This window comes from Convolutriloba macropyga, chromosome 15 (assembly GCF_964194025.1).
Source record: "Convolutriloba macropyga chromosome 15, txConMacr16.3, whole genome shotgun sequence".
In the NCBI taxonomy this organism is placed as follows: domain Eukaryota; kingdom Metazoa; phylum Xenacoelomorpha; order Acoela; family Convolutidae; genus Convolutriloba; species Convolutriloba macropyga.
The window spans coordinates 24,918,319-25,038,825 of record NC_134482.1 but is presented as its reverse complement, the minus strand read 5'-3'; the positions used below and the strand labels follow the sequence as shown (position 1 = coordinate 25,038,825).

The 120,507-nt window shown below is 35.5% G+C and overlaps 3 protein-coding genes across 4 annotated transcripts in view; 1 reads left to right on the top strand and 2 right to left on the bottom strand.

Moving 5' to 3' along the window:
- Positions 1–10,529: 10,529 nt before the first annotated feature.
- On the bottom strand, positions 10,530–88,344 carry LOC142354068 (uncharacterized). Of its 2 annotated transcripts, none has more exons than XM_075406343.1 (7): positions 88,124–88,344; positions 87,537–87,780; positions 47,213–47,289; positions 37,326–37,521; positions 34,755–35,060; positions 25,016–25,163; positions 10,530–11,169 (listed from the first exon to the last, which is right to left on the bottom strand). In XM_075406343.1, exons 1-7 carry the CDS (start codon positions 88,278–88,280, stop codon positions 10,795–10,797), a joined length of 1,503 nt encoding a protein of 500 aa, XP_075262458.1. In that variant the 5' UTR covers positions 88,281–88,344; the 3' UTR covers positions 10,530–10,794. The 2 variants fall into 2 exon arrangements, with proteins under 2 accessions (XP_075262458.1, XP_075262459.1); XM_075406344.1 differs by having other exon boundaries at positions 25,022–25,163.
- Positions 88,345–97,262: 8,918 nt separating this feature from the next.
- On the bottom strand, positions 97,263–98,239 carry LOC142353882 (large ribosomal subunit protein eL24-like). The gene is made up of 2 exons (XM_075406111.1): positions 97,901–98,239; positions 97,263–97,521 (listed from the first exon to the last, which is right to left on the bottom strand). Exons 1-2 carry the CDS (start codon positions 98,201–98,203, stop codon positions 97,345–97,347), a joined length of 480 nt encoding a protein of 159 aa, XP_075262226.1. The 5' UTR covers positions 98,204–98,239; the 3' UTR covers positions 97,263–97,344.
- A 7,006-nt stretch (positions 98,240–105,245) lies between these two features.
- Positions 105,246–120,507, top strand: part of LOC142354508 (peptide chain release factor 1-like) — a 157,943-nt gene continuing 142,681 nt past the window's right edge. The window contains exon 1 of the mRNA XM_075406832.1: positions 105,246–105,277. The gene's annotated coding sequence lies outside the window, so the exon portion shown is untranslated. The remainder of the gene's footprint in view (positions 105,278–120,507) is intronic.

Here is a 120,507-nt window from a genome sequence, read left to right as displayed (position 1 = left end):
CTCTTATTGTCACGTGGTAACATTATAAAAGCAATTACATACTAGATACATGTGCAGTTGAACCCTTCTCAAGCATATATGCTTCGCATATACTTAATGATCAATCTTTTCATTTCTTAAAAGTAACATTTGTGGCAACTTTACAGTTTTACCTTATGTTGTGTTCATCTTTTTCATTTACATAGTTTGTGTTTGACTCTAAAAATTGTAAATATATTAAAGTTTTTTTCTGCCATGGGAGAAATGTGATACGTATGAATACTTATATATATATATCGAAACCTTTATGTGAACTTAATTATTTTTATCCTCTATTTTAATATTAATATCATTCGCGTATAACTAAAGTTATGACTTTTTATTATTCACGTATAAGAATATTCCCGCTAGTCTACTTTTTTATTTCATATGTTGTTCACAGTATTTTATTATAAGTAATCAGAAATTCACTTAGTCAATCTGAATTCAAGTTCTTTCTGCAAACGCTCTTAATTAACTTGAGTCAAAGTTAGCCGTGGAATCGCATCGCGATTCCAATAAACAAATTCTGTAAAACACACTTATTTAAGGATTCCCTCTGTGATTCCTATTACACCTTTGAGATAGTGTATTTGCGACACAAATCCAAGTCTGTTTGCAAAGCTTAAGTATAACAATATGGCTGGGCCTTTGTGCTCAGAGAAACAACTGATTTTCATAAACTGACTTTCACGTAGTTGGTAGTATGGGCTGATTCGATTGTTTCAACAAAGTTAGGTTCAAACCTACAATAAACATACCCGGCAGATTATAAATAGCCGCCGTTGATTCCCATAACTCTATTGGGATTCCCAAATTCAAAAGAGAAGTCAAAGAATATCTATTTGATTTAGCTAAGAAGAATTTTAATTACAAATCATACCCATATGGATGGACAGTGTTTGAGGGAAATCAAATTCAAGCCCCGTTAGGAACTTACTAAGCTTGGTAAAACCAAGTTTAGTGAAATTCATTATTATTATTATTATTGAAAGAAAAGAAAATATCAACAAAAATTGATTTTTTGTATAAAAACATTTTTAAGTGTAATTTGTTTTGATGTCATTTCGTAATTGAACATACTCCTCTCTCTCATTGAGAGGCTACAGGTCTAGTATCAATACCAATAAGCATTATAGATAGTAACTAAAACTTATGAGAACAAAGTTCAAGTACCGGGCATCTAAAAATGGGCTTTATGGTTTTATCCCGTTTCTTTTCCTGACTTTGATTTTTTTATACTGACTCTCTTCATTTTGAATTGCTTTGCTGAGCAGCTGCTGTCTAAAAGGACTTTGAGCAGAATGACAGAAGAGTGAAACTAGCCTAGAGAAGTCAAAAGATTTTACGCAAAAGAGAAGTCAAAGAATATCTATTTGATTTAGCTAAGAAGAATTTTAATTACAAATCATACCCATATGGATGGACAGTGTTTGAGGGAAATCAAATTCAAGCCCCGTTAGGGACTTACTAAGCTTGGTAAAACCAAGTTTAGTGAAATTCATTATTATTATTATTATTATTATTATTATTATTGAAAGAAAAGAAAATATCAACAAAAATTGATTTTTTGTATAAAAACATTTTTAAGTGTAATTTGTTTTGATGTCATTTCGTAATTGAACATACTCCTCTCTCTCATTGAGAGGCTACAGGTCTAGTATCAATACCAATAAGCATTATAGATAGTAACTAAAACTTATGAGAACAAAGTTCAAGTACCGGGCATCTAAAAATGGGCTTTATGGTTTTATCCCGTTTCTTTTCCTGACTTTGATTTTTTTTATGCTGACTCTCTTCATTTTGAATTGCTTTGCTGAGCAGCTGCTGTCTAAAAGGACTTTGAGCAGAATGACAGAAGAGTGAAACTAGCCTAGAGAAGTCAAAAGATTTTACGCAAAAGAGAAGTCAAAGAATATCTATTTGATTTAGCTAAGAAGAATTTTAATTACAAATCATACCCATATGGATGGACAGTGTTTGAGGGAAATCAAATTCAAGCCCCGTTAGGGACTTACTAAGCTTGGTAAAACCAAGTTTAGTGAAATTCATTATTATTATTATTATTATTATTATTATTATTATTATTGAAAGAAAAGAAAATATCAACAAAAATTGATTTTTTGTATAAAAACATTTTTAAGTGTAATTTGTTTTGATGTCATTTCGTAATTGAACATACTCCTCTCTCTCATTGAGAGGCTACAGGTCTAGTATCAATACCAATAAGCATTATAGATAGTAACTAAAACTTATGAGAACAAAGTTCAAGTACCGGGCATCTAAAAATGGGCTTTATGGTTTTATCCCGTTTCTTTTCCTGACTTTGATTTTTTTTATGCTGACTCTCTTCATTTTGAATTGCTTTGCTGAGCAGCTGCTGTCTAGAAGGACTTTGAGCAGAATGACAGAAGAGTGAAACTAGCCTAGAGAAGTCAAAAAGTTTTTACGCAAAATGCTGAAAAAGCGGCAAAATGGTAAAGCGAAAAAAAAGTTCGACGAAGTAAAAAAAAACCTAGCAGGACAAGTCCTGAAATACAATTCAAAGAATTGAATAAAAAACTCAAACGTACTCTACCTGACCAGCAGATCAATTGAACAATTAAAGCCAGAACACAAACAAAATCATCAAAAATTTGAGAAATTAAAAGAATCAAAACTAAACAAAATATACTCATTGCTAAAACTCGAAGCTTTCAAGCCTAAGGCAAAATTTTTAAGAATACCTATTTCAAAAATATTCTCAAAATCAATTTTTATTTCTGAAATTGATCCAGTGTTATATCTGCAAGACCTGAAAAATATTCATTGGCCCTTGAAGATCGATGATTAACTCGAAAATTACCAAAAAAAAATCAATTGCAAATTATCAGAAAATGTTGCTTAAAAAAGTGATATAAATATCTTCAGAATCATTTCTATGTCTCTAGAGGCTATCCAGTAACACAATTACATGCTTTAAAAAACTCATTGGCTCATAGATCGATAGGCAATAATTTTAAAAAAAAATTTCAAACTTCAAAAAATAGAAATTCGCTTTATTAAAATGTTGAAAGCCATTCAATTGCCCCCTAGCATTTAAAAATTATTCAATAACATACTATGAAACACTTAGTAAGTTTACTTGTCTACTGAGACAAGAAAAAATAAACAAAATACAAATGTTTCGAAAAAAACTTGAAAAAAATTGCAAATTTTATCAAAAAACTTCCAAAAGTCGAAAGGTTAAATTGTTGAAAACAAATCCATTGGAACGAAAAATCATGCAGTTACTTTTTATCAGAACGTGGAATAGGTTTTCTCGCACTTGAGAATGGACGAATATCAAAAACTGACAAAAACTTAAGGAAACTTTAAAAAAAATTGCAGATTTTATTTAAAAAAATGCTAAAATTCGAGACACTAAAATGTTAAAAACCATTCCATTGCTACTAGAAACTATGATGTGCCCTATCAACAAACCTCAAAGGAGATTGCCTGGTCCTTGAAGCTGCAAAAATGACCAAAAATTTTCAAAAACCTAAAAAAAGGCGAATTTTGTCAAAAAAAAATTGCTAAAGTTTGTGATATTCAAAAGTTGAAACCTATTCCATGGCAACTAAAAATTTTTCAGTGACTTATCATCCAACCGCTAATGAGGTTCTCTGGCCCCTGGGGCTCAAACAACTTGAATAATAACAATAAATGTCAAAAATTATGAAAAAATTGCAAGCTTTGTCAAAAAATTCATGATGGCAAAAAGTTGAAAACCATTCCATTACCACTAGAAAATATAGAGTAATCTATCATCAAACCCTTTATCAAACTCTAGAGGAGGTTTCTTGGCACCTAGGGCTAAAAAAAACTCAAAAAATGACAAAAAATTTCAAAAAAACCTGAAAAAAATTGCTAAAATTAGTATCCTTTCGCGAGTTTGTGTTTGTAGTACCAAAACTTATAGCTCATAAAATGGTCATAACATGCAGTTTTGTGTCGCAAACGACCTTAATCAACTTTTAAAAACTTCAACCTAAGACTAATCAAACAAAGAAACTCAAAAAAATCACAAAAACATGAAAAATTGCACCATTTTGAGCCCAAAAGCTCCTAAAAATGACCTTTTAACCTTTAATTAAGGCCATCCCAGCAGCTGCACCACTATTAGCACTTGTAGGACAACTAAAGTCCAATTTGGGCCTCTAATGAAATTAATGCCCGCTGGGCTTTACCTGTTTATCCCGTTTTGGAACGATCAAATTCATTGAAAAATGTGTGAACACAACTTAGAATAAAAACAGCGCACCAATACAATTCAAACTCTTTGAACTGTAAAAAAATAGGAGCGCTATAATAGCCGTCTGAGAAGATGAGGGCGGCTATTAATAAACACAATTAGGTTTAGTTTGGTTGTTCTGTACCTTAAGTAGTCACAAGTTACCTCTGATTGACCCTTTCCGGATCAGAACGGCTTCTCTCTTATTGATTTATGAGTATGCACTGAATATGACGGATTGCTACCCTAAGCGTACAAAGAGTGGCAATTGTTTTTGTGCTTCACAAATTAATATAGCTCCAATTTAGCAAAGGGGCTACAACTTCATTAGTGATCAGAAATGGAAAATTAAACTGACTGAAATAAAAGCAGATTGACAGAAAACATAACGGACTAAACGTCGCAAGAATTGCTCTTGAACGACTAGTGGGAGCTCTAATCAATTGCAGCCTGCTTCAGTCGCGGGAGGTAGGGGGAGCCTAAATAGGACTAAAAAGTTCAATAGTGGGCATCAAATAACCACATTAGAGGTTAACATATACCACTATTAAGATTTAAAGTAAAAAGTGACAGCAAATTCGGCGCACTTTTCATTTGACTTTTAGTATTAAATTGCCGCCAATTGAGTTCAGCTGCTTGATATTGTGATTGAGAGAGAGTTTTAAATCACGCGAAACGCAAGAAGTCAAGGGCGTAAAAGTCACTCGAAAAGTCAAAATTGTCAAGCGAAAATTTTTCATTAAAAAACATAGCCAGTAGAATACCGGAAACGACTCGAATCGTCGTGCAAAATAATCTCTACCCTAACTTGGACAAAATCAGAATATCGAAAAAAAACACTAGAAATAATGAAAATAGTAGACCAATATAACATAAAAAGCGTTAAAATTTTTTTCAGTTCAGGGGTGTGGGTAGGTGCAGGTGGGGGGGGGGGGGGGGGGGTTGGTAAGTGGGGGCAGGTAGCTGGTTGCGGGGGTGTAGGTAGGTGGGGAGGGGGTAGGTACGTTGCGGGGGGGTAGGTTGGTACGTGGGGGGGGGGGTAGGTAGGTACGAGGGGGGGGAGGGGGTAGAGAGGTAGGTACGAGGGAGGGGGGGTAGGTCCGTTGGGGGGGGGGGGAGGGTTAGGTACGTGGGGGGGTAGTTTTTTGGGGGGTAGGTAGTTAAATGGGATTTAACTTTCTCAAATTGCCTCTTCACCTTGAATTACAGACTGTTACCATTTGCTATACATTACAAACTAAGCTATTGTTAAAATCTAATCATCGAAAACAGAAGTCAACAATCAAAAACGGAGGTAAAAGCTCGAATATAAAGAATTCAAAATTCAAGTCATGAACAAACTTGCTTTCTGCTAAAAAAACATAGCCGGTCGAATACCGGAAACGACTCGAATCGTCGTGCAAATTAATCTCTACCTTAACTTGGACAAAATCAGAATATCGAAAAAAAACACTAGAAATAACAAAAATAGAAAAGAAAAAATTTTAACGCTTTTTATGTTATATTGGTCGTATATTATATAAAGCCTTAAATTTTTTTCTGTTCTCAACTCAGGGGTGTGGGTAGGTGCTGGTGGGGGGGGGGGTTGGTTGGTAGGTGGGGGCAGGTAGGTGGTGGTGGGGGGTGTAGGTATGTGGGGTGGGGGGTACGTTGCGGGGGGGGGGGGGGGTAGACAGGTACGTGGGACGTGGGGGGAAGGTGGGTACGGGGGGAGGGGGGATAGGTACGTTGGGGTTGGGGGAGGGGTAGGTACGTTGGGGGGGTTAGGTTAGGTACGTGGGGGGTAGTTTTTTTGGGGGGCGGGGTAGGTAGTTAAATGGGATCAAATTTTCTCAAATTGACCTCTTCACCTTGAATTACAGACTGTTACCAATTGCTATACATTACAAACTAAGCTACTGTTAAATTCCAATGTTCAAAAACAGAAGTCAACAATCAAAAACGGAGGTAAATGCTCGAACGGAACGAAGTCAAAATTCAAGTCATGAACAAACTTGCTTTCTGCTAAAAAAAAAACCTGTAGAATCTCAATACTCCTCTTCGAGTCGTAAAAACCTGTAGAGTATCAATACTACTCTTCGAGTCGTAAAAAAGACACACGTTTACAATAATTGCTATGAACTGCGTTCAAGAGCAATTAAAAACGTTTCAACTTCGTATCATTGTGAGCTAGCAAACCGATACAAAATTGAAAAGAGCAGGTTCAAATTTCAATTTTTTCTGGTACACTCACGCTTGTTTTAAATATTTTTTGAGAAAGGGAGCATTCATCTCTAGAAACTTAAAATTGAGTAACAGTATATTACAAAAACAAGAAATTGATTTTTAATTTGTATTTTGATTTTTCCAATATTGTCTTTGACAAAAAAAGACAGAATTTATCATCAAGAAAATCAGCTGAGACTGATGTTGCAAATTAAGCCAGTTTCGATAATTGGTCAATCTACAAGACCAACTGCTAAACGGTTTTTAATATTTACCGAAAATGTAATCGAGTGTGGTACTCATTGGGTTAATGGTTAAAAAATTATGCCCAAAAGAATTATGAGTTGACTAGGAGATTATGAATATCAATAGAAATACGCGAAACTGTGGTAATCAAAAAGTTTGAATTGGAATAATTACAATAACATAACAGACTGACGTCGGACAATTTGCTCTAAAACAACTGGTGGGCGGTTGGCTTGCTCAGTAGATAGCTGCGGCTAAGAAAAATGAGCTTGGGTTTAATTGGGGCTAGGGTGAGTATGAGGGGGAGTGCTGAGAGGGACGAGAAGAAGTTTAAGGGAGGTTTAATTTACGTCAGCTCGAATTCTAGGAATCGCCTTTCACGCCATTTGTTTGTTTCCTTGACTGTTTTGGGTCATCACATAAGGCTCAAATAGACACTAATACCCTCTGGGCTTTGCTTGTTTACCACATTTTCAATTTTAAAAAATCGAAAGGGTGAGACAAAAATCAGTAAGGCAAAAAAATTGTTTACAACATAGCCGGCAGATTGCCGGAAAAGCTGCGAAAGAATAGACCTGCGTGCCATATAATAGAGATAGAAACAGATACAGATCTAAATTGAAAAAAAATCGACTCCGCTCAAAAAACTAGGCTAAAAAACATTCAACGATAAATCAATAAAGCTTGTTAAAATTCATTCCCCAGAAGCCTCTTATTAGGGACCTTTACTGCACATATGAGTTCCTTTGATCTTAAACAAATTCAAATTAAACCTAATTTTTAAAGTGCAAAATTCATTTTATTGAGTGAGGTAAGTCACGTATGATCAAAATCTAATCACGCAAATAACCTAAAAACTTTTGTAAAGCGAGTGAGAAATGACGTCACGCTCGCAAATGCCGTTAGTGAGAGGAAGAAGTCATTCAGAAAATTTGACTTTTTCAGCTTTGCTGCGTGAACAAATGTAAAACGAAAAAAGAGCGTCAGACGACGAAACAAAAAAAAACCAAGATCACCGCAATATAGCTACGCTCAACTTACAGCTTTGCAGCTATAAAAAGACAACAGCTCTAATATGATTGCTACAAGCGTCTATTGAGAGCAACTATACAAGCAAACGAAAAGGAGGTAACTTACGAAATTGCTTTGGAATGACTAGTGGGTGGTGGATTATTTAGAAGCCTGCGTCATTCCAAGGATATGTGGAATTGGCTTCAGATAACAACACTGCCCGGTTAATTAACTGATAAGGAGGCACTAGTTTAACGTACAAACATAACCGACTAACGTCGGGCGAATTGCACTCAAACGACCGGCGAGCGATTGGCTTTGTCAGTAGCTAGCCACAGTTTAGTGAGGCTAGCTTTAGCTTGATTCGACTCTGCTAGGTTTTAAGACTCAACTTTTAGTTTTCTAGCCATTTTAGTAAATAAATAAAACATAGCTGGCAAATTGTCAGAAAATAGCCGCAAAAGATTCGTAGATCGGCAGTCTAAAAAAAACAGTAAAAAAGAGACCAAAAAAATTCGTCTTTTCATTGAAGGCTGATCTGTTATATTTTGATTAAAAATCTGTATAAGTTATTGCTGCCTCTATTAGCTGATCTCAAATAACCTTCATTTAGAGTGACACACACCCATTCGACCTTATCTCTTTCAATTAAAGTACATAAAAAGTCAATTTCAAAGTGAGGAAGTCATTTTTGAGAGTGAGGTAAGTCAAGTATGACCAAAAATTTAATCAGGCGCATGAACAAAAAAACTCGCTCCACTAAGAGCGAAAAATGACGTCACACATGCAATTCAGTTGAAATTGCATGAACAATGAACAAAAAGTGGCTGTGACGTCATATGGTCGTAACAAAAATCATGACCACGAAATAAACCAAGAGAAGGCCAATAATAGCCCTCAGCTATCGCTGTGCGGCTATTAATAAAAAACTGATATTTAAAAAAAAACTTTTATTTTAAAAACCTGCAAAATATTGCCAAATTTTAAAAAAGCGTCCAGATTTTGCAGTGAAAATGTTCAAAACTATTTTTTGTCTCTGGATTTATGTCAAGTAACTCATCTGCTTGACTTGAAAAGCTTCGTTGGCCAGTAATGATCGTAGAAGGACAAAACTATTCAAAAATTTGAAAACAATCGAAAATTTTGCCAAAATCTTGCTGAAAACCAATATATTAAAACCTTCAAAACAATTTCATTGTCTCAAGCGACAATCCAGTATCCCTATTTCAAGCTTTAAATAGTTTCACTGGCTCATAAAGATCCATAAACTGGCAACATAAAAATTTTCCGAAAATTTGACAAAAATAAAATTGCTAGAAAAATATTAAAGTTGGAGTCATTAAAATATTGATAACCATTCCATTAACTCTAAAAACTATGCGACAGCTTATCATCAAACCTTGGAGGAGAACTAGGACCCTGGTGCCGGAAAAATGATAAACATAGCTGGCAGATTGCCAGAAAATAGCCGCAATAGATTCGTAGATCGGCAGTCTAAAAAAACAGTAAAAAAGACAGACCAAAAAACTCGTCTTTTCATTGCAGGCTGATCTGTTATATTTTGATTTAAAAATTTGTATAAGTTATTGCTGCCTCTATTAGCTGATCTCAAATAACCTTCATTTAGAGTGACACATACCCATTCGACCTTATCTCTTTGAATTAAAGTAAATAAAAGTCAATTTCAAAGTGAGGAAGTCATTTTTGAGAGTGAGGTAAGTCAATTGTGACCAAAAATTTAATGACGCGCATGAACAAAAAAATTCGCTCAACTAAGAGCGAAAAATGACGTTACACATGCAATTCAGTTGAAATTGCATGAACGAATGAACAAAAAGTGGCTGTGACGTCATATGGTCGTAACAAAAATCATGACGAAATAAAAAAAAACCAAGAGAATGCCAATAATAGCCCCAGCTATCGCTGTGCGGCTTTTAAAAAACTCAAAAAGATTCACAAATCTCGAAAAAATTGCAAATATTTTTAAAAACTGTTGATATTAAAACCTTGAAAAACATTCAATTACATCTAGAAGCTATGCAGTAATAATCAAACGCTCGAGGAGGTTCGCTGGCCCTTCAGGTTTGAGAAACATCAAAAAAATGAAAAGTTTTCAAAAAACTTGAAAAAGTTTTAAGTTTTGTCAAAAAAATTGCTAAAATTCGTGATGTTAAAACGCTGAAAACCATTCTATTACCACTAGAAGTAATGCAGTAACCTATTACCAGACCCTGCTGGGGGCATGGGCAACAGTAGGGTTGGGGGCAACAGCGGCGGTGGGGGAGTGGGGGCAATAGTGGGGGGTCAACAGTGGGAGTGGAGTGTTTTCCTTTTCTAAGAACCGCCCTTCACACAATAAGTATAGATCTCCGAAACAGTTTGAGCTGAAACAGAGCTGAAAAGCTCTAAGAGCACTTAATGCCCGCTGGGCGCTAAATGAGGGTTTGTCGCTTAAAGGCGCATTTGTCGGCTTAAAGAGGGGGTGTATTTATGTATTGGGTGAATGTCAAATTTCTACTGTATCATTACAAGATAAGCGGTAAATGCAAGAACCCTGCAATATCTTACAAGATAAACTTTAAGTCCGTCTGGGGACCGTTCAATTATGCCTCCTCAAGAGTCTCCGTGGAGCGTACGTTTATGCACCAACAAATTTGTTCGAAAACTACAAAGCGATAAAACAAAATGGCTTAAGAAAGCCCAGCAGCTCCCAAATTTTTTCTACGTTCTGAAATAAGTTTTATTTCAGAGCAATTAATTGGTATTTGTTGAACATCGGACGCAATTTTGAAAAAAGAGATGGCGAAAACTTTTTATCAGTAACAAACAGAATCAAAACCACTTTTCAAACACGAAAAGTTCTTCAGAACAATCTACTTAAGTTAATGCAACTAAAGTGCCAGTAAATATCTCTTATAACGTTTTTATAGTCCCGATATTCTAAATCAATTTATTTTAGAGCGTATTTTGTTCCTTATTTTTAATGTGAGGTCACATAATCCATAATGTTAACGCAAGGTGAGGTTTTGCGAGAAGATTTAGTTGTGTTTAGTATCGAGAAGTTACAAAGCAGTGGCATCAAGCACCCTTTCATTCTCGATGGGCACCCCGCAACTCATCATGGTCATCTCCTGCTGAGAAGCGAAGTCGACATTCATGAGCTCCTCTTTCTGTTGATGTTGACTATATTGGTGTGTTTCTTGCAGTTGATGTTGTTGACGTTGTTGTTGATGAGGATATTGTTGATGTTGTTGTTGTTGATGTTGTTGTTGTTGATGTTGCTGCTGTTGATTTTGTTGCTGTTGATGTTGCTGCTGTAGCGGTTGTTGCAGTTGTTGTTTTTGTTGATGTTGTAATTCTTGTTCTTGCAGATGTTGTTCCTCCTGCCAGCGATATCTAACTGAGGGTACATGCGGGTGATCTGCCTTCTTGAACACCTACAGCGTAAATATGTTTTCCAGGATATCATCTAGAAAAATTATTTTTAAACATATGTCAATTTAAATTTCTGATGATAAAAGGTGGTGATACAATTTTAAACGCTTAAAAAGAACCCTGCTTCAATTCAGATCGCATCCTCTTCAGTACTTGGCAAATAGCTGTTTTCAATTTTTGGGGCCTGTTTCACCAATGTGTTGTGACAACTATCTAATTTGCGTGGTTACATTACGTGGCTGATGTCCGAAAATGTAAATTTCCCTAAATTTTGTTTTGTGGAAACAAAACCATTTTGAGCATGCAATTAGCCTAAAACTTTATTGCCCGAATTTTAAAAGTAGTTACTTAAGACCAATCTCAATGACTTAATTGTTGTTGTGAAGTGTGCTAGGGATAAATTGAAAGCCACTAATTGTCTTCTTTACCAATTAGTTTTGAGGGCAACATTTCTGAAATTAATCACGAATTAGACTGTCCTTCTTTTCGGTAATTAGTGTCTCCGAGGGAAAGGAGTAATTTTAAGCAAATTTCAACTGAATTGCAACCTAGTGTCACTGGTTTCCACATACTCTCACAACTGTAATCTTAAAACATGGGTCGTGAAAAATCCCGACAAAGTCGAGTATGCATGCTTTCGGACATTCCCCAATGCACTCTTCAAATTGAATAGTAGTGACGACCACTTTTTTCCACCCTTTTTTGCAAGCCTTTAGAGAAATTCTATGAGACTTTTTTTTGCTTCCTTAGGTATGTTTTTGCCGTCTTTTACGTAACTTTTTTCTGCGCTCTTATCATTCGAACTTCTCCCATTAAAGTTTCAAGCACTTTAATATTATATTACATTAATAACGCCCAACGAAAAAAACTAGCGAATGTAATTTCTTCACAAATTGCCCTCATACGATGAGAATAATTCACAGACCAACGTACCCGTTTTTTCACTTCCACAAATATTCCAATGTCACTATAAAAAATTGATTTCTCATTAACAACAAAAAGTCGAAAAAAGTGCAAACAAATCCTAAAAATATACCAATAAAATTAAGGGAAAGACTCAGGTAGTCGTTCTGGCCGAGAAAAAACACGCATTGGAAACAACAGCACCTTAAAGAACAGCAAAAGATGAAATAAGATATGTTAAGACATTCAACAAAAGATAAAGTAGCCAAAAAGCTAAATTGAGATCAACTACCGATTTTTTTTGTTAATACGAGCAAACAAATTACGCTAAAGCTTTGCTTTAAAAGTTTCAGCACATAGCTGGCATATTGACAGCAAATAGCTGCGATAGCTTTGTGCACCTAAAAGCCCAAAAAGACTATGAATAGAATGAGATCAGAGAACAGAAATCTCCAATTTCTTTTTATTAATTGATGAGTTTTCATTGTTTCGTAATTTTTATAGCTCACTTGTTTATGGTATTAGCTGACTTCAAATATTTCTTGTTTAGAGTGGCCTAAATTGAGTTGAACTTATATTAGAATTAAAATAAACTTATTTATATCCATGAACCATGTCAAAGAATTAGAGAGAAAAAAATTCAATTTGACAGTTAGGTAAGTCACGAGAGACCATAACATTACTGCCCTTCAATCATGTCTGTTCCAATAATACTGGAAGAGGATATTATCACGCACGCTATTCAGTCCGTAAAGCACGAATGAGGGAACAAAAAGCACATTTGAAGTCATTGAACTTAAATATAAATAGCACGACAAGTCCTGAATGTTAACCCAAAGTATTCAAAAAAATTAAGATTTGATTTTCAGCATCAATTTAAGAGCAGTCTGCGATAGTCAATAGAGCACATACTAATTCAAAAACGAATAAGAAACAATTAAACCTCAATTCCCATAAATTAAGGAACAAGTGCCATTAAAACCATTCAAGCCAAAAAATAGCATATACTTTGGACAGTAAACAAAAACTTTGTAGAACAAAAAAAAAGTGAAACAACGACAGCTAAAAAAATTGAGGAAGATCAAATTCCACAATGAACTTCCACAAAAAATTAAAATTCAATTGCAAGACGGTTATAAAATATTAACGGGGTTTTAAAAAGTTGAATGGCAAGAAAGAGTATAAGGTTCTAAAATAACCGTGGCCTCGTATTTTCTATAAGAACTTAAAATAACAATCGCAAATAGAAAAATAAATGCAGCAACAACCAATTGGACACTAAATTTCAGGTTAGTTGCAAGACGGATGCATTAATAAATTTAAATCAATTTAAAACGAAAAAGTTGATGTAAATTGTCACTGGAACGGAGGCCAGGGGACTGTAAAACAGACTTCAACTATCAACGTAAGAACTCAAAAAAAAATGGCTAATTAATGAAATCAATCGTTTTAAAAACAAATAAAACATAGCTGGTAGATTGCCAGAAAAAAGCCACAATAGCTTTGTAGATCTGCAGTCTCAAAATAAAAAACAGACCAAAAAATTCCTTTTTTTAATCACTGAGATGTTATTTTTACTAAGAATTTGTTTATTCTCACGCTGCTTCTATTCAGTGCTCTCAAATAACCTCCAATTAAAGTGACACACAGTCAATTGACCGTATCTCTTTGAATTAAAGTGAAGTAAAAGTCAATTTTAGAGCGAGGAAGTCATTTTTGAGAGTGAGGTAAGTCACGTGTGACCAAAAACTTTTTTACGCGAATGAACAGAAAACTCGCTCCAATAAGGGTGAAAAATGACGTCACGCACGCACTTCACTTAAAATTGCATAAACGAATGAACAAAAAGCATATTTGAAGTAATTTTGACGTCAAATTGTCTCAACAAAAATCCTGACGACGAAATAAAAACCTAGCACGACAAGTCCTGACGTAGAATTCAGAATGCCACATGTGAACAAAAAACCTCTAGCGAGAAAGAGAAGTTTCTTTCGAACAAAAAACTAGGCCTAGAAAAAAAGTATGAATGAATTGGTAAAAGCATTTAGAAAAAAAATCCGATCCAAAAAATCGAAAAAAACAGTAACAAAAAATCGAAGTGAAATTGCCGCATGTGAACAACAAACCACCAGAAAGAAAGCAATCTTTTGTTCAGATACATTTTTGTCACTCTAATTTAAAATGAGAGTGAAAAAATATCACGCTGCAGAACCACTCGCTTTTTCGCTCCACTTCCTGTTCCGGTGTGACCAAAATCACTTCTCCAGTTTGACTTCAAAAATCATGAAAATGTCTGAACAGAAGTTTAAAAAAAGACAGCGCCCCAATACAATTCAAATCCTTTGAATTGTAAAAAAAACAAGAAAAAGCTAATAATAGCCTCAGCTATCTTTTCAGAGCTCTTAAACAATCAGGTAGTAACAACAAATCACAAAAAAGCTTCAAAATGTTTAATCAAAAAGTTCACAAACTAAGTGAGAAGAACAAAATGACGAGCCAAATGAAACCCGCAGAAAATCAATATAACATTTTGTATATCAAACGTCGCTTAATTCGTGCACCGCGTAATACAAGAAATTCAAAACATTTTAACACTTAAATAAACTTTATTAAACAAGCAATTTAACTAGAAACTAGCCGGAGTAAGTAAAAACACCGAAAAACAACTTCATAAACGTCTAAAAACAACTCTATAAACCTCAAAAAATTGCCGATTTTTATTATAGTGCCTGCACCTTTTTAAACATTAGATATGAAATCAAACAAACAAATAGCTTTAGTTATGCGCACTGAAAAAACCAGTGAGGACAGACATTATTAAATGAATTGCAAAATAAAAAGAACAAATATAAAAAAATAGTGGTTGTTTTTAAAATAAGTACTATTGAAAGCGTTCAATATGTTGAAAATGTCAGAAATGAATTGAAAGCACTCATTACTTTTAGTTGTATATCATTAAAGAGCCAATGAGACCTGCCATTAATAAGACTCAATGATTAACAAAAGATTGATAAAAACTGGCAAAACTAAAAACTCGTAATATTATTACAAAACAAGTAGTTTCGCAGTCAATAAAAAGATAGAAATGAATCGAAAATATTACGAATGTTCAATTATGTCTTTTTTGATTAGATAATTTGATTAGGAATCTGTATAACTTATTGCTACTTCTCTTAGTTGCTCTCAAATAATCTGTGACACATAATCAGTTGGATTTATAAGTTGGCTAAAGTTACAAAAAGTCAAATTTAAATTGAAGAAACTTTTGAAGGAAACGAGATAAAAGAAGAAAATAACCAATTTTTTTAATAATTGCAAAATTTTAAGGAACTTTTTGAAAAAAAATGCAAAAATCGCTATCAATTTTGTTTAAATCTACATCAAGAAGGAGTAAAAAAATGCAACACTGCATCATTGCAGGCTCCAAAGTCCCAAAAACTAGACCTTTTCAACTTGGAATTAGGCATTCTAAACATCCTCAGCCCAGTAAGCCATTGAACTACTACTAAAGCCAGCTTTGTTCTTTGTTTTACATATTTATGCCGTTTCAAAAAACGCAGAGCACCAATATAATCTAGATTCTTTGGATTTAAAAACTCACAAGAACGCTATTCACACAATCACTTAATATTGTTAATTTAGTCTATTAAAACCCTTCATTCCGATAACAATAACGAAAGTCATAAAACAGTTCTTGAAAAGGCCACAAGTTTATAAAAATTTGCTCGCCAAGAGAAAATTCTTTACTTATTCTTCAATTTCTGAAACTACCAAATTAAACAAACTAAGTAAAAGTAAAAACTTCCTCAAAACAACCTTATGAAAGAGCAAACCTTAAAAACTCACCCAAAGTTTTTTGAAGGAAATAGCGCAAGTAGTTTTTGAATGATTAGATATGAAATCAAACATCTTCAGTTATGCGCCATGAAAATACCATTGAGAACTGACATTATTGAAAAAAACTTATAAACAGAAAGAAGAAAAGTATTTACTGGCAGAACTAAAAAAATCGGTGACTGTTTTATAAAAACAATTGCTATTAAAAGCGTTGAAAATGTTGAAAAAATTTAGATATGAATTGAATGCACTAACTACGTTCAATTCTATCTCATTAAAGATTCCATGAGACCAGCCATTAATAAGACTCATTGATTGGACAACAAAAACATAGCCGGCAGATTGCCGGAAAATAGCCGCCGTTGACGCGCTAGACAAACATTGGGATTCAAAAAGAAAAAAAATGAGATAGAAATAGACAAAATTTTTTCCTAAGTTTCAAAAATTGTTCTAATTTAGTGTGCAATTTCAGTTAGATTTTAAATCTATACTTACTTCAGCTTCTAAACTAAAGGGTATACAGCTTATAACTAATATCAGCAAGCAATCGCTCTACTGAACTTTGATAACCTAATGCACTATGACCTAATGACCGCTTTATCGGTTTATTCGTTTCTTTTGATTTTGCTCTTTTGACATTGACCATATTCACGACATTGCGTAATTCAATGACTGAAAGAACTTAAAATCCATTCAGTTGAAACAGTGAGTGAAGTAAGTCAGAAGTCAAATGTGAAAATCGTGACTTATGTAAAACGTCGAAATGAAAAGGTAAGGCGTTAGAAAAAAGGAGAGCGCCTAAGAGGAGAGGCTATTAAACGAAACGATAAAAACTGGCAAAACTAAAAAGATACTACTAATACTTTTTCAAAACGAGTAGCTCCACAATCGGTAAACATAACCGACTAACGTCGGGCGAATTGCTCTCAAACGACCGGCGGGCGGTTGTCAGCACCTAGCCACTGTTTAGTGAGGTTAGCTTTCTCTTGATTGAAGAGGCGTGAGGCTAGGGTAATAGACGATATTATCACGCCACATAACAGCCGCTGAAGTCAACAAAAGAGTTAAGGAGAGAGAGAGAGAGAGAGATAGAGAGAGAGAGTGCGAGGTAAAACGTGAGCGAGAAAGAGAAGGAAAGAAACGCCAACCACAACACACACAGAGAGAAAGAGAGAGAGCTAGAAATTTTTTACATGAGATTCTAGCCTCGTTAGTAACTAAATCATATAAAAAACTGAAAGTGCAAAATTCAGAAGAAAACTTTCCACATTTCGCAGTGACGAAAATGTTCAAAGAGCATTTTTTGCCTCTGGATTTTTGTCATGTAACCCATCTGCAAGACTTAAAAAGCTTCGTTGGCCAGTATTAATCGTTAAACTCAAAAAAGGACTCAAAAACTGCAAATAAAATGACAAAAATTTCAAAAAAAAATGGAAAAAATCATAAGTTTTATTAAAAAATCGATAAAATTTGTGATATTAAAAAGTTCAAAACTGTTCTATCGCAATAAAAATTGTTCAGTAACCTATTATCAAAGCCTATACGAGGTTTCTTGGGGCTGGAAGAACTTAGATAATGACAAATTTTGAAAAATTTGAAAAAAAAATTCAAGTTTTATCCAACAATTGCTAAAATTCGTGATTTTCAAATGTTGAAAAACATTCTATTGCCGCTAGAAACTATGCAGCAACGTATTATCAAACCCTTCAGGAGGTTGTCTGAACCCTGAGGCTGAAAAATCTTGAATAATGAAAATATATGTCAAAAAATTTTAAAAATATAGCAATGTTTGTCAAAAAATGCTAAAATTCGCGTTGTTTAAATCTTAAAAATGATTCCATTACTTCTAGAAGATACATAGTAACCTATTATTAAACCCTCGAGGAAGTTCCTTGGCTCTTGAGGCTGGATAAACCTAAAAAACGACAAAAACTTTCAAAAACATTGAAAAAATTTGCAAAATTTATCAAAAAAATGCAAAAAATTCGCAGTGTTGAAATGTTGAAACCATTCTATTACCACTAGAAACTATTCAATAACCTATTATCAAATCCTAGAGTGGATTCCTTGACACCTAGGGCTGCTAGGGCTGAAAAAACTTAAAAAACTGACAAAAATTTTCAAAAATCTTGAAAAAAATTGTGAAAATTAGTATAAATTTGCGTTTTTAGCTAGCGGTTGTTCGTCAGTAGCTAGCCACGGGTGGGGGGAGGGTGCACGGGGGTGCCGATGGGGGTGGCGACAGTCGGGTGGGGGGTGGGGGGGGGCAACAGTGCGGTGGGGGGGCAATTGTGGGGGGGTCAGCAGTGGGGGGGGTGGGGAGGGGTCTTCAACCTAAGAACCGCCCTTTACACCATAAGTATAAGACTCCAAAACTGTTTGAGCTGAAACAGAGCTAAAAGGCTCTAAGAGCACTTAATGCCCGCTGGGCGCTACCTGTTTATCCCGTTTTTGAGGACGAAAAGTCAAAAGCGTCAGACGAAAAATTGGTCAAGCGAAAAATCGCATAAAAAAAAGACCGACAGGACTGATATAATTGCTACAAACTTCGTTTGAGAGCAATTAAACATAACTGACTAACGTCTGGCAAACTGCACTCGAACGACCGTCGAGCGTTTGGCTTCGTCAGTAGCTAGCCACGGTTTAGTGAGGCTATTTCTAGATTATTTGAAGGAGTGTGAGGTGAGCGCAGTGGGGGTCACCGGGGCTCATGGAGCGGAACGGTGGGAGGTCTGTTTTTGTCTGCACGAGGCCCTTACGGCCTGAACGATGTGCAGAGATGGGGATTGGGGGTGAAGTGAGAGGGGGCTGACGTGGGGGGGGGGATGGGGTCAACCTCAAAGAACCGCCCGTCCCACCATCAGTGTAGTCTCCAAAACAGTTTCTGTGAATCGCTTACTTGAAAACTAGTGAACTGAAAGGCTCTAAGAGCACTTAATGCCGCCTTGGGCTATCTGTTTATCTCGTTTTTAAGGACGAATAGTCAAATGGGTCATATGAAAAATCGGTCACGCAAAAAATCGCATGAAAAAGACAGAGAGGAACAACTTCGTTTGAATTAAAAACGTTAGAAATGTATCGAAACCATTAAGAAGGTTCAATTATGTCTCAGTACTGTTGAAATGTTATGTTTTGATTAGGAATCTGTACAAATTATTGCTTCTTCTATTAGTTGCTCACAATTAATCTGTGACACACACTCAGTTGATTTTATAAAACGGCTAAAATAACGGAAAGTCCAATTGAAATTGAGGAAATTCATGAAAGAGATGAGATAAAAAGAGAAAAATATTCAATTTTTTTTAAAATCAATTGCACAATTTTTAAGAAGACCAAACACGTTAGATTTGTAAACTAGAAGTTGTACAACCGATGTGTTGTTTCTATTAGCTGGCAACAAAATAACTTGATAGAGCGTGATAAATAAGGGGTGGACGCTCTGTCCCATTAATGTCAGCAAAAATTTGTGATGAATTATGAGAGTGAAAAATGGCGTCACCAATTTTTCTATTCACTGAATTAATTTAACCACTCAAAAGCGAAAAACTGGTAAAAGCCTTCTTATATTAACCGAAAAACATAGCACGACAATTTAAAGATTTGAATGAATAACTCTTAACTCCTGAATATGGCCAACAGACCAACAGATGATATTAGTTTCTTTTATTAGAGAAAAAGAGAAAAACAGTAGCAATCAATGCAGATAGTTTTATGATCAGAGCATTCACTACAAAAATTTTCAATCGAAAGAGTTCAAATTATCAGTAGCACAAGAGTTAAAAACCTTAAACACCAGAAAAAATTTACCTGATATTTCAACGGCACTCAGAAGCAAGCAAAACCAAAATAGTATAAAAACATCAACAATATTAGAAAAGATACAAATGATACGCCAAGCCAGATCTGTAACGTTTAAATTGCACAAAAAATAACAAAAACTAATAAATGTTTCATCGAAAAACATGAAATTGAAAAAAAATTGAAAATTACACAAAACAATCTGAACTTTTAATTAAAAAAAATTGCCAAAATGTTTTTTTTTTCTCCAAACTTATGTCATCAAAGGCAATTTTCTTTTGCTATGACCAACGGAAAAAATTCCTCAAACTAACGTCCTAGTAAGCAGTCTAATACAACTAAAATATACCCATTAAGCAACGCATAAGCTTTCATGAAAATGATTTATTGTTCCTTGGCCTCTAAAGATCGAAGAAAGCCGAAAAAGGTAGAGGAGAGGGGTTCAAATCGCCAGATTGAGGTGGATAGACTAGGAAGTGAATAAGAACCACTCTTCACAAACTGAAATTGACACCTCAAAATAGAAGTGCCTAAATAATAGTCGTTAAGAGGCTGACTGTGGCTATCAGTAAAAAACACCAGAACCTCCCTTCGCTTGACAGTATTATCAGAGTAGGTCGCGTGAAAAACTATTTTGGGTGAATCGCATACTTATATTCTAGTAAGGCCTGAGGAGTTCAGAATGCTGCTCAGCCACTTAGTTCTCTCCGGGCTTTACCTGTTTCTTCCGTTTATGAGGACATGAAAATTTTCCAAAAAAATATGAAAGAAAATTGCAAATTTTATTGAATGGGCACTAAAAGCCGCGATAACAATATGAATTGAAACGAATTTTTGCCGCTAAATATTATCCAGTATTTCAATTCCAATCTGTTGAAATGCTTTATAGGATCTAAACATAAATATAGAACAACATTTTAGAGAGTTTAGAAAAAAATTGCAAAAATTACTTTCAATTTTGTTTAAATTTGCATCAAAAAATGACACAAAGGTGAAAATGAAGACTGATATGTTGTATTTTGATTTAAAATCTGTACAATTGTTTGTTTTCTTTATTATCTGCTTTCAAACAACCTTCATTTAGAGTGACACGTACACCCATTTGACCTTACCTCTTCAATTTAATGTAAATAAAAGTCAATTTCAAAGTGAGGACGACATCTTTGAGAGTCAGGTAAGTCAAGTGTGACCGAAAATTTAATCACGCGAATGAGAAAAACTCGCTCCAAAAAAGGTCAAAAAAGACGTCACGCACGCACTTCAGTTGAAATTGCATGAACGAATGAACAAGAAGCAGATTTAAAGTGGTTGTGACGTCATCTGGTTGTAACAAGAATCTTGACGACGAAATAAAAAAACATAAAAGACAAGTCCTGACGTACAATTCAAAAAATTTTCATTCAATAAAGTAAAGACTAAACCTAGTGTAGACTATGAGTGAACTGGGAAAATCGTTTCTGAAAAATCATATCCAAAAATTTATTAAAAAAAACAAAATTAAATATAAAATGACACATGTGAACACAAACCCCACTAGCGAAAAAAGGAAACTTGGTTTAAACAAAAACACTAAACTTGCAATGAAATATGGATCGGAAAAACCATTAACAAAAAACTGATCCAAAAAATCCAAAAAAACAGTCAAAATCTAACTGAAATTGACCCATGTGACCAAAAAATCAATAGCGAATTTTTGTTCCAACACCGTAGTCTCATTCTACTTTGAAATTAGAGTTTAAAAAGTCACAACGCAAAACCGCTTGCTTTTTTTTACACTTCCTGTTTCGGCGTGACCAAAATCACCACTCCAATTTTACTGTAAAAAGCATGAAAAAGTGTGAACAGATAACAAAAAACATAGCCGGAAGAAATCCTGAAGCAAGTCGAAGCGTCAAAACTTCACAAAAAACCATAACGCTGCACTCATTACGGTTTACTCATTACCTTTCCAGGTCTGATCTATAAATTGGTGAAATTTAAACAACTGTCACCAATAGAAACAAAATGCTGCAAAATTTTATATTTTTGAAAACGTATGATAACGTTTAAAAAAGTCCAAAACATTAGAATGGTCATAACACTGATAGACTGGAAAAACTGACAGGGCTGTGAGTGGCCCTCAAATAATTCAATATTCTAATCTCAAAAAGATCACAAAAGCAAACGGCAGATAATAATCTTAGAAACTAAGTCAAATTTTCCAAAAAAGAACGCTCAAATTGAGGAATCAGAAAACCACTATAATTAGAATTGCAATCATTGCAATTGAGACAAATAATTAATTCTTCCTTGTTGTAAATATATTCTAGACATGATTTCACACTGTTTCAAAAATTAAATTAATTATAGAAAAGACATCAGCATTAGAATAAATTTTAAAGGCAAAAAAAAATCGTTTAAAAACATTACCATGGCCGGAAAAAAACTGCAATAAATAGTAGTAGGTAGAAAATTTGGAAAATGTTTTCTAGCAAACTCTCAGTACTGCCTTATGTTGAATGAAACCAACTGCAAACCGAAAAAATGACAAAAATCTTTAAAAAAAAACTGAAACCATTCAATTTTTAACAACTGAAAAAATCAGTAAAACGAATAAAATGTAGATGCCAGAATAAAACTAGAATGATACAAACTTGAATTGAATAAAATGTACAGAATGTAGGGAACATCACGACAATAACTAATTCTTGATTTTTGAAAGTTAAAAATCAAATTAAAAAAAATCAAGAAAAACGAAACAAATTCATTGCTCAGCATTCGAGACATAAAAAAGACAGCGATTCATCATCCTCCTCCTCGACAGAAAGATCAATCCTCCTCGACAAAAATAAAATTACATTTCAACCATAAGAAACATTGAAAAATTTTGTAAAAAAAAATTGTCAAAATTTTTTTCAGACTGCTTTCTTGAAAACAATTTTAATTGTTTTTTTTTTCAAAAACGTAACGCCAAAAAAGATTGAATTCTTATTGAAACGAAATTAAAGTTCCTCATTTTGCACAAAAAGACTATTTCTCATAATTAAAACCAAAATAAAAACAAAAAACTGAGAAAAACTGGAAAACTACCAACATCGGATTAGCAGATACATAATTTTATAAACAAAATTACATCGAGGTAGAAAAAAGCATTGAGTATATGAGTTTTTATAGGGAGTGGGAAATAGTTGCCAATTTTGAATTTCAAACGCATTTTCAGGCTCTGCCGAAAACTCTGGGATCAATTTCCGAGGATTACATTTCAAAAAAGCGTCGAAAAAAAAGTTTTTCAAAGTCAGAATATTCACTGAACGCAGTGCATGATCAAAAAACTTCTTTCTCTCTCTCTCTCTCAGAAAAAATTAGCTCACACTGCAATTTGACTCACTTTCGCTTTTAGGTCAAGTTATCGTCTGAACGAAAAGTACTTCCGATAAAGAAAACCTTAAGAAAACCAACACTCGCCGAGACAATTCGCCGACAGCGCGCCGATACAATTCAAATTCTTGGAACTTTAAAAAATTTCACACCGCAAAACCACTCGTTTTTTCGCTCCACTTCCTGTTCGGGCTTGACCAAAATCACTACTCCAATTTGACTTTACTCCAAAATTTGATTTACTCCAAAAATCATAAAAGTGTGTGAACAGATCTTAAAAACATAACCGACTAAACGTCGGAAGAATTGCTCTCGAACGACCAGTGGGAGCTCTAATCAATTGCGGACTGTTTCATTCGGGGAGCCTAGATGGGACTAATAAGTTCAATAGCGGGCTTCAAATAATAACAATAGAGGTTTCCAGTTACCACTATTAAGACTTAAGAAAAATGGCGCCAGTTTTGGCGCACTTTCCATTTGTTTTTTAGTATTAAATTGCCGCTAATTGTGCTCGGCTGCTTAAAACTGTAATTGAAAGACAATTTTAGATCCCGCAAAAAGCAAAAAGTCAAGGGCTCAAAAGTCACTGGAAACGTTAAAACGATCAAGCGGAAATTTTGCATAAAAAAGACACACAAGTTTACAATAATTGCTTCTCTACGAGAGCAATTAAAAAACATAGCCAGAAAAATTCTGGAAACGACTCGAAGTGGAAATTCATTTAAACGCAATCCAACTACATATCAGACAAAACGTGTCTCGACTAATTTATGTTTAACTTGAAACAAAACCATAAAAATAGTATAAACAAGAAAATCAAATATGTTAAAATATGATTAAATAATCTGAACAATTTTTTTTTAAATTGAGATCCAGAAATAACTGTTCCTGCCAAAATTACTTCATCAAAATAACTAGCACTAACTAAAACCACTTCTCTGAATTTTTCTCAAAGCCAAATTGTGAAAAAAAAGCTCTTAACAACAACTTGCACTAGAAAACTGGAAAATTTGATAAAATTTTTATTATTACAAAAGCATATAAATCCAAAGAAAAACTCTTTTCAGCCAATAGGGTATCGAGATGCTCGCAAAACAATAGGCAAGTCATAATAGGCTAAGAAACTTGTCTGAAAAACAGAAAAACCGAACTGCAAAAATTAAGAAAAGTAGTTCCGATTTTCGCCATTTTTTCGCCGAAAATGATTCATATCCTCAAAACTGTACCTAATTGTTATCTAAAATCGGCTCAAGTAGAAGGGAATTTTTAATACCTATTTGAGCAAGTAAAACAAAACAATCGTAAAAAAACGCAAAAATTAGCCCGAAAATCAGCAAAATACATGAAAACTTTCCGAATTATCATAAAATTCAAATGAATTTCCAGAAACCTTCAAATCACTACCAAAACTAGCCCAAAAGTAAAACAAAATTGTAACCGAACCTCTTAACCAAAAAACTGGAAAAAAAATGCTTTAAAATGCCGCACGTCAACAAACAATTTCGCCCGCTTACAGAATTTTTTTCACGCCTCAATTTCTCGCTCTCCAGAGAACAGCGATATGAACATAAAACGACTCTCTTTTCGCTCCACTGTTCATTTCGTTCAGCAACAAAATCACTCCAAATTTTTCACGCTTCCATTTCCTGCCTGAATAAAAAAAGACTTCTCCAATACTCCTCTTTGAGTCGTAAAAAGACAGCGCCCCAATACAATTTTTTTTTGAATTGTAAAAAACCAAGAGAAGGCTAATGAGGAATTCCACCTATCACAGCCACACCCTTCCCCCCCCCCCCCACACACACACACACACACACACACACACACACACACACACACACACACACACACACACACACACACACACACCACCACCACCACCACCACCACCACCACCACCACCAACACAAGACAGATCATTGCAGAAAAATATGGCCCGCATTATTTGTAAACCTTGACCCTTTTGATGCTCTTGAGGCGTTCTAAGCGTGGAGCCCGGTGGTCCCGCTGTTTCCCAGTTGACATCTTCTGTTGCAAGAACATAGAAGCGGAGTCCTTGGACAAACCGTGCTTGTTGATGTAGTGCGTCTGCAATCCACACCTGAGATAAAATTTTACAAAAACGTAGCAGGCTCGGAATGAACAGCATACAAAATATCTTTGCAATCATACAAAGTCATATATGGTTTTATTGAATCTGATCAAAGATACTAGCGTCATAAATGCAATCTGTCAAGCACGAAAGTTCATACGAAAGTTAACAGAAACATGAAAATCGTCAAAACATTATTCTTGTGCCACTGAGACCAAAATAAAACTTTCCTATATTATCCGGTTTGAGGTGCTCGACACAAACCAGCTGGGGTCGCGCTGGCTTGAGTCGACCGATTGAGGTCCCGCATAAAGGTGTAAACCGCGACCTAATGACAGAGTCTAGCAGCAAGTCTATGGTCTAGAGAATATGATCATGACAGCACCAAGACCCAGTCTGATCAGCGCACTACTTACAGTCTGGAAGGTCTGATAAGCCACGTCTAGAGTCTGGATAGTATGATCAGAAGCAAGGCCGCAAGAGTGTGGATAGCCTGGTGCTATGATCTGGATAGTACTCCAATGCGCAACCTAAGTGGGTCTGATCAGAACCAATTTTGGTTTGGTTAGTCTGTTACCCCTGTGCGCGACTCAAGTTGGTCTGATCACAGCTGTCTTGGGTCGCGCACCTCATCCTGGGTAGTAGTCATTAAGTCATATATGGAAATTTTAAGTCTACGGAATGGCATTGTAGTCTGTATTGTATTCGAGCGCTTCATCTTTGTTAAAGCAAAATATTTTTGTGGGAAAAAATGATTTTCTTGGTCAAGGTCAATATCTCAAGCACAATTGCGTCAACTGTTCAGTTAATATACTATAAATAGTACTATATATAGTTTACATACTATATTTAATTCATGTGAAAAATCGTTTTATTTTTAGGAACTATATGTGTGTGTATCTCTGCAACCATTAGAAGACCATATTTGGTTCAAACTATTCATACAAGGATCATTTTTGGTTCTCAGTATGCATACAAAGACCATACATGGTCAATGGTGCCATTCTTATAGCAAACACAGCCGGCAGATTGCCGGAATAGCCGCGAAAGAAGAGACCTGCGTGCCATATAATAGTGATAGAAACAGATACAGATCTAAATTGAAAAAAAATCGACACCGCTCAAAAAACTAGGCTAAAAAACATTCAGCGATAAGTTAATAAAGCTTGTTAAAATTCATTCCGCATAAGTCTCTTATTAGGGACCTTTACTGCACAAATGAGTTCCTTTAACCTTAAACAAATTCAAACTAAACTTAAGTTTTAAAATGCAAAAGTCATTTTATTGAGTGAGGTAAGTCACGTATGATCAAAATCTAATCACGCAAATAACCTAAAAAATTTTGCTAAAGCGAGTGAGAAATGACGTCACGCGAGCAAATGCCGTTAGTGAGAGAAAGAAGTCATTCAGAAAATTGGACTTTTTCAGCTTTGCTGTGTGAACAAATGAAAAACGAAAAAAGAGCGTCAGACGACGAAACAAAAAAACAAAGAGCACCGCAAAATAGCTACGCTCAGCTTACAGCTTCGCAGATATAATAAAAGAGTATCTCGAAAGCTGTCAATATTTGTCGAAAACAGTCTTCTCAAAATTCACAGAACAACTAATCTGTTGGCTGTTGGAATCAGTCTCGCGTGCGGGGCTCGGGATGACGTGTGGATTGAGGTGGAGTTTGATGATTTGGGCAAGGAGCTAAGTACATAAAAATTAGGAAATATGGCTCAGGGACTCTTTTGCAATCTTATGCCTACTGGGTAATACCTGTTGATTGTGCTTTCAAATGCTTTCTGGAAATACTCCCAGAGAATTGCTCAAGAAATGAATGCTCTCAAGAAATGAAAAACATAGCACGACAAGTCCTGACGTACAATTCAAAGAATTTTCATTGACTAAACAATAAACTACTTATAACAGACTATGAGTGAATTGGGAAAACCGTTTCTAAAAAATAAGATAAAAAAAATTTAAAAAAAAAAACAAAAAATCGGTGTCAAAATGCCGCATGTGAACAAAAAACCACTAGCGAGAAATGAAAATTTTGTTCAAACAAAAAACTGGGCCTAGAATGAGCTATTAATGGATTGGGAAAACCATTTAGAAAAAAATCGATCCAAAAAATTGAAAAACAGTAAAAATCTAAGTGAAATTGCCGCATGTGAACAAATAATCACTAGCGAGAAAGCGAATTTTTGTTCAAACACCGTTTTCTCACTCTACTTTAAAATCTGAGCAAAAAAAATTCACGCCGCAAAACCACTCGCTTTTTCGCTCCATTTCCTGTTTCAGCGTGACCAAAATCACTACTCCAATTTGACTTTAAAAACCATGAAAAAGTGAGAACAGATCTTTAAAAAAAGACGGCGCTCCATTACTATTCAAATTTTTTGAATTGTAAAAAACCAAGAGCACCTTAATATAGCTTCGCTCAGCTTACAGCTTCACAGCTATAAAAAAAGCAAAATTCAATGTCTTAAATAAATGGATTCTCAAATAATCTTTGTATGGTTACAAAGAATGTTCATCGCGCGAGTATAGAATACAAAATGGTCAGAAAAACAGCTTGGCTATACAAAATCTGGTATCTTCTTGGTAATTGGGTTTTTCCAAAAGCAAAATGCATAAACAAAAAGGAAAAAGTAGTGTTTTACTAGGTTCGGTAAATCTCATAACCCCGATTGGGATTGAAACAACAACACCAAAAGAATTGCTTTACCAAAACAGCCAAAAGTTCTTGCTGTTTCAATTGTATTTCGTACAGGGGCACAGTCTTATTTTTCGACGAGAGATTAAAAAAGATTATTAACATAAGAGGCAATCAGACAAAAATAGTTTCACAAATATAGAGCAAAATAAACATCCTACCTTACCAATTAATTTTTATTTACGTTTGGTATCAGCGTTTGTTTTGTTTAATATCAAAGCTTCTGAGGAAAAATTCAAGGGCGAAAGAGAAAAAATCATGGTTTTTCGAAAAATTATTGCTTGAGATATAAGAAAAAAGCAGAAGCAGGAAAAACCAAAAAGTTATGTAAAAAAAACTTTAAGCAGCAAAAAACCAAAGAAAGTTGTTGAAATTTCTTGATGATTAGATCTTCAAAACCAAAGCCGAAATCTACGCAAAGATGCAGCCGCAAGCACAACAAACTTTTACTGACAACTCTAACTGGAAAACCAAAAATGAAAACATAGCCGGCAGATTGCCGGAATAGCTGCGAAAGAATAGACCTGCGTGCCATATAATAGAGATAGAAACAGATACAGATCTAAATTGAAAAAAAATCGACGCCGCTCAAAAAACTAGGCTAAAAAACATTCAGCGATAAATTAATAAAGCTTGTTAAAATTCATTCCACAGAAGCCTCTTCTTAGGGACCTTTACTGCACATGTGAGTTCCTTTGAGCTTAAACAAATTCAAATTAAACTTAAGTTTCAAAGTGCAAAAGTCATTTTATTGAGTGAAGTAAGTCACGTATGATCAAAATCTAATCACGCAAATAACCTAAAAACTTTAGCTAGAGCGAGTGAGAAATGACGTCACGCGCGCAAATGCCGTTAGTGAGAGGAAGAGGTCATTCAGAAAATTTGACTTTTTCAGCTTTGCTGTGTGAACAAATGTAAAACGAAAAAAGAGCGTCAGACGACGAAACAAAAACAACCAAGAGCACCGCAAAATAGCTACGCTCAGCTTACAGCTTCGCAGCTATAATAAAAGAGTATCTCGAAAGCTGTCAATATTTGTCGAAAACAGTCTTCTCAAAATTTACAGAACAACTAATCTGTTGGCTGTTGGAATCAGTCTCGCGTGCGGGGCTCGGGATGACGGGTGGATTGAGGTGGAGTTTGATGATTTGGGCAAGGAGCTAAGTACATAAAAATTAGGAAATATGGCTTAGGGACTCTTTTGCAATCTTATGCCTACTGGGTAATACCTGTTGATTGTGCTTTCAAATGCTTTCTGGAAATACTCCCAGAGAATTGCTCAAGAAATGAATGCTCTCGTTTTTGGTCACTTTGTTTCTCAAAACGAGAAGTCAGGAAAATTTTTGTTCAACAGAAAAAAGGATCCAAAAATGAACCCGGTATCACAAAAATGCATAAAAAATAAACAGGACTAAAACAATTCCTTAGAACTTCTTTAGAGATCAATCAATTATGCAGAGAGCTTTCGAATATCTTCAACAGGACAAGACAAAGGGTTATTGTAGTCAGTTACATTCTATCTGTTGAAATATCAAAAAGAAATTTTCCAGCTTTTCTTCTAAAAAAACTGCGAAATATAACCAACTAATATCGGGTGAACAGCTCTCAACCGACTGGCGAACAATTGCTTTGTTTGGTAGCTACTTCCGGCTTGCGGATGTTAGCTTTACCAAGGTAGAGAAGTGGGTTGAGCGGGTGTATCGAGTATGCGAGTGTTGTGAAGGGGAGGGGTGTACGAACGAGTAAAGGTGTCGACACTTCCTTATCCAATTTTTTAGGACAAAAAGTTAGATGGCCAAACGAAAAAAAAATATCAGACAACAAACCATTGGTAGTACGAAATATCGTATGGAAAAGACCAGCAGGACTATCATAAATGACACAAATTTTGTTTGAGAGCGAATAGAAAACATTAATAGACTGCAGCATTTTATCTACCGGATAACTCGCAACCTTAGTAGTTTTGTCTAGGAAAAATCAAGGCTTACAATTTGTTATCAAGTAATTAGGCGTGACCACGTAATAAGCACAAGACAGTAATTTAAGGCCCTGAAAAAAAAACGAACTGAAAGGCTCGGATTCAGCAGTATTGTCTCAGGGGTGTCTAATTGTCTTTTGCGAAAAATGGTTCGCTGAAGTTTGCAGTACACAAAACTCGAATTCAGCATTTTGTTTCTTATCTTGAGAAATAGGAGCCGTTATAATTAATTTTGCCACTATGAAAAACAAACTGCTCCAGTTTCATTAAGAATTTTATTTTAGATATCAATGCACAACTATTAATTAGCTTTGCGGACTCTGCATACGTTCGACTATATTCTTGGATTCGGAATTTCAAAAGAGATAAATTTAAGCAGATGTAAAGGTAATTTCACAAGCAAATATACATAAAGCAGCGCATTTTGCAACGTTTTTGCTTTGAAATTTGCCTCGCTTGTTTCACAGCTTTTCCAATATTTTAGGTCAGAAATCAGCTATAGTCGAATTCACTTTTGTGAGTCAGTAAAAGCCAAAATTACTCAACCGATTGTCGGAATACAGCCCCCATTGATTCCCATAGCCCCTGTCGTGATCGAAACAATAACAGAATAATTTTGACAATTTTCAAAGAATTCAAAAAACGAGAACACATTTTGATTTAAATTATCAGTGCGGGACACTCCTGTTCTTAATGAGAGGATACACAAATAGCATCAATACCAATGTACATTAAATGGTAAGTGAGACTATTTAGAGCAAAACTCAAATGCAGAGCAAGAAAACTAGGCATTATAGCCTCAGCCCGCTTCATTTTTTGAGTTTGTTTTGGATATTGACACCTTTAATTTTAGGCTGCATTGTTGGGCAACTGCTGTTTAAAAGCACTTTGAGTAGAATAATTCTGGAGAAATAAAAAGATTGCAAGCAAAATGTGGAAAAGTGGCAACATTGGGTATACATAACTACTTTTTCTAATGACGATGTGAAAAAACACAAACCGGAAAATTCGGTTAGCAACTCAAATTAGGAATCTTGATTCCAACATTCGCAACCTTGATTAGTAGCTCATCAATGTACCTGATCAACGCACAGCTAACTCAATAGTACCAGACCACAATGGGAGAAAATTTGGAATAAATGAAATCAAGATCAAAAATTATCGTTGACCTAAATCTATGCAATCTGTCCAGCATTTCTGTGCAGGAATACTCAACAGTTTTTCTATTGTACAGACCACTATTCTGCAAAACAGCTCAGAAGTTGTTGCTATCCATTGCATCTGTCATTACGTTTTTTTGAAATAATTGCGCGAAATACAAAAGAGACAAAAAATAAGGCAAAAATATATAAGGCGAAAAGGTTATAATTCTTCAAAATGCATCAAAAAATCAATCAAATAATCCCTCAAATATCCGTCAAATAATTACTCTCAATTGAACAAAATTGCCTAAGTAAACCTGATATAGACACAGAAAAATCGGTCTCTCTCCAGAAATAATCTAGAAAAAAGACGGATAAGAACAAAAACTACACCCCGTTGTTTAAAAATTTTGTTTAATACATACTTCTTTTTCACCAAAAGGATATCTGCCCTCTCTGAGAATTATTTTGTTATGTTTCTTTTTCTTTCTGGCAACCCGGAAAATTTCCGAACCTGTCTTTGAACATTAAAAACACTGAAATTTGAAAAAAAAAAACTTCTGACACAGCTGGCAGAATGCGTTAAAATATCTCCGACAGCTTTGTAGATATGCATTATCAAACGATAAAATAAAACCAAAAAAGAAAAATTACTCGTCATTTTGTTTATTGTGGACGTGTGATAGTTTCATTAAAAATCTGTATAAATGTTTACTTTTCTGTTAGCTGCTCTCAAACAATTTTTAATTAGAGTGACACAGAATAAAAACACAACAAATGTAAGGAAAATTTATTTTAAAAGTGAGGAAAGTCGTTTTTGAAAGTAGGTAAATCAAATCTAACTAAAGCTTACTTAGGCAAATGAATAAAAACACTCGCTTCACTAAGGGTAAAAAAAACGTCACGCGCGCAGATCAGTCGAAAGAATGAACAGAAAGCAGATTTGAAGTGATCGCGACGTCATATGGTTGTTACAGAAATCAGTACGGTGAAGTACAACAACATAGCCAGTAACAAATTTTTGTGAAACAAATCTGTAAACAAACTTCACGTAAAACAGAACCTCCAATAAAGAGATACAACAAAAATTATTTGACTAATAACAATTATTTGACCAATATAGTTTTAGAAAGTGTTTTAAAACAGAAAACTCAATACAGCTGCGGTGGGGATGTGGTAAAGCATGGTGGAGGTACGAGGGGAAAAAGTTCTTTTGCGAGGTAGGCAGCTGGATAGTTTGCTGGTGATAGGCAGCTAGTGAGAGGGTAAGTAGGTGGATTAGGTGCAGTTAAGTGGGAGTACGAAGGTGTGGGTGTGCTAGGTAGGTAGGAGAGGGGGTTAGAGTGTTGAACTTTAAATTATGAGAAGGGGCTGTTATAGGAAGAAAATTTCTCAAAAATAATTTTCATTAGCTCCTAGTTCCTATATATTGGAAATTAAGCTACTGTTATAGTCAAATGTTTAAAAACAGAGGTTGCAAACCAGCAGTCATTGTTTCAAGGCAAAAAACTCTGAATTCAATTTATTAACAAACTTGCTTCAGTTAAACAACATAGTCCGCAGAGCAACAGAAACCACTCAATGCAATACAATAGAGTCATTCAATAAAATAGTTAAACTAATCTTACCTAAATCAAAAATAAGAAAGAAATGAAGTTTATTAGCGAATTTAATGAAAATGAAAAAATTTAATAGCAAAAAAAATTATACAAAAACTTTAAGAAACCTCGACAACTATTTTAGGGGTCTGGTCAGGTTCAGGCAGTGGGATAGTGGGATTGGGGGTTGTTGGGAAGTAGGGATGATGTTGGGGGCACAGGGCGGGTTTGGGATGGGGCTAGGTAGAGGTTTTGGGGGTAAATGGTCTTAGTAGTGGGTGTTGTAATTAGCTGGGGTATGTGTTGAGCGAGTAGGGGGCTGGTAAGTAGGGAAGTGGCAGGTACTAGGCTATTAATAAAGTCAAGTTTTCGAATATAGAAATCAACGTTCTAATACAGAAGTCGATGTTCGAAAACGAGATTAAAAAATCTAGTCATGAGCAGACTTATTTTGCTCAGAAAACTGTAGAACACAAACTCGAGTAAAAAAACATTTAGCATACTCGAAAAATCAATCCAGTAGTAAAAATCAAGAACTTAGCAATGAAATCAAAAAAGCCACAAGCTGACGGAAATTAAAATCGAAATAATAACTGACAACCAAGAGAACCTTACTCCGAAATAATGCTCAGAATCTAAGCAAAAGACACTTTTTCATAAAAAATGACAGTCATTGGTTTGTATTCCACATAGCAAAGTAGGAGTGTTATCAAGTCATCAAATAAAAGCTTTAGAAAATGTCAAAGAGGAAGTTAGTTTCTTATATACTTTATTACAAATTTGTTATCATAATCTTGCCAAAATAAAGGGAATTAATTAGTAACATAAAATATTTTTGAAAGAAATTATTCAGATTAAAGCAACTTAGAGACTAAAACTGTAAATTAGGGCCATATTATAATTTAAAGGCATCAAAATCAATTTCAACATTCAAACTTAGCATAAAACAACAAAAACAGACCGAAAATGAGCAAAATTGTAAAAAAAAAATCTATAAACTAAAAAATTTATAAACTGCGTTGCAATCATTTTGGTATAAAAAAACATACCCGGCAGATTGATCGAAAGTAGCCGAAGTTGATTGTCATAACCACCATTGTGATTGAAAGAACAGATAAAAATTATGAAAAAAAATGATTTTTCAAGGAAAACAGTTTTAAACTGCAAACTATTTTGATGTTATTTTGTAGTTGATCATACTCCTGTCTCATAGGGAGACAAAACCGGATCCAATATCGAAACCAATAAGCATTAGCGATGATAACCAACACTTATAAGAACAAAGTTCGAGTAACAGGCATCTAAAACTGGGCTTTATGGGTTTATCCCGTTTCCATTTCTGATTTCGTTTAGATACTGACTCTGTTCGTTTTGAAATGCTTTGCTGCGCAACTGCAGTCTAAAAACACTTTGAGCAGAATGAGCGAAGAGTGAAACTAACCTAGAAACAAAAGGAGCGCTATAATAGCCGGCTGAGAAGCTGATACGGCTATTATTTATCTACAACAAAAAAACGGCTTCCAAAACGTCGCACGTGAACAAAACAAAAAATCTACAGTTTTGTGAAAATTACTTGCCGTGCGGTGTTTTCTTTCTTAAGTACACTCCTTGATCAAAAAACATAGATAGATCGGAATAACCCCGGATTCGAAATTGATTCGAAGCGAAACATCAAGCGATAAGGGTAGGGTTGCGAAGGCTAGATGAAAGGGGGTTCAAATCGACAGGTGGAGGAGGGTGAACATTGGGAGTGTTCAGGGGGCGGGGTGATGGCAGGGGGCTGATGGCAGGGGGGTGACTGAGGGGGAGGACAGACTTCTAAGATTAAGAACCGCCTTTCACACCTTGAAATTTTCTCCTCGAAATAGCTTTGGTGAATCGCACATTAGAGCATAGTAAGGCTTAGGGCTCTCTGAGAACTTAATGCCCTCCGAAGGGATTTCTCTTGCGTCATTTTGTTTGTAAATTTCACAATTTTTTCAACCTGTAGCTGCTATTATCTTCTCAGGGCATTACGTTATGAGAATGTAATGAGAACGCATGAAACTAAAATTTCCTAAATCAGACCACAGACAACAATATAGTCTAAAGTCGTCGAAATAATTATTACCTCTCCGCTATTTCGATATGATGACCTAAACAATTTTGCGGGAGTTGGATAATAAAGGTAAGGAAGCTAACCTGAGACTGGTGACGAATGGACAGAGGTCACAGCTGACCATGGCCTTGTAGACTGCGTGTTTGCACATGAAGTGACGATTAAGAGCGCCTCTGTTTTGAGTCCTGAAGCTGCAGGAAGAACACTTGAGCCACCTGTTACCTGCCTGCTGCTCATTTTGCCACATATCTCCCCGTCTTCGGGTTGTTTTCTTTTCCACTGGAAATTGTTTCACAATGTCCTCACATGGGTCCGAATCCTGCTCATTGTATATGGGAGGCGGTTTCATTACATACTGCGACCTCTTAGGTTGTCTTCTCTCAGAATACCTATTGAAGAACGGAACATGATATTAAACTGACTCAAAATAAAATATAAACAGTTCCTGAAATTTACAAGGTCAAAAATTAAAGTTCACCTTTGTAATAGCTGTTTTACGTACTAAATTCCTTGCTGTACTTTTACTCTTTTGCTGCCATTTCTCTGGTTCAGGTCCCAGAATAACAATAGATGTTGTTTTGGTCTCAGACCTCAACCTGGTTTTAGAGTCTCAATTTTTAAAACTTGACCCAGGTTTAGGTGCGCGACCCTAGATCGCTCTGATCAGACCATTTTCCAGACTTTGCCCTCTGATCAGACCGTAGTGCGACCCAAGAAATGGTGCGACCATAGTGCGACCCAGAAAATTTGTGCGACTTTTGTGCGACCCAAAAATGGTGCGACTTTCGAGCGACCCAAAAATTTTCTAGCGACCAAATTTCGTGCGACCTTCGCGCGACAAAAATTGGCATTACATAACAAAGACGATGGGGTGCAGATTCCTCTGCTTCTAGAGGTGCAAATTATGAGCACTCGTTAAACTGGGGCACAAAAGGAAACAATCCATTGCATCTATTCTGTTTCGGCTTCCATCTTAGTCTACAAGTTTTCCTACGCCACCAGGCTCATTTGCTTTGTTTTTACCTGGCGTAATTGACGTAATTTGTTGACAATTTTGACCGAACAATCATTGCAGACAAAATTTGAATAAATCAAAACTGAAATTGTCGAACTTCATGAAAAACCTCAGTTAAAAACTTTTTGAAAAGACGAGTTAAAATCTGTATGATAGCTCATTTGGTAGCCATGACAATGTACTATTAGAACTTGTGTAGTACCAGATGCCAATATTTTGACTGCTAAGAGAAATTCTCAAAGAATAGTTTAAACATACCCGGCAGATTGCCGGAAAATAGCCGCCGTTGATTCCAATAAGCATGATTGGGATTGAACGAATAGAATATATTGAAAAAAAAAAAGATTTTTGTACAAAAACATTTTTTAAGTCCCATTTATTTTGATGGAATTTCGTAGTTGAACATACTTCTGTTTCGTAGAGAGAGGCTACAGGGGCTACTATCAATAACAATAAGCATTAGAGAGAGGTAATTAATACTTACAGGAACGACGTTCAAATAGCGGGCATCTAAAATTGGGCTTTATGGGTTTATCCCGTTTCTATTTCTGACTTCAATTTTTTATACTGACTCTGTTCATTTTGAATTGCTTTGCTGAGCAATTGATGTTCAAAATCACTTTTAGCAGAATGAGAGAAGAGAGAAACTAGCCTAGAGAAGTCAAAAAGATTTCACGCAAAATGTTGAAAAGGCGGCAAAATGAGGTAAAGCGAAACATTTTTTTATTCGACGAAGTAAAAAAAAAAATAGGAGCGCTATAATAGCCGGCTGAGAAGATGAGGGCGGCTATTAATTAGGTGAAGAATTTGTCGAACCTCTTGAAAAGCCTTTGTTAATATTTTTTTGAACAAGACGAGTTAAAATGTGGGTGATAGCTCATTTGGTACTCAAGGCAATTTACTTTAAGAGTCTGTGTGGTAACAGATCAGACCGTTGTGCGCCCATTGTCCAGACCATCGAGCGACTCCCAGCGTTTCCCAGACCATGTATTTTGGGTCGCACCACGCCACCGGTTTGCGACCCAAATGGTCTGATCAGAGCGGTCTATGGTCGCGCACCTAAACCTGGGTACTAACGCACAAAATATTCGTACCTGAGTGAAGCGAAATTGTTAACTTAACACAGTCAAAGAACTATCTGTACTTCCGCAAACAATCAATCCTTCTGTACTAACTTGGTTTAAGTAAAACCCCAAATCAGTTGAATGTTCCATTTTAAGAGCATGAGTTCGGTTCTGTATTGCTCTTACTTGATAAAAGTGGAGAGAACACTAGCTGTTTTCATTTTTATTGTAAAAATTGTGCTTTGTAATTTACCCGTCAACAGTAATGTTAACTTATTGTTATTGTGATGTTAACTTCAACCTCTCAATAGTCTATGGGAACCATGAGCAGTGCAGTAAATAATTCGTTCATACAATTAGTGGGGAGTTGAAAAAATGCTTCATAGTGGAGGAAAAATTTAAAAACAGCAAGTAAAGAAATTGATTAACAAAAAGAAGCCACTATAAATCAACAAATGGATCGTGAATTCAAATGAAAACCATGATAATTTTCAAACTTTAAATTTATTAATCAGAAAAAGATATAAGTTCATTTTTGGAAAAAGAGGTCTGAAGACATACATAGAGTTCAGTACCTTTTAATAGGCCACGTTCCCTTCCAGTTCGGAGGTCGTCTCGACTTCCTTCCTGACCTCGTGGTCCTCATGTTTAGTAATTTATCATTCATCAGTGGATCCGTAGTCTCTCTTTTGGGTTTCTTAGAGGCAAATTGTTCCTCTGGATACGATGTGTAGGTTGTTGTGTCTTGGAATTTCTGCTTCTGATCATCATCTAAAAGCAACTTTTAAACTGTTCAGCACCTAGTTATAGATTCTGATTATCAGGGTCCTATTTTACGTGGTTTCGCAAGTATCCGACAAATTCGCAAATCCGGCGTTCTTTTATAGTTGAAAAAACGTGGAATTATAGAGAAATTAAACTCGGTCGATTTAACTGCAAAAACAATGCAACAATCTTTTGGGTATACCCTCCTATTTTTTGAAGCAGTTCATTCACTTCGTTTTTAAAGTTCCTTTTTTCAATACCAAAACCGACATATGTAGCGTTAAAAAGACTGTGTTCGAGCCCATTATCTGGGGTTGGACTAAGATAAATTAAAATTCCTGGGTTCATCATTAACGAGTTCTTGTCAATGCTGTAACCTAATAGAGATCATAGCATTAATTTAAACCCAAAAACATAGCCGTTGAAATGCCGTAAAATGGCCGTAGTTTACCCCACTGACCGGAGATGGCCCTAGTGATCGAAGAATTCAAAATCTTGCAAGAATCTTTCAAGAAATCTGACAAACAAATGAGCAGCTAGCGATCAGTCGGTTCTTTCTCGCTGCTTTCAAATTCGTTTTTCTTTTTCAGCGTTCGAATTCAAGGCCATACTATTGTCTTCAACTATACTTTCTGCGTGCAAAATGGCTAATTCAGATCCTGTTAATGCAAATGGGTCAACCGAAAACTGCGAAATGACTAAATTAGTTAAAGAACTTATAATCAGAATTACATCACTTGAGCAAACAGTTAAATGTCAAGAAGATACCATTCGTATACTGAACAAAAACGTTGATGAGCTTCAAAATGCAATGTCGGCCCAAGAAAAATACTCAAGCAAAGACTGCTTGATTTTCAAAAACTTCCCAATTAACCCATTTAGCAAAAACTTCTATAATGATGTTTGCAAAGCAATTTACCATTACTTCAATTATCAAATTACGCCTGATAGAATCAAGGCATACCATCCCTTGAAGCCTTTTAAAAACGGAATAACCCCAATAATTGTAAAATTTATTTATTTCGACGATAAGGATTTTATCTTCAGCCGGCGAAAAATGTTATCGGATAAAATAAACGGGGGCAAAAAATTAGTTATCAATGAGAGGTTCCCCTCATAGATGCTGAAATTACGAACAAGTGCAATGAAATTGGGCTCATTACAACAACAATGAACTGCCAAGTGAAAGTTTTTCGAAAAAATTTGAATGGTAACTACTACTCCTGTGCTGTAAATAGTATAAAGGCGAAGGACGAGCTCAAAAATTGTGCAATTGAGAAACGGGAAACTTCAGTTTCGGGGGGTTTTGTAAGAAACGACGGTACACTTCGAGTTGATCCACCTAATCTTATAGACGAAAACTGGAAACAAAATTTGAACCCTTTTGAGAAAAAGACTACAAACTATAAACACTCAAGAAAACATAAGCGGGATTCATCTGACGTCCCAGTTATGTGAAAGAAAGGAGAGTTTGATCTATCAGCTACGCCCACAAGCAGTAACATGGCTGTGTGTTCAGGGGATGTTAATGAAATTGTGGATGGGGCAGCGAGGGAACAAGCATTTGCAAACTCTAATCTAACTTATAATTTTTGATAAATTATGGGGGCGTACGTTTACGGAAACGAATTACTGGCAAGAGTTAATCCTTGTATACTATCCCTTAACATACAGTCCTTAAAATCCCATCATAACGAGCTCAACTGTTTTCTTAAATATTTTTAAAAACAACCTAGCCTAATTGCTCTAAGTGAAACATGGCTTAACAAAAATCATAAACTGGGAATGTAGTATTAAGAAGGTTATGAAATAGTAGTTGACTCAGGAACTGGAAAAAAAGGATGTGTGGCTTTTCTGGTGAAATCTGAAATCAACTTTCAAAAAGTCCAAATGCCAATAACTACATCTTTTGAAAAAACTACAATTAAAACGGAAAAAGACAACAAAACAAATTTTTTTACAGTTATTTACAGACCACCAAACAAAAATTTTGAAAATTTCTTTGCAGAGTTTGAAGAGTTTTTGCAATATACTTCCAATCTCAAGAATCATTACATTTGTGGTGACTTCAACATAGATATTTTACTGAAAAGTGTAAGAGTGTTTTCAAAAATGAAGTATTGATAAAAAGTTTCAGCTTTAAGTTGCTTAATGGAATACCAATAAGCGTTACCAATAAGCGCTGCTGAAACTGGAGAAAGTTGTCTCGATCATTTCCTTGTGAAAGAGCGTCATAAAACTATTACGATCAAAACGTCTCTTAGTGATCATTTTCCAGTTTTACTGTTATTGAATGACGAAATGGAGACTAAAAGCTGTTTCACACAAAAAAGTCGTGATCTTGGAAAGTCGAAAAAAGAAAAAACATTGTTTAAATTTTTTGCTATGCTTATTCACTGAATTGCCAAAACTTGAAAAAAATCCAGACATGAATGTTGACAACAGGATATCTAGTTTGGTTAATGTTACGAATACATTATTGGATCGATTTGCACCTTGGAAGAAATCGCGAAAAACAGCGACATGGTACAATAAGAATAAATAATCCCAGTTAAATAAACAAAATCAGCTTTTTAAAAACTGTTTCCAAGAAAAAACTGATGAAAACCTTTCAAGTTACAAAGAGCAGATAAATATATTTACGCAAACTATTGAACATGAGAAAAGGAAATCTTATGATGCCTTGGTTGGGGCTGATAAAACGAAAAAAGCTCGTTTCAGGCATATCAAACAATTTGCAACACAAAAAAGCAACATATGTAACGTTGAGCCAAATATTCTGAACAATTTTTATGAAAAAATTGGCTAAAATCTGTCTCGGTCTTTTAAACCTTCTTCTATAGAGAACAGAAGAGTTGAAAAAAGAGAATCAAAAGAGGTGAACAGAGCTGCGTTCTCTTTCCAACATCCCCAAAAGAAAAAAGTAAAATTATTAGGTCTTTGAAAAACAAAAAGTCTGCTGGTCGTGATGGGTTAAACCGCAAAATTGTTAAGATTTCCTTACCGGTAATACGTGATTACTTATGCAAAGTTTTTAACACCTGTTTTGAAAAAAAAGATATTTCCCTTTACCATTTAAAAAAGCAAAAGTGATTCCTTTGCACAAGGAGGGCAGTAAAAGCGACCCTGAGAACTAGACACCCATTAGTCTGTTAACATCGTTTTCTAAAATTTTTGAAAGTTTGACCAATAAGAGAATTGTGAGTTTTGTTGGCAGACATAGAATTTTAGCCAAAAGCTTGGATTCCAACCAAAAAAATCTTGCATCAATGCTTTAATAAAATTCAGTGAATTCGTCTCTGAGGCACTAGAACAAAGCCTATCTGGGGTGTCATTATTCATTTTAAAAAAGCTTTTGACACAGTCAACACTCATATTTTGTTTTCAAAGCTAGAAAAAAATCGCTTCAGAGGAAAATCACTTGATTTAATTAAATTTATTTCTCTGACAGGTATCAATATGTTTTTTCGAACAAACGCCATTGATGTAAGACGTCAAACGCCATTGATGTTAATTGCGGCGTCCCACAGGGATCAATATTAGGGCGAACTTTCTTTCTAATATATATTAATGACAAGCCCAAATGCTGCACAAATTCGGAAGTAGTTTTGTATGCAGATGATACTACCATAACATTGTGCTCAGTTAATGAAAATGCTAAGTTTTCCTCTGATGTAAAAACGTTAAGAAATGGTTTGATCAGAACTATTTAAGGATCAATGAAAACAAATGCATGCTTATGCCTTTTGGCCGCAACAAAAAAACTAAATACCTATACGGCGTTTTCAAAAGCGTTCAAATCAACGATGAATGTAAATATTTGGGTATTAACTTTGACAAATCAATAAAATTTAAGTACTACTGTAAAAACAGTTGCAAAAAAGTTAGCAACAATTTCGGGTGTTGCCTATAGGCAAGAAATTATTTCACTAAAAATCAAATGTTAACCTTTTACGATGCCTATGTGAAATCCACATTAGTATATGGTCTTTTAATATACGGAAACACTTATAAGACACATCTTGCTGAAATTTAAAAGATGCGAAAAAGAATATGTAGGTACATTTTCTTTAAACGAAAAATGGATGCGATAAAGAATATCATGGCAAAATAGCATCTTCCTACCGTTTATGAACTTTTTGCTAATAATATTTTCAAATTTATGTTCGACGAACTCAGAAAACCTGAGTCAGCTTATTATAAAAAATTAGCTTCGCTCAGCAATCATCGTGAATTAAGAAGAGTCTCGCACAAACTTTTAGCTGTACCCAATTCAAAAAACAATAAAAACTCACTCCGGATCATAGTTATCGTAGCGTACAATTTCGCGCAAGAAAATAATTTAACTCCTGAAAGCATAAGAGGACTGAATCCAGTCAGCTCAGAACTTTTTTAAGATTTTACCTATATAATCAGGATAGCTATGAAGTGTTCAATTTATTTTTTTGACTTCCTGTAATTTCAATTGGTTTTTGTAAACATTATACCGGGTTCTTGCTAGATGAGGCTGTAGTCTCTTCAAGGGTCTGTCCAGGCGTAACCTCTTTTAATTAATTTTTCTTTTGTTTAATTAATGTTATGTGGCTGGTAAATGAAATTCAATTCAATTCAATTCAAAATATTGCATAGTTCCTCCGTTTATCTTGCAAAATTTTTGCAAGAATTGAATTCTTTTTGCAAGATTCTTCCAAGAATTGAATTCTTCTTGCAAGATCTTGTATTTTTCTTGTAAGAATCTTGCAAGATTTTGAATTCTTTTTTTTGGTTACTTGGCTAGATGACAATGGCAGACGAGCTATAAATGTCAATGTTAAGCATGAAATTGTGTCGGAAAATTTGCTCAAGTCAAGTTAAGATTAACTTTTTTTGAAAAAGTTGAATGGTAAATCTGAGCTAAAAAATTGACCTTTCAAATTGGATTAAAATAAGTTTAAAACCAATAAACCAATACCAGTTAGCAATATACTCTAAGGAACTTTGATAACTTTACGAACTAAGAGAAGTCTTTGAACCTTAATTCTTAGTTCTCGGGCTTTATCAGATCATGACGGTTCTCCTAATTTTGCTTCTTGACAATGATTGCATTCTCGTAAATTAGCTGGATGAAATTTAAATTCTATTAAGGTGATACAGTCAGTCGATTAGTCAGAAATCGCACGTGAAAGTAGTAATTTATGTTAACGCAAAAAATGCAATAAGAAAAAAACGAATTAAAAAACATAGCTAGACAAATCCTGGAAAACAATCCAAAGGATAAAATTGCCTAATGACCTCCAGATCACCATTTTTACAATGTCGTCAAATTCTGTCAGGTCGCAAAGCAAATGATGTGGAATGCGCTATAAAACGATATCTGGAAAAATTTCAACATTTGGTGTCGTAAATTTATTTGACAGTAACAACAACACTTCATAACACTATCGACACAACGCTTCCGTAGAATGCGTAAACCACAAAACAACCCTGCCAAAATCAATGAGAGCCAAAGTATGCAAGACTCAAAAAATGGCAAAATTCAAAGTCCTTTCAAAAATTAGAGGCCTCAAAGTAAAACAAATACATGAATATATATCAAAAAATATTTTATAAATATATCATCAAATATAAAACATAGCTGGCAGATTGCCAGAAAATAGCCGCAATAGCTTCGTAGATCTGCAGTGTCAAAAAAATTGTGTCAAATTTTAAATTTTAAATAAGTTTTTGCTGCCTCTATTAGCTTCTCCCAAATAACCTTCATTTAGAGTGCCACACACCCATTTGACCTTATGCCTTTAAATTAAAGTAAATAAAAGTCAATTTCAAAGTGAGGAAGTCATTTTTGTGAGTGAGGTAAGTCAAGTGTGACCAAGAACTCAATCACGCGAATGAACTAAAAACTCGCTCCACTAAGAGCAAAAAAAACGTCACGCACGCACTTCAGTTGAAATTGCATGAACGAATGAACAAAAAGCAGATTTGAAGAGGTTGTGACGTTATATGGTCGTAACGAAAATCGCGACGACGAAATAAAAAAAACAAGAGAAGGCCAATAATAGCCCCAGCTATCGCTGTAAGGCTAATAATCATTAACCACAACATATTTTAGAATCAAAAAATATCTCATCATCTTCTTTTAGACCAAAAAAAAACCATAAAAAGACAAAATTCAAAAATTCAAATTAAAGCTGAAATTTTTTTTAAAAATTGGAAAATTTTGCCAAATTAAATAAAAAGCTTCCACATTTACCAGTGAAAATGTTTAAAACTGTTTTTTGTCTCTGGAGTTATGTCAAGTAAACCATCTGCAAGACTTGAAAAATTTCGTTGGCCAGTAATGATCATTAGTTTCAGTAATGATCGAAAAGGACAAAAATATTCAAAAAATTTGAAAACCATCAAAAAATTAACAAAATCTTGCTAAAATTGATGATATTAAAATCTTCGAAACCATTTCATTGTCTAAAAAGACTATCCAGTATTCCTATTTCAAGCTTTAAATAGTTTCACTAGCTCATAAAGATCCATAAACTTGTAACATGATAATAATTTTCAGTAAATTTGAAAAAAAATATGCAAAAAATTGTTAAAGCTGGAGCCATTAAAACATTGATAACCATTCCATTGACTCTAGAAAATATGCGAGAGCCAAATATCAAACCCTGGAGGAGGTCCCTAGGACCCTTGTGCCGGAAAAAATAATAAAAAATTCAAAAATTATCAATTAACTTGAAAAAATTGCAATATTTTTATTAAAAATTGTTGATATTAAAATCTTGAAAAACATTTCATTACATTTAAAAACTATACCGTAAACAATTGTCAAACCTTGGAGGAGGTTCTTTGGCTCTTGAAGCTGGAGAAACCTAAAAAGTGTTAAAAATTTTCAAAAAACTTGAAAAAAATGAAAGATTTATCCAAAAAAGTGGTAAAATTTGTAATATTAAAAAATTGGAGGCTATCCCATGGCAAATAAAAATCTTTCCGTAACTTTTTATCAAACCATTTTTTCTGGCCCCTTTGTCTGGAAAGACGTAAATAATGAAAAAAAGATGTCACAGAAATTGAATAAATTTGCACGTTTTGTCAAAAAAAATGCTTTAATTCGTCATGTTAAAATGTTGAAACCATTCGACTACCAATAGAAACATGCAGTAACCTAATTTGAAACCCTAGAAGAGTTTGCTTGACATCTAGTGCTGAAAGAACTCAAAAAATGACAATTTTCAAAAAAAACTTGAAAAAATTTGTGAAAATTAGTTTAAAATTGCGTGTTTTTAGCGATCGGGTTGTTCGTCAGTAGCCACGGGGGCGGGGGGGGGGGGGGGGGGTGAACCGCGAGTCTGATTGGGAGGTAGGGGGTGGTAACAGTGGGGTGCAACAGCGTGGTGGTGGGAGGGGGCAATAGTGGGGGTTAACAGTGGAGGTGTCTTCAACCTCTAAGAACCGCCCTTCGCACCATAATTATAAGTGTCCAAAATAGTCTGAGCTAAAACACAACTGAAAGGCTCTAAGAGCACTTAATTCCCGCTGGGCGCTACCTGTTTATTCGGTTTTTGAGGACCAAAAGTCAAATGGGTCAGACAAAAAACCGGTCAGGCAAAAAAACGCATAAAAAATAACGACAGGACCAATAAAATTGCTACAAACTTCGTTTGAGAGCAATTAATAAACATAGCCGGCAGATTGCCGGAATAGCTGCGAGAGAATAGACCTGCGTGCCATATAATAGAGATATAAACAGATACAGATCTAAATTGAAAAAAAAATCGACGCCGCTCAAAAAACTAGGTAAAAAATGTTCAGCGAAAAATTAATAAAGCTTTTTAAAATTCATTTCGCAGACGCCTCTTATTAGGGACCTTTACTGCACAAATGAGTTCCTTTGACCTGAAACAAATTCCAACTAAACTTAAGTTTTAAAGTGCAAAAGTCATTTTATTGAGTGAGGTAAGTCACGTATGATCAAAATCCAATCACGCAAATAACCTAAAAACTTTCGCTAAAGATAGTGAGAAATGACGTCACGCGCGCAAATGCCGTTAGTGAGAGGAAGAAGTAATTCAGAAAGTTTGACTTTTTCAGCTTTGCTGTGTGAACAAATGTAAAACGAAAAAAGAGCGTCAGACGACGAAACAAAAAAAAACCAAGAGCACCGCAATATAGCTTCGCTCAGCTTACAGCTTCGCAGCTATAATAACATAAACCGACCTACGTCGGAAAAATTGCTCTCGAATGACAGGCGGCGCGATTTAATTCAGGGACGGTAGCCTAGATAAATGTTTCTATATGGGCGCGAAAACATCAGCTCACGGTAGGAATCGGACCCCTACTTCCTTTGTTCTCGAAGAAGGTATTAGCCACTGGGCTATCAGGGCCTTGACATCGAGTCTCAACCATTCGGTTTATTTTGAACAGCAAATTTTATTTTGGAGAGAGAGCAATTGAAATCACTCAAAGATCAAGAAGAAGTGCTTGGAAAAGTCACTTGAGAATATTCTAGAAGAAAAACGCAAAACGGTCAAGCGAATAATTTGCACAAAAAGACATACAAGTTTACAATAATTGCTTCTCATTAAAAATATCAAAGCAATTCACTTATATTTTAGACAACAAATTATTTCAAAATCACAAAAGTCTTTGCCATTTGAGGGATTCAAGCATTTACAGATAGGCCCAAATCGAACACATGTGTAAAATTTAAAAGACACTAAAACAAAAGTCAAATTTCCACACGTGAAAGAAAAAACAAAAAACAAATATTTGGCATTAAAATTTCGAAAAAAGAGTGAAAAATCTTTATAAGAAGACAATGCACCAATACAATCCAAATCTTGAGATTGTAAAAAGAGAGCGTCTAAGAAGTACCCTTCGAGAGGCTGACGGTGGTTATTGAATAACAAAATGGCATCGTAATTTTTTTCATGTTTTTCCAATTTCTTTTCTTTTTTCATCGTTTTTCCTGATGTGCAAAACACTGCATGGAATATTTGTTCTACCCGATCATTACGTGAGATAATCTTTTAATTGGAGAATAAAAAGTTTTTCCCTATCAGTTGGTGACAATCCTTAGTGTTACTCTTTTTCGTTGCTTAATTTAACAAAATCTGTTCAATGTGGGCTTCTAATCGTGGAGTTTTCATAATAGCGAATCTGTTCAAATCATGGAAAAAATCATGCTGACGTCTTCGGCTACTGTCGTGCACTTCATTCCATTAAATGAAATAATAGATTTTTGGGCATTTTGGTGTAAAATAAGGACACCACATTCATTTCAACTTGAGATCAGTTGACTATTTGTATTGCACATCAAAACTTCACTTTATTTTGTGTATAAATTCATATCGTGAACAGTTGGAGCTGCCGTCTTGTTAATTTTGAATAAAGAACAAATTTCGGATTGAACAAATTTTAAAGAACAAACAAATGGATAAAGAACAAATTTTTGGACTGACTCAGGAGGATTTCAGAACCAACTGTGAAGTGATTTCTGAAGTTCTCTGAATGAGAGCAAAATTCAGAGAACATTTTCAGTATTCTTCTGAATTAATCACTGAATTAGCTCTGAATCAGACAAACTCAGTGCAAAATGTGACCTGAATTAAACTCTGAATCAGTACTGAATTTGCCTTAGAGTTAGGTACGGGGACACATTAACGTTTATTGCAGGTGGCCAATACCCAATTCAGTTATTGTTCTGAAAATGGGGCAAACTTACGTTCCCTTGAAACGTCTTTATCAACGGGGAGTCCATCACTTGCAATTTTGGGCACAGGGTCCAAGTTACTTGGATAACTGAAACATAGAGAGTACAGGATCCAGTAACAGCCGTAAAATATACCGATGACAGATGTATCAAACCGCCTAAACGTAGGAAGAACTGCTCTCGAACGACTAGTGGGAGCTCTAATCAATTGCAGGCTGCTTCAGTCGGGGGGGGGGGCTAAATGGGACTAAGAAATTCAATAGTGGGCTTCAAATAACCACATTAGAGGTTAGAATATACCACTATTAAGATTTAAAGTGAAAGGTGGCACCAGTTTGGTTCAAGAGCAGTTAATAAAATACTTTCCGTGAAACCCAGTGGAAACGAAAAAGAAAGATTTCACCTTCTATTCTGTTCATTTTTTATCAATCCGTACAAAAACGAACAGTTGCTTTAGATAAACCATTTTTTTAATCACCAGCTTAAAACCAATAAATTACGGAATCATCCATCCGCTTCTATTACCAAAAAATAATTGAAGTTTTCCCAAAACATGGTCGACTAACGTCAGGCAAATCACTCTTAAACGACTGGTGAATTGAAGTAATTAATGACAGAGAAGAATGAGTTACGTGACCTACTTGAAGTCAGTATAAAATTACAGGCCTTATCTGGAAATTTGAAGTTATTCCTGCAGAGTCACAAAATTCTGCTTGAAGGAGTTATTTTAAAATAACAAAACTTTATTGCATTTTTTCTTCTGGAGATTTACAATAGGAATTCTGGTATTGTAAGTTCTCGAGCTACAATTTTTTGATATTTTATTCAAACAAATTAATTAATATAGCAGTCCCATCTGACGACTCTCGGATTGAAACTGTTAGAGAAAAAAATGACGACAGTTTAATTAGATCGGAAAGCCAAATACGGTGAAATCTAAATAGGGGACAATGTTATTTTTGCCAATACCAGTTAGAAAATAGCAATAAAAATAATAATAATAATAATAATAATAATAATAATAATAATAATAATAATAATAATAATAATAATAATAATAATAATAAACTTCAAGAACATAAATGAACTTTCAAGAACATACACAATGTACTTGCAAGGACATCAAAGGCTTCAGAAGCCTGTATAAAAACGCCTCAACTGAGCAGATTTGAAGTTTAACCACTTCTGTTATCTTAATCGAAAATTGATTAACCTATTTTTCACAAAAGGAGCAAAAAAGATCTTCGGTACCGCATATGTAATTGTCCCAAAAATTATGTAAGAACGATTTTGCGGTTAAGAATTCACTCTGAAGAAATTGTTTCTTATGCCTCTATCTAAATTTACAATCTTATTAGTAAGTCGCCTCACACTGTTACGTATCATCTTTGTATTTTCTTTGGTTGTTTTGCTTATTTTTAAGTGGATTTATCTTTTATCTGATTGTAATAACCTAACCTCTTCTTCATTAAAAATATACATATAGAATTGTTTTGTTCCGCCTATTTCTCTATTTAATGCTTTTATAAGAATTTTATAAAGTTCGTATATGTGGAGTTCACTCACAGTGCCTAGTTTATGTTTCACTGTTAACTAAATCGTTTCTCTTCAAAATAAAGATAGTTCTCCAAATAAATCTTTGGTTTTTTTTCAATTTTCATGATCTTTGTTTAACTTGTTGTTTCATAGTTTAATACTAAGTACAGAATAACTAGTTGAATGTAGGTAATGTAGATTCTAATCAACCATTTACGATCATAAACTTTAGAAAAGTGTCTTATTGTACTCACATTCGGTATTATAGCTTTTGTAATCCCTTTTAAGTGCGCTTCATATTCTAGCATCTAATCAATGATCAAACCTAGGTACTTGGAACTGTCAATTGTTTATATTTCTAGTCCATTCACCACAAACCTAATACCAGAATGGCATAGAAATTCAACTATGTATGTTTTTGACGTGTTAATCATAAGTTTATGTTTTTCAAACCAGTTGCTAACCTTCTTCAAAATTTCATTTGCAATTAAAAATCCAGTATCAGATTTGTAGTTCTGAAGCACTGATGTATCGTCTGCTAATAATGTTAATTGAATATCTGAAAATTCTTCTGGAAGGACATTTATATATAAAAGAAAGAGAATAGGACCGAGCACAGAACCTTGGGGAACAACCGCATCTATCTTTTATAAGTTAGACTTTTTGGCTGCAGCGATAACAAATTGTGTTCTGTTGAAAAGATAGTTTTGCTAACAACACCTCCGTAAACCGTAATCTGCACATCTTTGTAGTAGCAATTTGTGATCAACCGTGCCAAATGCTTTCCTTAAATCAAGGAACGTGCAGATACTTTATTTTATTGCTATTATTAATTCTGATTTTTTCAATTATATCTGTAATTGCTTCTACAGTGCTTCGTTTTTCTCTGAAACCAAACGGCTAGAGTGCAAGAGACCACATTTCTCTAGAAAAGAAACTATTCTTGTTTCCAAAATTCGTTCATAAATTTTGCTGATTACAGGGAGCAAAGACATAAGACGATAATTGCTGCAATCTAGTGTGTTTCCTGACTTAAATAATGGAATTACTTTAGCTATTTTTAAAAGATTTGGAAATTTTCTTTCCGAGATTGTCCTATTAATCAGAAAAGACAAAGATCATAAAGTCTTCAGACCCACTGTTGTTAAGGCTACTAATACATCTAGCAATTTCGAGAGGACTTTTTTTTTCTAAGGAAAAGGGATGAACTACAATTATTTTTACTTTTTGGTTTCACAAGGGTCGGGAGAACAGATGAAAGATTTTTACAAACTTTAACAAAACATGTGTTCGGGCTATCGGCGTTTAGGTTAATTACAAAGCTGGTTATTATTTCCAGTATGCTGAAATATTTTCATGAGTTTAAAAAACCTTGATTTTTGGCCCAGGATATCACTAAAAAGCTTCTGATAATTTTTTTTGATTCGTCAACCAGTTTTTTAACTTGGTTTCGATGGTTTTTGTAGCGTTCCCAAGAGTTTTGGGTTCTTCGAAAAAGGAAATCTTTGTAAAACCTCATCTTTTTCACCGCTTTACTTAATAAACCGTTGATCAATGCAAAAACGTCATTGATATCCCAATTTTGGAATTCTTCTTCACGATCCTGAATAACAAAGGACAACCAATTTTTAAGTTGATTTAAGTGAGTTTCGTTTTCAGTTTTTTCCAGTCCCTCATTAAAATCTTTTGAAGGGGGATATTTTCAACTCTAATTATATCTGTTTTGCCTAGAACGCTGAAATGGTCGGTTATACCGGTGTGGTCAACGTCACAGTAAAGTGTAAAATTTGCGAAGCACAAATCTATTACAGAAGTAGAAATTCTTCCCTGTCTTGTGGGTTCACGATTTTTCAGAGAAAAATCATAGCTCTCCATAAATTCTAATAACCATGATGCCGTGAACGAAGTGGTTAATAGATTACTATTGAAGTCAACGCAAACAATGATGTATAGTTTTAGTTCTCGGTAGATTGTCTAGATATTAAATCATTGTTTCAATGAAAACATCTGTGTTTGTATCAGGTGGTTTGTACACAATTGTAAATGCAAACTGATGTGTAGTGTTGAGTACAAAAATGTTAAGCAATTGCATAGCATTGCTGTTTTCACAACTTAATACCTCAAATTCAAGATTTTTTAATGACAGATTCCAACACCACCTCCTCGTTTTTTCCTATTGCATAAAATATCTTCAGTATAGTTTTCTATTTGGAACAATTTTGCATTGGTGAATTTGGTAGTCCATGTCAGTTAAAGCTACCACCAAAGGGTCTATTTTGCTGACCAACTGACTTAGCTCTTCGAAATTTTTGCTCACTGATCTTATATTCTGCAGTAGAAAGAAAGTAGATATTTTCCTTCTAATAAACTCCATCGCACGCTAAACCATTTTAATAGTGATAAAGAAAAAAGGATGCTGTTCTCATTCAAGAAATCATTTAAAACTGTTGTAATTAAATTTCATCGCAGGTTGGTTTTCCGCGGAAGTCGTAGAAAAAAACCTGTTTCCTTAGCTTCAGTTGTATCACCGCGGAAGTCGCAGGAACACAATTGTGCTTACTTCTGTAATTGTTATCAAAGTATTCTCAAAAGTATTTCCGCGAAAGTCGCAGAAATACATCCTATCCCTTAAAGATACCTTTGTTGTCACTGTAGTTATTCCGCGGAAGTCACAGAACAAAACATTGACAAGAACAAAAAATCAACTTTAAATTTGCTCAAACAGAAAAAAAACAACAATACACAACCCCTCCTATTTTTTTGTATATTTCTTTTCCCACACCTACTTTACCAAAAAATAAATGTTCAATAAATTTCCTGAGATTTCTCAACCGAGACGCTTTCATACACGACAACACAAATATTGTTTCATAACAAGAACGCAAATATTGAGTTTAGATTGTTAGTTTTTCTTTTTTTATGCTTCAGCTAGGAAGTTTTTGTTAATCATTTGTCTTTTTTCTTCAGGAGACGTTTTTTCATAGCTTTCAGCTCGCAATCTGGCCTCTTCCATGCGAACATGAGTTTGCTTCCACTCTCGATTGTTATTGATGCTTTGCCTAGCTTGCTTTTTGATAGGATTTTTCAATTTGTCGAGATCATTCAGATAGTCCACACGCACAAATTCTTCTTCATCGCTGCCAGTTTTAAAGCATAATACTGAACTTGCGCAATTTCGTTACGTCACAATAAGCTCACGCTCTTCAGCTTCGGAGGATATACTTTGTTCTACAGGACCAAGAGACTCGTTGATGTATATACTTTTTTCAATCAACTGGTTTTTTATACCTTTTAGTTTGCGTCGGTTTTTCATAATCAATGCCTTCCAATGAAATTGAACTTATTGATCACAGTAGGCATAATTCTTGCTGGTAATAATTTTCGAGAAGGGACAACATGATACGCCACTAATCCACTCCCTGTTATGTATTTGATATCCAAATACTTTTCAAAAAATTTTATAATCTCCGCCAATGTTTCGTTTTTACTGGCATCGAAGGGAGGGTTCATGATTCGCGCGCTATCTTTTCGTGTATACGCTTCATAATCACGGAGTCTATCGTCAAGTTCGTCGACAAAATTTTCCAAGTCTCTAGCCTTTTGGTTCGTAACCTTACTTTGTTCTCGAAGCACTCTTACTTCCTCCTGTAGATTTTCGATAATCTGCTCCATGATCTGCTCCACCGAGTTGTCGTCGGACATAATTGATACTATTATACAGTATGCTTCTAAGGGGATAAATTGTTCAAGGGATTTGAAACCAAAGTTGCATCAATTTTGTTCTTTTCAAGTCAGTTCAAATCAGTTTTTGTATTGCGTGGATAAAGCAAAAGAAAGTTCAATGCAAATTCTCTCGCTGCATGATGCGACAGTTTCGTTCAGAGGTCAATCAGTGGTCCAATCAGTGGTAAAGACTCAACTTTAGCACCGCTTTCAATTCTCGCCATGTAAGCTAAGGATTCTCTATAATAACTGTCTACAAGGTAGCTTAACAGAAAAGTTTTGGAATTCTACTATGCGAGAGTGATACTGCTCCCAGAGGTAATGCTCTAAGAGTGATACTGTACTGCTCAGAGTTCATTTCGTTGCAAAGGTTGACCACCACATGAAATTTAATTGTTTCAATAGCACTAAGTGAGGTACTAACCAATGAATGCCAGGGCCCGCTCTTCATTGGTTTATTCCAATTCGTTGTATTTGGCTTTTTGACTTTGAAGTTGAACATAGTCGCGTAGTTTTGCTCACCAAATGTTAAATTTCAATCAGTTGAAACATTTGAGTGAGGCAATTCAGGAACCAAACCTCAACGTCGTAACTTATGTATAACGAAAAACGTGATCAAAACGTAATAAGAATTTTTAAAACATAGTAGGTCATTTTTTCAAATACAATCCAAAGAAATGAATGAACCAAAAAAAACTATTCTACCTGGCCAATTTAACATTAGGAGCAAAAGGGAGAAATATAGTTTAAGAAAGACAAAAACAATAGCACACAAAGTGTATATACGTTTAGCATCAGCGTGTTGAATACCTTCTAAGACAGCAAGAACAGATTTTTTGGCAAAGCAGAAGGAAACCTATTTGTTATATAAGAGGCAAGCAGAAGCAGATGAAATAAAAAAATATATATTGAGTAACTGAAACTTTGTGGTGTCAATATATTCAAAAACAAAACTGTAATATTGAAATATAGCAGACCTGAAACGCAATGCAACCGATTAAAAGAATTTAACTAATGTACCTGAGTGGTTTCTTAGATTTAGAGGAAAACAAAAAATAGCATTTCAAATGAATATAGTTTTGGAATCAGCACGTACCAAGATGATCCAAAAGAAGTAAGAATGAAAGAAAAAACAGCTAATAAAATGGGGAAAAATTTGCTCGATATATAAGAGGAAAGCAGAGGTAGGGAAAAGAAAAAGGAAATCGAAAATAGAAAAGAAGCAGTTACGCTTCGATAAAAAAATCTGCTGCAATATTACTGAAACAGAAACTTAGCCCTACATATTTCTAATTAACCCAGCACCAAGCAAAAAAAAATCTTGACAACTTGAATTCCGAAAATTCAAAAGCCACAACTCAAAACATCCCAAAACTTTCGAAAAAGGAAAATCAATGGCAATATATCTATTTCATGATACTTACGAATACCAGGGCAATTTTTTCCGAGCAAAAACTTTCAGACCATGATAGTTGCCAGCTGTTAAAAAATATGATTGCTTGTATAAGACAGAAGCAGAAGCAAGAATTCCAAAAAAATAAGAACTGGAAATAGATCGAAAGTACAGATAAGCTAACCAAAATTCTTGTTGCTTATGTCCTCAGAACCAAAATAGGCCAACAAAACACACATCAACCTATGACTAGCCTTAGAACAGCTTCGTCAGCCCTAGATATATAAAACTTGAAACATAAACGACTAACGTCGAGCGAATTGCTCTCAAACGACCGGCGAGTGATTTTCTAAAAACCGTCATTCACACCGGAAGTATAAGTCTCCAAAACAGTTTCTGTGAATCGCATACTTGGAGACTAGTGTGCTTAAAGGCTCAAAGAGAACTTAATGCCCACTGGGCGCTATTTCTTTATCCCGTTTCCGAGGACGAAAATTCAAATGGAATAGACGAAAAATCGGTTAAGGGAAAAATCGCATAGAAAAGACCAACAGTATTAATATAAGTGCTACAATCTTTGCTTGAGAGCAATTAACAATGATTCCCTAAGAAGTGCTGGTTACGTCATTTAAGATAAGACATTTCTACTATAATTCAGCGTTAATGAGGTTAATGGATGATGACATCACGCCACACAACAGCAGCTGAAGTGCGGCATCAACAAAAGAGTTAAGGAAAGAGAGTGTGTGTGAGAGAGAGATAAAATGTGAACGAGAACGAAAAGGAAAGCAACCCAACCGACAGAGAGAGAGAGAGAGAGAGAGAGAGAGAGAGAGAAAGAGCTAGGAATATTTTTCATGGTGAGAATCGACTCTACAACTTCTAGAAATCTAGAAGTTGTAGAGTCGATTCTCACCATGAAAAATATTTCCAGCTCTTTTAGTGATTAAATCATATAGAAAACTGAAAAGTGCAAAATTTAAAAGGAAAAATTCCAGATTTTGCAGCGAAAATTGTCCAAACCAATTTTTTTGATGAACAGGACAATAGTTTTCCGGAAAAATTTTTAAAAAATTAAAATTTGTCAAAAAATTACTAAAACTCGAGTTATTGAAATATTGATAACCATTCTATCACCCCTAGAAACTATGCATTAACCTATTATCAAATCCTGCAGAATGTTCCTTGACACCTAAATATTAAAAAAGCAAAAAAAAAGTGACAAACTATTTTCAAAAAACTTGAAAACTGCGTGTTTAGGTTTCTGGTACCAAAACATATAGCTCCTAAGATGTTCATAAGAAGCTTTATCTTTAAACAGTCTAAGTTTTAGACTGGTCCAACAAAAAATTTGAAAAATGACGCGAAAACACGAAGAATTGCAACTTTTTCAGCTCAAAATTTCCTAAAAATGACACTTAACCTTAAACTATGGCCTTCCCAGTAGCTTCACTATACTGAACACTTGTTTAATTCCCACTTAATTCCCACTGGGCGCTACCTGTTTATGTCGTTTTTAAGGACAAAAAATCAAATGCGTTAGATAAAAATCGGTCAGGCAAAACAACGCATTAAAAATGAACAACACGATTAATATAATTGCTAAAAACTTCGTTTGGGAGCTAATAAAAAAGACAAACTTTTTTCAAAAAAACTGAATAAAATGCACGACATATCGAAAAGTCGATAAAACTCCTGATATTAACACATTAATATCTTAAAATATTGAAAGAAAATTTCTTAGAATTAAAATTAACCAATAACCCATCATCAAAGCCACAAAAGTTTCAATTGCCCCTAAAAAACAAGAAACTGGAAAAAAATGGCATGAATTTCAAAAAAAACTTGAAAAAATGAAAATATTAGCGAAAAATGGTTTAAACCGTGATATCAAAATCTTCAACTCATTTCCTTCCCTGAAGACCAAAAAACTTGAAAATAAAAATATTATCGAAAAATAGTTTTAAACCGTGATATCAAAATCTTCAACCCATTTCCTTCCTTGAAGACCAAAAAACTTGAAATTCGATCCTAATTTTAAAACGTAGCCCGCAGATTGCCCAAAAATAGCCGCGATAGACGCTTGCGGCCTTCCATGGAATTGAAACATCTAAAGATTTGAGATAGACAGATTGACCACCAGTCCATTAATAGGCCTCTAGAGTTTTGGGTTATATTCGGACTGTCATACGCTCTATAAGGAAAAAACTCTAAAGGAGATTTTTCGAAATTAATATTCCAAATCAAAAACTGAAACTCTAATACTCAAGAATTAGGGGATATATGTTTGGCACTACTTAGGTGCACACTATTGATCGTTAACTAGTAAATGTTCATAAAATTTAGAGTTCATCAAGTGAGTTTAGAAGTCGTTTTCCTAGTGAGGTAAGTCAAGCATTTGACCTAACAGCAAACAAGTGACATCACGAACACAATTGTTAATTGCAAAGCAGTAGAGATCACTGGAATTGAAAAAGTCATTGGTCCAAGAGTCATCGATGGAGACGATGAATTAAAACAAGCAAGACAAAAAAAATCAGATCTATTTTTTAAAGACATGGTAAAAATCAAAAACGAATTCCAAGAGCTCAAGTCACTAATTAAATTCCCTTGTTTCTCATTATCAACCGGTCAAACCAGTTATTAATGAGGTTAAGTGATAAGACAGCAATAAGTTCAATTATTACCTGCAAAACTCAAAAATAAACTAATAATTTTTTAAAAACGGGCAGCGTATAAATCGAAGAAAGCAAGCGCTATGAATTGATAAGATTTCAAGCAAAAAGAAAAAATCTTTTAGAAACCAATGAAAACTGTCAGTAATGAGACAAACATATAAGATTATAAGGTTAACAACAAAAACTCATAAAACACAAAAACTCTATAATAATTTCTCAAAACAATTGATGTCATAGAGGGCATCAGCTTTGAACAGAAACAGTTTAATCGACCAACAAACCACTGATAGTAACCTATGAGAACTGTTGTTCTTGAGAATAAACGATAAGACATCAAAAACTAAAAAAGTACAACAAAATTGCAAAAATTAACTCAAAAATTTTGAGAAAAAGTAGTGTCAAAGTCATGAAAACTAATAAGCTTTTAACTCGGACCTTTAATTAGGTCATTTTGCGTCTCATTGTCAAGCGATTGAGTGTACGGTTTTGGGAGAACTGCACGAGAACGCCAGGTTTGAGGAGGGTGGACGGGGTTTCAGGGGGTGTTGGGAGGTGAATGAGGGGGCACAAATACATCTCTCCTGAAAAGTACGCCCAATAATACACCAAAAAATTAAGCTCAAATTGATTAAGAAGGGATCCCAAAAGGATGAGGCAAATAATAGCTCCTATCGTATAGCTGTTAATAAGTAGGTATCGAGTTAGCAGAGTGGCTTTCACTAGTAGTAGCCAGTAGGATTGAACCGCCTGGCTAGTGTCTGGTTTGGATTGTGAGAGAGAGTTGCTTTAGGCTCAAATCAGTTGCCACTCTGCCACGGCTCACTTACCAACAAACAAATTCTATCTCAATTTATACCTTCAGTCTATAATCATATTGTGTGCTTGGCATTGTAATAAAGCTAGAAAGTAATGCGACTAGAAGATATTTATTCTATGTGGCATATTTTGAGCGGATAATTCTATTTTGGGTCAAGCGTCACTTTGTAGTATATATTGTGAAGATCATAAAGTTGTTCGATGGCAATCATGCTATATGATAGACACAGCAAAACTTCTTATTGTAGTGTTCACTAATTAAAGTGACAGTCATACAAATACAAAACAACCAACAATTCCATCGAGCGAGCCGTGGCGCAGTGGCTTCTGATATGAGCCTAAAGCATTTCTCTCGTTTCACGGAAAATGTGGGTTCGACACCAGAAAGCGTCGAATTCTACAGTGATTGCCGCTGGGCTAACCCGATACTCGCTTTATCATCGCCTTTGCTTGGTTAGATTCGCTTTCTTGGGCCTCAATTGTCCTATTTAACAAAAAACATAGCTGACAGATTGCCAGAAAATAGCCGCAATAGTTTTGTAGATTTGCAGTATCAAAAAGATAGTAAAAGAAACAGACCAAAAAAGAAGCTTCTTTTTATTGAATACTGAGTTGTTATATTTTGGTTAAGAATCAGTTATACCGAATGAACAAAAAACACATTATAAATTATTGTGACGTCATATGGTCGTAACAAAAATCTTGACAAAGAAATAAAAAACATACAAGGACAAGTATTGATTTACAATCCAAAAAATTCATTTAGATTTGACCTGACAATTAATTACGCCGCGTTAGAAGTCCAATGAGAACAGTTAGTTTTGTTATTGAAAAGACTTCTGTTTTTTGAAAAGACATGGTCAAAACAAAGAACAACCTCTATGACATTGCGCCAATAAAAAAATACTTTGTTATTTTTTATTAACAACTAATGAAACCTGCCATTGATGAGGTTAAGTGATAAGACAGCAATAAGTGGAATAAACACATGCAAAACTCAAAAATTTATTAAAAGTTTTTAAAACCGGACAGCGTAGAAGTCAGAGAAAGCAATAGCTATGAACTCAAACGATTAATTGTATTAATTAAAGCGTTCTCAGAAAGCAATGAAATCTGTCAGTAATGAGACTAATATCTAAGATAACAAAGTTCACAACAAACAAAAACTCAGAAATTCTACAATTGTTCTTGAAAATAATTAGCGTCAAAGTCATAGAAAGTATCAGCTTTGAACAGAAACAATTAAATCGACTAAATTAAACCCTATTAGCAACCTATGAGGCCTGTCGGCAATGAGAATAAACGGCAAGACAAATAACAAAAAAAACTACAAAAACGCAGAAGTTAGCTCAACGTTTTTGAGAAAAGTAGTGTCAAAGCCAATAAAACTATAACGCTATTAACTCGCACCAATTAAGTTAGTTCGCGTCTCATTATCAACCAATCTTTCCTGTCATTAAATATAATAAGTGATAAGACAACATAAATAATTTTTAAAAGTTTGCAACATTTAATATTTTTTTGTGACAAAAAAGTGTCAAAGTCATAAAAAGTTTCAGCTGCCCCTTGATGAATTCAAGAAATTGCAATTAGGCGCAATTAGAGCACAAATGCATTATGCTGAAATCAGTCAAGGAAAAAAACGCTGAAAACAGACGTGAAAATGACGCATGTGAAAAAATTCTATCTCAGAAATTAGAAATTTCTTCAAATACCAATTTCTGGCTGGATTTTAAAGGTAGTTCAATTTAAAAAATCACTCCTCAAACTCACTCTAATTTTTGCTCCGTTTACTATTTCACTGTGACTAATATGACCACTCTAATTTGACCTCTCATTGACGTGAAAAAACCGAAAAAAAAGTGTGAACAGATCTTTAAAAAAAAGACAGCACACCAATACAATCCAAACACTTCGGATTGTAAAAATCGCCCTGTTATTGCTTCGCGGCTAAAGGTAAACAATTTTAATTTGTCATTCAAATACGCTTAGAACAATAAAAGTTTTTTGTTTGCACTATTTTTGTTCGTATTTCGCCAAGAATTCTTGATTGTTTAGAGCAATAACTCGATAATGAACTGAAACCTATCCACACTACACAAAGTTTTATATACAGCTTTGAGTAGATCATTTTGTTGGTACGTTTTAATCTGGTAAATTAAAAAAAATTCTCCGCTGTTTTTTACGCCAATTATTAATATTATGACAGCTAGACACACCAGGAAGATATATAACTAACAGACGTTGGTCGAATTGATATCAACGGACCGGTTACCGGTTGGCTTCCATAGCAAACAGCTGGTGCTTAGGGATAATATCATTAGAGAGAAGGGCTTCAATTGATGGGGGTGGGGTTAGAGGGGTTGGACGAGGGGTTTCAAATCGACAGGTAGGGCAGGGTGTTTGGGGGAGTATTGGGTGGGGGTGACTGCACGGGAGTCAAACTCTTAAGGTTAAAAATCGCTCTTCAGACCAATTGCCTCCTCAAAACAGTTCTGTTGGGAATCTGGGGTACGATTTCATCGGTCACCTGTACTTTGAGGCAGAAAGCTTAGTTTGAGGTATTAAACTAAAACTTATAGAAGTGAACGGCTAATTTTTTTGTCCTACATTAATTTTCCTATTACACACTAAGTTCAAGACATAGAAATTAAACTTTCACCTCTTTCTGGATCAACTGGATCAGACACAAAATAATTCAAGCGAAAAATCGCATAATGACCAGAATACTACGTAACTTCAGTCAGGGAAACTCTTAACATAAAAAATTTTAACGTTGAAAACCATTCCACTGCCCCCTAGCAACTATGTAATAACATACTACCAAACCCCCGATTTTTTGTTAAAAAAACTGCTAAAAAACGAGACATTAAAATGTTGAAAAACAACCCATTGTTACTGGAAACTATGCAGTGCTCTCTTATCAAACCTTAAAGGAGATTCCTTGGCCCCTGAAGCTGAAAAAACTCAAAAAATGACAAAAGTTTTCAAAAACTTGAAAAAAATTGCAAAAATGAGTATCAATTTGCGTGTTTGTGTTTGTAGTACAAAAACATAAAGCTCATAAAATGGTCATAGCAAGTAATTTTGTCTCGCAAAATGCCTTCATCAACTTTTTAAAATTTTAACCTAAGACTACTCAAACAAAAAACTCAAAAATTCAATCACAATAAAACATAAAAAAATGCATCATTTTGAGCCCAAAAACTCCTAAAAATGACCTTTCAACCTTAAATTAAGGCCATCCCAGCAGCTGCATCACTCTAAGCACTTGAAGGACTAATAACGCCCACTTTGGGCCTCTAATGAAACTTAATGCCCGCTGGGCTTTACCTGTTTATACCGTTTTGAAAGATCAAAGTCATTGAAAAATGTGTGAGCTCATCTTAAAAAAAAACGGCGCCCCAATACCATTCAAATTTTTTGAATTGTAAAAAAACCTAGAGAAGGCCAATAATTGCCCCAGTTATCGCTATTAAAAAATGGAAAGAACAACTAAACCACTAAAATAACAGGGAGGGGTGTCCAAACCACCCGGTTGGAGGAGGGTAGACGGGTGAGTCGGAGGGGAGAGACGGTTCCAAACCACCCCCCTTGCAACCCGAAATTGTCTCCTCAAAGCAGTTTTGGTGAATCGCATTTTTAGAGAATAGTATGGCGTAAGGCTCTAAGGGAGCTTCTCAGCCACTTAAGGCCCTTCGAGCCTGTTTATCCCGTTTTTGGGGTCGAAGAGTCAAATGAGCAGACGAATAATCGGTCAAGCGAAAAATTGCATAACGAAGACTACAGGTCTAAAATAATTGCTACAAACTTTGTGTGAGAGCAATAACAAAGAAAGGAAACTTTTTTGGTACACAGTTCTACTTCCTTTCATCCCGATTCATTTAACATCACAAATTTTATCCCCATATCACTCAAACCTTCTGTCAATTCAACCCACAGTTAACAGCCGGCATAGAAGGCAGGTTTTGTAATAGTTAATTTTTGAGGCCATATTATGCCAACTTTAAATCACATTTTCAATAAAATTTTGACACTTTTGATCCCCTACACTAATCCTCTCGCTTACCAATGAATTTCAGATAAAACACAGCCTCACTTACCAGAAATTTCAAGGTAAAGTTGATGATCCTCATCCAAGTTTCTTAGTTAAAAGAAAGTTGTCACAAGATGTGATATGGTTTCATTTATATTCAACAATGGCTAAGTTTGCACTTGTGTGAAACATTAGAGAGAGAAAAGATGTGAATAAATTGTAATCTCGTGACGACTTTCTTTTTACTGTGAAATTTGTTTGGAGTTCATCAACTTTACATTAAGATTTCCGGTAAGTTAACGTTGTGTTTGGTTTGAACTTCATTGGTAGGCGAGATGACTAGTGTAGGGGATCAATTGTGTAAAAATTGTTATTCGAAATTCTATTCAAAGTTGGAATAATACGGCCTCAAAAAATGAATTTATTTTTCGTGGAAAAAGGGAGTGCTGATTTACTTCTGCCGTTCAGCATACTTGCAAAAAACATTCCACAAAAACCTAATATAAGATTTTGTCTGCAAAAAACGTCTGGCAAATGAAACCCAAAGCCTGAAGATCTTTTGCTTACCGCAAAATTTTAAAAAAAATTGGGAAAATTTTCAAGCCGGGATGATTCTCACTGACACCAAGAACACCAAGAGATCAATCAATCAAATTACTTAAACTTCCGAACAAAAAACATCACCGACTATTGTCGGGCGAATTGCTCTCAAACGATCGGCGAGCGGTTGGCTTCGTCAGTAGCTAGCAGCGGTTTAGTGAGGCTAGCTTTAGCTTAATTGAAGGGGCGTGAGGTGAGCGCAGCGGAGGTGCACTGCAGCGGGGGGGGGCAGTGGGGGCCTGAAATATGTGCAGGGGTGGGGATAGGGGGCTGAGGCAGGGGTGGTGAGAGTGTGAGTGGGATCAATTTTTGAGAACCGCCCTTTACACCATAAGTATGTCTCCAAAACAGTTTCTGTGAATCGCATACTTCGAGACAAGTGAGCTGAAAGGCTTTAAGAGAACTTAATACCCACCGGGCGCTCATTCCCCATCCCGTTACTGAGTACGATAAGTCAAATGGTTCAGACAGCAATCGGTCAGGCAGAAAATCGCATAAAAAGACAAACAGGCTTAATATTTTTGCTACAAACAGTTTAAGAGCAAATAACAATATTTTTCTAACACGTTTTAGTCATTTCTTTTATGATAAATCATTTCAACTATAATTCAGTGTTAATAAAAGTAATAGATGATGACATCACGCCACATAAAAGCAGATGAAATGCGGCATCAACAAAAATAGGATAGTAAAGCGAAAGAGAGAGAGAGAGAGAGAGAGAGAGAGAGAGATGAAACGTGAACGCAAAAAAAGAAAAGAACCCCCAACTAACACAACAGAGAGAGAGAGAGAGAGCTAGGAAAATTCTCCATGATGAGAATCAACTCTGCAACTTCTAGATTTCTAGCTTTGTTAGGAATTAATTAATGTAGAAAAATGAAGTGCAAAATTAAAAAGGAAAAATTTCCAGATTTTGCAGTAGAAAAAAATGTTCGGAACCCTTTTTTCTCGGGAGTTCTGTTCTGTAACCCATCTGCAAGACCTAAAAAATTTTATTGGCCAGTAATGATCGTTAAACTCAAGAAAAGGACAAAAATGTTCAAAATTTTCAAAAACGATTTCAAAATTTAACAAAATCTTGCTAAAATTCGTAATTTTATCAAAGTTGCTATAACTGGAGTCATTAAAAAATTGATCACTAACTAAAACATTGATCCATTAACTCTAAAAACTACGCAACAGTTTATTATCGAACCTTGCAGGAGGTCCCTGGGACCCTCGTGGCTGAAAAAAAAGCATAGCTGGCAGATTGCCAGAAAATAACCGTAATATTTTCGTAGATCTGCAGTCTCAAAAAAAAACAGGAAAAAGACAGACCAAGAAAATCGTCCTGTCATTGAAGGTGGAATGATATATTTTGATTAAATATCTATTTAAGTTTGTGCTGCCTCTTTTAATTTCTCTCAAATAACCTTCATTTAGAGTGACACACACCCATTTAACCTTATCTCTTTGAATTAAAGTAAATAAAAGTCAATTTCAAAGTGAGGAAGTCATTTTTGAGAGCGAGGTAAGCGAAGTGCGACCAAAAGTTTAATCACGCGAATGAACAACAAAAACTTGCTCCACTAAGAGTAAAAAATGACGTCACGCACGCACTTCAAATGAAATTGCATGAACGAATGAACAAGAAGCAGATTTGAAGTGGTTTTTACGTCCTATGGTCGTAACAAAAATCGCGACGACGAAATAAAAAAAACAATAGCACGCCAATAATAGCCCCAGCTATCGCTGTGCGGCTACTAAAAAATCAAAAACATTAAAAAAAATGGAAAAAATTAAAACAATTTTCAAAAATTGCTTGAATTGGTGACAATAAAATCTTGAAAAACATTCCGTTACATCAAGAAACTATGTAGCAATCTATTATCAAACCATGGAGGAAGTTACTTTTTTCAAAATATTGTTACAATTTGGGATATTGAAAATAAGAAGACTAATCCATGACCAACAAACTCACCAGTTTTTTAACATCTAAGCCTAACGGAGGTTTTCTGACCCCTGACGCTGAAAAGAAAAATTGAATAGTGGCAAAAACGGTAACAGAAATTGAAAAACACTGCAAATATTTTTCAAAAAATTGCTCAAATTCCAGATAATGAAATCTTGAAAAATATTCCATGACATCTAGAAACTATGCAGAAGCAAATTTTTGAACCATAGAGGAGGTCCCTTGACTTATGAGGCTAAAAAGACTCATGGTAAGTCTAAAAAATGACAAAAGAAAATTAAAAACTTGAAAAAAAAATGATTAAAAAAATGCTTAAATTTGTGTTTTAAATTTTGTGACATTCTGTGGCTCAATTTTTCTGTAACTTGTTATCAAACCCTTAAGGAGGTTTTCTGGCCTCTGGAGCTAGAAAATCCTAAATAATGACAATAAATGTCGAAAATTGCAGTTTTGTCAAAAAATGCTAAATTTCGTGATGTTAAATTGTTGTAAACCATTACTACTAAAATACTAATGCTCACCACAATAATAGCCCCAGCTATCACTGTGCGGCCACAAAAATCAAAAACATTAAGAAAATGAAAAAATGAAAACCATTTTTAAAAAATTGCTTGAATTGGTGACATTAAAATCTTGAAAAACATTCCATTACATCTAGAAACTACGCAGCAACCTATTATCAAACCCTAGAGGAAGTTACTTGGCTCTTGAGGCCGGAGAAACCTGAAAAGTGACAACAATTTCCAAACAACTTGAAAAAGATGCAAGTTTTATTTCAAAAAACTGTTACAATTTGGGATATTAAAAATTAGAAAACTAATCCATGACCAAACAATCTCACCAGTTGTTTAACATCTAAGCCTAACGGAGGTTTTCTGACCCCTGACGCTGAAAAGAAAAATTGAATAGTGGCAATAACGGTAACAGAAATTGAAAAACACTGCAAATATTTTTCAAAAAATTGCTCAAATTCCAGATAATGAAATCTTGAAAAACATTCCATGACATCTAGAAACTATGCAGTAACAACTTTTTGAACCATGGAGGAGGTCCTTTGGCTTCTGAGGCTAGGTAAGTCTAAGAAATGACAAAAAATAATTAAAAACTTGAAAAAAATTTCAAGTTTGATTAAAACAAATGGCTAAAATTTATAATTTTAAAATTTCTGACATTCGTAACTTGTGACATTTTTAAAATTTAACTTTTGTAACTTGTTATCAAACCCTTAAGGAGGTTTTCTGGCCTCTGGAGCTGGAAAATCTTAAAAAAATGACAACAAATATCATAAGACTGGAAAAAAACAGCAGGTTTCGTCAAAAATGCTAAAATTGGTGATGTTAAAATGTTGAAAACCATTACTACTAAAATACTAATGCTCACCATAATAAGCACTTGAATGACTAAACTCGGCAAAGAGCCTCTAATGAAACTTAATGCCCGCTTAAGCGCCACCTTTTTATTCCGTTTTAAAGGACAAAAAGTCAAATAAGTCAAGCAAAGAGTCGCAAAAAAGACCAACAGTACTAAAATAATTGCTACAAACTTCGTCTGAGAGCAATTGACAACTGCAACGAATAATTTCACAACCATTTGTGGGGTTTGCAAAGCGCAAAACCTCCAAGAAGATGATTTACAAAACTAAAATTTCAAACATAACCAACTGACTTCGGGCGAATTACTCTCAAACGACCGGCGAGCGGTTGTCTTCATCAGTTGCTAGCCGCGGTTTAGTGAGGCTAGATTTATTTTAATTGTCTTAGCTACCACAACCAACAGAGAGAGAGAGAGAGATAGAGATAGATAGAGAGAGATGATTCTCACTGACACCAAGAACACCAAGAGATCAATCAATCAAATTACTTCAACTTCCGAACAAAAAACATCACCGACTATTGTCGGGCGAATTGCTCTCAAACGATCGGCGAGCGGTTGGCTTCGTCAGTAGCTAGCAGCGGTTTAGTGAGGCTAGCTTTAGCTTAATTGAAGGGGCGTGAGGTGAGCGCAGCGGAGGTGCACTGCAGCGGGGGGGGGGGCAGTGGGGGCCTGAAATATGTGCAGGGGTGGGGATAGGGGGCTGAGGCAGGGGTGGTGAGAGTGTGAGTGGGATCAATTTTTGAGAACCGCCCTTTACACCATAAGTATGTCTCCAAAACAGTTTCTGTGAATCGCATACTTCGAGACAAGTGAGCTGAAAGGCTTTAAGAGAACTTAATACCCACCGGGCGCTCATTCCCCATCCCGTTACTGAGTACGATAAGTCAAATGGTTCAGACAGCAATCGGTCAGGCAGAAAATCGCATAAAAAGACAAACAGGCTTAATATTTTTGCTACAAACAGTTTAAGAGCAAATAACAATATTTTTCCAACACGTTTTAGTCATTTCCTTTATGATAAATCATTTCAACTATAATTCAGTGTTAATAAAAGTAATAGATGATGACATCACGCCACATAAAAGCAGATGAAGTGCGGCATCAACAAAAATAGGATAGTAAAGCGAAAGAGAGAGAGAGAGAGAGAGAGAGAGAGAGTGAGAGAGATGAAACGTGAACGCAAAAAAAGAAAAGAACCCCCAACTAACACAACAGAGAGAGAGAGAGAGAGCTAGGAAAATTCTCCATGATGAGAATCAACTCTGCAACTTCTAGATTTCTAGCTTTGTTAGGAATTAATTAATGTAGAAAAATGAAGTGCAAAATTAAAAAGGAAAAATTTCCAGATTTTGCAGTAGAAAAAAATGTTCGGAACCCTTTTTTCTCGGGAGTTCTGTTCTGTAACCCATCTGCAAGACCTAAAAAATTTTATTGGCCAGTAATGATCGTTAAATTCAAGAAAAGGACAAAAATGTTCAAAATTTTCAAAAACGATTTCAAAATTTAACAAAATCTTGCTAAAATTCGTAATTTTATCAAAGTTGCTATAACTGGAGTCATTAAAACATTGATCACTAACTAAAACATTGATCCATTAACTCTAAAAACTACGCAACAGTTTATTATCGAACCTTGCAGGAGGTCCCTGGGACCCTCGTGGCTGAAAAAAAAGCATAGCTGGCAGATTGCCAGAAAATAGCCGTAATATTTTCGTAGATCTGCAGTCTCAAAAAAACAGGAAAAAGACAGACCAAGAAAATCGTCCTGTCATTGAAGGTGGAATGATATATTTTGATTAAATATCTATTTAAGTTTGTGCTGCCTCTTTTAATTTCTCTCAAATAACCTTCATTTAGAGTGACACACACCCATTTAACCTTATCTCTTTGAATTAAAGTAAATAAAAGTCAATTTCAAAGTGAGGAAGTCATTTTTGAGAGCGAGGTAAGCGAAGTGCGACCAAAAGTTTAATCACGCGAATGAACAAAAAAAACTTGCTCCACTAAGAGTAAAAAATGACGTCACGCACGCACTTCAAATGAAATTGCATGAACGAATGAACAAGAAGCAGATTTGAAGTGGTTTTTACGTCCTATGGTCGTAACAAAAATCGCGACAACGAAATAAAAAAACAATAGCACGCCAATAATAGCCCCAGCTATCGCTGTGCGGCTACTAAAAAATCAAAAACATTAAAAAAAATGGAAAAAAATTAAAACAATTTTTAAAAATTGCTTGAATTGGTGACAATAAAATCTTGAAAAACATTCCGTTACATCAAGAAACTATGTAGCAATCTATTATCAAACCATGGAGGAAGTTACTTTTTTCAAAATATTGTTACAATTTGGGATATTGAAAATAAGAAGACTAATCCATGACCAACAAACTCACCAGTTTTTTAACATCTAAGCCTAACGGAGGTTTTCTGACCCCTGACGCTGAAAAGAAAAATTGAATAGTGGCAATAACGGTAACAGAAATTGAAAAACACTGCAAATATTTTTCAAAAAATTGCTCAAATTCCAGATAATGAAATCTTGAAAAATATTCCATGACATCTAGAAACTATGCAGAAGCAAATTTTTGAACCATAGAGGAGGTCCCTTGACTTATGAGGCTAAAAAGACTCATGGTAAGTCTAAAAAATGACAAAAGAAAATTAAAAACTTGAAAAAAAAATTGATTAAAAAATTGCTTAAATTTGTATTTTAAATTTTGTGACATTCTGTGGCTCAATTTTTCTGTAACTTGTTATCAAACCCTTAATATTTTCGTAGATCTGCAGTCTCAAAAAAACAGGAAAAAGACAGACCAAGAAAATCGTCCTGTCATTGAAGGTGGAATGATACATTTTGATTAAATATCTATTTAAGTTTGTGCTGCCTCTTTTAATTTCTCTCAAATAACCTTCATTTAGAGTGACACACACCCATTTAACCTTATCTCTTTGAATTAAAGTAAATAAAAGTCAATTTCAATGTGAGGAAGTCATTTTTGAGAGCGAGGTAAGCGAAGTGCGACCAAAAGTTTAATCACGCGAATGAACAAAAAAAACTTGCTCCACTAAGAGCAAAAAATGACGTCACGCACGCACTTCAAATGAAATTGCATGAACGACTGAACAAGAAGCAGATTTGAAGTGGTTTTTACGTCCTATGGTCGTAACAAAAATCGCGACAACGAAATAAAAAAAACAATAGCACGCCAATAATAGCCCCAGCTATCGCTGTGCGGCTACTAAAAAATCAAAAACATTAAAAAAAATGGAAAAAAATTAAAACAATTTTTAAAAATTGCTTGAATTGGTGACAATAAAATCTTGAAAAACATTCCGTTACATCAAGAAACTATGTAGCAATCTATTATCAAACCATGGAGGAAGTTACTTTTTTCAAAATATTGTTACAATTTGGGATATTGAAAATAAGAAGACTAATCCATGACCAACAAACTCACCAGTTTTTTAACATCTAAGCCTAACGGAGGTTTTCTGACCCCTGACGCTGAAAAGAAAAATTGAATAGTGGCAATAACGGTAACAGAAATTGAAAAACACTGCAAATATTTTTCAAAAAATTGCTCAAATTCCAGATAATGAAATCTTGAAAAATATTCCATGACATCTAGAAACTATGCAGAAGCAAATTTTTGAACCATAGAGGAGGTCCCTTGACTTATGAGGCTAAAAAGACTCATGGTAAGTCTAAAAAATGACAAAAGAAAGTTAAAAACTTGAAAAAAAAATTGATTAAAAAATTGCTTAAATTTGTATTTTAAATTTTGTGACATTCTGTGGCTCAATTTTTATGTAACTTGTTATCAAACCCTTAATATTTTCGTAGATCTGCAGTCTCAAAAAAACAGGAAAAAGACAGACCAAGAAAATCGTCCTGTCATTGAAGGTGGAATGATATATTTTGATTAAATATCTATTTAAGTTTGTGCTGCCTCTTTTAATTTCTCTCAAATAACCTTCATTTAGAGTGACACACACCCATTTAACCTTATCTCTTTGAATTAAAGTAAATAAAAGTCAATTTCAAAGTGAGGAAGTCATTTTTGAGAGCGAGGTAAGCGAAGTGCGACCAAAAGTTTAATCACGCGAATGAACGAAAAAAACTTGCTCCACTAAGAGCAAAAAATGACGTCACGCACGCACTTCAAATGAAATTGCATGAACGACTGAACAAGAAGCAGATTTGAAGTGGTTTTTACGTCCTATGGTCGTAACAAAAATCGCGACAACGAAATAAAAAAAACAATAGCACGCCAATAATAGCCCCAGCTATCGCTGTGCGGCTACTAAAAAATCAAAAACATTAAAAAAAATGGAAAAAAATTAAAACAATTTTTAAAAATTGCTTGAATTGGTGACAATAAAATCTTGAAAAACATTCCGTTACATCAAGAAACTATGTAGCAATCTATTATCAAACCATGGAGGAAGTTACTTTTTTCAAAATATTGTTACAATTTGGGATATTGAAAATAAGAAGACTAATCCATGACCAACAAACTCACCAGTTTTTTAACATCTAAGCCTAACGGAGGTTTTCTGACCCCTGACGCTGAAAAGAAAAATTGAATAGTGGCAATAACGGTAACAGAAATTGAAAAACACTGCAAATATTTTTCAAAAAATTGCTCAAATTCCAGATAATGAAATCTTGAAAAATATTCCATGACATCTAGAAACTATGCAGAAGCAAATTTTTGAACCATAGAGGAGGTCCCTTGACTTATGAGGCTAAAAAGACTCATGGTAAGTCTAAAAAATGACAAAAGAAAATTAAAAACTTGAAAAAAAAATTGATTAAAAAATTGCTTAAATTTGTATTTTAAATTTTGTGACATTCTGTGGCTCAATTTTTCTGTAACTTGTTATCAAACCCTTAAGGAGGTTTTCTGGCCTCTGGAGCTAGAAAATCTTAAACAATGACAATAAATGTCGAAAATTGCAGTTTTGTCAAAACATGCTAAATTTCGTGATGTTAAATTGTTGTAAACCATTACTACTAAAATACTAATGCTCACCACAATAATAGCCCCAGCTATCGCTGTGCGGCTACAAAAATCAAAAACATTAAAAAAATGAAAAAATGAAAACCATTTTTAAAAAATTGCTTGAATTGGTGACATTAAAATCTTGAAAAACATTCCATTACATCTAGAAACTACGCAGCATCCTATTATCAAACCCTAGAGGAAGTTACTTGGCTCTTGAGGCCGGAGAAACCTGAAAAGTGACAACAATTTCCAAACAACTTGAAAAAGATGCAAGTTTTATTTCAAAAAACTGTTACAATTTGGGATATTAAAAATTAGAAAACTAATCCATGACCAAAAAATCTCACCAGTTTTTTAACATCTAAGCCTAACGGAGGTTTTCTGACCCCTGACGCTGAAAAGAAAAATTGAATAGTGGCAATACCGGTAACAGAAATTGAAAAACACTGCAAATATTTTTCTAAAAATTGCTCAAATTCCAGATAATGAAATCTTGAAAAACATTCCATGACATCTAGAAACTATGCAGTAACAACTTATTGAACCATAGAGGAGGTCCTTTGGATTCTGAGGCTAGGTAAGTCTAAGAAATGACAAAAAATAATTAAAAACTTGAAAAAAAATTTCAAGTTTGATTAAAACAAATTGCTAAAATTTATAATTTTAAAATTTCTGACATTCGTAACTTGTGACATTTTTAAAATTTAACTTTTGTAACTTGTTATCAAACCCTTAAGGAGGTTTTCTGGCCTCTGGAGCTGGAAAATCTTAAAAAATGACAACAAATATCATAAGACTGGAAAAAACAGCAGGTTTCGTCAAAAATGTTAAAATTGGTGATGTTAAAATGTTGAAAACCATTACTACTAAAATACTAATGCTCACCATAATAAGCACTTGAATGACTAAACTCGGCAAAGAGCCTCTAATGAAACTTAATGCCCGCTTAAGCGCCACCTTTTTATTCCGTTTTAAAGGACAAAAAGTCAAATAAGTCAAGCAAAGAGTCGCAAAAAAGACCAACAGTACTAAAATAATTGCTACAAACTTCGTCTGAGAGCAATTGACAACTGCAACGAATAATTTCACAACCGTTTGTGGGGTTTGCAAAGCGCCAAACCTCCAAGAAGATGATTTACAAAACTAAAATTTCAAACATAACCAACTGACTTCGGGCGAATTACTCTCAAACGACCGGCGAGCGGTTGTCTTCATCAGTTGCTAGCCGCGGTTTAGTGAGGCTAGATTTATTTTAATTATCTTAGCTACCACAACCAACAGAGAGAGAGAGAGAGAGAGAGATAGAGATAGAGAGAGAGAGAGAGAGAGAGAGAGAGAGAGAGAGAGAGCAAGGAATGTTTTCCATGCTGATATTCCACTCAGCAACTTCTCGTTTTCTAGCCATGTTAGTGATTAAATCATATAGAAAAAACTGAAAGCGGAAAATTCAAAAGAAAAATATCCACATTTCGGAGTAAACAAAGGCTCAAAACTATTTTTTGTCTTTGGGGTTCGTTTATGTAACCCTTCTGCAGAACTTAAAATGTTTTCGTTTGTTGGCCATTAATGATCAGGAAAGGACAAAATTATACAAAAATTTTAAAAACAATTGCGAATTTTAACAAGCTCTAAATAATATCACTGGCTCATAAGCTGCGAACATAGGAACATTTATTCAATAATTAGAAAAACTTGAATTCTATCAAAAAAATTGCCAAAACTCGAGTCATCAAAACATTAAAACTTTCATAACAATTCTATTAACTCTAGAAACTATGCAGCAGCTTACTATTAAACCTCGTAGGAGTTCCCAAGGCCCCTAGTGCCGAGATAAATAAAAAAATTCAAAAATATTCAAAAAACTTGAACAAAATTGGGAATTTTTTTTTATAAATTGCCTAATTTTGTGATATTAAATTCTTTGAAATTATTCCATTACAAGGAAAATATACAATAACCTATTATCAAACCCTAGAGGAGGTTCCTCGGCTCTTGTGGCTGGAGAAACCCAGAAATTGACAAAAATATATAAAAAACTTGAAAAAATGCAAGTTTTGTCAAAAATTGCTGAAATTTAAAAAGATGAGCACTATTCCATAGCCAATAAAATTCTTTCAGTAACTTACTATTGAACCTCTAAGGAGGTTTTCTCGCCCGTGGATCCAAAAAAACTTGAATAATGAGAACAAATGTCAAAAAGTTGAAAAAAACTGATGTTAAATGTTGAAAACCATTCTATTACCACTAAAAACTCTGCAGTAATGTATCATCAACCCTAGAGGAGGTTCCTTTCCTTGACACTGATAAAACTCAAAAAATGAGACAAGTTTTCAAAAAGTTTGAAAAAAATGTGAAAATTAGAATAAGTTTGCGTGTTTTTGTTCGGATTACCAAAACATATAGCTCTTAAAAAGGTCATAAAATATAATTTTGTCTTGCAAAAGGCCTTCATCAACTTTAACCAGCTTCACTTTTAGACTGGTTAAACAAAAAAACTTGAATTATGACCATAAAACTGCAACATTTTGGACTCAAAAACTCCTAAAAATGACCTTTTGACCTTAAGATACGGCCTTCCCGGTAGCTTCATGATACTTGAAGGAGTACTGAATGCGGCTAAGGGCCTCTAATAAAACCCAAAACACCGGAAAACTTCCATTTTCAGTAGCAAAAAGTTCCTTTTGCGCAGTCTTTCATTTTATTTGGGACCAATCATTTCCGACCCAGCTTAGTAGTTTTATATTATTTGCAAACCCAAAGCGCTCGGACAAATTTTACATCGTGATTTACTATGTATTGATAAGTGCTCTGTAAGTGGGGTAAGCGCGATGACAATATTAATAGTGAAAATGCCAGTTTTGTAACTGGGGGGGTCATGAACCTCCTCCCCCACCCCCCCCCCCCCCCCCCTTCCCTGTTACAAAACCGGCATGGCCTTTTTTAGGTGCCCTTGTCGAAAACTTGTAAAATTTTCCGAAAATTTTGTTTCTCGTGGTTGGCCAAGACTTGAAATTTTTTGAGAATCTGGTGTTGTGAGAGTGGTGGAACTTGTAAAATTTTTGGAAAAAGTTTTGGTGTGGTGAATGAGTGAAAGATGTAAATTTGTTCAAAAATTTTGCAATTTTTTTTTAAAATTCTGAATCCTCTTTCTCTAGTCTAATGAGACTAATGAAGGACTGAAAAGCGAAAGTGACTAACCTTATGGAATACTGAGGCAAGGTAAGAAAAAGATAGTTTAAATTTGATAAATTTTTGTTCCAATGTAAGAAATTTAATAGTTTTGCGAGTCTGAGACCGCACAAGTTGTTTTAGTTTTATAGTTTTTATTGCCCATATGTTTGATTTAACAAGTAAGTGCGAAATAATAAAATTGAAAGTCTGTTGAATTTCAAGCCTGGCGAGAAGTTTCAAACAGAGTTTCCAACTGAAAGTAGCGCTTGAGAATGAAGGGGGGAAAATATCGTGAAAATTGACTGAAAAATTGAAGAAATTGGGGTTTAAAATTTGTCTGAATATTGGCTAAAAAAATGATTTTATCGCTTCATTACTGTGTCGAGAAATGCTTGATTTTGGGGCCAAATGAATTTTAGTTAAATTACGGGTTGAAAACAGTTTGAGTGGAGCGCTTAAGTTGTATTTTTGAAGCCATTTTGCGTCAAAAACAGACAAACTTAAAAAAAAAAGTGAAAAATGGCTGTTTTTAGTAGTGAAAAGTTAAAAAGAAAATTGTTTTTCCTCGCCAAAAAGCATTTTTATACAGTTTAAAAACTGTTAAATTGTGAGACCAGAAAATAATATTTAGTGATAACTTGTACCTACATTTTAAGTATTTTTTGATGGAAAAAGGCCAAAATGTGCAAAAATTGTTAATTTTTGAAGTAAGAATGCAGCATAAAATTTCTATGCTAGTTATAAGGGAGTGGGCAACAAAGTTTCATAATGTGAAAGTTTGCTCGAACAATTTATAATGAGTAATTGGGTATTGCTTGCATGTTACCTTTTGTTAAAATTTAGTTACTTTTCGTCATTTTTTGACAAAAAAATGAAGAAATTGATGTTTCTTGGGCGAAGAATGTAGAATAAAGTAATGTTTCTTAGTTGAAACGCAATTTGCAATGAAATTTTGTCATTTAACAGCTTGGTGAAACAAATAATAGTGATTAACTGGATGCTGAATATATGTTTTTTTATTACTTTTTATGTTTTTTAGTTAAAACTATCACTGTTTTGCGAACCTAATGTTATAAAAGAACAGTCGGCTAGAATAGCTGACGTTTAATTGTACAGTATTCAGTTTACAAGGTCATTCTCATTATTTGCGCTCAAATTGTGGATAAAAAAGTGAGAGATTAAGAACAAAAAAGGCATGATTTTGACAATTTTGCGGCCGATTAACCCATTTACGTTTGTATGAAGACTTCTTTGAAGTCTTCATGTATGATTTCACTACATGGTAGACATTACTTGGGTGTGGAAACCATAAAAGTAGGCTGAATTTGAGTTTGAGTTCTAATTTTAGCATATCTGTGCCATCAACCATGTAAAGCCAAAGTGCTCTTAAATAGTTTTATTGGTATTTCATTTTCTTCACGATCCAATTAAAAGCAAGCCGCATTTCTTACATTCCTTTTACAGCGTGTTCATACCATTAAGAGTATTTTTCTTGTCCACAACGGAAACAAATTTATGACTGAAAAACTTTCCTTTCACGATTACAGTGACTTTTACCACGAATAACAAGAAGTGCTTTTTTGCTAGCGTTTGATACTTGAAATAAGCTGAATGATCTGAGAATTCAATTATCAAATAGTCAAAATTTATAAAGTCAGCTTCAAAAAAGAATGTCACACACATACAACAAACAATATCAACAAATGAATAAGTTTGATTTAGATCTCATAATTGAGATCGATTCTTCGTTTCTTTGTTGCAGAACACTTGCTCACTGGTGGAGTCTCAAGGCTTCCACTGCTCGAAACTTCCTCTGGTTTGCTTCCAGGATTGTTGTCAGGTGTACAGGCAAATATATCTTGAACCATGGCAGTTGTTGGTGGTTCGCTAAAAGTTTCTTGGCTATCAATATCTGGTTTCATTTTCCAATTGCTTTCAAACAGTTCAAGATCTTTCCAGTAGCCTTCTTGATTTTCATACAGCGGAGTTTCTTTCACGTCATAATCGTAAAAAGATAATTCGAGGAACTGCAAAGAAAAATAAACAAGGCAACGATCTGGTTGTGAAAGTGATCTCGAAAAAAGACCTGTGCGAAGGTGGAAGAGCAAAAAAATCACGACAAATAAAACAAATAAAGCAAGTGAAAGTGACAAAGACAATTGATTAGCAAAATGATGGAGGCAATGGTTGAGCGCACGCCGGAATATTTTCGCCAGTTTGCCAAACAAAATCGTTACTTTATATGTCGATGAGAGCCTATATTTGACCATACAGTAACAAAGAACTTTGCCAACATCTTGCATAAGAATGACAATTTTTGTAAAGTACCTGGATCTCATTATCATATTATTGCCGCCAATGATCAACTTCCTGATTCTTTCAAGTCTGCAGCATCCAAACCATTCATTATACCTTGTCTCTTCTTCTGTTTCAAAAAACTTATTATAACTAACTTAACAAATAGAGTTTTTCGTGGAGAAATATGAACAAAGTTGACGAAACGGTGAACTACATCGAGCAACACCAATTGAACTTTGCAAACTCTAAGAGAAAACTACCTAACGTTGATTGTGTTTTTACTAATAGTGTTCAAACTCAAGCTGATTTTTTGCCTAATTGTACGATTGATAGATTCTATAGTATTTATAATGGAGGTCTGTACGGTGAGCTTTCCAAAATAACTGATATATTAAATAGTGGCTATGGTTGTTTGAATGTTGACAATAGTTTTATTTTGATAAATTTTAATATGGAATCGAAATCTTTAAATTAATAATTGTGTTCTTTGTTGTCTTTGAGGAAAAAATTGAGCAAAAAAACGTTAATTAAAAATGTTAGATAATATGATTAGTAAAGCGTAGCAAATCATTATCGTTCGTATGCAACAAAAAAGGATATTCATAACCAAACATCACATGCGCAATATAAATGCAAAAAAGTCCACAGAGTTTTGAGTTTTGATTTTGAACTGGCTTGAGTTCTTGAGTACTTGAGTTACTTCATTGTAAAACTGTACCAGACGGGAATATATTTTTGGTAGTTTTGTATCGGGATTTCAGGCGGGTCAACCAAATAAACTTTGTTTTTGTGAAACAAAATAACCATTCAATGACTTCCTTCATATTGCGCTGGTGAAGCATTAACTATAATAAATCCTTTTCTTGTTAGCTTTGGGAAATTGTCCATGCAAAAACTCAAATAATTGAGTTTTTGTCACTTTTTGTTCCGAATTAAAAAAGTTGACCTTCTTTCACCCAGAAATAAAATTTCCACGTTGGCCGCCAATGCTCCGTCAAATGTAAGTTGAACGGAAATTCAGCAATTTGTAAGTTCTGGATGAATAAAATCATGAGAAGCCTCTTTTGTTGAAGTTAAGTCAAAAGCTAGAATGAAGTGATTGGGATAATTCTCCAGAGTTATGCCATGCCCACCTTTGTCAAGAAAATCCAGGGCTTCCAGAGTATTGAAGTAAATGCGGTGGTTAAAACTTGTTCAGACCGGAGTTCCAACAATAGGTTGACCATTTCTATAAACAACAATCTGGCTCAAATTGAATTTCTGTTAGTGAAAAGGATTCGTGCAATTAGTTCCGAGGTATGCTTGATTTGTTGCCATTGCAATTATCATACGTCGTACAGGTTCTTTCGAGAAAATATCCTCATGGCTCCAACTTCTTATTCCAGTTGTAGCTAAAAAAGTTCGTGGCAAAACTTCTGTATAGCGATACACGCCAGGTTTTTTTAGTAGAGTTTTCTCAATTGCCGTCAAAACATAATCTGCTATTGTCATTTTTCTTACGTAGAGAATAGTCTCACTTATTTTAACTTTGTAATGTTTGTTTGACTCTGAAATTACAGCAAAATCATTTCTAGACCTTCTAAATGAATTTCACAGAGTAACACTACTAAGTAAGCTTTTATCACAAGTTAAAATATCAATCGCCGGCTTTCCCATAAAATAGTTCTCCTGGGAATTAGCAACAAGAGCTTTTCTGGTCGCTACGTCATCCGCGCAACCGTCAGCGCCATGAATTTTGGCTGGCTCATCTTCATAATAATATCCCTGACATGCTAGCCATGTGTTTTTTGCAGTTTTCCTGAAGAAAGTTCCATTTCAATAAATGCTTTGAGCGCATAACTTCCGTTTGTGTTGGAAATTTTAACACCGTTAGCAGATACAGTGCATTCTGAAAATAAACATGTAATGCGTTGTTGCTAAAGTATGGCCCGTCTGTATTTGTAGCATCAGTTCCTGTCCTTAAATCGCCGTCATTGTTCCAGTTGATTTTGCATTTAATTTCAAGGAGACGTTTTTTTAAATCTATGAAATTGTTCCTATCGCTCAAAACTTCAAACTCAAGCATTGGACCCTCCGGGGAATATAATTGTCCTATTTTTTGAGTGAAAGCATTTTCAAAAGTAATAAGCAGAGACTGTTTTTCAAACAAATAAACAAATCAAGTGTGGTGTGTGCTGCTTCTGCGGGCAGTAAAATAGTAATCCTTTTGAACTTTAGAGAAGAAATTCGACCGGTTTCTCGTCAAAGGCTTCTTCTTACGAATGCCTTGTTTTGGCTTTTCACTTTGGTTTTTAATTTAAGCATTCTTCCTGTTTTTGATCCGCGCACCTGTTTTCTTACAGTTTTTTGCACAGTCGATTTTATTGCTTGTTTTGTAGACTTTTTGTTTGTAAAAACCTCTACAAGCTCAGGAGCTGCTTGAATAATTAATTCACGTCGAATCTTTTTGGCTACAGGCCAAAGAAATTTTCTTGCAATCGGTAATGCGGCTCTACCAATACCTGCAGCTAAAGCCCCAAAACCACTTCATCGTCGGCGAGAGCGTCCTGAAAATTATAGTGACACCGATTGCTTTTGATATTATGCTTCTATTTAGTCGAGTTTTTTAAAACTTAAAGTCAAAATAATTTTTCCTATTCCAGCGAATGGAACTAATTGTCCTGTTTCTGCCCGCAATTGAATTTCAATTGACTGAAAATTTTTTGATAGTAACTTTTGGTATTCAAACTTGCTGAAAACAATTCTGTGTGTAGGCTCTATTTCGCAGTGGCTAACGTTTTTCAGGCGTTGTTTTGAATCAATGACTCGAATAAGAGGAGCTTTAGTATCACCTACGCAATGATAATCACTTATGTTAACGTAAACAAAAATTAGTTGCTTCCCTGCAGACAAATCAAAAAACAATCGCCAACAAAAGTTTTTTCTTCGTCTTCTGCCATGGTCCGAATTTCAAAAGTGTCCAACATCTTGTATCCAATAAAGAAAATCAGACCCATTATGAATAACGTTGAAACCTAGTATGCTTGGAATTTCGTTATCCGGAAAAGTAATTCCTACGTTTTTACCAAAAAAGAGGAATAAAACTCTGTTGATTTTGTTAAACTGATAGTCAAAATGAGGCAATCCGGTAGCTGTTTTTAAGGATCTCAAAAGATGGTCACGGTTTTCATAGGAACCAGTTCGAATAATAGCTCGTTCTCCTTCGTATGATCTGGAGATAGCATCAAATGGAATGATTTTCTCATAAAATTAAGGCCTTCAGAAGAAAATATCTTCAAATCACTTTTGTTCACATGATTTATTTTTTCCGGGAAAACAAATTCACTTAGTGCAACTCGCCAATCCCCCTCCAAATTAATTTCTTCATTGAAATAATTTTTGAAAGAGGACAAGGTGTTTTGAGGAAAAACATTCATAGAGGCTGATCAAACTAAGTGAACCGTGAATTCATTCGTGCTTTGTTATTTCAATACTATTGTCCATAACTTTGACAAACTCTAATTCATAAAATTTTCTTTTGACTGGCTCTTGGGATGCGTCAATGAGACTATAAGTAGGGATTTGTTGTAGGTATATCGTTAATCTCAAATCTTCGTTGGTAAACGTTTGCTTTCATCTTTTTCTAAAAGGAAGATCCGCTTTTGATTTTCGCAAAAAGTCCCCAACGTAAAGCTTTGGTCGGCGAACTGGTATTGCTGAAGCATTGAAAATTAATGATATCAAGTAAGGAACGTCTTTCTTTGTCACTTTATTAGGCGCCAGTTTCGTCACCCTGTCGACTCTAGATTCAATGGTTTGTACAAAGCTCTGCAACTGATTAATATACGAGTATGTCCATTTCTCTTCTAAATACTTGTATATCAAATTCTTGAGCGATCGTATATTTTTTTCCGCAAATGCTGAATTTTTTCTCGCTGAAAATTTTATAAACTTCAATTTCATTTTTCTGACAAAGCGTGCTGAATGAGCCCTTAAGCTCTATACCGGCATCTACCCACACTTTTTCAGGTAGCTTGCTCTTTATCATTAAACATTTAGCTTGCTCTTTATCTTTATCTTAAACGCATCTGCTGTAGTTGTGGCGTACTTTGATTTTAAGGGTTCGACTCATAGATTACGTTAGAAACAGTCCACCGCAACCAACAAACATTTTACATATTTGTTCTCTTCTGATAATTTGTCCACATAAGGCAAGTCTAGCGACCAATTCTCGTTTATGTCGTAAGAAATAACTTTCAGTGTTGCAAATCTTTTTCTATATTTTTCATGCTTTGTTTGGTCATTTTTGCCCTCAAGAAACAATTTCACATTACTTGGTTTCAATTTTGCGTTTTTTGTAGATTTTAAACGCTTCCGTATGCTGCGGGTCCTTTCGTATATTTTAACTCAAGCATTTTTTTCGCATTCGTCAAAAGACTCCCAGTCCTTCTCCTCTTGCTGAGTTCTGTCTTCATTTGAGGTTTCGAAACCACTTCCGGCGTCTAAGGATTCCTCTGTAAGTAATTGGCTGGTTTCATTGTGCTTGATTCTTTTTGGCGCAAAAGTTTTCTTTTTCTTTTTTTGTTTGGCAACTCTATGACTTCTCTTTCGGATCGCAATTTTATCATTACTGTTGATCACCAAGTCTTCTTTTATGTTTAAAGCCTCTTGAAATAATTCAGATTATTAAGTTTTTTAGTTGGTTGCTGCAAATCATAGAGAAAAATGGGAACATTTATTCCTGTCGCTGTTCCATCAACAATGAAATTTTCATATTTGTCTAAAAATTTTTTTTTATTCTTTAATGAGGTTAACAATTTTTTCCGTCCTGGTAATTTTTTTGGCACTAAGATGTTAAAATTTTAAAAAATTTTGTCTGCATGTAATTTCGACAACTCTGTATGATCAGTTGCTTCCCTTGTATCAAAGATATTTTTGATCCTCTTTGTCAGTGTTTTCATTTGTTCGCATACTGTTCAAAAACGAAAATTGAGCACCTGTATGCTAAACTCTGGGATCATTTAGAATTTGTGAGGAATACGGTTGCTCTTTCATAAACTGATTTTCGGAAATAAAAAAAAACTCTTCAGCAGTTGACATTGCTTAACCCAAATGGATAAAAGAAAATTTAATAATGAGTTGAATCAGTTCGAAACCAATTTTTGTTAGTAAGTGCTCGTCGTTTATCCGTTGATGATTTTTTCTTGAGAACGCCTTCAAATATGTGTATAATTTTCTAAGTCTATTACTTTCACTCTAACGTGGCCCAGTAAAACATTGTGAAGACATTCACACAAAACCAGTATAACATCACTATCACAACTACGCAAATATTTCCTTAACTGTTTTGGCTGCAAATGCACCATTTGCTTCAGCATAGATAATATTTTTCTCTTGCATTGTTTAGAGGAGTTGTTTCCGCTTTATCAGATGGAAGATCGAAAATTGTAGGACCTAGCTCAGTAATATTTGAACAGTATCATAAACAATCAGAAGTTTTTGGATCAAGATCGATAAGCAAATGCCCAAACGGTTCGTTCGTTCCCAATTGATAGCAGTGTTTTAAAACTTTAACAAGGTTCAACTGTTTGCCTAAAAATTCGACTTGTTGTATATCCTGAGCTGATTTGAACAAAATGATGTGGGTTGTGTTCCAGTCTATTGTACGAGACCACTTGCTCTGTTGATAAAGGTTGTGCTTTATATAAATAATATTAATGTTTTTGTGACGCCCTGCAGTAGCCAATTTAACAATTTCTTTGTCATTATAATTTTCTTCGCACGATTCGTCTTTTATCGGAAGACAGTTTGCAAAGCCATTCAAAAATTCTAAATTGGCATACTTTTTAAACGTGACACCAAGTGTTTTCTCCATTTTGATGTATATCTGTTGCATTTCTCTGTATAAAAAATGTTGTTAGGTTTAGGGTAAAATGTGTTTCCACTCAGCATTTTGAAAATTTATTCTGTTTTGCCACAACCTGAAGGCCCCACAACGGCAATGAAGACCCTATCTTGCGTACATAGAATCTTATTCATAGTCTTGGATTTGGTAAAATGTATCCAACTAAACTTGACAATATTGAAATCCAAACTGATGTTTCTTCACAATTTGGTTTTAAAACTGTTAATTTAACAATGCAAAATATATTAGCAGTAATATAACAAACATTTGAACGAAAAATACAACTTCTGACCGTGGCAACGTTGTTTAATTACAAAATTTCCATGAAGATTTGCTGCTACTTTTTTTTCAAAAAAACTCTTCTACAACAGCGTCAACTTGAGACAATTTTTTTAAGAAAATGTATTGAGGAAAAGTCACTCTTCCATAAAACAATTCATAGCAATTGAACTCAGTTAGAAACTCTTTTATATGAACCAAAAAGCACTCAGAGAATCTCTCCGTTTTGTCATAATGAACAATTTTGTGAACTCTTTTTTCCTTCACCAAGTGTTGAAAATCTTTTGGCAATGAAGGATCGTTCTTGTCAATTTGTTCACCAACCGGGTGCTTCGACGTCAGTAAGAGTCTCGGAGGACAGACTCTGGGTTGAGTTTTTGACATTTTGCTTTCTCCAATGAAGAAAGGGTTCAATATAACATACTAAGTGAGTAAATGAGCGAATTTCGTCCCCAGTCAACAACAATTTGATTTTTCTCTGTAAAAACTGGTTTCCGGTTTTTATGGTTTCGTCTTTGGAAATTGAAAGACTCAGATTCCCGTCCCCCGTAATCAAGGCGCAAATTGTTGAATTCGGTGAAAAAGGTGCTTCCACTTTCGTCAATTCCTCTCTGTTTTGTTAACCAGTTGAAATATAATACGGCTTTTTCTTTTGCACAATGTTTGTTGAAAACGTTTTTGCCCTTTGAATGATTTTGACAGTTTTGTGTAAAATAGTTCAAAAATATCGAAGGACACGCGAGTGAATTCAGATCAATAATACAGCACTCAAGCAAATCTGACAAAAAATTTTTTCCTCACCCTTAGCGCAGAATATTGCACTCGGATTCCTCAAGCGAACGCTTTGAATTATTTTCGTAACATAAATATAGGGAGTTTCCTGTGCCCACTCAATGCCCTGCAAACTTCCACTCAAACAATTGAAAGATTGCTTTTGTTGAAATGTTAAATCACTATAACTTGTTGGAGGTAAAAATGACAAGCAGTCAAGATAGTCCCTGGTGCAAACACCAAGTTCTTTAACAATAAAAATTTCTTTTCTGTGACGAAACCCTTCAACGTCTAACACAACTGTTTTGCTGCTCAGCATTCCAATAAATGAAAAATTGAAGGATGAAAAACCTTTATATACAAGCAAAACAAAATTCCCGACAAATGACCGCTAAAACAGTTGCTGCTTTTCCACGGAAGCATATAAGAGTAACCAGGTCCTTGGTTATATATTTCCTATATGAAACCACTTGCGTGGTGTAAAATAACGTGCAAACGTAAAATTTTTGAGATTTTCAAGTATTTATCTACTGGAGAATTATCTATGCCAATAATACCACCGTAGGGCATCAATTTTAGCGCTATATCAAAAACAAACCCTTCAATTTCAAAAACAAACCCTTCAATTTCACTATTTTGATGAAACCGATAAATAATTTTCGTGGATTTTGTTCAAGCAGTTTCTGCGTACAATTGGTTTTTTAAGACGCATACAGTCTTTTCGCTAGCCTGTTTGCGCGTTAAAATAATTGGAAAGATAAGAAAACAGATTATTGGTCATTGCGTCGGGAAAACAATTTATTAACATCAGACAAAATGGGATTTGATTTATTAAGCACATACTTAACCTTGATCAGACAAAAGCAAATTCCTTTGAAATTGTTTCAAGATAAGGAAGCAAAAAAGAACGTTCCTAGCATATGCTGGTCTTAGTTTGTATATATCCTCATAAATAATTTATAGAATACACGAGTAACCACACACACGCACACACAAACACACAAAATGTATACACATAATGTTAACAATACGTTATACTGTTGATTAGCATTGATAAGAAAGTATTAAATACGTTCGAGTCGTATGCGTACACAAAAGATAGCATAAAAGCAGTGAGCTCAAATTTCGTTCCAAAGCTTAATAAACCCGCGAGTGTAACAAAACACTATTGCGAGAACACATGTTAAAACCCAGACATTAGCAAAGGTTAAAGCCTTATATATCTTTTGATCAACATAGCAATCCTCATATCAACGCTGTTTGGTATTTCAACAACATACTGCACTCATTAATTGCTCTAGATAAGAAAGTAAAAAAATTGGGTGTGTACAGCTGACAAGGAAAGATTGGAAACGTTAAAGCGAATAGTATACTGAGGTTACTTAAAAAAGGATTTGAGTGTAATAAACTTGTGTGTAATATCTACTTGAGTAACTTTTTACAACAAAAACGGAAGGAATTGATTGAATACGCCTTAGTTTAAAATTATACTTTTCTTAATTTTCGTTTCAAATTTCTTTTGTTCAATTCCAAAATTTATTTAGCAGAACTGTTCCCGGATTTTGACAACATATTCCTTTTGTTCAATTCAATTACCAGACTTCTATCATAAGAAATTAATTCTAATGTCTCCTCTAGCCATCATTCTAAAAGCGGAATCTCAGGCGACGCCTGACAGCCGAAAAATTGCTTATAAAACTTACAGAAAGCAAATTGTTATCATTGTACAGCAGGATTATCAGTTGGATGAGTGGGTTACAGTAATTCACATGACTGTGCCTATTGTGATTTTTGACTTCATTCAGTCATTTCGATTTGAGAAAGGCCTTAGGAAAGGGGCTCAAAAATTGCTGGATTTTGTAACGTCTTATATCAGAGAGTTTGTATTTGACCCAGACACATTGGACGATAGAGTACGACAAAATTTTTACGATTATGACGTGAAAGAAATTCCGCTGTATGAAAATCAAGAACGCTACTGGAGAAATCTTGAACTGGTTGAAAGCATTTGGAAAATGAAACCAAATATTGAGAGCCAAGAAACTTTTAGCGAACCACCAACAACTGCCATGGTTCAAGATACATTTGCCTGTACACCTGACATCAATCCTGAAAAGAAACCAGATGAAGTTTCGAGCAGTGGAAGCCTTGCGACTACACCCGTGAGCAAGTGTTTTGCACCAAAGAAACGAAGAATCGATCTCAATTATGAAAACTAAATCAAACTTATGCTTTTGTTGATATTGTTTGTTGTATATGTGTGACAATCTTTTGTGGAGCTGACTTTATAAATTTTGACTATTTTATAATTGAATTCTCAGATCATTCAGCTTAGTGCAAGTATCAAACTCTAGCAAAAAAGCACTTCTTGTTATTCGTGGTAAAAGTCACTATTATTGTGAAAGGAAAGTTTTTCAGTCATAAATTTGTTTTCGTTGTGGACAAGAAAAACACTCTCAATGATATGAAAACGCTGTAAGAGGAATGTAAGAAATGCGGCTTGCTTTTAATTGGATCGTAAAGAAAATGAAATTACAATAAGACTATTTAAGAGCACTTTTCCTTTCTTTGGCTTTACATGGTTGATAGCACAGATATGCTAAACATAGAACTGAACCTCAAACTCAACCTAATTTTATGGTTGCCACGCCCAAGTAATGTCTACCATGTAGTGAAGTCATACATGAACACTTCAGGGAAGAAGAAACATAAATGGGTTAATGGCCGGCAAAATTGTCAAAGTCATGCCTTTTGTGTTCTTAACCTCTCACACTTTTTTATCCAGAATTTGAGCGCACAAAATTAAAATGACCTTGTAAACTTAATACTGTACAATTGGACGTCAGCTATTCTAGCCGACTGTTCTTTTATAACATTTGGTTCGCAAAATAGTGATAGTTTTAACTTAAAAACATAAAAAGTAAACATAGCTGGCAGATAGCCAAAAAATAGCCGCAATAGATTTGTAGACCGGCAGTCTCAAAAAAAACAGTAAAAAAGACAGACCAAAAAATTTGTCTTTTCATTGAAGGCCGATATGTTACATTTTGATTGAAAATCTGTATAAGTTATTGCTGCCTCTATTAGCTGCTCTCAAATAACCTTCATTTAGAGTGACACACACCCATTTGACCTTATCTCTTTGAATTAAAGTAATTAAATGTCAATTTCAGAGTGAGGAAGTCATTTTTGAGAGTGAGGTAAGTCAAGTGTGACCAAAAATTTAATCACGCGAATGAACAAAAAAACTTGCTCCACTAAGAGCAAAAAATGACGTCACGCATGCAATTCAGTTGAAATTGCATGAACGAATGAACAAAAAGTGGCTGTGACGTCATATGGTCGTAACAAAAATCATTACGACGAAATAAAAAAAAACAAGAGAAGGCCAATAAAAGCCCCAGCTATTGCTGTGCGGCTATTAATCAAGAAAAAACATATATTCAGCATCCAGTTAATCACTATTATTTGTTTCACCAAGCTGTTAAATGACAAAATTTCATTGCAAATTGCGTTTCAACTAAGAAACATTACTTTATTCTACATTCTTCGCCCAAGAAACATCAATTTCTTCATTTTTTTGTCAAAAAATGACGAAAAGTAACTAAATTTTAACAAAAGGTAACATGCAAGCAATACCCAATTACTCATTATAAATTGTTCGAGCAAACTTTCACGCCATGAAACTTTGTTGCCCACTCCCTTATAACTAGCATAAAAAATTTTATACTGCATTCTTACTTCAAAAATCGAAATTTTTTGCGCATTTTGGCCTTTTTTCATCAAAAAATACAAACAAATGTAAGTACAAGTTATCACTAAGTAATATTTAATATAAACCCGATTCCTTAACAGTATTTCTCGTATCATATTTTAGCAGTTTTTAAATTATTTAAAAATGCTTATTGGCGGCGAAAAACATTTTTCTTTTTAACTTTTCACTACCAAAAACAGCCATTTTTCACTTTTTTTTAAAATTTGTCTGTTTTTGACGCAAAATGGCTTCAAAAATACACCTTAAGCGCTCCACTCAAACTGTTTTCAACCCGTAGTTTAACCAAAATTCATTTGGCCCCAATATCAAGCATTTCCCGACACAGTAATGAAGCGATAAAATCATTTTTTTAGCCAATTTTCAGACAAATTTAAAACCCCAATTTCTTCAATTTTTCAGTCAATTTTCGCGATAATTTTCCCCCCTTCATTCTCATGCGCTACTTTCAGTTGGAAACTCTGTTTGAAACTTCTCGCCAGGCTTGAAATTCAACAGACTTCCAATTTTATTATTTCGCACTTACTTGTTAAATCAAACATATGGGCAATAAAAACTATAAAATTAATACAACTTGTGCGTTCTCAGATTCGCAAAACTATTAAATTTCTTACATTGGAACAAAAATTTATCAAATTTAAACTATCTTTTTTTCACCTTGCCTCAGTATTCCATCAGGTTAGTCATTTTCGCTTTTCAGTCCTTCATTAGTCTCATTAGACTAGAAAAAGGATTCAGAGTTTTTGAAAAATTGCAAAATTGTCGAAAAAATTTACATGTTTCACTCATTCACCACACCAAAACTTTTTCCAAAAATTTTACAATTTTCACCACTCTCACAACACCAAATTCTCAAAAAATTACAAGTCTTTGCCAACCACGAGAAACAAAATTTTCGAAAAATTGTACAAGTTTTTTACAAGGGCACCTAAAAAAGGCCATGCCGGTATTGTAACGGGGGGACATGTCCCCCCATCGTTACAAACCCGGCATTTTCACAACTACTGACAATCTTTAAAGCTCTCAAAGCTGCGAAAGACTTACATGAGGTATTGGAATGCCTGTTCTTTCTCTTCTTCTGTTAGATGTCTCAGTTGCTCTTTGTCAAAACACAGTTCAACATCCACAGTCGACAATTCTCTACCCCCACTCAAGTTCTTCTTTGTCTTCTGGTTCAAGTTGTTCTTTTCAGTCCATTTCCAATCATCAGATGACGGAAAATTGAGGGAAATTTGGTCCGCGTCACCATACGGTAAGATCACAGAACCTTTATCAAGCTCTGAACATTCTGAAATTGACATAGGCGAGGTATTTATATATGGTGCTTTATCTTACAAGTCAGGAAATGGACAGCAAAAATACTATTTAAATAAATTAGGAGGCAAATGTAAATTAAACCATCCTGTGTCACGCGCTAAAAAATACGACCTTCTGCCTATGCGGTGTTATCATAAAAAAATAAGAGTTAAAAGCAATTCTCACCGCACAGAAAACAAAGAACGGAGCGTTCATGTTTTTAAGTGAAAGAAATACATTTTAAAGCAGTTTTAATATAAAAAATGCAATTTAAGCGTTTACTTTTGTCAATGAGTGTATCGGGTAATAATTTGATACTATTACTTCAGACTAGCCTTTCCGTTGTTTATTGGGAGGTTCCATCTGAATTGTAACGCATCCCAACGACTCGTCAGTCGAGGGGTCTTTCAAACTGATCTCAACTTTGTCATTTGATGAGAAATTCTGCAGCTTTTGAAGCAGTGCCTGATTAAAATTGACGTTGAAGTTCATCTTACACGTTTGAAAGCAGAGTGAAATGTATTCACATTGATCTAATCCTAACAACTGTTGTTCATGAGCGACTTTTAATTCTTCAGCTCTTTAATCACACTTACAGTTTGAAATGACTTTTTGATGCATCAAAATTGGAACCTTGCAAACAGCAAAAACCTTTTTTGAAATGCAGCTCCTGAGACCAGTTACAGCCTGCCTGCACAGATTTTCAAGGAAACTGGTCAACGCCTGTCTTAGGCGAGACTATCCGAGATCCGATCCAGGTTACGGTTAGCCCGCCCAGGGTAGTTTTGGCCTGTCTTGCGTCATCCAATTGCTAACTCTGGTCACGGCCAAGTTCATTACGCAAACAGATAGGAAACTTTCAAAACTCACACACACAGTTCAAAAATGATTGAACTATGAGTTTTAAAAAAAATCGTTTTTGAACTCAAATCATTAAATAAAATAAATAATGCCACATTGGAAGCAACTCTTAGTATCAAAGCCATAAGTTAAAACATAAAACAGCTATAAAGATTAAACTAAATCACTGGGAAAAAAATATTCGGTCTATTGTTACTGAGAATAAACCACAAGATGACCAAAATGGGATAAAAAAGTGACCAAGTTCAAAAATCCATTGTTATATTGGTTGAAGTAAATATTTCGAAAAAGTCGCTAAGAATTCTTCTGAAAAGGTAACAAATGACCATTGGCCTATTTGCACGTAGGTTCCCTCTGTCAATAACTCACCCTTTTATGAAATCTTTCTGTTCTTTAAATGAAAAGGCAAAATTGTCTTAAAGAGACCGCCAGATGGGTGCCACAAAAAGTGGCCAAGTTCAAAAATTCATTGACAGTTTCTCAAAATAAATATATTTAAACCCACAAGGGTCATTAAGAACACTCTGAAAGTGTTATATAGCTTCATTTTTGATACTTAAGGAAACAAGGTTTATGCAAAATTTAAGCAAGATTTGTATCTATGGTCAGTAAAGTAAAGTCATGGACTCCAAATAGAACAACAAATGCGGTCAAAAAAAAACAAGAATTCAATTAAAGTTTACGAAAATACTTTGTCGAAGCCACGAAAATTTTGATGCTTTTTCTGAAAAGATAATAGTTGATCAATGGGCGCCATTTGCACGTAAATGGCTCTTTTAATAATTGAGCCTAATTATGAAAGTAATCTGGTCTGCAAGTAAAATAAAAAAAGGCCAAAGCATTTTTAAAAGTGCCACTTGAGTTCGGAATTTCAAATTATCCCAGAAAAATCTTGCGTTTTGGATAGTTATTCTTTTTAAATTAGCTAAATACCGGCAGAACTATCCTTTCAGAACACTCGCGCAGGAAGCGGAAGTAAAATTAGGCGTCTTAAGAATTTACAAAGATTCTTGTCTGCAGTTTTTTAGTTCTGCAAATTTCAGCAAATTCAAGCAAAATATTCTAATTATGCATATTTGGTGTCAATTTTGCTGACAAAAGTTGACTTTTGAAACATATAGGAAAACTAATTCAGCCAAAGGAGTCGATTCATGCAGTACAGCAACCCTCCTTTACCTTTGAAGGTAAAACCAAAAACACTATTGTTAACATTTTTTTATATTTTAGCAAAATTGACCAAAACTTGTGCACAATTTATGGAAAGTGAACAAAACAACAGAAATCAATCTAATGTTCATAAAATTTGAAACCTTGACAACTATTTGAAAGGTCAAAAATAAAGAATGTATAAAATCAATCTTGGACGGGTTTTCTAATAATACCACTAACAACTCTCCAAAATGATTATACCCATCGGCCAAAATGACTTTTAAAAAGTCCAGTTGAGTCCCCAGCCATAAGGTGGGTGGCGTCGGAGCAATAACATATAAATTAGCAGTGAGATACAAGAAAGAAAATATTTTCAGCAGTTACGCAAAATTTTTCCGTCGAAAACTTCTGAGAACTTTGAGGTAGCTTCACATACTTTTGGTTCAAATAATGAATTGCAAATACACAAAACTGCTATTACCGAAAATTATGTAACGCTTTTTCGAATAGGAAGGAACATCGATTCGGGGCTTACCTTGACTATCTGTTTTTTTCTCTTATAATAAAAAGTCTCCAGCCGTTGCCCTTCTATTTTTAGGAGGCAAAATAGATGCCGATCACAACGGTATTGATACAGCAGCTATTTCTTATCTCGTAAAAGCTTTTAGCTCTACACCACACACAATTTTCTTCAAAAAAGTAAATTTTTATTTCGCCTTTTTCGTAATTACCTTTGGAAATGTAGGACGAACATACAGTTAACCATGGTGTTACGAAGACCCAATTCTAGGACCTGTACTTTATCTGTTATACATCAATGACCTTTCGGAAAGACAACAGAGTGACTTCGATATAGTTCAATTTGATGAGATGAGTTTTCTATACCAACTTCATGCTTGTGTTAATTTTTAAAAAATTTTGAAGTTTTATGGAAAAAAAGTACGTGAACGAAAACCATCTTTTCGTTGAATGCTGAAAAACAGTTATCATATTTCTGAAATTGAAAAAACGGACATGACATCAAATGAGAAGGAAACTTTTAAAATTTTCTTGGGGCTGTCGATATCTTTGAATTCACTTAAATTCAAGCTTGATATTCAATATTCAATTGATCATATTGTTTTGACATAAAAGCTAGTAATCGCAGAATTCAAATGAAATCACTAGTTTTTAAGTCAATTGTATTGTCTCATATAAAAAACGTAGTAAAAACCAAATAGTTGGAGTTTTCGCACTGTTTGACACTTTTCAATCAAAACAGTAACGTATTGAAAAAAATACCTTCAAGTGTTACTGAAAATGCTTTCGAGAAAACATTAGCGAGATTAATTGTTTCCGAAAAACAAAAGAAATGCTACCTGAGAATTTTGATACAAAGTGACGTTATGAAACCATAGAGACTATACAACAAAGAGACTATGCAACAAAAAAACAAAAACACGTAAAGAACAAAAGCACAGCCATCTTTATTTTCTTTGAGACTAGATAGTCTCAAATACAAAAACTAATAGCTACGAACTCAAAAACAAGTAACTTTTATTAATTTTTCATGATGATGAGACTTCTCAATCACCATATTAGGGTACTACACGTCGATAAGTTCAACAAAACGGTCAACCAAACCATGTTTAAAATTTTATTGGAAGTGATAAAAAATATATGGTCAAAGTGATGAAAAATAAAAACAGAAAACTGATTTCAAAAGAATCAGTTTCACCTATGTCTCAATACAATTCTGAAAATAGACTTGCCGTTAATCATATTAGGTCATAAAGCAACAAATAACAACAAACACGGACAAAACTTAAAAAACTTGACAATATTTGGAAAAATAGTATCGAAAAAGAATAATAAACTCTGAACTGAAAATTTTAAATACTTTCACCTATGCGTTTATTCAAAAAAAACGATGGCGCTTGCTATTGATAATACTAATAGACGAGACATCAAAAGGAACAAAATATACGGTCAAAACTCAAAAATCACTACTTCCTACATAAAGGTTACAGGAGCTGATAGCTGCCAATAAAGAGACATAAACAACTGAGATCATGTACAATGGAATTCGAACACTTATATTCTCTTTGGCAGCATTAACAAACAAGTCGAGAGAAAATTTATGAAACAGAATCAAATTGCCGCGCGTCAACCATATTCTCTCAAGAAAGGCCAAAAAACTGTTCAAGCACCAATTTCTTATTAATAGCCGCCCTCATCTTCTCAGCCGGCTTTTATAGCGCTCCTATTTTTTACAATTCAAAGCTGTCTTGGGGCGCTGTCTTTTTTTTAAGATCTGTTCACACATTTTCATGATTTTTGAAGTCAAATCGGAGTAGTGATTTTGGTCACGCCGAAACAGGAAATGCAGCGAAAAAGCGAGTGGTTTTGTGGCGTGAACTTTTTTCGCTCTAGTTTTAAAGTAGAGTGCGAAAATGGTGTTTGAACAAAAAATTCGGTTTCTCGGTAGTGGTTTTTTGTTCACATGCGGCAATTTCACTCTGATTTTTACTGTTTTTTCGATTTTTTGGATCGGATTTTTTTCTAAACGGTTTTCCCAATCCATTCACAGCTTATTCTAGGCCTAGTTTTTTGTTTGAATTAAAATTTCAGTTCTCGCTAGTGGTTTTTTTGTTCACATGCGGCATTTTGACATTGATTTTTTGTTTTTTTCTTATTTTTCGATCTGATTTTTTTAAAATGGTTATCCTAATTCACTCATAGTCCATTCTAGGTCTAATTTTTCTGTTTAGTCAATGAAAATTCTTTGAATTGTACGTCAGGACTTGTCCTGCTATGTTTTTTTACAATTCAAAGAATTTGAATTGTATTGGGGCGTTGTCGTTTTTTTTAAGATCTGTTCACACATTTTCATGATTTTTGAAGTCAAATTGGAGTAGTGATTTTGGTCACGCCGAAACAGGAAGTGGACAGAAAAAGAGAGTGATTTTGCGGCGTGAAATTTTTTCGCTCTTAATTTAAAGTAGAGAGAAAACGGTGTTTGAACGAAAATTCGCTTTCTCGCTAGGAGTTTTTTGTTCACATGCGGCAATTTCACTTTGATTTTTAATGTTTTTTCGATTTTTTGGATCCGATTTTTTTTTATGATTTTCCCAATCCATTCATAGTCCGTTCTAGGTCTAGTTTTTTGTTTAGTCAATGAAAATTCTTTGAATTGTACGTCAGGACTTGTCCTGCTGTTTTTTACAATTCAAAGAATTTGAATTGTATTGGGGCGCTGTCTTTTTTTTAAGATCTGTTCACACATTTTCATGATTTTTGAAGTCAAATTGGAGTAGTGATTTTGGTCACGCCGAAACAGGAAATGGAGCGAAAAAGCGACTGGTTTTGCGGCGTGAATTTTTGTTTCGCTCTAATTTTAAAGTAGAGTGAGAAAACGGTGTTTGAACAAAAATTCGGTTTCTCGGTAGCGGTTTTTCGTTCACACGCGGCAATTTCACTCTGATTTTTACTGTTTTTTTCGATTTTTTGGATCGGATTTTTTCTAAATGGTTTTCCCAATTCATTCACAGCTCATTCTAGGCCTAGTTTTTTGTTTGAATTAAATTTTCATTTCTCGCTAGTGGTTTTTTTTGTTCACATGCGGCATTTTGACATTATTTTTCTGTTTCTTTTCTTATTTTTTATCTTATTTTTTTAAAAAATGGTTTTCCCAATTCACTCATAGTCCATTCTAGGTCTAGTTTTTCTGTTTAGTCAATGAAAATTCTTTGAATTGTACGTCAGGACTTGTCCTGCTATGTTTTTTTACTTCGTCGAATAAAAAAATGTTTCGCTTTACCTCATTTTGCCGCTTTTTCAACATTTTGCGTGATATCTTTTTGACTTCTCTAGGCTAGTTTCTCTCTTCTCTCATTCTGCTAAAAGTGATTTTGAACATCAATTGCTCAGCAAAGCAATTCAAAATTAACAGAGTAAGTATAAAAAATTGAAGTCAGAAGTAGAAACGGGATAAACCCATAAAGCCCAATTTTAGATACCCGCTATTTGAACGTCGTTCCTATAAGTCTTAGTTACCATCTCTAATGCTTATTGGTATTGATAGTAGCTCCTGTAGCCTCTCTCTAAGAAACAGAAGTACGTTATGTTCAACTACGAAATGCCATCAAAATAAATCGGACTTAAAAATGTTTTTGTAAAAAAATCTTTTTTTTTTCAATATCTTCTATTCTTTCAATCCCAATCATGTTTATTGGAATCAACGGCGGCTATTTTCCGGCAGTCTGACGGGTATGTTTCAACTTTAAAAGAAACTTCACATATTTTGAATACTGGCATTTCACTCCCTTTAGTAGTCTAGCGTAATTAAAAGAAGGAACAAATACCGCAGGATATTTTTAAAATTGACAAAAAATACTTCTCTAAATCAGCTTTCAACGCCTTGTTGTAGCGAGAGTACATCAATACGCTCTTCGACAACCTCAACAAAATTTCTGCGTTTCGTGGATACATTTTAAACAGAAAATAAGTCCAGAAGTTCAGAAAGCTAAAAAACGGCTTTTTATGCTATAATGTGAATGATCCGTTTTTACTTGTATAGATTGGTGAGGACTGAACATGTACTCAAGATCCAATTAAAGACGAAAATCGCAAAAAATTCATTTAGGAACTGGGACGAAATTCGTAATTTGTGCTGCTTGATTAGCTTTGTAATTAAAATTATTTCCACTCGCAACTATTTGTGCTATGTTATTTTGAAATTCCGAATCTTAAGTAGACTACACTGAACGTCCAATACAATAATAAAATTTAAACTTTTATTTAAGAACTATTTTTCGGAACACACTCAGCTTCGAATTATTCATTCAATCAGCAGTTTCTTTAAAAAAAATTTGTACTAAGGGAGCTCTTAAAATGTTTCCTCGATTCTTTAATCTTTTGCAAATTGCCCATGTTCTGGTTTTTTGTGCTAATAAAGATAAAATTTAAAATCAATTCTGCTTATTTAAGGCTGTGTTGAAATCTCTGCTGAACAAAAAATTTTTCCAATCCCTTCTAATTGTTGTATGGTAAAAATGACTTCTATGAAAAGTGAATGCCTTAGCATAACAGTTTTGTTGAAGAGTTTTCCTAAGAATTTACTGAAAATTATTAATGGAGAAGACACTTTCTTTTTGCTTTAGACAAGTGGTCTAAAACTTTTCGCTAACTATTTTTAATGCTTCGATCATTACTGTAGAGTTTTGATTGAACTCGGCTGCGCGTCTTGTGAACGATGCCCGACAATCAATTAATTTATGCGAAAGTAGTCAACTTCATTTCAGCTGCTCTAAATTGAGAGCTCAACCTAGACAACAAAGAAAACGAGGCACTCAGTCAAAGGTTGCATACAATACATACACAGCGACTGACAGCTTCAAAATTCGGTCGAGAGCAGTAAAAGAATGCCCTTTCATTAATACGCACCTGTTGGAGTTCCATAACATCCTGCATGACAACAAAGGAAACGATCCCAATTTCCTACTACAGAAAAAAACAAGACTGTCCAAATTTCTAGCTCTACCTAACTTTAATTAGTTTTAATTAGAACAAAGCTCGAATTTCATTTTTAGCTCAAATAAAATTTAATTAGTTTTAACTTTTTTAGTTTCAATTAAATTTAGTTTTCAATTTCAATTTTTTTTTTCGTAAAAATTATCTAACTCTACAATCCCAAAATCGTTAGTTCAACGGTGTTATTTTTATCCATGAAAAGGCAGATTTGACAATCACTTTCCGAACTCATGAAAGATACTGTTCATTTGTGTGGTTATCAAAAATCGTTCGTTTTCGTTTGCAGTTTTTTCAGATAAAAATCTTTGCCAAATCGAAAGTTTGAACATTGCACTGACCTTTACTCTCTAACTTAACTCGGCAGCCATCTCCGAATTCCCTTTCCATTCATTGTGAATTCAAAACTAGGTTACTAATGTATCAGTCATCTCATTAAAAATACTCACGTTTGCTGCACACATCAATGGTCCGTCAAAAAAAACCAAGAGCCAAAATCATTGAGACATAAGCATTAATTATAACTGTCGACAATGGTTGCGACAATCTATTGTAGATTACTGATCGTCCTTCTTAAAAACAGCTCCGACTGTCAGGTAACACTGCCAATCTCTTGAGCAATTTTTTCACAATCAACGAATGACCCCCAGAAGTTGCTGCGAGCGGTACAGAAGAAACGTCAGATACCATTATGAGCATTGTACTTCCGCTCTTCAACTATTTCGAGCGCCGCTTCTGTCATCTCTGCCGCATTAGAAATCGTTGTTGACTGCTGCGGTGCCGTCACGGTAACTTCAAAAGGAGCTGGTTTGACGCCGGTCAATTATGAAATGAAAATGCCACCTGGTCTGGTTTCGCTTTCAGGAACCAAGTTCTTCTCTAGGTCATTTGAAAGACGAGAAATCTGCAACAACTAATGAAATGCTTCTTAACTGTCAAATTTGATTTTTTATTCTTTCACATCTTCAAAAAGACATATCAAAAGGAATTTTTTGAAGATTTTTGCGAAACGTATCAAGTGGCAAAAGCAATTGTTTCTTGGCGCGATGTGCGCTTTCTCTGATCCTTCTCTAGTGCATTACCTGACTAATTAACACTTTCTGTTGTTGGCCCACCTGTATTTTATCTATAAAGCTATTATTATTATATTACCCTACACTACCATTGAAGATGTTACCTCTTGACATTGTTTTTTTGGACAAATTAAGTGTTACTTTTTTTAAATTAAGGTACCGCATTTTCTTAACTTCCACACTACTTTGGCATCACGTTATTTTTCACTTTCGTTTCTTCTTACAGATCACAATGACATTATGTGATAGACAGCCATCATGTTACTTGAATCTGTTGATTTTTATTTACGGATTGATAATCTAAACGTAATGATACATAAACCTACTGAAAATATGTCTTGTCCTGAAAAATTGTGGGTTTCATGATAGTAACTCCGGTAATTTATGAATAACGACGTACGGGAGTTAATAACAGAAAATGCCTGTGAAACACTTTTGGGGATATTATCTACGAGGTTGCGATTATCAATCGGTCAAAATCAGGACAACCCTACACCCTCTTCCCCTTGTTGCTTGTGCTTTATCACATACCAAATAATTGTGTTCAAACAGCAGTTGTCCTTTGATGTTGCAAATACTATTCACTCACTAAGCGTGGGGTCATAGGGAAAACCAAAAAAACTCCATGTTTTAATCTTTATATAAATAAGTTGATGACACGATTGTTGGTTTTTTTCGACAAGACAAGGCTGGCTAGATTAAACCGATATAACTCCTTTATTAACCAAGCTTGCAAGTACTAAGACAATTTAATTAAACTTACTTTCGTTCTCTAAATTATGCGCCCTTGCATTTCTTTGTTCAACTGTTGCATTTCAGTCTGTTTAACTCGGCTTCATTATGGCTGATTATCCATACTAGTCCTAAGATTGGCCAAAACAGATAAGCTCTCAACAATTAATTGTCAATTAATAAATGAATTAACAACAAATCAGAGAATAGGAAATACAGCAGGTCAAACTGGTTCAGCGCGACTTGCCTTGCTGTTTGGGCTTCTGAGGGTTTTGAATTTTCTGCTGTTTCTTCGAAACCTTTGGCTGGGCTGCCTTGACTTGGGCCTTCTCTGCCTTCTTCTTCTCGGAAATTTCGCGTTTCTTCGCTTTAAGAGCTCGAATGGCTGCCTCTTGCTTGGCTTTTCTAACCTAAAAAACGAAGTCATTAATTCATAAGCAAGTTTGGTCATTAATTCAAAGCGGCAAAACATTCCTCTGGTACGGTGGATCCGATAAAACTTTTTGTATCTCTAAAACTTTTTGTATAAAACTTTTTGTATCTCTGAGTCGCTTTAATTTGAATAAACGTACGGTATATTCAAGCAGTAGCATACTTAGTCAAAAGACGTAAAAATAAATTGAGGAATTTTGGCATTTCAGAAGCCTACATTCCATTATTTTCGTTATCATAATTGCTCGCAAAAACATTGCAGCTAGCTATTTTTCCTGTGCATTGTCATTTTTTTGGAAAATGTCGATTCTTGACTACTATGGATTTGCAAAGAGATAAAACCTGTTGAACACTAACCTCGGGTTTCTCATTTTTCTTCTTCAAAAGCTCGTCCATCGTCATTCCTGCAATACCTCTAGACAAAGCTGATGTCTTAACAACAATCTTTTTTGCCTTCTTGGTGTCTTTCTGGGCCTTCTCTCTCTTTCGCCTGTAGACGGCTCCCCATCGGAACAATCGTGGGTTTCTCTTTGCTTTGAAGTGCGTTTCGCATTTCTTAGATAAGAAAAATGCAATTTTTCCATCACTTCGGGCGTATTTTTTACCCTTTCCTGCGGGGATTTTCAAAAGGCTGAACGTACAAGTCTCCTGCTTCACCATTTCAACTGAAACATCATTAACTTACACAGTCAAACAAATTGATTACTGTAAAACGCATCATACGGGTCATTTGGAAATTACGCATTTTAATGGGTCATCTGGAAATCTTTATAATTTTAAATTCAAGAAGTTTCCAGATTTCCGTTAAAAACCTGTAAATCAAATCTGTTAAATTTGATAAGGAATATATAATAACACTAATAATAACACAAGATATAGGTAAAAGAAACCAATTTGTCAAATTAAAATTACTTCCAATACTTAAAACAAACGTTTTCGAACTTTACGTTCATCGTCAGGTTAAAACTGTTTTACAAATTGTTAAAAGATAAAATGAATATGTATTTACATTTGTCTGAGATGACAATTAAAACAATTCTAGGAAACATTCTAAAAAATTCAATCGAAAATTTTTCCTTATACACAATATTTAGCCTATTTACAACACATATTTACATCTGTTATCAATTTACTTAAAAACATTCCTATTCCGGATTTTTCGATTTTGTCCATGTTCTTGTATTTTTAGGGTTATTCCGAATTTGCCATAACCATAAGTATCCCTCTTGTGGAGGTTTTGCAAATTTCGTTTTGTCATGCACAAAATGTTTTTTGCCCTATGCATTCACATTTAGTCAAAATTATGATTTGAACTAATATTTTAGCGTGAGTTCCCTCCCCCTATATTCGTCGCGTGTGTTTAGTGCCGGCTTCAGCTTGCTGATATATATAGCTTCGATGATCATTAGTTTTTCTACTGACCGACAGGCGTCCAGAATTCTCCATTCAATGTCATTCGTGGCAACACGACATTCAACTAGATGTTGACCCACCTGTGAATCCTTCTTTTGATGTTCTGTTATCCTTGTGGTAACATGCCGGCTTTTTAAGGGAAGTTTTTAAGTTCCCAAATCAAACATAACCAAGGGAAGTTTTTAAGTTCCCAAATCAAATTTAACAGTCATTCAGTTCGAGTTTTTTGATGTTTCTACAATAGTAGTAGTTGAGACTTCTGGATTATACCCAAGTGGTGTAGTCGAGACTTTAGGGCACAGCCAAGGGTTTTCACCCTTCAGTTCATCAGTTCGTTGCCTTGAAATAAAAATATAACAGTTTCAGGGTTTTGAATGAGGGTTGCAGCTACCACAGCTGCAGAATCCTAAAGCTGCATGTACTCAACTCGTTGTACTGTTCCAGGGAGAAGCTTCAGTACAAATAACTCAATTTTGGCTAAAGATCCTGATTTTCTCGAGAAGATGTTGACTAACTTGGCAGTTCGATGGAAATTTTCACAACACTTGTTTCCGTTCACTTTAGGGATTTCTAGTTCATTTCGTGCATCTTGTCTTGTTCTTTTACTCTCTTTGAGATTCATTTCGTCAGTGGTAGTTTAGTCATACTTGTTTATTAACAGATCACGCATAAACAAAACATGAAGTTCAATGTACATTGATAAGGGTAGCAGACCACATTTGATGTCGTGTTTTATAGTCAACATTTACTCCGAAGAACCACTTTCTGGCTAGTCTTTGAAATTCCACTTTTCGGAGGCACGTAGTGGTCAAATGAGAGACCTGAGAACTATATACTAGAATAGGGACGACGTATCCGGTGTAAGGGTTCAACTTAGCTTGCAACGTGACGTTCTTTCTCAACTTTCTTTTGATTTGATACAATGCTCTCAGGGCCTTGCTGGTGCTTAAGTCAACGTTGCTCGACCATATTAAGTTACTAACACACCAAGATCTTTCTGCTCTTTTACGATTGGTAGTTCAACTCCAAATATATCAGTTTTCAGGTCCGCTTTCAGCAGGAGCAATGAGCTCTTCTTTGCATTCAGTATCATTTTGTTTTGCGAGCACCAGATATGTAGTCCGTCTCGATTTTTCTCACGGTTGTTTTGGTTAGTAATTACCACCTTAAAGTCATCTGCAAAGCTGTAACACGGATGTGTGGCCGAATTCGGCAAATCATTAATAAAAATCCGAAACAGAAGTAGTCCCAACAATGAACCTTGCGGTACACCACAAGAAACTGCTTGTAGGGATGACCTAGCTGTGTTAATCTGTACGAATTGTTGCCTGTTTGTGAGATAGGAGTGAATTAGCTGAAGAAAGTTTCCTCCAACACCAAGACGAGCAAGCTTTTTGTGGAGTCTTTCATGACAGACTTTATCGAAGGCCTTAGAGAAATCAAGATATAGGACTGCCAAATGTTTTCCAGTTTCTGAATCCATCGTTTTGTAAATTATATCAAGGAAAATCAAAGTTGATGTACTCTATATCGATGTTTTTGAACCCAAATTGACTGGAGTGGGGATTATCTTTTACAAAGAGATAGAGTGAAATAAAGATTAATTTTTCAAAGACTTTTGAGATAGAACGCAGTGGACTGATTGGACGGTAACATGAGACGTCCGTTTTATCAACATCATTGAAAGCAAGGGTCTCTTTGCTAATCGTCCATTCATCTGGATAGGTGCCTTTGTTGCAACATGTCTAAATGACAAGCTTCAGAGAGCTTGATAGAGATTTGGCGCAGTTTTTCAGAATCAAGTTCCCAATTGCGTCATGGCCTCTGGCTTTGTTTTCTTTTAGACTGCTCAAAAGAATTTCAATTTAGGTCTTTGATATTATAGTGTTTAGTTCACTCATCGGGAAGCAGGTTTCGTTCGTGAAATGGCCTTCATTAAAAACACTCACAAAGTAATTTTTGTAAAGCTCAGACCTACACTGGTCTGCCTCAGCCGATTGGTCTCAGCTTACTACTGGAGTCGAGATAAAAGTATTTTTTCTGATTCTTGCTAAATACTTTTGTATGTGACTGAAACACCTGGTCGAGAAAATCTTTGCATCAAAGATTTTCAAGTCATTATCTGCTGACATTTTGATTTCTTTTTCAAATTTTTTGATTTTGAGAAGTTGGCTCTGATTTGGAGTTTCAAGTGTTCCTTTCAATGAGTTGAGCTTGTTTATTCTATGAGATGTCTACCTTGAGATCCAAGGTTTGAGAGAAGCCTGTGTTTTGTCAAACGTGGAACCAATCTCTGAAATATTTCTTTAATCAAGTTAAACCACTGATACAGGAGACAGCTTATATTGTTGTAACAGTACGGCGAAAAAAGCGCGGACAAAATCTCCTCGTTGAAATTAACCCAGTCAACTTTGTTGAAAGCTATTAACACTCCTGAAAGATCTTTTTGCGGTTGTTTATGGGCCTCTAAATTTGACCCAAATGCAGAATGGTCCGAGCAGGTTCTACCACTGATTTGATATGCCTTGGTTAGTCTTCGGTCAACGTAGCTCTTGAGAAAAAATTACGGATGGTTAGTCAAGATCACGTCTAACATACTATCCAGTGGTTGGAGAAAGTTAACAAAACAATTTTCCAATAGTTTGTCCAGCAAAGATTGTTCGTAAGTGTTAGTACTAGTTTGGTTAGCCCAGTCGCAACCCGAAAGGTTCAAATCACCGTTTCTTGTGCGCCACTTGTTGTGTCATTTACCATTTAATCACTTATTATAACGAAGAGGTCAACAATTTCCCAGCGGTATGAACTGCCAGAGGGAGGGTTGTAGATACAACAGATTTGCAAAACAATTCCCTCTAAGTAAACGGACACGCAAATAAAGTCATCGTGAGCGACTTTAATTTTACAACGAGAGTGGTTGAGTTCCTGCTTTACAGCGATGAGAACTCCCCATGCTTTGTTTTGGACACGCTGTGGCAATCAAATCTGTGCAATTCAAATTTTTTTATGAAAAGAGCTTCATCAGGAACATGTGAGTTGAGCCACTCTTCTGTAAAACATAGAACATCATAACTAGAAGAAATGAGAGCGTTTGATAGAGCCATTTGTCTTTCAATATCGAGAACACTTCGAACATTAAACAAAAGCAGAGAAATTAAACTTTTATCGGGTTTCTCAGAAGCTGACTCTAGTCAGGCATCTGTTTAATAGACGCGCCATTCGTTTTCTACCATCTCCTGGAGAGTGATCTTTCGCAGTCGTAGTTCCTTTCTGTCTCGCCCTTGAATGATGAGTTCTCTCTTGAGCTTGAGCACTTCGCGTTCTTTTACTAGATCTTTTCTTGACAATTCAGGGCCGATGAAAATTGAATTTTTTACCTCCATGTAGTTGAGAAGTGTGTAAGCTGATTTCAAGACTTCAGGTTTGTCTAGCTCAATATCCACGTCGATTATGATGGTTCTTGAAGGCGTTCTATCCGGGGTTGAATTTACTTGGCTTTCTTTTGGGCTGGCTTTCTTTCCTGCCGCTGTTTCTTTTCTATGTCCCACTCTCAGGAGCCTCGTAATCCTTCCTTTCACCTGCAACTGATCAAGAATTGATTTAACAGCTTGCCTATCTTGCAAAATTTCGTCCGCTGCCGTGCCCTTAGTTTCTGGGACACCCTTGATACGTAAGCCCAGACTTTTCATTTCAGATGTAACGATACGTTTTCCCGAATTGTTCTGGCCGGTGGCCGCTGCATAAGTCTTCGTTTCTTTCAGCTTCTTGACCTTTTGTTGCATTTCCTCAATTACCTCAAGCAATTTTGAGAGCTCTGAGGCGAACTTATCAAGTTTTTCACTAATGATTTGTATTTCCTTGCTGGTTTCTTTTTCTTTCATTTCGGCTTTTCCAATCTTGTCAGCTTGGTTGTCATTGACGCATTCGCTGCAGACTTGCAGTATGTTTCAGGTGATATTTTCGTCGATCTAATTTATCCAGGCTTTCACAGTTTTTTCACTGAACCATGTGCAGTCAGTGGTAAGTTGCAGCCTTTTGTTGCAGAAGGCACAACAGAAGGTGAACATTCCCTCGAGTTTTTGTCGGCAACTATGACAATTGTTTTTGGGCCCATTTGCAAAACACAAAAAGTTGTATGGTTGGTTGAACAAACGGTCACAAACAGTGATTTCAGTCGGTTCTATGGAATGTTTCAGAGGAGAAATAGTGGGAAAAATTACAGGCTTTTGCTTGCGTTGGATTCTGTGAAGAAACCTATGCTGTCAAACCTGAGCAGAAGTGGGTTGTCGTCCAAGGAGAGAGGGAGGGAAAGTGCTACCGTGGATCCTGAGAAGGAATCTATGGTCTCACTACCCGTGATAGGACTTGCACTTGCACTCCTGGTTGGTGTAGCACTCGTAGAAGGCAGGGTGACTTCCTTTCGCAAGTTCAGGAGAGTATCGTTTCTTGTACAAAACACGATTCTTGAGATCGGATTTAACTCCACTCAACGCCTTTGGTGTCAGATGTGTATGGTCTTTGCTCGAGACGGCTCCTTCGCAGTAGATGTACTGGGAAATGCCTTCGTAGCCACACTTAGCCTTTTGAAATCTTTCAGCAAGAATCCTGTTGAACCTTGTGTGGCGCTGGAGCTCTTCTTCAGTGAGGTGCAGATCCTTTATACATTTCTCTGTCGGGAAGCGGGGGGGGGGGGCGGCTAGCACGAACACGTTGTCAGTGACACCGAAAAGTCTCTCTGCCAATTGGGTGATTGGACCTGCAACTTCTTCAACACTGGATTGTGAGGGGAGACAGCCGTCGTAGAGTTTGTTTCTACCAATGAAAAGAGCTATGAGCCCGTACTTCCCGTTTGGTGGAATGAATCTGTCGACGCGAATCACCTGTGCTCCAGGCAGTGTCAGGATATTCAAGTTCGGAAACTCCAACTTTTGGGTTCGAGATGCATGTTTGAGAAAGATCGAAACTGATGGTATCGCTTTATCTAAGGGGCCACCACGGCTGCCCCAAACATTTTTCTAACTGAAAGACACTATTTAAAACAATCAGCGCAGTTGCATGTCAATCGCCAGGAACGCATATCCATCTCGTTGAAACTGCGGTTGAAATAGTTCAGATACGCCGTCGAAAGTTTCGTCTTGTAATCACAAAGCTTTGCCACATCCACACAAAAGTACTGTGCAGGGAGGATAGCCAAAGTCGTGGCTCGCAGCCAAAAGACTCCTTCTTGTTTGTCCTTTTCACTTTCATTTCTTTGCACCTGTATTGTACTGATGAACTTCTCTTATCAATCTTTACAATTTCCACTTTGAATTTCCAGTCTAGCCTAAACTTTTCGTTGACAATTGAAATGAAGGTTATTAGAACATGTAGCTCATGATAGAGCTAGACAGGAAGTAGCTTTAGTTTCAGAAGTCTTTATATCGTTTTCATCACAAATATAATGTGAAAGGAAAAGGGAATACAAACGACAAAATGGACGGAACAGGGAACCACCCCTAAGAAACATCACATCAGAGCATATGAATACTAGAGCGCAGCTTCGTCAAAAATTATAAACAATCAAATTCATGATTTACAGCAGCCGCCCGTGCACAATATTTTATGTCATAAATTGAATGAGCGTGGTAGTTAATTAGAAGACCAAGTTAGAAGTTAAATTGGATCTTTTCCGTTTGTGCCCCCCGTACGTTATGAGCCCCCAGTTACAAAGCACGTAACATTACAAAGTAAATCACTATGTAAAAATATTGAACATGCATCTGGGGGACGCAAATAAAATGCATCCAGTAAACGGGGGGGCACCAACGGAAAAGATCACTTAAATTGATAAGTAGAATAATGAGGAAGAAAAGTTGGTTTAAATAAATGATGGTTAAATAGAGTGGTTAGCTCTGATGATTGGTTTGGTGTTCAATTAATGAATTTAATCCTCTTTTGGGTCCAATATCGGTTCTATCATCAAGGTGAAATAACCAAGTCAACAAAGTGTGTCAGTTTCGTTGACAATGCTCGAAGCCCGGGCTTTTTCTAATCAAATGTCTATTCCGTTTTCGTTACACCTGTCCAACTTGTGTCAGCCAAAAATCAGGCAATAAATTGAATTTTAAACTATTTTGTTTACCCTGAAATTCAAGGTTTTTAGTTCACCTTTTTATATACGTGTGACAATCACACTTCCCCCTTCTAGTAAGAATAGAATACCACTCATTAAAAATCAAACAAAATTATCATTCAAAGCTCTTGTTATTTAAACGTCTTACTATACGAGAAGTTGTGATAAAGTTGTTGTGAGCCTAATTGTTGTGATAAACTTATTAAATAGATTTCTAATAAGTTTATCCTTTCTGGTGATAAATTTATTAAATAGAGATGGACTGTGGTGATTGTACATAACCATACCTCACGTGTATCGCTACTGGAACGGTCAGGGTTGTCTGATCTCTGGGGTTCTTCTGTTGGTCTGTCACAGCAAGTGGGCCTTCATCCCTGCATACATTCCCAACATTCTCGACCTTCTATCCTTCAAACTTCTATCCTGTGTTTTGTTTGGTGAGTTGGTTCCTCGATGCTTATTTTGCTAGGAGCTGGCTCTGTGAATTATTTTATTAAAGACAGAAGCAAAGATATCCCTATTGATTCTAAACGAGCAATTAAGCAGCATTCTATAACTGTCAGCGGTCTTATTCTCCACCCGAAATGCAACCCTGACCAGAGAGCAGAACAATACATCAAAACTTCCAAGGAATAAGTAATTATCTGGCACGATTGTATCAATAACTCTGTTTCGCGCCATCCTATGAAACTATCACAGAAACCCTACCCCGTACAGTTTCTCGTTAAAGACCTGATACGCCTGCAGCACAACATCTTTGCAATTGTTTACCTGCATTGTAAGCTGACCACGAATGTTCTGACGGCACTTCAATCAACGAAAAAATTCGTGATTCAGGTGAGAAAACACATTCTGACTAAGCGGACCCTGAGAAACCGTGAGTTTAAGGAGAACCTCAGCAACACTCATGCGGCAGTCATCATCGAGTACAAACTCAGCTCTATTATCATCAGAAGATTAAACAACTTACAAAGTCTCATCCAGAAAAGCCGACCAAAGAATCGGCAGACCCAACAAGGTGTCAATAGGAAGAACAAGAAGTCCAAGAAAACTAGACTCCGCAAGAAGAAACAGCTCTCACATGCCTAGGTGAGTTTTTTCTCCTTTTTCCGTAACGGTGACATTAAAGGAATATAGCTATTATGGAGTTGCCTGCGTGAGTGAGGGTGCGAGAATTCACCAAAAGGAGGACTAATCTAACTTCAAATTCTGATGATGAATGCCAAAAATATCGGAAAAAATTCGACTGAAACAACAACCTTGCTATCTGCTGTGATAAATGCCAAGAGTGGCTAAATGGTTCGTGGGTCAACATTGACGCTGCTGATCTACCTGTTCTAGCAAAATACGGCTGCGAACAATGGATATGCAAAAACTGCGAGTCCCAACCATGTAATCTCATTCAGAAAGACCAATTCAAGCTTTTTTTGATCCAAAAACTTGATGCTCCTGTAGATCAACGAATTGGCGACAATACCAAGCAGCTGGAAATGCAGAACCAAATCAAAGACATGACTGCCACCATACCAGCCCTTCAAGCCCAAATTGATTAGAAGCCCACTTTTGCGGAGAAAACGAAGGACGATGCCGCTGTACCTGCTCAATCCCCGACAAAAACAAACTCGACAAAAACAGCCCCGACAAAAACAACCAGTAAAAAGAGACCTGTCAAAAAATCTAATCGTGTCTAAGGTAAACACTTACGAAAACAGTGTAGCTATCAAAAAGGACTTTGCTAAGCATTTCCCTCTCAAGCGATTAGTGTTTGAGGTTACATAATCTAGAGTTCTTAACGAAAGACCGAGCGGAAGAAGTTTTCACCTCTTGGAAGAGTAACTTCCTCGGCTCTGAAACGCTCATCGAAAAGGCAGTCGAGTCCGAAAAGCCGAACATTAGCCTGTTCATCGAAGGCGTACCAACCGAACTCAAAGACTCCGAAATCGAAAAGCTCCTGGCGAATGATTTCGAAGGCATGAAAGCATCCAGGTTCATCAAAAAAGACGGAACTAAACAAGAAACTGTTGTTTTAGATGCCAAAAACCTCAACGACAAGGAAAGGGCGATCAAAATAGGCATCTTCATCGGAACCCTGTTTCCAGACCAATCATTTTCCAACAACGTTCGATACAAGTCATACGATGTTTCAATTGCCAACGCTTTGGACATATTTGCAAAAACTGCAAGTAAACACCTCGATATGATCATTGCTCGAGCAACCACAACTACAAAAGCTGTGATAAAAAGATAGTCCTCCTAATTGTGCTAACTGAAACTGCAATCACGAAGCTGATGCGACTGAGTGCCCCTCACACCTGAAATGTATATTCAAACTTATTTTCATCGCCAGGTTCAACCCTGCCAAACCACATCCAAGAACTGATAAATGGACTCCATATCGTAAATGAGGGGTGGTAATGAATGTAAATTTCTGGAACTGAATATGAGAGGACTGAGTGATCACTGCAAAGCAGCATTAAACAATTACTTGGACGATAGGAAACCCTCTCTTTGTTTTCTCACTGAAACGAGGATTTTGTTGAGAAAGATACTGTTGATAACTACATTTTGTTCCCACGATGATAGAGGCGTTGCTATTTTTTTGAGGGAGAATATCGCATACACTTGAATTGTAGAACTCGAAGTAGCTGAGGTGGATAGTGTTTGTATAATCGTCTTGATAAAAAAAGTCAAAATGCTGGCCACAACGGCGTCTATTCCCCTCATCTAAGTAACGCTGTTAGAAAAATGGCTGTCGCAGCACAGAAGAGCACAAGAGTATGTAGAGGCTCAAAAGCTGGAAGGGCTTCTCTTCCTAGGTGACTTGAACGCTCGACATACTAACTGGAATGATTCAACAACTAATCCCCATGGTTTTGTACTAGACGAAAAGATTGACTCAAGTGTGAGAATCCTCAACAAAGGTGAGCCCACATTTCTAGCCTGCAACGGTAACAGCGCCATTGACCTATGCCTGATATCGGGGAAAAACTACCAACCAAACCTTCACACTGGCTGCCGATGAAAATGTTGAGCTCTTCACCGGGCTCCCAGCATCCCAGCAGGGGGAATACAACCGTCACAATCGTTTGGAGCCGCCTTTACACAACTTTCTATTCTCAAAGAAAACCATGGATTGACAAAGCCTACTGGGATGAATGGCGTGAAATTATCGAAAGCAAACTAGAAATCAAACAAGAAGATGATACCACCACCATCGGGCTAAAACTGGTAAAAATTGTCTTTGAAGCCACCAATAGTTCCATATCCTTCAAGACCACACAAAAACACAGCCAACCGTTCTGGAACGACGAACTCACGATTGCCAGACACAACCTCAGATACCTTAGGAAAAAGTTCAAGTACTACTCTAACCCAAGTAACGGGCCTAAGCTCAATACTGAAAGACAGTACTTCAAGAAGCTCCTCAGCAAACACTCCTCGAAGTGGCTGTCGGATACTCTCATGAAACTCGGTCACAAAATAGGCAAAGACTTTTGGAAGGCATATAACCGGTTCTTCAAACCCAAGGCTGGAAATTTCGGTCCAATAAAAAACGGCAATGAAAAACACCTCGGCTCACCCAACGAAATTGTTGGGGAAATCACGAAAACGTTCATCGAAGCTAGGCATCTCCAACAGGAAACGTTCAATATAGTCCACGAAGCTCATGTCAATGCAGCAGTAGCCTCATCCAACTTCTTCGATACTACGGACAACGATCCCTTCTCCGAAAACTACTCCGAATGCGAACTTAAAGGCGCTTTAAAAACTGCTCTCGCTCTTCTTCTTTTGACAATGATCAGATACATCATAAAAAACTGCAGAAATTTGGCGCCAGATTAATAGAGATCCTACTAAGACTCTGCAATATGTGCTCAGAAAAAGTATTTGGCCCTGGAACACCTCTAAAGCGATATTCATTAAAAAAACTGACGAAAATCATACGATGTCCCCTCCAGTTCTCGGCCTCTATCGATCGCTTCCCACACTGGAAAGGTTTTTGACCGAATGACCGAGCACAGTCTAAGACACACGTTGATAGATATAATTTTCTTGAAGAACACCAGGAAGGTTTTAGATGTCCCAGAGGCAGATTTCCTTCGCTGTACCGACTACACCGTGAAGCGGAGAAGCTGAAAAATAGCCACTATAGCGCCTTAATAAATATTGACATGAAAAATCGTTTGATTGTGTTTGGACCAACGTTCTGCTCTATCAACTCAAAGGGTCTGGTGTCAGCGGTAATCTTTTGAAGCTCAAAGAAACATCCTTACGAAACAGAAAAGCTTGCATTCAGATTGACTCAATTTGCTCTGACGTATTCGATATCCGAATTGGTCTGCCTCAGGGAAGCGTTTTGTCGCCGGTCCTAATCATCTTCATTATCAACAATTTCTTGGTCAGCCCGCACAAAGTGTTCAAGTATGCAGACAATACATCGGTAATGGTTCATGCGGTTTTTCCAGCTAACTTGGCAGACCAGCTCGGAAATCTGTGCAGTACGATAAAAAGTTGGTGCTTCAACCGGAAGATGAAAGTGGACGGATCAAAAATCAAAAACAGAAAAATTGTCACCCCACACAGATGAATCTATACCATCTACAATCTATCTTAACGGTCAATTCTGCAAAACGAAAGAATTCACTAAGAGACTAGGATTAATCATCGACAGGAAACTGAGATACAAAAATCATCTCGACAATGCTGTCAGTAAAAGACAGAAAAGTTGGTTCACGATCTAGCGGAAATCGATCCGGTGGCCGAGAAGATGGTCCTCACCTGATAATTTTGCTGTCCTGAGAATGTTCAGAAAAACAATTCCAGACTGCCACAGCAAGAGCCCCTGATCCGTTGAAATCCTTACTTAGCCAAAAGAAAATGCAACCTTGTTTCCGGTAACACCCCTCTTTTTGGAGTGTTCAAATGGAGGCTGAGTCAGTGTGCATCACCCATGTGTATGTGCGGCTCAGCTGAGGAAAAATCGACACATTACTTCCTCTTTTGTCGTCTATGGGACCACTACAGACTAGAGAAATTTGAAGAGCTCAATCTACTGACTTACGGTAACTGCCAATCACTCGGCAAGTTCATAAAGGCGACTGGGAAAGTGAACAAGCAAATCACTCAGTGACTGTCACTCTACTTATTTCATCAACCCCACCCCCAAATAAAACAGGCAAGTGAGCTTACTTCTTCCCGCAAAGAGGGGACTTTCTTAGACTTTATATATATGTATATATATATATATATATATATATACACATATATATATATATATATATATATATATATATATATATATAAATACGAGAAGTTTGTAATTTCGTTATATATATATATATATATATATATATACATATAGATACAAGAAGTTTGTAATTTCGTGGAAAGCTTGCACATCAGTTTTTGTCGCTCTTACCTTTCTCTGCCTCGTCAAGCCCAAATACCGTGTACCTTTTATGATGATACTGTTTTGGTTGGGGTTTTCTAAAGCCTTTTTCTCGGGTGTAAGCTGAAGAAAATGTTCAAAGTCAAAAATTTTTTTAAAATTGCGAACAGGGAATATTCAGCAAATGTTACAGAGTTAAATCAAAGTGAGTTTTAAAGAGTAAATTTATAAGAAGAGTTGTTGCAGAGGTGAATATGCAGAAGTTTTATTGCTTAAGAGAAAATCAGTTGAAATTATGAGTTGAGGTTTTCATTCTGGTTGTTGGTTGTGGTCATATCAATGATTAATTTATCTTGGGTTGTTTTCTAACATTTTCCCTACTCGATATGTTATTTTTATCATGATTATTCAGATAGTTAAATTAATAGATAACAAGCTTACATGCTTGACAAATGCTGTCATGGTCAAAATCCGTGATGATTCCATCACAATTTCTGATGCTTTTTTTGTTATGTTGAAATCCGTTTTAATCTTAATTACAACCTGTTTCTGTTGATATTATTAATTGTAAAATCTTTGAACGGTGTGTGTATTTTTTATTTACAAGCATGTCATGCGTTCTGTTCTTAGGGCTTACTACACTGCCTCTTCTTAAACAGTTGAGTGTTCCACACACTAAGACGCTTTTTGTATGTCCAGTTTTGAGTTCAAGTAGTCTTCTGCTTTTTCTATTCCATATCTATCATAAATATTCCGGGCTTTCTCGTCCTCTATAATACTCTTCGCTCGCAAAATATTCTTGGAAATTTCCTCAAAACCATCCTTGTCCGTATGACACAGTAAAGGTAAAGTTTGGAAGTATTTTGGAATTGTGGTGGTTGTTGCCCCCTGAGGGAGGAACAGAAGCTCAAATAGATTTGGAGGTCGACTGAAAAGGGTTTTGCGCAATTACTGCTTCCAGCCTCCTCTAGGTGACCTTTTTTGACGTCTGTTCCGTTTTCACCCTACTTCTATGTTTTCTTTTGTTTATCTTTCTCTGCTGCTCTTCAACTTTCCCATGCAGATCATTCAACCCCAACACACTGATTGCAGCCCTGTCCGCGGTGTTGGGGCGCTGATGCTGCATCAATGGTACTACATACCTTTTATTGGACGTCACTCCGTCAATCCGATAAACTGGGTGCCTGGCGACTGACTTCAGTTCGTAGAGATGGGGTAGATAATATCAATAGTTGCCAGCTTTTGGTTCTGCCATTCCGAAGTATTACAAAATACAAATAATCCAGTGTATCAATTTCAGTTTTGGCTATTTCGGGAACCTAATTAGACTGTTTTGCTCTTACAACTACAATGTTTGTGTCACCGTCACACACTTCAACTGTGGTCCTTTTTCTTGTCACATTTTGTTCACTAGAACATTGTTTGAGATTATGAATATACCCCAATTCCACCATTCAGATAATTAAATTAATAGAGAACAGGCTTACATGCTTGACAAATGCTGTCATGGTCAAAATCCGTGATGATTCCCATCACAATTTCTGATGCTTTTCTTTTTGTTATGTTAAAATCCGGTTTAATCTTGATTACAACCTGTTTCTGTTGATATTATTAATTGTGAAATCTTTGAACATTGTGTGTTTTTTTATTTACAAGCATGTCATGCGTTCTGTTCCTAGGGCTTACTACACTGCCTCTTCTTAAACAGTTGAGTGTTCCACACACTAAGACGCTTTTTGTAGGTCCAGTTTTGAGTTCAAGTAGTCTTCTGCTTTTTCTATTCCATATCTATCATAAATATTCCGGGTTTTCTCGTCCTCTATAATACTCTTCACTCGCAAAATATTCTTGGAAAAGTCCTCAAAACCATCCTTGTCCGGATGACACAGCAAAGGTAAAGTTTGGAAGTATTTTGGAATTGTGGTGGTTGTTGCCCCCTGAGGGAGGAACAGAAGCTCAAATAGATTTGGAGGTCGACTGAAAAGGGTTTTGCGCAATTACTGCTTCCAGCCTCCTCTAGGTGACCTTTTTTGACGTCTGTTCCGTTTTCACCCTACTTCTATGTTTTCTTTTGTTTATCTTTCTCTGCTGCTCTTCAACTTTCCCATGCAGATCATTCAACCCCAACACACTGATTGCAGCCCTGTCCACGGTGTTGGGGCGCTGATGCTGCATCAATGGTACTACATACCTTTTATTGGACGTCACTCCGTCAATCCGATAAACTGGGTGCCTGGCGACTGACTTCAGTTCGTAGAGATGGGGTAGATAATATCAATAGTTGCCAGCTTTTGGTTCTGCCATTCCGAAGTATTACAAAATACAAATAATCCAGTGTATCAATTTCAGTTTTGGCTATTTCGGGAACCTAATTAGACTGTTTTGCTCTTACAACTACAATGTTTGTGTCACCGTCACACACTTCAACTGTGGTCCTTTTTCTTGTCACATTTTGTTCACTAGAACATTGCTTGCGATGATGAATATACCCCAATTCCACCATCGGACTCTTTTGTTGCAGTGCTAAAACGAGATTGTTGCCACTGCTTGGCATATCGATTGACAGGAGCACACGGAAGACACAAATAATGATTTTCAAGCTGATAAAAACTTATGGTGATTTCCCTGGCCACATGCCAGATTTGTTTTATTTTACTACAAAGTTAATTAAAACTTAAGAGTTCGTGCCACTGGTGCCCATATCTGTAGTCCATATTGAAATACTCTTAGGTCTCTTGTTCATATGAGCCCCCGTATCCCAGGAAAACCTCTCTTCATCTTAGTGTTTTCGAGTGTCTTAACCTTTGAGGTGCCTTGCTAAGTTCAAGGTCATCATCATTGAACACCCCTTCCATTGGTGCAGTGCCTGAGCAATTGACGTCAACTCTGTGGTTGGGCTTCTAATTGGGCTGATCAGTCAGTTCTAGTCGTCGGCCATATGTAATCAATGACCCGTTCTGCAACTCAAGTGCAATCGGGTACAAGGGGTTGCAGTTGGTTATTTTAAAATTTCTTTAGAACACTTTAGAAATAGGGTCCACGGATCTTATCCCTTCTGAATTGCTGTCCGGAGACACACTAACTGGAACTTCCTCGAATCAAAACGATTTTTTGATTACACGGACGACAACTTTAGCGCACTTATGGACAAAAAGCACTCCGCCCGCTCTTTCTATGTGCTATCCTTGAGTGTTTTGTTGATTTAAAAAAGTTTGGTGTGAGTTTTCATTTATTGATGTAGTCAGAATACCAGCTCTTTGAAGTTTTTCTCAGTGACAATTTAATAGCCTCATTTGTATTAATTTTTACAACTTACCTCAGAAATACCACACAAAGACTTGATCTAGCTTTGTGTCCCTGAGATCTGTCTCAGATAAATCTGTTGGTGAAAAATTACATTCCTTGATCCTCAAGGTTTGTGTTGACGCCACTTCAAATCAGCGAAAAAAGCCATCCGACAGCAGCAAATAACGTTTGAAACTGAAAAGACTTAGAATTTGTCTAAAATCAAAAAAGGTCAAAACTGAACTTTTTTACAAGTCGGGAACGAAATCTTGTACACCCCCCCCGTTTTTTGGAAGGGAAAACCTGAGCAACCCGAGCTTACAGCAAAGCACACGGTTAGGGCTACCTCTAGACTACTCATGGAACGTTACAGGCAAACGTTATCGCATCAGACCAACAAGTGTGGCTATTAGCAGTTATATGGTGCAAAATTGACATTTTTTGATATTTTGTTATTTATCATTAAATTTTTTAAACTGTTTATTTTATGATATTTTAGGTGTTCATGAAAGGTCAAATACCGTACTCTCGACGAATTTAGATCTACGTAATAACTATCCGTGCTTCTATCCACAAAATCAAATATTGCAGTAATTCAACATTTACTATGTAAACAATGACCTAAATCACTTTCTTGATTAACCAATCAGAAATAAGTAGCAATGATGTTATAAATGATAAATATTTCATTAAATACCTTAGCCGAATTATTTCATTAGTGAAACCGAATTGTATTTAGAACCCTTACAAACTGTTATACAGCGCAGTTGGCTCTCAGATTGACTAAAATTTGATTCTTCAGCAACTTTAAATTTTTTCGCTAAGTTTTGCTAGTTGCTAAGATCTTGCGAGTTTCAAGTTAGTTGAGCCGACCTGACGAGAAGTTAGAAACATTACTAACACTGGCTGAAGCCTTACCAACTTTGCCACGGGTTTGAACGTAGATTGTCACACAGGATTTTGTTAACTTCAGTCAACGAAATTAAAGTTAAAGTCCTTTAATACGTCGGAGCGACTAATTGTTTCACCAAGACTGTTAGTCAATCGAACCCTGTGATGAACCAGGCCGGCGTAAAACTCGAGAACTTGAGCAGCCACAACAGTTTCATTGTTAAATATAAGTTTCTGTGGTTTGGAAATCGTCTACCTGTTTGGTCTTGTTTTTTTAACTGAACTACTAAGTTTCTTTTTCCGTCTAGCTTGCTGGTTAAAAATACCTATTGTGTTCAGCGTTCACTATCCTTACTGTTGTCGGGTTGAGAATTTAGCCATCGAACCTAATTCAAAAGTATCGCCCTGATATAACACAGTTTGCTCTAAATTCAGAGGGTCTTCAAAATATAACCAAGTTTCTTCGGTTGTTTCCCTCGTTTGAATGAACAAGGCTACCATAAATATGTCAGCATTTCTCCTGATGTTACCTTTTTGTTTTTCAACTTTTGGATTGAACCAGTTCACGGGGTAGACATAGTTCACTACTTTCTCATAGCCGTCTTTCATGAATGATTTTGATACTTTCTGAACAAACTCTAAGTCGCTTCCGCCATAAACCATCCAATAAATAATTTCCGTAAGAACACTGAATTCAAATTCACCGAGTCCCGGTAAAAACACTTTGTGTCCCAGCCAAATATTTTGGCAGACTGATTCTTTTAAAGGATGAAACGTTGGAATTATTTGTGTTTCCTCGCTGAAGTATGTTATACTGTCATACCAACAGACTTTTCTTCAGCGCAGTTAGAGTATATGCGGCTTTTTACATGAAGAATTTTAATTTACTCATGCTGTTCTCAGAGTAGATGAGTCCTCCTTGGTTTACCTGCTCCTCCTTGATATCTGACGTTTCCCATTTGGTCCGCTTAGACGTGGCGGACCAAACGGGAGTCTGTAGAATGTTCTCAAAGCCATTCCACACAATTTCTAAGGATTGTGAAACACCTAATATGACAATCAATTGGAGAAGTTTGCAGTTCAAGGAACGTTCCAGTACCTGCACGTTCCAATGTGAGTTCCATAACCTCTGCAATTTGTCGTATCTTTGTGTTCCAAAAGCTCCTGCTTGACTGTCTCACAGTAAAGTTTCAGTTTGGGAGTTAATTTGAATTTTATTCCCTTTTTTTGTCATTCAATTTTGTAGTGACTACTTTGATTTCCACAAATTTGTTGTCCTACATAAGGACATTTTTTGGTATTCTTGGTTCCCTCTTTGCCTTGTTAGTTTTTTTATTGGTGGTAGCACTTCTACTGTTAAAACTTTTGAGTCGATCGTAGTGGACCTTTTGTTGTTTTTTCGTTTTCACATATTCAATAAGAGATTTAAGATCATTGTTTATTTCACGTATTATCTGTGGTCCACTTTAAAAGGATTCAAATTTCTTTGTCTTGCCAGTTTTTGTGATAGGGTTGAATACCAGACTAAATCACCTAATTTATATTGTGTTCCAATTGAGCAACGGTCGTTGTAGTTTTTTGTCTTTCCTGCTCTATGTCCAGGCTTTCCCTTAACAGTTCTTGGCACGTTTGTAGTTTGTCTTTCAGGCAACCAAAATAATCCGTCAAAGTTGAGTAGATTTTTGTTTGTACTGTTTGGAACAAGCAATCAATTGGCAAAAAGGAATGGTAAAAAAGGCTAAATTTGGTCAAATAATAAATTGCTGATCTGTATGCCATCATTACTAGCGGAAGGTATTCGCTTCAAGTGTTGTGATGTACACCCATATATTTTGCAGGACTCTCTACGATTGTGCGATTATACCGCTCTATCATTGCGTTCCCTTAAGGATGCTAAGCTGTTGTCGATGTCCTGTTAATTCGCAGCGCGCTCTTTACATATGATCTTGGAAAGATTCGACATAAACTGAAGTGATTTGCCGGACAAACAAACCTTGCGACACATACGTTTACAAAGGCCTTAGCTACCGTTGAAGCTTCCTTTTTTCCATGGGAAGAGCTTCATACCATTTTGTAAAATGATCTCCAATTGACAGATTGTATTTATCTCCACCTGACTCATAATGTCCCAGGCAATTTACCAAAATTACCAAAAAGGGCGATTTGGTTTCCAAGTTGTCAGGCTATATGTGTTACTGCTGTTAAGACTTCCTTCGACAGCATACTTTGCAAGAACTTATCCACTCGTGAATTTATTTTCTCATCCTGGGCCAGTAAAATTGTTCTCAAATCCGATCAAATGTCTTAGCCATACCAAAACATCAGCAATGTTTATGAAGGAAAAAATGAAGAAGAATTTCTCGCAAAAGCGATCTTTGAAAAACTATTTAAATTAAGCTGTTAAATACGTCAGTACATTTGTTTTTTAAAATTAAATCGTTTCCTGTTCATAGGTTTTTGAAATCTGTCAAAATGTCCACTTGCCCTGCAGACCCCTACCATGTTTTTTGTTTGAGGGCGTTTCCCGCTCTCAATACAGATTCTCAGTATAATAAGTTCGAACGCACTTTTCTGATGTTAAACTTAATATTCCACAGATTTCCCTTGTCTAATGGAGCAGATATTTTTTGTCAGTCGTGTTAACTTGGATCGCATGATTGAAATCTCTGTCTTCTTCTTCAGTCTATGGGACTCTTGACAGACAGTCGGGGTGAGGAATCTTCTTTGCAGCTTCTTTTTTGATTTCAAATTCAAACTATCCGAGATTTTCTATCCATCTGGCCCATAATCCGCCTGGTTCCCTAAAACCACATAACCCAGTGAGGGCCCTGTGGTCGGTAACAAAAAAAACTTTGTCCCAGAAGATAATTTCTTAAAGGTTGAGTGAAACAAACTATTGCAAAAAGTTTTTGGTTTGTCGAAAAGTAGTTTTGTTGACATTGGTTGAGCGATTTGCTTACTCGTCCGCCCGGGATACGTCCAGGAGAAAGACAGCTGGATGCATGAGTTGAGGCTTTAATTCTGGTCGTTAGTTGTGGTCATTAAGATGGTTACTTTATCTTTCGTTATTTCCACCCATTTTCTCTGACTGGTTTGGGATTTTTAATCATCGTTATTCAGATAGTTAAACTAAAAGATAACAAGCTTACCCGCTTGATGAGTCCTGTCAAGAGCTAACATTTCTTGACGTATCCCGTCATGGTCAAATTCCGTGACGATTGCCATCTAAATTTTATGATGCATTTTTGTTATTTTAAAGTCCGGTTAACTCGTGATTGCAATCTGTTTCTGTTGCTATTATCAATTCTGAACTTTTTGAATTAAGTCTGTACTTTGTAATTTACAAGCATGCCAAATGTTATCATCTTAGGGATTACTACAGCTTCTCGCACCGCATCATTTGTCAGAATTTGATATGCCCGATTAATTATTTTGAAAAACTCTTCTTCTCCACCAGCATGGGGTGCGTCAACAGGCTCATTTTGTGATAGTGTTTCTTGATCTGATCTTTTGAAGCAGAGCTTTTTACCAACAAAATCTCATATAACAGAGCATGCCGTCTCATAAGATTTGTGTTTTGAATTCGAACAAACATGTCTCCGTGGCCTTTGTTTAGGCCTTCTCGTTTTTAAGAGAAGTGTTTTATCGATCAATGACAGATTCTTTTCTTCCACATTCGCTGGCCAACTAATGGTCGTTGTTTTCCAGCTGCTGAATATTTGACCGCAATTGGTCATTCGCCTTCTCCTTTTTCTCGGTAGCTTCGCCCATTTTAGCAGCCTTGAATTTTAAAGCGGACAACTCCTGTTTCAATAAATCGATGGACTGCTCCTGTTCAGCTTTTCTGACTGCTGCTGCTGCTGCCTTTAAATTATCTCGCAGTGTCTCGCCTCCTGCCCTCCATTTGCCCAATGGTTTCTTTGTTGACTTTTTGGCCTTGTCACAATGATTATAAAGTCTTTGTCGTAGCTCGACGAGTTCTTTTTGAAGTAGAGTTTGTACTCTTCAACTTCTCTAATTGCGAGCACTGGTTTTGCAGTTCCACTTCAGCTTGTAGAGCTCGGGGCCGAATATTGGCGGGCGCCAGAAGCGCTAGCGTAATAATTTAACTTCTAACTTTGCATTTTAAACATGTACCGAGCTCAATGAGACAAAAGCATGGAGTATTGCGCACGGGCGGCTACGACAGTGGGGACAGAGATGAGTATTCCATTTCAATCTGCAGAGAACGCAACCGAATATTGGCGGGTGCCAGAAGTTCTAGCGTAGACACTTTCCGAGTCCGCGAAAGACAAGATTGCATTCGGTACACTAACTGGCAAATCTAGGAAATAGCGTTCCACAATTCTGGTATATATTAAACATATTTACCAATTTGTGGAATGTCATTGCCTGCTATATTGAATAAAAACCCCCCTTTTGCTTCTGAAGCTTCTCGATATTTTCGGTCTTGAACCCAAGACAACTTTTTTATCTTTCTTTTTTTTCGGTCTCGTACTTGATACGTTTCCATTTTTCTGGGTCTTGTTCTCAAAACTACAATTTTTGGTCTTGAATTGAAGACAAACTTTTCTTTTTTCTTTTTTTGGTCTTGAACTCGAGAAGTTTCCCTTTTTTCGGTCTTGAGCTCAGGACTACATTTTTTTAGCAACCGACTCTTTTAAGGACTCTTTTTCTTCAATCTTTTCTTTTTTTTGTTCTCTGCGTTCTTTTAGAAATTTGAGTAATTGATTTTACATACCTGTTTTTGTTACGGCGTAAAGCTACCGCAATAGTTGTTGCCAAGAAGCTCCATTAAAAATTAAAACTAAATAGATAAAAAATTTAGGAAATATTTTTACAATTCGAAAAATGAGGTACACTGTTGAGACTGACACAGCAACGTCCATTGCTTTTAACCAAATATAAAAACTTTAGTTCTTTATATTGCAAAAATGGTTAACTCAACAGTTTCAGCTAGAAAAATTTCTTGCTGAAACTGGTCGTTCCAGTGAAAAAAACTTCACGACTGCGTTTTCCATCCGAATCCTGGAATGCTTCCTGACTGACCATTCTCAGAAAAGGCTACGGTGTAGGTTTTCATTATCTACATTTCAATTACTATTCATCGGCCAGTGATATTTTTTGCGATTGATTTTCTTCAGTGTTTTTCCATATAGTTGAAAACTGCCGTCTTCTAAATTGACGACGATAGAGTACACTGGCTTCCATGCATTGATTGCACAATTATGAATTAAAATTTTTGTAGGAGGGTCCGTATATCTAATAGAAGAAAAGTTCTGACCCTCTGTTAGTACAGGTTTTTCTTCTGCGCAATAAAAAGCTCAGTCATTGTTGCCACCATGTCGGCACAGTTAACATATAAAACGGATACTGCTCATTCAACGTGAATTCCTTTTTCGAAGAGCGTTACTGAAGGACTCACAATGTTTTTTGATATTTCAATCACTGTTTGAATTTTCAGTTGTTGATTTTCACTTTGTTCCGTTCTCATTTTCTTTTAAAATTTTTCCTCATTTCGAGTAGTTTGAAGTAATATGTGTCAATAACGCTGGAAAAAAACAATTCCACGGTTATTTTAAGATTAGCAGTTGTCAGTTCAGATCTTTTCTCTGAGTTAAGAACACCTGGGACTCCGGATATTTTTACCTGCTGTCCGCGCAAAATATTTGCCTTTCCTCTAAAATTTCGAATGCAAAATATTCATATTTTATGTAAATTTTTTCGGCTGATACAAGTGGTCTTGTTGCTACAAAAAATTTTGCAGGGTCCTCCTTATTTAAGTTTTTAATCGTTTGACATGTTTGCTTTCCCCGATTTTCAAAAAAAATTTTATTAGTAGTCTTCAACATATGTTGTTCTGATGAAAACTATTTC

Bases quoted from the DNA above. Each gene is read 5' to 3' on its own strand.
- LOC142353882 (XM_075406111.1), bottom strand. From the start codon at position 98,203: ATGGTGAAGCAGGAGACTTGTACGTTCAGCCTTTTGAAAATCCCCGCA. The intron at 97,522-97,900 runs GTTAGTGTTCAA...TTCGTTTTTTAG, and splicing joins AGAAAAATGAGAAACCCGAG to GTTAGAAAAGCCAAGCAAGA.
- LOC142354068 (XM_075406343.1), bottom strand. From the start codon at position 88,280: ATGAACTTCAACGTCAATTTTAATCAGGCACTGCTTCAAAAGCTGCAG. The intron at 25,164-34,754 runs GTTAGCTTCCTT...ATTTTATCTCAG, and splicing joins CCATTCGTCACCAGTCTCAG to GTGTGGATTGCAGACGCACT. The intron at 11,170-25,015 runs GTTTACAAATAA...TTTACGCTGTAG, and splicing joins AGAGCATCAAAAGGGTCAAG to GTGTTCAAGAAGGCAGATCA.